Raw genomic sequence first — 139,496 nt, 5'->3', positions numbered from 1 at the left:
GAGACCCCACCTCCAATGCTGGGTCCAGCTCTGGAGTCCTCAGCACAGACAGGGACCTGTTGGAGCAGGGCCAGAGGAGGACACAGCAATGCTAGGGGGCTGGAAGCCTTCTGCTGTGAGACCAGGCTGAGAGAGTTGAGGTTGTTGAGCCTGGAGAAGAGAAGGCTCAGGGAGACCTTCTGGTGGCCTTTCAGCCAAGTCCAGGCATTACTCAGCTCTGCCAAGGCTGGTGCTAAACCATGTCCCTCAGCACCACATCTCTGCCGCTTCGAAATGCATCCAGGGGTGGGATTCAGTCACCTCCCTGGGGAGCCTGTTCCCATCTTCAAGAACCCTTTCAGTCCACCAATTTCCTGATCCTTCCTCCATCCAGGAAACAAAAAGCAGGAGGCACTGAGGCCAAGAACATGCATGGGTGACATCCAGAAGGCCATAAGAAACCTCCACATGAAAACAGGATCACTAACAAAGCAGCACAAAGAAGTGAGGAATGAGACACAGGACACTGCAAAGGAGTCGGTGGCTTGGAAAGGAAACAAATATGGATGTCTTGCAGAAGCCTGGAACACTGCAGAGGAGGCAGAGATCCACCCTTCTCAAATGAGCTGAAGCTGATACACAACCAAAAATGGATCAAGAGTGGGTTTTTGATAGCATCATCCCAGTTTTCCTAGGGGATGGTGCACCCTGGGAGTGGACGGGGAAGAGCAGCTCAGTCAGGAGTGTTATAGCTTTGGATGAGAACTGTATTTCCAGCTTTTCAGGGGAAAACTGATGCTGAAGAAAACCACATGTCCATTCACCCAGCCAAAGAGCAGGCAGGTGGCAATTCCTCAGCCTGCTTCCCAGAGAGCAGCCGTGCCAGCAGCATGGGTGCAGCTCAGCTCCAGGGGAAGGGAGCAGCATTATCAGGACACTGACATCTGCAAAAGGCAGAGTTGGGAAGCACTATACAGCAAGATGACCCTGCTTTAGCAGGGGGGTTGGACTAGCTGATCTCCAGAGGCCCCCTCCAAGCCCCACCATGCTGGGATGCTGGGCTTCTGCGAAGTCAGGAGCAGCCACCAACGTCAAAGTGGCCACCTGGAGAAGATAATTCGCCTAGCAAGCCTTAAAGCATGGTTGAAGTCTTACTGCCTCGTTATTATATTGGTCTCATTGTTAAGGGACAGTTTGTTCTGGTGGTTCTTGGTCAGACAAGGCTCTCCCTGACCTCCTGGGTGTGGCTGGATGACCCCTGGAAGCAGATGTGGTTAAGGAGGGTGGTGAGGTAGCCAAAGTCATCCTTCCTTGTACAGAGCCCAGCAGCAGTAATGGGAGGTCTTAGGAAGCTTTAGGACACAAACTTTCCTGTTCAGCTGGAGAAGAGGAAATCTGTGTTCATGGGGTGTCTGAAAGAGGCTTTTTTGGCTCTGCTCTAATGACAGGCTGGAGCTCCATGTGGAAGGCAAACATCCCCTCTCAAGGATTTATTTTTCTTCTTGTGGAGCAAATTCCATCACTTTCCACCCAGGCTGGCTTTGCACATTTTCTAGCACATGCTGTGTGTATCTCTGCCCTGCTCTGGAGCGGGGAAACTGAGGCACAGAGTGGAACACATCAGGGTCTGGAGATGCAGGAAGGTCCCTCCACTGACATGGGGGAGAAACCTTCCCAGGACAACCTGCCCTGTGTTGAGACTGCCCCAAAGCAGATACTAAAGCAACCTCTTAGCTCTATAACACTACATCTTTTTGTCTTTATTTCTGTAGAGGATCCCCAATGACCATGCATGGTCAAATCTCTGCTCTCCACCTCCTCCAAAAGGTGCTGGCTGCCTGGTTTCTTGGTGCCAGACCTTTTGAAGTCATGAGATCATGTGTTTCCTTTTTAAGAAGCAAGATTTGTGGACCAGGGGAAAAAAAAACCAAAACCAAGACAAACACCCCACCCCCACCATATCTCAGCTCTTCTTTGTCATCTCTTTCTCTAATTAACAGGAGAGGCAGCACTTGCAGCCCAGAGGTGGATCTGGCACAAGAAAGCATCTCTGTGAGGAAGAAAGGCTGAGAGCCCTGGAGCTGTTGAGCCTGGAGAAGAGCAGCCCCAGAGGGGCATCTGATCAATGCTCAGCAAGAGCTAAAGAGCAGGGGTAAGAGGATGGGGCCAGACTCTTTCCAGTGGTGCCCAGAGACAGGACAAGAAGCAGTGGGCCCAAAGTGGAGCCCAGGAGGTTCCATCTGAAGAGGAGGAGAAGCTTCTTTGCTGTGAGGCTGCTGGATCCCTGGAGCAGGCTGCCCAGAGAGGTTGTGGAGTCTCCTCTGGAGAGATTCCAAAGACACCTGGACATTATGATCCTGGGCAAGCTGCTGTGGGTTGTGCTTTAGCAGGCCCCTTCCAATGCACACTGCCCTGGGATTCTGTGAGGCTGTGTTTTCTGATGCAGCTGTGTTGGGTTTCCACCCAGATCTCCCCCACCTCTCTCAAACCCACTTCTATTTATGGGTGTCACTGTGAGAGGAGCGATCCAGATGAAGTCAGGACATTTATTGCTGTTCTGCTTTGCTGGCCAAATCAAACAGTGGTGTGATTCAACAGCCCTGGCTGAGGGCTGCACAAACTTTCCAGCCAGAGGAATCAATCTTGTCAATAGAAGTATGGAAAAAAAAGGGGAAAAGAAAAGGCAGTAAGCAGAGGAGACAGGCTCAGGATGTCCTTCCTGGAGCAGGTCTTCATGAGACAGGCTGCAGCACACATTGTCCTGGCCTCCTTAGGTGAACTTTGCTGACATCACCTTGGTATTTGCTGTGGGTGTGCTTGGGTTGACCTGCTGCTCCTCTCCAAGCTCCAGTCTTGGAGGACCTGGTGTTTTGTGAGTGCATTGTAAAGGAGGGACAGCACTGCCCCAAGCCCTGCAGCCAGCCTCTGAGATGACCCTGAGTCAGTCCTCTCCAAGGATTTTCTCCTTGTTCCTCCTCCAGATCCACAGGTAACACTCTTGGTTGGTGAGGATCACCCAGGTGGGCAGCTTTCCTGGATACTGGAGTGGGAAAGATCCTGAGGGAACTTTATCCAAGAAGGGCTCAATACAGGAGATAGATATGTCACCACCTGCCCTCTCTGCTCTGCAGCACAAACTTGTTCACCCTGTAGACCATCCATTCTATGGACCACCCAGCTTATGGTCCATCTAGCTCAGTATCCTAGCTCTGAGAGCAGGGAAGAAGGGAAGAAATAATAAAGCCAATGTGGAGCAATTCTCTTCCAGCCTCCAACTTGAAATTCAAACAATTCCTAAGGCAGAGGTGGGATCTCTGCTTGGAAGAATCTTTTTTTGGGATGATCCAGTGCTGAAATTTTGGGAGCCTCACTTTTGCAGCTCCTTTCATTTCCTCCCCTGTCATCCCTCCAAGAAGCTACAGAAGCTATTGCCTGTCTTTGAACCTTCTTTCACTCCTCTGAATCTCCCCCCCCAGACTCTCGGTGCGATGAACTCAGAGGATGAGAGGAGATGAACTCAAAGCCCGTGGGTGCATTACCAGGGCGATGGAAGACTCCGGGAGCAGGAGGCAGCAGCTGACAACCCGCGGCTCTGATCCCTCACGTAACTGCTGCCACTCCTGCTGGCTGCTGCTCCTGCCTGAGCCTCTGCTGCCTGTGCCTGAGCTGCCTGAGCCTCCGCTGCCTGAGCCTCTGCTGCCTGCGCTGCTCCCAAAGCCGCTTAGAGCTGTGCTAAACCCCTGGCTTAGCCAAACACCGTGCTAGCTCCTGGATCACTCACTCAGCCCCTAACTCCCTCTGTGAGGAAAAAGCTTCCCTCCCTCCACCAGCAGCCCAGAAGGACGTGACAGGCTCCAGCACTCCCTTCCCCATCTGCACACCCACCAGCCCCAACGTTCAAGGGCTTTGGTTTCTTCATCGCTTCTCCCCTGTGAGGTGGCTATGCTTTGGGACCTTCTGCCCAGGAGATGGCCAGGTGATCTCCTCAAAGGATTGGCTAAGGTCATCTTCTTTCTCATAAACATCAGCCTGTGAAATGCAAAAGCCCAAACTGTCAGACAGGGGCAGGCAGCAGCCCAGGTTGGGTGTGAAAATGGGTGTGCAGGTGACAGTGATGAAGTCCTGCAGTACCAGCTGATTCCTAATGCACAGCACCTAAATATTCTCATCTTGCTAATATTGTTTTGATAAAGGATAATGTATGCTGGGCGATAGCTAAAGGGTTAGGGGAAAGAGGATGGAGCCAGACTCATCTCAGTGGTGCCCAGTGACAGGACAAGGGGCAATGGGCACAAAATGGAACCCAGGAGGTTCTGTCTGAACAAGAGGAAAACCTTCATTGCTGTGAGGGTGCTGGAGACCTGGAACAGGCTGCCCAGAGAGGTTGTGGAGTCTCCCAAACCCACCTGGGCATTATGATCCTGGGCAAGCTGCTGTGGGTGCCCTGCTTTAGCAGGAGGGTTGGACTGGATGATCTCCAGGGGTCTCTTCCAACCCTCACCACGATGGGATTCTGAGAGCCTGTTTGTGTGAGGCTGTGATTCCGTGTGCTGCTCTTGCTGTGTGCAGTGTTGTCCTCTGAAGCCTCTGCTGCCTCATCCCTGGGCAAACACCCAAGAGATGCACACACACACATCTACAACCAAATTTTTTGTGGAAATTCCCACCTGCCCATCACTCATGGTTTGCTCTTGCCAAGCCAGATCAGGAGTTCTGGGATCTGGCTGAAACCTCCTCACTCCACAGGATGTGCAGCCCTGGCAGAAGACTATCCTGATCTTCTTTTTCTGTTGATGTCTGTGTCTTTACTGGAAAGGGAATGAATTTTCATGTGCCCTGGAGCAAAAGCAGTATCTGGGCTTTGCATCTACTCCAGAAGGGCCCAGCCTGTTTGCTGCTGGGAGAATGTTTCACATCCAGGCAATTAAATTAACAGCACCCCACACTCCTCCTCCTCCTGGACTTGGGGAAACAGATGGCTTGGTAAACCCTTTGCAACACCTTCATGGTGTTCAGGTTGACCTTCACATCTGAAAACACTGCACCAGGAGCTGTCTGAGTTTTCCCCTGTACAGTGTCTCCCTGTCAGAGAAGGCACGGGGTGAACCAAGTGGACCACCAGTATCTCGGGTCAAGGTGAGTCCTTCAAAGGGAAGTTTAAAAAGGCTTTTGTGAGCTTTGTGACACCTGGGCTGTAGCATGGGTACAGAGGACCTCTCATGTGCTCTTGGCAGCCTGATTTACTCCTGACACAGGCACAGCCAGCAGCTGGGGAGACAGCGCTGAACTGAGACAGGACGTTTTTAATACTGCCAACAGTGCTGCAGCTCCTTCAGCTCCAGTTTGTGAGCCGCCTTTGCCCAGAGCAGTTTCAGAGCAGTGGCTCCAAGGACTCAGCTTGGAGGCAGCTTGCCCCTTTGTGATGCTAAACATCTAGGGAGGAATAATCAAATTACATCCACACGATTACACGGACGAGCTCTCGAAGCATCCCGGAGAGCTTTGTCCCTTTGCAAGGGCCACTGGATCACTCAAGCCGGGAAAACACCCCTCTGGGTTCTGCAGAGAGTGACGGCAGGAGTGGTCTTCTCATCTTTGATTGTCTTTCTTGAGCACTTCTGGATCTGCTCAGCTGGTTCCCACTGGCCGTAACATGAAGGATTTTCCCAAGCCCCTCACCTCTTGCTGCTGTGGTTTTGAGGCGCCGTACCCCATCCCGAGCCCTCTGCCCTGCTCCACGTTGCATCCTGAGCAATGGGTGATCCTTCTCCCTTCCCTGTCCGGAGGGTGGTCCCCACACGCAGCCCCCGTTCCGGTGCAGCACCAGTAGGAAGCAGATGCTTCCCGACGCGGCTGCCGCCAGAGCCAGCCGGCTGCCGGGGCTTAGGCGATTAGCGAATGAATCAGCAGCACAGCTGGGCTCCCGAGGAGGCTGCACAGTCACATTTTCCCCTCCATCCCTGCCACACCAGCTCCTAAGCCCTGGGAAGGCAGTGGGCCAGATCAGCTGAGGAGCAGGAGGGAGAGGAAACCGGGCTGGCTTGTCTTGCAGGGAAATATTAAATGCTGCCATCAAAATCTAGGTCATGTCCTTTGCCCTGTGTCTTCTTGATCTGGGGGTGAGAAATCCACTCTGATTTCTGCAGATGGTGTTTTCAGGTCCCCCCTGCCTTCAATCTGGGTATGAAAAGGAGAGGTGGAGCCTCCCTTCTTCCTCCTCCTGGCTCAAGGTTGGAAGCAGAAGGTTGCTCCTGAGCCCAGCCCAATAGCACCGAGCTCGGTGTTCTGTAGGGCTGGGGGTTGTGAAGCCAAGTCAAGCCCATGGCAGCACAGTGTGTGACTGCCAACAGAGAGCTTCTCCCAAGTGCAGAGCAGGCAGAAGGAGCTGGGAGGCTGGAGATGAAGAGAAGGAGGTTAGGGATGGAGAAATTGAGGTTGGGGCTGGAGAAGGAGGGCTGAAGAACAGGTGGCTTGAGGAAGGCCAAGGGACAGCCTTGCTTGCATTTGGGTCATGAGGAGGTGAAGCCAGGCTGAGCAGCCACCCTTCACCCTCAGCTGTTGAGTTTATTTCCCCCAATCCATCACCCAAGTCTGCAAACCACAGAGTCCCTGTCCAGCAACACTTCTGCCCTCTGCCACTGCAGAGCCCCATCTGAAGGATGATTCCTCACCAGCAAGGGGCTGGAGACTTTCTTCTAGCCCTGCTGCACCAGGACCCTTCTACCATATCCTTCATCACATCCCAGATGTCTGGGACACCTCCAAGAGCCACACCCCAACCTAGAGGGCTGGGCACGAGGATGAGGGTGCTGATGGACACCGTGGGAGCACTCCCTGGGCGGTGTTGGTTTGGCCCTGGCTCGGCAGGAGGGGGAACGGCTGGCAGGGGCTGTCGTCTCCCCGCTCCGCACAGTCAAGTGTCTCTCCACATCACCATCACCCAGCATGGAGAAGGGATCAGCCACAAGCAGACAGGACTGGAGGCGGGAGAGGCTGTGCAGGGAGAGCATCCCTCCCCCCACCAGCCCTCTCCTTCCCCCAGAGCTTTCCCTGGCCCAAAATTCAGACATTTCCCAGGATGCAAAAAACCCCCAAACCAACCCCAAACAAATGGCAGGCAGGGCAGGGGGCAGGAAGGTGTTTGGCAGTTGAAACAAAGCCTGAGGGGGTCCTTGGGTAGTAATTCTCCTCTTCCACTATGTCATTTCCTCTCCTCTTCCCTCCATTTCCTTCTGAAAGAATCGGGCAGTCAGCCTGCAGAGCCATAAGCACCAACAGCCTCTTCCACAGCAAAAAATGCTTTTCTGGGAAATAGATGGGAAGCTGAGGCAGGCTGGGGAGATGTCTGTGCAAATGGAGAGCTGGTCCTTCAGGTTCTACACCCCTGACATCTGGTCTTTCCCTCTGACAAGAGACATCAGCAAGCCCCAGCTGGGCCCTCAGATCTTGGAGAGAATCACAGACTGGTAGGGGTTGGAAGGGACCTCTTGTGTAGAATAGTGTCCAGGTGGGTTTGGAATCTCTCCAGAGAAGGAGTCTCCACAACCTCTCTGGGCAGCCTGCTCCAGCTCTCCAGCACCCTCACAGCAAACAAGATTTTCCTCATGGAAGTTCAGATGGAACCTCCTGGGTTCCAGTTTGTGCCCATTGGCCCTTGTCCCATCAGTGGGCACCACTGACAAGACTCTAGCCCCCTCCTCTTGCCCCCAGCCCTTAGATGTCGATGAACATCAATTTATAATCATTGATTGCCTCCTCCAGTAACATTTGGGCCATGTGAAGCAATGCACATGGGCTGCCATGTGTGTCCTTCAGTCATGTCCTGGGTCTACCATGCCCATGGGTGATGGAGGGAAGGGAATAACCAGGGAGACATCCCCTACAGGAACAGGCTGAGAGAGTTGGGGCTGCTCCGCCTGGAGAACGCTCCAGGGAGACCTTAGAGAAGCCTTCCAGTACCTGAAAGGGGCTCCAGGAGAGCTGGGGAGGGACTTTTCACAAGGCCTGGGAGTGCCAGGATGAGGGGAATGGCTTTGAGCTGGAAGAGGGGAGACTGAGACTGGGGATGAGGAAGAAATTCTTGACAGTGAGGGTAGTGAGACACTGGAACAGGTTGCCCAGGGAGGTTGTGGATGCCCCCTCTCTGGAAGTGTTGAAGGCCAGGCTGGATGCAACCTGGGCTAGTGGGAGGTGTCCCTGCCCATGGTGGGAGGAGGAGTGGAACCAGATGAACTTTAAAGTCCCTTCCAACCCAAACCATTCTGTGACTCCAACTGCAACGATCCCGTGTGTCTATGATTCTAAACCATAAGGCTCTGGGCTTTCTTTCCCAGCTCCCTTTGGTCACTCTCAGTAGTTTTCCTTTCATTACTGTCACCTAATCTTTTGCAGAGTGGAGCAGTTGCCCACCCACTTGCTAGTTAGCAGAGCTCAGATGTGATGTGGGCCCTCAGATGTGAGATGTGCCCTCTGACAACCCTGCCGAAGAAGAGCCTCAGGCTACTGGCTCAGAGGACAGCCAGAGTAGGGAGGTCTGGGGAGGAGGAGCAGGAAGGTTTGCTCTCCAAGCTGGGTTGGAGGAGGATGAAACACTGCCTGTGGTGTGAGCTAATGGCAAGGAGAGATTTTTTTGAGCTTGTCAGTAGGAAGCATATGGCTGCTGCTGAGCTCCCAGGCTTATTTAGGATTTAGTGACTATTTGATCTATTTTAATCCAGATGTTCAGCTCATCACGTAATGAGATCCCACCAGAGGAACTGTGTTGTGATGCCTCCCAGACAGCCAAGGTCCCCAAAATGCACTGAGGAGAAAGAGCAGAGTCAGCAAGGGCTTGCATGGCTGAGCTGCCTTGGAGGGTGAAGGTGAGCTGGGGGAGGTCATGGTGGCTTCCCACTGGGGTGGGATCAACACAGTCCTGATGGGAGTCCAGTCAGCTCCCCAGGTCCTTCTGGCATGCTCCCCAAGCCCCTTCTAAAATCTGTCATTTTTATCACAAATGCCAAAATATTTGAAGGGTTTCACTGAAACTTGGACATGTTTCTGCAGGGGGCTGGACTAGGTGACTTGAAAGGTTCCTTCCAACACAAAACAGCAGATTGCACCAAATCACGTCCCAGGCAGGTTTTGAAATTCTTCAGAGAAGGAGAATCCACAACCTCTCTGGGCAGCCTGCTCCAGGGCTCCATCACACTCACAGCAGAGAATTTCTCCCTCCTGTTCAGATGGTTCCACTTTGTGCTCACTGCTCCTTGTCCTGTCACTGGGCACCACTGGAAAGAGTCTGGCCCCAGCTTCTTGCCCCCCACCCTTTAGCTCTTGCTGAGCACTGATCAGATGCCCCTCTGGGGCTGCTCTTCTCCAGGCTCCACAGCCCCAGGGCTCTCAGCCTTTCATCTTCACAGAGATTCTCCAGGCTCCTCAGCATCTTTGCAGCCTCCACTGGACTCTCTCCAGTAGCTCCCCATTCCTTTTGAACTGGGGAGCCTGTCAAACAGATGTAGATGCCCCGCAGAGCACAACAGATCCTTGGACCCCAAAAGCTCAGAGCTCACTGGCCACATGTCTCCATCCATGCATTTGAATTCTGGAGAGCCCACAGCAGCAGGACCCAGCTCAGGGATCCCCAGCAGTGTTTTCTCTGTGTCCTTCTCCAAGGCAAGGAAGAGGTGTCCTTGCTGAGTTCTCCCCTGTGCTAATGAGCTGGGAAGTGCCCTTTGCTCCGGGAGATCTATCCACCTTAATCACTGCGGACAGTCTTCCCCAGAGCAGGAGATGTTTAACAGAGCCAGAAATGGAGATGGAAAGAGATAAATTATCCTGCAGGAGTTGCAGCACTGCCGGGTGCTGGCTGTGTCTGGAGGAACAAGAGGTGCAAATGGAACAGATTCAGCACCCAGATCATCATCAGTCCCAAGGATCATTGGTGCTTCAGACTGCAGCCTGCTCAGGAGTGGGTGAATCCACACATCTCCTGCCTCTCCAGACTATCTCTCCCTTCAACATAGCCTTCTCCCACATCTCCCCTGCCTGCCCTGGCAGAGGATCACAGAATCACAGAGTAGCCTAGGTTAGAAAATACCTTTGAATCGTCCAGTCCAGTCATTAGCCTAACACTGCTAAGTCCTTGACTAAACCATGTCCCTCAGCACCACATCTACATGACTCCAGGGATGGGGGCTCCACCACCTCTCCTGGCAGCCTGTTCCAGTGCCTGAGAACCCTCTCAGGGAAGAAGTTTTTTCCTAATATCCAACCTGAACTTCCCTTGGTGCAACTTGAGGCTGGTTCCTCTTGTCCCATCACTTGTTACTTGTTTGACCAGGCCAGCCCCCACCTCTCTTCAGACTCCTTTCAAGGAGTAGTAGAGAGTGAGAGGGTCTCCCCTCAGCTGAAACACCCCAGGCTGTGCCACCCCAGTTCCCTCAGCTGCTCCTCACCAGCCCTGTTCTCCAGCCCCTTCACCATCTTCGTTGCCCTTCTCTGGACACACTCTAGCACCTCAGTGTCCTTCTTGGAGTGAGGTGCCCAAAGCTGAACCCAGTATGCCAGGTATGGCCTCACCAGTGCTGAGTGCATGGATAAGATCACCTCCCTAGCCCTGCTGGTCACACCACTCCTGGTCCAGGCCAGATGCTCAGGACACCAGTGGATTTCTGGGCAGGTTTGAAATTGTGGGTAATGCTCCAATGGAGCCAGCTTCTCAGGACCTGCTGCTATTTGCCATTAGCAACCTACCTGCCAAGGTCAGGTAAGGTGACACTAGAGGTGGGATCTGCTGGATCAGCCCCTCCACAGCCTCCAGCAGGATTGGGTAGAGCTGCTGGAAGGCTTATTATAGTGGACTCCTTCCCCCAGCCGCCCCCGAAGATGGCACGTGCAGATCATCAGCTAAAAGCCTGATGTGGGCAGGCAGCCCACGGTTGTTTCTCTAAATAAACCTTCCCCTCCCTGCCTGACTCTCCAGCTCTCTGCAGCAGGATGGATTTATTTCTTGGGTTCATATCAGGGCCTAGATGTCTCCTGGAGCTTTCTCAGCAGCACTCCTGCTCCCTGGAAGGAACCTGCAACTCTAGTTGATGAAACTATTTGCTCCCTTTTCTTCCTCCATTTGATTTTTTTTTCCAGAGCATCAGTTGCCTTGTGGTACTGGTCATGCTGCTTCTAAAAAACATCCCCCCAAAAAGCCATTTCTCTGCTGTTCCAAACAGCAAATCTTTTGGGTTACTGACAGTGGCTGACAAACAGTTGGTTTAAAGCATTTTATGATGAGAGGCTGAGGGAGCTGGGGTTGCTTAGCCTGGAGAAGAGGAGGCTCAAGGGAGACCTTATTGCTGTCTACAACTGCCCGAAGGGAGGTTGTAGCCAGGTGGGGGTTGGTCTCTTCTCCCAGGCAACCTGTGACAGAACAAGAGGACACAGTCTCAAGCTGCACCAGGGAAGTTTTAAGCTGGATGTTAGGAAGAAGTTCTTCACAGAATGATTTGCCATTGGAATGTGCTGCCCAGGGAGGTGGTGGAGTCACTGGAGGTGTTTAGGAAGAGACTGGATGGGGCACTTGGTGCCATGGTTTAGTTTGTTAGATGGTGTTGGGTGATAGGTTGGACTTGATGATCTCAAAGGTCTTTTCCAACCTGGTTAATTCTATCCTATTCCTATCCTATCAGATGTCTGATTTTTCTGGAGAATTGCTAAAATGAGGAGCAAAGTTACAACCTCAGTGCTACCCCCCCCTACAGGGAATTATTACCTTTCACTCCTTGCAAGGACCAGGAGCTCTTTTTCTGTCCTGGTATGAATGTAGAGGCTCCTGTTCCCATCCCAGATGGCATACCCGAGAGCAACAGCTCTGCATGGACGTGTCACTATAAAGCCTCCTTTCTGTTTATGCAGCACCTATGACCTTCAGCTGTTGGCTGCATCACACCAGGCACAGTGCAAACACATTTCAAAACATCCTGGAGTTTGTTTCTGAAAGGTGCAGAGCTTTGTTATGGTTTCTGAGGGGTCATTAAGAGCATCAATCCTGGACCTCTTCAGAAGGCGGCCAATGACTTCACTTTTTTTTCATATCTGGATCCTAATTTCTGGGGTTAAACTTAGTGCTTAAAAACACAGATGGGCTCCGCTTAAGGACTGGGAGAGGATCCAATTGTTAAGTCCTCCAGCTGGTAGAACACCCTCACTGTTGAAAAATGGGTGAACTTGGGAAGTGAGGGAGCTACATCTTCTCATCACTGCCTTTCACTGTGCCTTTTCCCAGCTACACCGATCAGCCCTGAACCTCCAGAAAGCTCTTCACAGTGCCAATGGTGTCAGCCTATGACTCACTCACCTCTTAACCTCCCCTTGCACAAACACAGCTGCCCTCTACACCTCTGGCCACGCACCAGGTTTCTCAGCCCATTATAAATGTGGTGCTTTCCTAAACTTCCTTCAGTTTTCCTTTGTTCCCTCTGACCCGCAGGCACACGAGCAGGACGTGGGATTGACCCTTGGTGGAACAGGGAGCTCTCCGGTTCATGCATCCCTCAGCCTCTCAGCTTCCACCAGAGAATCCAGCTCATAGAATCACAGCATCACCAGCTTGTTTTGGTTGGAAAAGGTTTTTCATGTCATCAAATTCAACCATTAATCCAGCACTGCCAAGTCACTGCTAAACCATGTCCCTCAGCACCACAGCTTCGTGGCTCTTAAACCCCTCCAGGGATGGGGACTCCATTGCCCTGGGTAGCCTGGTCCAGGGCTTCACAACCCCTTTGGAAAATACATTTTTTCCTAATGGCCAACATAAACCTCTCCATAAAGTATTTTACATACAATGACACATGAATCCATCTCATCCATTAGGCTCTGTCAAATCTGGCTCAAAAGCCTTCTCTTGTCCGTGGAGAGGATCATATAGCAGACTTAGCTTTGGCTATGTATTGCACCAGCATCAGAAAGGGCCCTTGGTGGGCTTTACATGACCCAGCTGGGCTGGGAGGAAGGATTATATCAGGATGTCCTCAGCCTTCCTTCTACTCTGCCCTGCTGAGACCCCACCAGCAGTGGTGGAGCCAGCTCTTGAACCCTCATCACAGCACAGACGTGTTGGACCTGTTGGAGTGGGACCAAAAGAGGCTTCAGCAAGGATGGGAAGGCTGGAAGCTCTCTGCTCTGAGACCAGGCTGAGAAAGTTGGGGTTGTTCAGCCTGGAGAAGAGAAGGTTCCAGGAAGGCCTTCCAGTGGCCTTTCTGTACTTAAAGAGGGGCTGCAGGAAAGATGGGGAGGGACTTTAGCAGGGTGGGGCAAGGGCTGATGGTTTGACACTAAAAGAGGGAGATTAAGACTAGAGGGAAGGAAGATATTTTTTGCCCTGCAGATGGTAAGATGCCTGGTCCAGGTTGCCCAGAGTGGTGGGAGATGTTCCATCCCTGGAACCATTCCAGGTCAGGCTGTTTGGGGTTCCAAGCAGCCTGCTCTAGTTGCAGATGTCCCTGCTGACTGCAGGGGGGTTGGACTGGATGATCTTTAAAGGTCCCTTCCCACCCAAAGCAGTCTGTGATTCCATAAGTGTTAGGAGAGTTGCTGGTTTATGACATCTTCCTTCTGGAGAGAGGTAGGATGGAGATGAGGTAAGGGAACAAGACCTTCCAAGTCCCTTAACCAAGGGAGAAGCCTCGGACAGAGAGAGGAGAAGCTCTGCTGGGAAGGGAATGAGTATCAAAGGAAGCTGTGCTGTTTGAGATGTCTGGGGGAAGGGAAAATATAGACAAGGGAGGGACTGGGGTGCAGGTTCAATAAGGAGCCTTTGGAGTGATGTGGTCACAGAAGAAATCCTGGATTTAAAGAGAATGAGGGACACTACGTGAAGATGAAATGGGTTTGGGTGACACAGTCCTATAAAAGGTGGGACTGACTCTCCCTGCTTCAGAGGAGCCTCAGGGTGATGTTTCCAATTAAAAAACTCAGCAGTCTACAGTCCTGCTTGGGCTCTCCTTGCCTGGCTCTGTAGGGGGCAAATAGGCAGCTCGGTGGCCAGCAGTCTGTCCTCTTGTGACAGGACAGACGGTTAGGGCTGGTCCTCTTCAGGCTGCTTGAGTCCAGGGCTTTCATTGTTTGCTTTCAGCAGAATGAAGTCAGTGAAGAGAGTGGCTTAGATCAAGCCAAAGACCTGCCGACTTTCAAAAGAGCTCAGTTATTGATTTCTGGGGCCTGTGCTTCTCTCTGGAGGACTGGAAAAAGCCCGAGGCAGTTGCCTAGGATGCCTGTAAACTCCCACTCTCAGAACAGCCTTGTTTAACGAAGACCTTCCTTAATGCAATCCGAGTCTAAGGTCAATGCCCCAGGCTGCTCTCCAGCCAACAGGCAGTGAGGTGCCGAGGGATCTGCTAGCCAAGGCTACCCTCCCCGAAAGGGATCTGAAAAGCCAGATAGAATGTGAGTTAATGATGATTTCTCCCAAAAGCCTTTCTGTGGCAAAGAGCCAGAGATCTCCACCTTGCTGAAGTGGCTGATCTGGTGAGCCCAGGGTGAAGCCTACGCAATGCAGAGCTGGAAGATGTTCATTTACCACACAGAGATGTGGTGGAGAGCTGCTAAAATTAGCCCAGAAATCAGAGCTCTGTGCAGCAACTTCCATAGGAAGCTGGCTGGGACCCCTGAAACAAGTGTGGATGTGGGCACAGTGCAGATGTCTCCAGCACCTCAGGGTGGCCAAAGCTTCTCAGTTTCCCACCTCCAACAGCCAGATGTAAACACTTGTCAACACAGATGCCAGCTCATACAGGCTGATGTCTTGGTTGCAACTGAAAACACACAGCATTTGGTCTCCACCAAGAATCACTACCCTAGGTGATGCTAACTGAGGACCTATGCCATGTCTACCTGATCTGTGCAAGTGCCTCAAATGTCCTGGGACACCTACACTGCATGGGCACGGGCAACTGAGCCAAGCTCCAGCCAATGCAGCTTGGAGAGCTGCTTACCTAGTGTCAGTGCAGACACCAAAGTATGGTCAGCTGAGTGACACACAGGCACCACTGACACAGAGTGAGTGCATTCACTTCTCTGAAGCTGGGTGCCTTAATGCAGCTCAGCCCCAGGCCACCAAAGCCCTTGCAACATCAGCTGTTGTGATTAGGCTTTTTTTGCTGTGTCAAGGTTTACAGGTTATTTTCCCTGCAGAAACCCAGTGATGACTGATCTGCAGCGTGTAAGGGTTGGAAGGAACCTCTGGAGATCACGCAGTCCAACTGCCCTACCTAAAGCAGGGGCATCCACAGCAGCTTGCCCAGGATCACAATGTCCAGGCAGGGTTTGGAATCTCTCCAGAGAAGGAGACTCCATGACCTCTCTGGGCAGCCTGCTCCAGGGATCCAGCACCCTCAGCGGCAAAAAATTTTGTTCTCAGGTTCAGTTGGAAGGTCCTGGGTTCCAGTTTGTGCCCATTGCCCCTTGTCCTGTTTCTGGGCACCACTGAAAGGAGTCTGGCCCCATCCTCTTGCCCCTGCTCTTTAGCTCTTGCTGAGCATTGAGCAAATCCCCTCTGGGGCTGCTCTTCTCCAGGCTCAACAGCCCCAGGTCTCTCAGCCTTTCCTCCTCACAGAGATGCTCCAGGCCCTTCAGCATCTTTGCAGCCTCCCCTGGACTCTCTCTACCCTGTCTGTCTTGAACTGGGGAAGCCCAGAACTGGATGCAGTACTCCAGATGTCACAGAGGTGATCTTTCCTGGTAGAATGACACAGATTTGGGGAGCAGGTACTCCACATCCATCTTTGCCCTCTTGAGCACTGCAGTGGGCAGCCTGAGATAGCCCTCAACACAGAGGACTTTCCTATCTTTAACCACTGTGAGCCTCCCACTGACCTCAGCATGAAGGTGGCCTCGTAGCCTCCTCAGCTGTGTGCCGCTTGCAACACATTCACAAAACCAAGGTCCTCACTCTTTGCCTGCTAAATGTGAACCCAAGCTGCCAAAAGCAAGCTCTGCCTGAGGGTTGGCATGATGGATGGCAGAGCTCAGCTGAGAGCTGTTTAATTTGGGTGAAAGACACTGTGTGGGAAGCAGCCCTGCCTGAGCTCCTAAGGTGTGTAGGAGCCAGCTCGGCTTCATCTCAGCTGATTCTAGCAGCAGCAGGGTGCTGTGGAGAAACGAAATGCCAGGAGCTGTGGAGGGGGATGGAGGTTAGCACAAATGTCTCCATTCACTTCTGCAAGGATGAGAGCAGCAGCGGCAAAGCTTTCAATGGGAGCCTGGGAGTTTCTCCATTGAAGGACTGTGGCAGATCTTTTGTGGCACTTGAGGAGATAATCTGGAGCTTGGCCAGCTCTCCAAGCTTGCAGCCTTGGAGTCTCCCTTGGAGAAAGCACTGAGACCTTTTCCTAGCAAAACCACCACAGCCTCTCTCAGTGTCCCCTCAGCATCACTGCTTCAAATTCCCTTGGACCTGGCGAGGGAAGGTTCAACAACAACCCTCATACTTTGCATGGTACCCCAAAGATCTCCATTTCTGCCCCTTCTCAACATCAAGCCAAAAGCTGAAACCATCTACAGCAGCTCACAGCCCCTTTTCTTGGAGAGACCTCTTTGATCTTGAGCATGTTCAGCATGCCACAAAGCTCTAGCTGGTGATGAGACAGCCTTTGGCACTGGTATTTCTGAGCACCCCCAAACCATCTGCTCCAGTTTCATCCCTCTTTTGGGCCCTTGTGAGGAGGAGGAGACTCCAGCTGAGAGAAAGGGACAGGCCGCCCACTTGTGCTGAGTAACCATTGCCAACTTGGATGCCAGCACATACACACACACACACAGACACGCACAAAAATATTTCCACCCAGGTTGCTATGAACAATGGTCTCTTGATTATTTGCTGTCTTAAACACATATGCCTTTGGCAGTCCTCCATGGAGAAAAGGCAGCTCAAGCACTGACCTTCCTGCTCTTGGACCAGCTCCTCGATGTCTCCACACCCACCCCCACCAGCTGACGAGGGGTTTCATCATCAGAGAACAGGATGCCTGCCCTGGGGGGCTGCAGGCTGAAGACAGACACGTGGGCAAGGGCAGAGCCATGTCCTAATGGCTGGTGGTGAGAAAACACCTCTTGCCCGTCATCTTAGACACAACCCCAAACCCACCTTGCTATTGTCTTCCAGCTCCTCCTTAAAATGTTGTCATGGTGTCTGCAGATCCATAGGAATAATCACAGCCTCATAGCCTCAGGGACTCAGACTCATAGAATGGCTGGAGTTGGAAGGGACCTTCAAGATCACCTAGTTCCAACCCCACTGCCATGGGCAGGGATACCTCCCACTAGGCCAGGTTGATCAAAACCTCATCCAGCTTGGTCTTAAACACTTCTAGAGATGTTAGGCAAAGTTCAGCTACCAAGATTTGTCACTCCTGTTTCCAGCAACATGCTTGAGAGGAGACAACCTGGTTGGCTCCATGCTGGGTACCATTAGGTCCAAGTGCACTAGAGTCACGTCCCTGTGATGTCATAGAATCACACAATGTTAGGGGTTGGAAGGGACCTCTAGAGATCATCCAGTCCAACTCCTCTGCCAAATCAGGGTCACCTAGGCCAGGTCACACAGGAACACATCCAGGTGGGTCTTTGAAGTTTCCAGGGAAGGAGACTCCACAACTTCTCTGGGCAGCCTGCTCCAGCGGTCTGTGAGTCTCACAGTACAGAAGTGTCTCCTCATGCTGATGTGAAACCTCCTCTGCTCTGGTTTGTACCCACTGTTTCTTGTCCTGTTACTGGGCACCACCAAATAGAGAGTGTCTGCCATATCTGAATGATGAGTGCCACTGATGGAAAACCCACTGGAAGATGTCTGAACCCAGGAGATGTGAGGAGCTGAGCAAAGTCCTGCTTACGTAAGGTGAGAAAGCGTTCATGGTTCATGGGGTAGAGAAACCAGAGACTGCCCAGTGCCGGCCACTTCCTAAAGCAAAGGGGAAAAGGACCAAGGTTCTGGGAGGCAAAGTGTTTAATCCAAACATTATTTGTGATGCTCATGGAGGTCTTCACTCAGCACTGGGCTCTCTTCCCTGCTAGCTCCTCCATGCCTGCAGAGAGACTCCCAGAGACCCCATCAATCCCCGTCTAGCCAAGATTTTGCACCGTCTACAAATAGTTGCTGCTTGCTGAAAAGAGCAGATCTGCAACCACAGTTGGCAAATTGCACCAACAAGCATATTCCCAGCAAGGCTTTGTTCCAGTTTGTATATGTCTGAAAAGAACTGTTCAGGCATATGTTAAAGTTGGCACCTTCTCCCTGGGACTCGCTACAATCTGACGGCTGGAGCATGATAACCACATCAAGGCGCACAAAACACTCAGCAAATGAGGGAAAACAAAGTCCACTCGAGATGGCAGCAAGGCCATCCTGAGGACAAGGAGCAGAGGCAGAGCAATGGCCTCTGGAGAGAGGGCTCAGCCTGGCCTGATGTAGAAAACAATGATGTCTGCAAGCACTCCTCGGAATCTCGCAGAGTCACAGAACGGTAGGGCTTGGGAGGGCCCTCCAGAGATCACTGGGTCCAACCCCACTGCCAAAGCAGGATCAGCTAGGGCAGGTCACACAGGAACAAGTCCGGACTGGCTTTGAAAGTCTCCAGAGAAAGAGACCCTACAGCCTCTCTGGGCAGTCTGCTCCAGAGCTCTGTCACCCTCACTGTGATGGAGCACTGTGGAAAGGGTACAGAAGAGGAGAGCAGAAGACCTGCTGCCCTGGTGCTAGTCACAGGATGAGACTCGGAGAGAAGAATAGTGCTGGTTGAACCCAGACCATGTGAAGTGCCCTACAGGCTCTGGGCTCAGTCCATGCTGAAGAAGGCAATGCCTTGTGGTAAGGATGGACTCAGTGGGGACACACACAGTGAGTGAAAGGCTCTCAGCCTTTGAAGAGAGGAGCTGGAGCCCATCTCCCCTTGGGTGCAGCTGTCTCAGCCTTGGTGCTCAGTCCTGGAGGTGTGAGGCCAGGTGATGATCAGAGAGGGGTTCATCTGAGGCTGGCAGCAGTGTGGGAAGCTCCCATGTGAGACACCCCACATCCCTGCACATCCCCTGCAAGAGGCTGTGCCACTCATCTCAGAGGAGATCAGGCTGCTGGGTCCTGGGCACAGTGTGATTTCTGGTGGGGCAGTCCCAGCAAACCCATCTGACTTGACCTACTCCATTTGTCATTGGCAGCTCTGCTCCCTCCCTTCACCCTGCCTGATTTAACAGCCAGAGGGACCACCCACTTGCCTGTGCAGGACCTGAACTACTCCATTGTTTGGCAGTGCTGGTGGGAAGCAGCAGTCCCACCCACAGGAGTGATGGCTTTGTCCCAGTCTCTAGCCTTGGTCCCCATGGTGACTACAGGGAGGTCAGAGGGCTTCAGTTGCCCTCTCCATCCAAGAAGGAACACACACACACACCCCTCCTGGAGCTCCACCTGCAGCAACCACAGCCTGTGATGCTGCAGGAGCAGTGGAGGGCCTGTCTAGCAATATTAACAGGGATAATTAGTAGCCCAACCTGCCATTTCACTGGACAGCAGCAGAAATAACTGGTTGCAACTTCTGCCTCTTCTCCCACTCTCCTCAGCCAAGCAGGAGTGGTGTAGCCACCACACATCCATAGAAGGGGCCAAGGGGAGAAACAGAGCTCGATGGTGGATGTTGAAGGACCTAACTCTCCTGCAGCAAGCACAGCACTGGGGTGAAACTGGGAGCAGGGATGTGTGCCTCCAGCCTCTGTATGTGTGGCAGCTCCTCTCTGCAACTAGAGCAGGTTGCTCCCAGCTCCAAACACCCTGACCTGGAATGTTTCCAGGAATGGGGCTTCTCCCACCTCTGGGTAAGCTGGGCCAGTGTCTCATCACGCTTGGTGTAAAGATTTTCCATTCCCAGCCCCCAGGGGTTCAGACTGTGCCACCTCAAAGGGCTCTGCTCCCAGAGATGCAGTGGAGCCAAGGGCCAAAATGGGTTTTTCATGGTCTCAAAGTAGACACATGCAGACAGACTCAGCTCCCACCCTCAGCCACATGCCGTGGGACTGCCTGGGACCCCAAACACCAGCCATGGCCCTGAGTCACCTCACACCTCCCCTGCCACTCCGCATGGGGCAGCGCTGGGGCTCGGCTCTCCCGGGAGGCGCTAGGGTGATGGGACACGTCCGGGCTGCGGGCACACAACCAAGCCACCACCGGCTCTCCAAATGTCCCTTGTCGAATGGCCCTGGGGAAAGGTGATGGGGCGGGGAGTTCCATGTAGCATAATGCCATCCCCAACCAGAACCGTGGCCTGAGCCGGTGGAGCCCTATCCTGGAAGAAGGGTGGCGAGGGAAGGGTTAATGGGAAGGCGAGCAGATCCTCCCTCCATCCTTCCCTTCCTCGCTGTTAGGCTGCTGCTTTGACAGGGGGTGGGGTCGGGGCTGGCCGCCGTTTGCCGCAAGAAGGGGGGGGAAACGTGGCTGCGAGTGTGTCGTGTGTGCGTGTCGTGTGTGTCGGCGACATACGACAGAATGAGATGAGACCCCTCGGACGGAAGCGGCCACCCGGCTGCGCGACCAGCGCCGCTTGATCCCCTGGTCCCTGCCCCATCGCTGCCCCATCGCTGCCGGGGACCAGCCCCCCCAGCATCCCCGCCAAGAGTAAGGCTCGGGGTGGGGAGGCACTGGGAGGAACTGGGAAGGGGGGTGTGGGACAGGGTTAGGGGGGTGACAAGGAGGGGAGGTCCTGAGGGGTGGGAGATGTGGGGTGCACGGAGAGCAAGGGGTAGGGTGTTCCAGACACGACCTGCTGATGCTGGAGCTTGAACCACCCACCCAGATATGATTTGGGGAGGGGGGGGGAGGGGATGATTTTGGGGAGGGGGCTGGAGGCTGGGCTGGCAGCGTCGCTTTCTGGTGTGATGGAGGGGAGGGAGCCTTGTTTGTGCCGAAAGTCGCAGCTGCCTGGATTTGGCCCCCGCGGGGCTGTTTGGATCTGACAGCACCCAAAAATAGAGTGAAAGGCTGGAAGAGGCTTTGGGGGGTGGGGAGTGGGACAGGTTATTCCCCCCACCCACAGCCCCCGCTAGCCCTTCTGGGGTTTATTCGGGGATTCCTTTGGCCGTGGTGGAGGGGAGGGGACAGTGCCTGAGGACTGGGGGGGTTGGATTGGAGCAAAAGGAGGCTGCTGGCAGCCGAGTGATTAACGTGCAGTTGCTGGGAATTATGTCATCTGCTGGGTGGCCCTCGCCCAGCCGCGGCAGGGAGGGAGGATGTGGAGGGGGGGGACGTCATGACATCAAATCACAGAATATCTCAAGTTGGAAGGGACCCATGAGACGTGGGTTTCTGCACTTGGGACATCACCCAAAGAGGCACCCATGCCTCCCCAGCTTTGCAAGGATGCAAGCACTGAGGGTCCCCTCCCCACCGTTGCAACCCCTAAGCTGTGGCTGCACATTGGGTGCAAACCCACCCCGCTGCCCTCTGCTTCCAGGGGTGACCAGCCCCACAGGTTCCGGCCCCACACAGGAGAGGAGCACTCAAGGAGGCACTCCAGCTTTTCAAGGATGTGGGCATGGAGTGTTTCCCCCAGCCATTGCAACCTCTAAGCCATGGGTATCCACTGGGTGCAAACCCACCTCACCACTCTCAGTGCCCCAGGGGTGCCCAGGCCCACAGGTTCCATCCCCATGCAAGAGAGGAGCAGGTTGCTGATCTTCTCCATGGCCCATCCCACTCAGTGGCCTGGCAGCCAGGTTTGGAGCAGCAGAGAAGGTGCATGATGAAGGCAGGATGAGGGCAAGATGATGGCAGGATGAAGGCAGGCATACTCTCTGCCAGCTCCCTGGGGGAAAGAGCAGGGCTGGAGCTACTGCACTGCAGCAGAGCCCCAGTGGGGGGGTGTGGCTGTGCCAGGGACCCCCTCTGCCACCCCCAGCCACTCCTCAGAGCCATGACAAGAGCCAAGGCTAGAGCCTGGGGACCTGTGGCTGCAGGCAGCCCCCCAGGCTGGATGGTCCCTTGGCTCCAGAGGAGGCCGTCAGCCTGCTGGATGCTCCACAGCTTCCTGAGCATCTCCCTGAGCAGCCCCTGCCTCCGCTCTGCATGTGTGGGGAGCTGGGGACTGAAGGTAAGGCCTGCAGCTGAGCCAGGCAGGGATCCCTGCTGCACATTGGCAGCCTCATCCCTCTGCTCCACACCCCATGCAGCTCTCACAGCTCCGTGCAACCCATGCATACCTGTGCAGCCCCACGCGACCCATGCAGCTCTGAGCATCCCTATGTAGCTCCATGCAGCCCTGTGCAGTTCTATGCAGCCCCCATGCCGCCCCACACAGCTCCGAGCCAGCCCATGCAGCCCCATACACTATGGCAGAGGGCTGGGATGGGAGAGGAGCAGGCAGATGCAAGTAGGAGGGCTGCAGGGAGCCATGGAGGGGAGGGCAGATGCTGTAGTGGGCCTGTGCTGGCATTTTCTGCACCGTATCACTGGACACAGGAGGGGTGATGCCAACAGCTTCTTTAATTCACGCTGGGAGCCAACGGGTGCCACTCAAGCCAGGGGATGCCACTTGCCCCCCAGGATAACCTTCGGCAGCTCGCTTAGCTCATCGGTGCTGTGCCTTCACCACCCTCCAGCACATCCTTCATCCATCAGCCCGCTCAGGCAGCAGATTATGGCAGCAGCTGGGCCCTCGAGGGAGCTGCTGGCGTGCAAAGGGGGTGCGGGATCTCAGAGCACCCCCGGAGTGGAGCAGGCAGGCTCCTGCACCCCAGGCAGGCGGTGGTGCCATCCCTTCTCCCGGCAGGGACCTGTGGGGTGTGCTGCCGTGTGGCCCTGGCTGGAGCGGCGATCTGCCGAGGCTATATATAGCCTGTGATGCTGTCATCCCGCCTCAGCCCGGCTGGGGAATTTATTTTCTGCAAAGGTTGGGAGGCGACTGCTCTGCGAACGGGCGTGGAAACGCCACGGCCCCGCGATGCCCTCCCGCGGGCTCTGGAGAGGCGCCCGGCCACGCCAGCCCGGCAGCGGGGAGGCAGGTGTGGAAGGGCTGAAATCTCCCCACCTTTGGCTCCCTGCTGCGGCAGTGGGCATGGAAAAAGCAGGGCAGAAGCGTGCATGGCCCCATGAGCTCCGTGCAGGGACAAGACTCCCTCCTCCTTGACCTCTTCGTCGCTGGGTCACCGGGCTTATGTCCTAAGAGACCAATCTCCAGCCCTCAGATCCAAAAGGAGGAGGTAGAAAAGCGTTTGAAAGTCCAATGCCTGGTTGCAGAAGCTTGGGTGTCTGGGGGACAGCAGCAGCAGCTTGTCCTACCAGAGGTGGGACTGGGAGAGCCCCAGCCCCCATGGGGGCTGCAACATCATGCCTGGCCACTTGCTGCAGCATCCATCACAGGGGCATCACCCTGCCAAGGGGTGTGATGATGCTCCCTGCCTTGCAATAACAAAAAATGGCAGATGGGGAGGGCGGTTTCCAAATGGCCTGTGAAAACCACGTTGCATCAGCAGCCAGAGACACTCACTGCATGATAACTCAGTGTGGAGCAGGAATCTGGATAAACTGGGCTGCAAAAAGTTTCTGAAGGGAGTCAGGGCCTGGTGGGGTAGCTTAAGAGTTAAGAAGGTGTTGCTGGAGTTTTTGCAGGGCTTGAAATCTGCTTTCTCATAGGGCGACCTGAGCGCACCGAGGAAAGCCCACCCCATGCCCTGGGGCTGTCAGACAAATCCAGCAAACAAAGGGTGAAACAGGAGGTTTCTTGTTTCCCTTTGCTGAGGATCTTTCCCCATTAGTCATTCTTGTCACAGGAGCTGGCAAACACAGTTATTATTTGAGGGCTCTGAAAGTGAAATGAAGGCACACGTCCAGGAGCCCAGACATTCCTACCCTGCAGGCTGGTGGAACCAGGCAGGGTCACCCCCCGGACTCACCCATGCTGCTTCTCCATGGGTAAAGCCTTCATCAGCCATGCTGGGTGGCTGGATTCCTCCTTTGGTTGTGCTTTCTGTACTCTAGGAGTCCTTTTCGTGCAGGTCATGGTGGCACCGTAGGTAGGTTGCGATGCTCCGTCCTGGAGGTCGCGGTGGTCCAGGTGCTTCGAGACCCTGCGGTCAGTGGCTGCTTCTCAGCAGAGAGCAACAGGCAACCAAAACTCAGCTCTCCCATCACCCTGCAGCCCCAGGCACCACCGTGAGGGGAATGGATCATGCTGACACCCTGCATTTTTCAGAAGCCAGGGGCTGGACTGTTGCCTCTCCCTGCTGTTCCTGCACGAGTACCCCTTGGTGGGGTGAGAAGGACATGTCTCCTGAGAACCTCACAGCAGCAGTCCTGTAGCAGGAGAAGGTTAGGCAGAGCACAGCCAGGTAGAAGTTCACCTTCCCAGGGGGCAAAAAGGTTCCCAGAGCCTCTTAAATGGTAAGGAAAGCAAACATAGGTGTTACAGCTGCTATCAGGAGAGGACATGACTTATGCCTTATAATCTAGGGCTGGCTGGAGCTGGAAGATCTCCTGGAAGAGGGAGCTGAATATCTCCTTGACCCAAAGGAGGAGCTGCAGAAGCTCCTGCTTCATCTCCATGAAGGAGATTGAAAACCCATCCTTGGTGGTGTTTAAAAGACACAGAGATGTGGAGCTGAGGGGCATGGTTTAGCACCAGCCTAGGTGGAGAATGGTTGGACTGGATGATCTTAAAGGCCTTTTTCAAACAAAGCAATTCTATGATTTATCTCAGGGGAACCTACTGCAAGGATGAAACCAGGGTCCCAGTGCTCACAGCTGAGTCTCACCCTCACAAAATTGATCTTGCAATGAGTATGTGGATCCTGCTGGCTTTGTCTGGCTCCTGAGTCAAGATCATGAGTTTTGTCCGAGCTTTGCTGGAGTTTGACCCAAGATGAGACCTGGTGGCCAGGTGTCTGCTTTCTGTCTCCTGTGTTAATTGCTTCTGCGGCTGGCCCCTTCCTTCTCACACACATGTGTCGAGTCTTGGAGTTGTCACAGAGGCTGGAAATGTTTTGGGCTTTCCTTTGGATGAAATTAGGAGGGGTTGTGGGATAACATGACTCTAGCAGCTGGAGTCTCACTGCAGCATGTAGACCCTGGGCAGCTCTGGTGCACAGGAGGATCCGTGATAGCTACACCTACAGCAGCCTGGGCTAACTCACAGCATCAGAGAAACTCTCCCAACCTCCAGCAGTTGGTGGTTATGGGATTTGTTCAGTGGTCCTGAGCTTTCCTTTTTGCCCCATGACTTTTCTTCTGCTTGCCTTCTGAGTCCCTCTGTGCCCTTTAGCATCTTTTGGAATCCTCCATGTTCCCACTGCTCACTCAGCAGCCACCTCCAGCCTTTTAGCTCTCAGCTGGTCCCTGAGGGTACTGTTGGAGTCTGAACTGTAGCATTCTATGATTCTATTTATTGATGCAAAATGAACTCACCCACCTCATCCTCATACCAGTAGGGAGACAAGCTATCCCTTCCTTTCTTTTGGGGCCAAATCCTGATCATGAGCCAGCTGAGATGTTCCAGATGCATCAGAGCCCATTTCCTTTGCAGGGAGATCATGTTATTAACCACATGCCGCTCTTCAGACAACCAGCCTCACAAATATTTATCAGCTGGAGAAATACCCAGGCTCACAAGTGCCAAGTAACACAACAAGAGGTGCTTTTAAATAAATATATATGTGTCTGAGGGTGAGGAATTAACCAAATCCCTTAGTATGTGGCCCAAAGACATGTTTTCCTCTGGAAGCCCAGCACCAGTAAGAATAATAATGATCCAAGCCAGGGGGAAAAAAATCAAACAAAAACAAAATCAAACCAAACCCAAACTGGGATAAGCAATTTCTGACTGTGTGTCCAGCATCTAGTGAATCCCTCCCTTTAAATGTTCCTTCCTTTAAACCTGAGGGACATGGTTTAGTGATGGCCTGGCAGTGCTGGCTTCACAGCTGGACTTGATGACCTTAAAGGTCTCTTCTAACCAAAGTGATTCTCTGATTCCAACCCAAAGCCTTCTGTGATTCTATGGAATTGGTTCCCTGCTAGGGAGGTCCACAAGCAGAGCAACATCTGCCAGATCTCTGCCTGCCAGGGAAGAACTGGGAAGGAGGATGGGATGAGGTGGTTTATTTTGGCAAGGTGGGGGAGAACAAGCCCAGCGCACTTGACTAGGCTTCATCTTGCATCAATGTGACTCTCACAGAATCACAGAATCAGTAAGGTTGGAAAAGACCTTCAGGATCATCAAGTCCAACCATAACCCAACTACCATGATCACTAAACTATGCTCTGAAGCACCACATCTACAGCTTCTTGAATGCCTTCAAGGATGGCAACTCCACCACCTCCCTGGGCAGCCTGTTCCAATGGCTGACCATTTTTGGAGTAAAGAACCTAAACCTCCCCTGGTGCAGCTTAAGCCCATTTCCTCTCATCCTATTGCTGGTTACTTGGGAGAAGAGACCAACACCAGCTTCACTCCAACCTCCCTCCAGGCTCTCCCTCACAGAGAGCAATGAGGTCTCCCCTCAGCCTTCTCTTCTCCAGACTAAACAATCCCAGCTCCCTCCCTCAGGCAATCCTCATACTCCTGTCCTCCAAACCCCTCACCAGCCTTGTTGCTCTTCTATCTACCAGTAGGACCACCCAGGTTTTCACAATACCTTATTGTAGACCCTATATTGTTCTGTGGTTCTTTGTATTTCCTTCCCTCCAGCCCTGGGGCCATGCAGCAGAACACATCAGACCTCTTCCTCTCCAAACCAGGTGGTTATGTCCCATAAATCCTGGTTTCCTGACACTAAATCTTACTAAATCCTTGCTGTGAGGCCAGTTTGCAAGCCTGGGGAGTTATTAGGGGAGTTAGGTGCTGCCAGAGGGACAATGTGTGTTTGCAGATGAATGAGGATCTCTCATCCAGTTCCTCCTTCCCTGGGGAAAGCCTGGCTTGTGGGGTTGGCACTTGGTGGAGAAGGTCCTGTGCAAATCCACCATTTCCTCACCATCACCAGAGAGCATGACCAGAGGGTTTTGCAAGAGGGTTGTCATTCTGGGGTTCTTGCCTGAGCCAAAGCATGAAGAGAGACAACCTGAGCACATCACTGGTAGCCAAAGTTGGGTGAGCATCCCCAGCTGCACGGTTTTGGGGAGGACCACCACTGCCCACTCTTGTCAGCCCAGGGTCAATGGGGCAAGAAGAGACAAACTAGCTGCAGTGATAGTGGCAGATGTTGTCCAGGAAAGTTGCAGAAGCCTCAGCCCTGGAAACCCTCAAGGACAGGAGCTCCTTCACGAGCTCATGGCCATGGCAATGCCCTGCAGACAAGTGCTGGAGATGACGAGCAAGGAGAGGTCAGAGCTTTTATTAGCCCAGCTGCTGGAGCTGGAAAAAACAGACCAGCTTTTGGGCACAGGAGCTCATCTCCTTGTCCCTGCTTTCTAATTATATCAGTTGATCTAGTACAAGCTCCTTCCAACCCCAATGGACCACTGCCTTCATTACATCCCCAGCTCTGCCCCTTGCAAGCACTTGGAATAACAGCCAAGCCATCCCACCTGAGATGTTTGGGATGGGAGACTGGCTGTCCCACCTCAGACATTTCCCTTCAGTGGGACCTTCTGCCTCAAGCCATGCAGGGAATTGCAAAGGGACATGGCACAGGGATATGTTAGTGTTTGTTTTGGTCAGACCATGCACCTTGCCCAGCTGTTGTCCACCCAAGGTGACTGGTCTCAGCCTGGGAGGGCTGTCCCTGTAATGGGGAGGCAGCTGAGATGGGTCCTCAGGGTGGCTCAGAGCTGCCAGGGCAGAAAGGAGGGGATGAAAACATCTCCAAAAACATCTAAGATGCTGGGCTGAGATGGGTGGAGCTGCACCCCCACATAGCCTGCACAGCACAGAGCAGCTCCTCAGCTTCCATGGCTCTCCTCCCCCAGGCACCATGGTCCAAAGGGGCTCTGGAAAAGACCAGGACCTGTTCCTTGCTCAAATTTCACCTTCTTCAAATAAATACATTTCTGAAAAGGCCTCTAGAAGAAGCCACAACTCCACCCAGTTCAGCTCAGCAGGAGCATAAACACTCATCTGAGGAGCAAGCTGAAGACAGCCCATAAAGCACAGCTCTTGTGCCAGTCTCAGGGAGACTCTGATCTTCTCCACAGCTTCCAGCTCCTCCTGCAATGTAAATAATAAATCACTGCTGCCGAGCTGGTCCCTGGCCAGACACTGTGCAGCAGGAGTTTGCTCTCCTGCTTCCTCCAATCTGTGGGCTGCTGCACTCTTCCTCCACCCTGGTGGGTTTTCAAGCTGAGGAGCAGTCGTGGTTGCAGTTGCAGACCCCAGGGACTGATCTTCTGGGGTCTTTCTTGTGGTCCTTAGCATGTTTCCTAACCCTGCAGACCTCAGTTTCCCTTTGTGAGGTTGAACTGCAGAGCCCTGAGCCCAGGGCAGCAATGGTGAGGGATCACACTGCCTAGGAACCAAACTGGGGACTCTGCTGAGGTACTTTAAAGCCCACTCTTATGGCTCAAACAGTGACTGTGTGACCTGCATGTGGGGTGGGTGAACCCCTGCCCACAACTCTCAGCCTGCTCTCCAGGAGAGCCCAAACAAACTCATTCCATGTGTGATCTGCAGCTCGGTAGGGCTGTGTGGCAGTGCCACAGCCAAACCAGCCCACAGCCTGTTGACATTCCTCAGAGCCAGCCATGGGCTTCATCCCTCCACACTCTCAGGGGCTCAAATTAGCTTTTCATAATTCTACATGTCCAAAAAATCCCTGGGCAAACAATCCAGGGCTGGTGCCCGGCAGGACAGCAAACACTCCCAGAGGGGCCCCAGGTGTGGTGCATTCCTGAGAGCTGGAACAGAAAGGAGGGATTATTTCCCTCTCCAGCCAGCCTGGCTAGCAGGGGAGGACCCACTCCAGCTCCAAGCAGGGCTGGGTTGTGCCCAGCACTGTGAGAGGTGTGTGCGTGGCTTTGGGAAGAGATCCCTCGGCCAAGGCATGAGCAAAGTCTCAAGCTCCAGAGGTGATTAATGGTGGCATTGCTTGGGGTGAAATCCATTCCCTCCTGTTGGGGTACAGAGTTCAGGAGATAAAGGGTTCTGTTTATTTTAAAAGCAAGTCCTGCTAGTCACCTGATGATCTTAAAGCTCTTTTCCACCCAAAACGATTCTATGAATGCCCACACTGCCTGCACAGCTACCTCAGCATTAGGTTCTGGGCATGCATCCACCACCTGCTGGTCATTCCTCCAAGATGGAAAACTTTGTTGTTTCTTCTTTAATAAACTTTACCATCAGTCTGTTGATGCCTTTCCCCTTCTCCTTAGCCCTCAAAGAAGTACAAGTGTGTTAATGGCTTTACCTGCATTACTTGCCATCTGAGATACCATCCAGAGGGACCTGGACAAGCTTGAGAAGGGAGTCCGTGTGAACCTCAGGAGGTTCAGCAAGGCCAAGTGCAAGGTCCTGCATGTGGGTCAGTACAGATACAGGCTGGGGGATGAAGGGCTGGAGATCAGCCCTGTGGAGAATGACTTGGGGGTGATGGTGGGTGAAAAGATAGGCATGAGCTGGCATCACCCAGGGTAGCCCCAGCCCCAACTTTGGCCATGACAGGACCTGGGTGGAATCCTGCTGCTTCATTTCTCCGCCCATGGCATGAGGATGAAAAGCAATTTTTCACCCCTCCAGGGGTTTAGAGAGATCTGGGCCAACTGCCTTGGTAAAAGCAGGGCATCTGCCAGCTCCAAATCTAAGCAGCAAAGCTCTCCCCCCGAAGTCCAACAGAAGATGACAGCAGACATCCCCTTCCTCCCAGAGAGAGCACAGAGGAGAGAACTTCAGCCCCCTGACACATCCCAGCAGGGGGCATGTCTCTGTTTCACACCCTACTGTGGGAAGGAGAATCCCTTCATTTCCATCACACTCTTATCCTCTGAGGATCTTGATCCCAGGGGAGAGCAACATGAACACCCCTTAAATCCCTCACAGCAGGCTTAGGGGAGGATTAGCTGATGTCTCTACAGGCTTTACACTGGCCTCTGGCTCAGGAGCTGGTCCCAGAGCCCCATGTCCCACCCTGGTCACCCATCCATCTCCGGGCTTGCATTTCCCAAAGGAGATGTCTGCAGGCAGAAACAGAGCAAGTTTGGTCCCTGTTGCATCCCAACCATTCCAGGCTGGCAAATCACTTCCCAAAGTGACAATCAGTTTGAACTGCAGGCCTGATTGTGGTGTGGGTGCAGAAGACGGATGAGTGTTATGTCCTGCCCTCTGCCTGCACATTTCCTGGGGCTGGGAGCAGGACTGGAGAGCCTTTCCCAGGCTGTTTGACCCTGGCCTTGCCCCAGTGGGGAGACCTGCCCTGCTCCCCTCCTTTTGAGGGGTTCCCTACGTTGTGGGTATTTCCCTGATGAAGGGCTGACTTCTCCGTCTCATCCCACACTGGCTGGCTGGTGCCCAGTGTCTCTTTCTGTCTTCCCCTTCAGGTTTGCAAGCAATTATACACATCACTTTCCATTCTTGTTGCCTTCCCTGCTTAATTTGTCCCAGCAATGAGATTTTTGTCCTTAATCACTTCTACCCCTGGAATCTCCTTCAAGTCTTTACCATTTCCCATCCATGAGGACTTTTGGACCACAACAGCTCTCACAGACCCTCCCAGGACGGCTTTACTCCAGCAGAGACAAGCTTGCATAATAGCTGTTGACACCTTAACTCCATTTGAATCGATCTTGTTTGCTAATTAGCTGATTGCAGCAACTGGCATTAATTACCTTGGGGGATTCTGCCTTGTCCTTCAGGGTCAGCAGTGGCTGCCATGTCCTGTGTAAGTGGTGGGAATCACAGCAGTGAGATGGCTTCTGCTCCCGGGCCAGCTCTTGCAGGAGCTGCTGGGACTTGCAGAGATGCAAAGGGCATACAAGAGGGGAGCCTGGCACAGTGATTTTAAACTCCTAGAGTGCCTCAGAGGAACCAAAACTTCAAGCTACTACAGAGCCTAAAATGGATTAAAGTGCCTGTGTGTGGCATGAAGAGGAGAGTGGGTGCAACCCTTCACTCTTCCTCAAAGTGCAATTGGAGATGGCTCACTTGGTTAAGGAGAAACTAAACCAGGGAGCTTTTCTCAGAGGGCATAGTTCCCTTGCAAAGGTCACTGCCAAAAATTCATGGAGGACAAAAGACATTCATGGAGTCAGAGAATCCTGGAATGGTTTTGGTGGGAAAAGCCCTTTAAGGTCATTGAGTCCAACCATCAGCTAGATCAGCCGAGTCTGGTGCTAAACCGTGGCCTTCAGCACCACATCTCTGTCTCTTTGAAACACCTCCAGGGATGGGAAATCAACCACCTCCCTGAGGATCCAGTTCCAGTGTTTGAAGTAGGTTTATGCCCATTAGGTTGGGTGAGGAGGGACCAGGCAGTGTTGTGGTGAGTGAATTGTCTCTGATGGCATCCAAGCATTTGGGGGTCCAACAGCAGCCTGACTTGTGGGGTATCCCTGAAAAGCTTTGTGGCATGGGAGATAAGGGGAAGGAGCAGTGGGTTTCTCCTTTTCCTAGTCCTTTTTTCCTCTAAGCCCCTGCTGCAGAGGGAGGAAGGAGGCTGGGAGGACCTCCATGGAGCCCAGCTAGAAACACCTCTGCCCCAGCCCCCTGGCATCCAGCCGAGATCCATCCTTTCACCACTCCCCATCATACACTTTAATGATAACTCCAGCTCATGTTTGAACCAGAATAACCATGTGACTCCAAACCACAGCACCTCACACAAGCATATTTCCATCTGTGAAGCTGCCTGGGCCACCTAATACTTGCCCCAGAAGAAGTTGAGCAAATTGGCAAAGTCATCTTTTGCCTGAGTCACCTCTTTACATTGACAGCTTCCCCCGCTCCATCCCTCCAGGCCTCCATCACTTTCTGCCAGGCTAACCCCACCACTCCAGCTTCTCTTCTTTCTCCTTCTCTTCAATATTTCCCTGCAATCATCATCTTTCCAGTCTTCTGGGATCAGAGAGAAATCCCAGGACTTCTCAGAGAGGATGAGCAGCAGGCCACACCACTCCTCATCCTGCTTCTAGAGGCTCCCAGAGGGAGCAAATTAATCTTAGCCCGCTGTTTAGAAATGTTTATCCCCAGGCCATGCCATTTAGTGACTTCCTAGGTTACTAATGGACTGGAGAGCACTTTGTTGCCCCTGTGTAGCAGGAGAACATCAGCCAGAAGAGAAATTATCGAGCGTTTCTGCCTTTTCTCCATTGTTATCAGTATTTTTCTGATCTCCAGCGTGGGGACAGGGAATGCTGCTGCAGCTCAGTTGCTTCACTGCCCTTCTTTTTCTAAAATCAAAAATCCCTCTTGTCCATAAACCTCCAGCAGAGATCTGAGATGGCTCAGGAAGAGGAATCCCTCATTGCAAACCTAATGCCATAACTCTCTTGAGCCAGAATACCAACAAGGTCTTGTCCTGGTGACTAAGGTGGGTGCTTCAGTATTTTTGGTGGAGAAAAGGCAGCCCAACTTCAGTCTCCAAGACCCTTTAACTCTCTACCAGTGCTTCCAAAAGGCCAGCCTTCAGCCAGACCTTTTATTCTTTTTAGAATCATAGAATCATTTTGGTTGGAAGAGACCAGGAGGATTTTAAGGGTGAAAATATTATCTGGGCACCTGCTGGCTGAATAAACCTCACAGGTCTCAACCACATGTTACGCCATCAGTCACGGCCAACAACCCCATCTGTCACCTTGCCATCTGTGTGGGTCACTTGCCCTCCTCTAAAATGATGGAGGGGTTCCAAAGGGAGTCCCAGGGCCAAGTGTCAGGATCACAGCAGATGGAAGCCATCTCTGCAGCCAGGTTGGCAGGTCGGCATCACCTGAGGCTCTCGCTGCCTTCTGAAACCATCACTGATGTGTTCCAAGCACCTGGCAGTGGCGGCTATGAAAGGGAGATCCTGGCTTTGCACTGTTTACCTGATGGCTGAGTCTCTACACACACAAGAAGCAGCTGGAGGTCTTAGCATCACAAGGGGCAGACTGAGATGACTTTGCATTTGGATTTGGATTTGGATTGGTGAAGACCTCTGGCACAGCAGGGACTGTGTCATACCTGGCCACATCTGAGCTGGCCAAGAGATGGACAGCCCATTTTTACCACTGCAGAGGAGCTGTGCTGGTGGAGCTCATGGGACTGCTCCATGAAGGATGAGTAGCATGTGAGCAGGTGGCTGGCTCCTCTGATCTAAGAGAGGAGTTGGGTGAGGACATGGGACTCCTCAGAGTGCAACAGACCCAGGCAGGAAGCAACAGCAGCAGGAGGCAATGCTTTTTCTCTCCGAAGGTTTGCAAGGTTGCACACAATGAAAGTCCCTCCTCCCTCTCTTATCCAAAAAGCCACAGCCCAGGAGGCATTCAGTGCTGCCTTACAATCCATTCAAAGCACGTCAGGATCAAACCTTTTTAATGCAAGAAAGAAAACAAACCCAAAGACAAAAAAGCTATTCTGGAGGAGGGAAGAGGAAGGAAGTGGCTCCCAAAGTATCAATGACAACCCTTCCTTTAACCCCAGATGGAGCTGTGGGGTGGGTCTCTCTACACCAGTGAGACCCTGCAGGGCAGGTGCACCTTTCCCTTGGTGTGAGTGTCACAGTGATCAAGCAGCAGAACTTTGAGCAGGTTGGGTGCATGAGGGTCTAAGTGCTGGAGAGATTATATCACTCAGTGGGAAGGGTTGAGCAGGATGAGATGGGCTCTATCAGGGCAAGGGAGTTGGCTGGCACCAAAGCTCACCAAGCTGTTTGCTTATGGCTTAGATAACATTAAACCCCACATGCACTCCCTCCTCTACCCCTCTTCTTTATTCTCTCCTTCAGTCACCATGACCTGGTCAACCAGACCAAATGGCTGTGTGGGCTTCTGGGGTCATGTGGTGGCTTTCAGAGGCTTCGTTGCCCCTGGCTGTGATCTCAGCTGGATAGCTAGAAGGAGCTAGACAGACCCCTGGTCCCCACATCTCCAAACTAACTGGGGTTGTGTCTTTTGTACATTTCTCCTCTTTCACTGGAACCATCAAATGAGGTTCTTAGGGAAGGGAGCTTTGAGCCATCCCCATGCAGGGCTAAAGCTCTGGCACTTGGGGACAGATGGGTGGTAGTGGTGGTGGTGTGAGCTGGAGGAATGAGTGGATTTCAACCAGAGAGAGTTCTGTGGGAATGAACACACCCAAAGCCCTGCTTTCTGCTGGGCAGCTTGTTGCAGTGGAGAAAGGAACCTGCAGGGAGAGGAAGCCCCACTGAAGGAACCCCAGCAAATCCCTAAGGAAGAAGAAGCCAGCAAGGGTACTCAGCCCACCCTCCTTTCAAGCCCACCTATGCTGGCATGCTGACACATCCAGTCTCTCTTAGCACCATCTCCTATCCCACCACCCCTGCAGACTTGCGCAGAGGAGGCTGGCTTTTGGAGGATGACCAAAGGTGACCCTGGAGACAAACACAGGGTCTGTTTGGAGCAGCACAGGGCCAGGCCATTTCCCCACAGCCTCTGACGTGTCTCAGGAAGTTGTGGTCTGTGAGGGGTGAGTCAACATCAGCAGGAAAAGTCTGGCTATTTTTAGCACCACTGACATTTTGGGGGAGGGGGGAGGTTAACCCCTCTCCTTCCTGCCACGGCCAACATCTCAGCAGTGCCTCACTCCTGATGTGGCCACCTCGAATGGGGAGTGAAGTCGCAGCTCAGCAGCCATCACCAATGTGATGCTGACACGAGTGATAATGGTTCTTCAGACAGGATCACACTAGAAGCAGGCAAAACAAAAGAAAAAATAATAGAAGGCTCCCAGGGAGACATTTTTGTGGCCTTCCAGTGCTTAAAGGGGGCTACAGGAAAGCTAGAGACAACCTTTTTAGCAGGGTCTGCTGTGACAGGACCAAGGGTGATGGTTTAAACTGAATGAGGGAGATTGAGACTGGAGGGAAGGAAGAAATGTTTCACACTGAAGGTGGTGAGACCCTGGCCCAGGTTGCCCAGAAAGGTGGGAACCATTCCAGGTCAGGTTGTTTGGGGCTCTGAGCCACCTGCTCTAATTGCAGATGCCCCTGCTGATTGCAAGTGGTTGGACTGGATGACCCTGAAAGGTCCCATTCTATGATAAAGAAGACCCTTCCCAAGGCAAATAGGTGCCAGCTTCACAGGGTGGTGCTTCCTGGGATGAGAAGATGAAGGAAGCAGGATCAGGGTGGCCAGGAAGAGGCTGTTAAGAGCCATGGAGACAAGGCAAGAAGATGTACAAAGATCACAGAATCACAGAATCTGTTTTGTTTGGAGAAGACCTTCAAGATCATCGAGTCCAACCATTAGCCCAGCACTGCCAGGCTGCCAGTGAACCATATCCCTCAGCACCTCATCTACACAGCTTTTAAACCCCTCCAGGGATTGAAACTCTACCACTGCCCTGGGCAGCCTGGTCCAGGGCATCATAACCCTTGTGAGGAAGAAATTCTGGTTCATGACCCTGTCAAGTTGCCCTCTGAATCCAGGTACCCACTGAGCATCACTTGTCTCTCACGGCAGGGAACTCCCCAGCCCAGCTACCACTGCACAAGGGAGGAGATGTCTTCCATCTCTTCCTGATTTCTTCCTTTATCTGCCTCCTGACATTTCTTTGGCTAAGTGCTTTTCCTTTCCACACTGGAAAGGAGACAAAGATTGACATCTGTGTGTCATTTGGCCGTGGCTGTGGTCCTGCTCCCAACTGCAAGCTGTCAGAAGTGCTGCCCCAAAGCCACCAGCACTCTTGTAAAGCCTCCTGGGGACGTCTGAGTGATTCATCAGCACAGATTCATTTAAAAGCCTACAGAGGAGAAATGCTGAGAAGACTTCTGGTGTTTGTAGACAGATCCCACAGCAGTCCCTGCCAGCAGCACAGGTGAGACCAGCAGCGTGGGATTACAAATTAATGAGGATGCTGTGCCAGGATGAATTCTGCCCCAAACAGATGAAGTGCAAGCTTGAAACATGTGTGAAGTTCCTCTGGAGCTTGTTTCACAAGTGCTTCCCATCTTATGTGCACCTCTGAAGCTTCCTGCTGCCCTCAGCTCAAGGGTTGAGGTAAAAATGCAGGAGCTGTGAGACCAGAGGTCGGTTCAATGTTCTCCCCTTGCATGTCTCTGCCCAGTACCAGCACAAAGCACCAAAAGGCTTTGCCTGGCTTTAGCCCACAGATGCTGGGTTGGATGGGCAGCACAATGCATGGCAGTAGGAGCTGGGGTGGAGGTGTGAGGCTTGGTCACCAGGGTCTTTTCCTCATTCAGCAGGGGCTAGATGGATCCAGGATGGATCCTTGGCCTGATCCAGAGTGTATCAGTTATTTGCTCAGGGCAAGGTGGCCATGCCAAGCTGAGGAATGCATGCAAAGCTGCTGGAACTAGGGAAAGGGATGGTGCTCTGAAAAGCTGGAGTGTGGTCCATGCTCAGCAACGAAAGTACACACACCTGACGTGTACCACAGGGCTGCTTAAAGCCAAATTCTAGGAGCTTCTCCCCAGCCTTGCTTTACTCTTTCAAGATTTCTGGTCAGCTGGCATCAAAATGGTTCTGAAATGCCAACCAAGACTCAGGAACCCCCTCCAGTCTCCTGTGGCAGATGGAGAGTGTCCTCTCCCGTCTGCAGCTCTTCATGGGTATGAAGGGGCCTTGTGTGGGCTCAAATTATTTCACTTAATGAGCAGGAACTGCTCTCAGCATTTTAGCTTTCAGACCAGTGCAATGCTGGGATCTCAGGATGCAAGTACTGGTGCAGGGGAACCTCCAGGTAGAGAGAAGACTTCTGCATCATGTCAGCAGGAATAACCACTGAGAGTTCACTTGATATTTCTCCTGGGAGCTCAGCCACAGAGCTTGCCCAGGTTGTACAGAACCACAGAAAAAGACATCTACAATCATTGAGTCCAACCATTAACTCAGCACTGTCTAGTCCATCACTAAACCATGGCCCTCAGTACCATATCTACACAGCTTTTCAGTCCCTCCAGGGATAGGGACTACACTACTGTGCTGGGCAGCCTGTTAGAGCTCTTAACAGCCCTTTCAATTAAGACATTTTACCACAGGTCCTACCTAAACTTCCCCTGGTGCAACTTGAGGCCATTTCCTCTTGTCCTGTCACTTGTCCCTTGGGAGAAGAGACCAACCACCCCACCAACTCATTCTAACACTTCACCAGTTCTGCAGCAGAAGTCCAGGGACCTCAGAGAGCTTCTGGGATCTTGAAATGAAATGGCTCCAAGAGAAGAGAAATCAAAGAGGAGAATTTTTTTCTGCAGAAGAGAAAAACTCAGGAGGAGTCCCTGGGGTCCCATTTGACAGCAGCCAGTCCAAGGGATCCTTTGAGCAGAGAAAGACAATCTGCTCCTTTCTTTTCCCCCTTTTTTCTTTTCTCTCTTTTTTTTCTTTCTCCTTTTTTTCCTTTTTCTTTTAAGCTATAGGTGTCTCTTTTGTTGTGGCTCCCACTCAAAGCTGCAAACCCCCACAACTTCAAGCTGCTCTGCACAGGCTGCATTGCAGCCTGATAAGAGGTTGGAGTGAGGTGGGGGTTGGTCTCTTCTCCCTAGTATCAGATGATAGAAGGAGAAGAATTGTGCCAGGGGAGGGTTAGGTTGGAGATGAGGAAAATTTTCTGTCCTGCAAGAGTTGTCAGGGCTTGGAACAGGCTGCCCAGGGAGGTGGTGCAGTCACCATCCCTGGAGGTGTTTAAGAAAGGTGTGGTCATGGCATTTCAGGACCTGGCTTAATGGCCCTGGTGGTGCTGGGTTGATGGTTGCACTCAAACTTAGAGGTCTTCTCCAAATGAAACAATTCTGTGACTTGTTCACTTCCTCAGCACGGGCATCATGGTCACGAACAGCTCGAGCCTTGTGGGGAAAGGGAGGTTTGCAGAGGGGCTGCTGCCCCAGAGTGAGCTGCTGGAGATGGCAAAGTCAGGGCAAATCTTCCTTCCACTGAGGGGAAGGAAGTGCATGAAATAGGGGCGCTGGTGGTGCCCTCGCTGAGACGGGGAAACCTCTGCTGTCTGGGGGTGCTGCTGGTGGGGCTGCTGTGCTTCTCTTGGCTTTGGGGGGACAAAGACTGGCATTGCTTCCACGGCCTCTAGGGGAAGCGCAGTGAGGCATGCTGCACGTTGCCAGGTAGGGGGGGATCTCGAGCCACCTACCGCACTCAGCAGGGGAAACCATGGCCAGGATTCCTCATCCAAAAGAACTAAGCTTGGGAGCTGGGAGCAGTTGATGCTGTGCATGCTCTCAACATGCTCACCCTTGACAACTACCTCAAAGGAGGTTGGAACCAAGTGGGAGCTGGTCTCTACTTACATAGAACATGCAACAGGACACGAGGAAATGGCCTCAAGCCATGCCAGGGGAGGTTCAGGCTGGTTATCAGGAAAAAATTTCTTCCCACAAAGGGTTCATAGGCACTGGAACAGGCTGCCCAGGGAACTGATGGAGTCACCATCCCTGGAGGTATTTAAAAGACAGATGGATGTGGTGCTGAGGGGTGGGGGTTAGTGGTAATGTCTTAGCAGCAGTGGTGAGATGTGAGCTCTAGGTGACTGGATGCGATGACCTCAAAGGTCTCTTCTGACCTCAACAGTTCTGTGATCCTATAATGTTATGATCCCACTGGAGGGAAGGGTCAGTAACCTGACAAAGCTCTTGGGTCAGCTCTGGTTATTGCAAGAGTGGTTCCTGGGATGGAGAGGCCTTGCTGCATGTGTGGCTGTTCCCAAGGTGCATGCTGGGAATCTCTTCCAGCGGTGTGTAAACCAGCCTGGTGTTTTGGAAGTCTTGGGTTCTGAAGTCAAAGGGCAAAATTAAGAGCTTGAGCCTCCACAGGAATCCACTCTGGGCTAATTCACACCTTCCCCCTGCCCCCAGCAGCATGTTTTGCCTTAGTTTCAAGGCAGGCACAGCCCATATCTGATTTTTATTAGCATTATTGCTGGCTTCCTGTTCCTGCTGCTCTCAGCCCCACAGCGCCCACATTATGCTGGCAACTCCTTTGACAGGTCCTGCCAATAGAAAACACACTTGGGCCAATCACTCGAAATTAGCAGCAGCTTTGTGTGGCTTTATTCCCCTCCTTGTGCTCCCCTCCTGACTGCAAATAATCCAATACGAGGGTGGAAGCTGCCCAGCCCTCAAGGGGAAGCCTGAATGCCCTCCTGCCACAGCACAGGGGAGCAAGTTGCCAGCCCCCCGCCCCCCAGATCGCCACTGGAGCAAAATTAAACACTCAGCTCCCCAAATCTCCATGTGAAAAACAGAAGAACAAGAAGAAGATATCAAAGCCCCAAATCCCCATCACAGCAAACTTAACCCACCAGCCCCTAACATCTCCACCTGAAGAAAACCAGGCAGTTAGACCCCCATTTCCTCCTTGAGCAAAACCCCAACCGCTGGGCATCAAAATCCCGATTTGGACATAAACAAAGCACCAGCTCTCAAAACCCCCAAGTTGAGCAAAACCAAGCCGTCGAAATCCAAACCCCGAAGCCCAGGCTTTCGCACCCCAAATCCTGGGAGCTGTTGAACCCCAGTTCCCCGTCTGAGGCCACGGGGCTGCTCTCCACCCTGATGGGCACAAAGAGTTAAGGTCCCGTGGGCTGGGGCAGCGGTGGCCAATCACACCGAGCAAAGTGCAGCGCTTGGCCCCAGCTCAGCAGCAGGTTGCTCTCTGCAGGTAGCACTTTGTTGTGTTTTTTTTTCCCCTTGGGGTACCAAGAAGGGAGACAATGAACTTGGAGACCTGTGGAGGACAAGGAGCTGGAGGATGCACCCCTGGGTTGTCCAGGTAAATCTCCCGGATTTGGCGGCGGGGTTGGGGTGGTGGTTCCCTTTCTTTTCCTCCCCTCTCTCGCTGGGCGTCTTTGTTTGAGCCCAGAAAGGGGCCGGGCAGGGGAGCACAAGGTTTTTGGGTGGATTAGCGTGGGGCTGAGCTGGTGGGGCATGCTGCAGGTGCCTTTTTGGGGTGGGGTGTACCCAGTGGGCTGCATTTGCACTGCGGGGGTTGGAGCAGAGATGGGGTGCACAGAAGTGGGTCCGCTCAGGCTGGGGAAAGCTGCTTTCCCCCAGCTCCCCAAACTGACCGTGGATCCAGCTGGCATCCACCAGCACCAGAACCTTGCACTCCGACGGATTTGGGGGCTCCACTCTGGGGAGCAGCACTAAGGTTGGTGGTGGGGGCGAGCCACGGCTGGGGCTTTCTCCGAGCGCGGTGTTGTGTCCGGGGAGGGGCGAGCACCTCCGTGGCTTGGCTCCGTGCCCTTGAAATTCCTGCGGGTGAGTTAATGATAAATCACAACCGGGTCGGTGGCGTGGGCAGCCGTGGCAGGTCCCCTCCGTGTCCTTCCTGCTGGCATAGTGCTGTGGGCAAGGTCTGGAGATGGCAGAGCCAGGCAGGGGTTGTGGTGATGGCTGCTTGGCACCTCTCCGGGGGAGATGGCTCATCCCAAAAGGCAGGAGCAGCTCCCCCCTTCCCTCGCATCCTTGCAGCACCTTACAGAGCTGGGGTCTAACTTGGGCGAAATCCTGGGAGGATCCGGTTACAAGGAGGGGGTGGTGGTGTCCTTCTGCTCCCACTGAAAGGCATCCAGGGCCAAGGAGCAGAGGGATCACAGTGGGATCCCTGAAATCTGGGATGTGGAGACAAATGAGGCTGCTCAGGCAGCTGCTGCTGGAGCAAGGTAGATTCAGATCAAACATTAGGAGGAAGTTCTTCACAGTGAGAGTGGTGAAATACTGGAACAGGCTGCCCAGAGGCCCCATCCCTGGAGACATTCAATGTCACCTGATCTAGTTAAAGATGTCCCTGCTGGCTGCAGGGGGGGTTGGACAAGGTGACCTTCGAGGGTCCCTGCCAACCAGATGCATTCTGTGATTCTTTGCTGAGGTGCCAGGCAAGAGGTGTAGCTTCCCACCAAGGGACTTTCAGGGGACAGCAGCACCATGCCCACATGCTGCAATGGGTCAGGAGCCCCCCCTGAAACTCCCTCTTGCTATAATTGACAACAGGCAGCACGACCACCAGCAGCTCATCTCCAGCCACCTTGACTAGGAAGCAGCTCCTAAGTAAGAGGAAACTGAAGCACACAGGGCTGGAATGAGGTCAAGTGGTCCAGCCTGCAGCATGGAGCAAGCCACATGTGCAGCCCCACAGCCAGCACTGAGGCTGCTCCATCAAACCACCCTACCCCTACAGGCAGTGAACTGAGGGAGTTTTCTGTGTGCCCCTGGTGTTTTCCAGGCAGCAGTTGTTGCTGGGACTTTACTGGGGACAATAACCAGCCTATAGCTGGCATCTTCTAGGGACTGCCACAAAGGTTGGTGGGCACAGATAAGACCATGCTCAAATCCTTCCTGATGGACATACAGAATATGAGTTGGCAGTTTAGGCTGAGCTTGAAACCTTCCTGTGCTGCTGGCACTCTCTGCTCCTTGGGATGATGGACATGCTGTGTACTGGAAAATTCCTCCAATCTACCCCTGAGTGATTCCTGGAGGACAACAACCTGGATCCAAAGCTAGGTTTTTGAGAGCAGCCTGGGAAAAGGGGATAAAGTGCCCCTGAGGATGAGGACTGTACCAGTGACACAGCTGAGTTACAAGGCCACACCCTGTTTGGTCCAGTCAGGGCTTGGAAACCTTCAAGGATGGAGATTGTAAACCCTGCCTGGATCTCATACGCATCACAGAGCACCAAGTTACATCTCTCTGTCACCTGTTAAAGTTTCTCTGGGGCTTTGCCCACCCCACTGCAGCCTCCAGAGCAATTTTGATGTCTCACTGGAGCAGCTCAAGCCTGGTGCAGCCTGCTGAGTGCTTAGCCTTCCATTCCACACCTTTGTCTGCTCTATCACATCCAGAAAATCCTGTGGATTAAACCCAGGAACACCCCAACATGAGGAGCTGTGCTGGGGCTTGGGATGGTGGAGCAACTTGTCCTGGAGGAACAATAGCAGTGCTCTTGGAGGGGGTTGTTGCTGATAAGGGGTTTCTAGGCAGCTGCCAGGGTCTCTGAGCCTTGTGCTTGCAGAGGGATGCTCTGGGGCAGAGCTGTGGTCTGCAAGCATGGACCTAGCACAAACCTCTGGTCCCTTCATCATTCTCACCACCAGGATGCTGTGCCACAGAGGCCTAGGCATAACACATAAACAGTGGGGTGTCTGTTCCAGCAGTACCTATGGGAGCACAAAGGGAAGGAGGACAAGCAGAACAGCACAGAGCCAAGGCCATGTGCACTGTGATGGAGGTTTCAGCCGTGCTTTGCTGTGATTCACCCCTCCTGCCTCTTCTTGGGGGAAAAGGAAGGATAAGGGTGGCAGTGGAACATGTCCCTTAAACATGGAGGAGGAAAACTGATAGCAGAGGGGGAGGATTAGCCAGGGAAGGTGGAGCTGGCTGCACTGCTCAGGCTTTGTGGGGAAGAACAATGGGGCCTTTATTAAGCAAGGGAGGGGGTGGCTTGGCAGGCTGGTGGCATGCCCTTGGCCAGCTGGAGGCACTGGGATGTGGGATGGGACAGTTTGGTACCCAGTGTCCCCTATCCAGCTGAGGGGGCAGGGAAGTGGGACATGGGATGTGACAGTCTGGTACCCAAAGTGTCCCTTGGCCAGCTGGGAAAATGTGGAAATGGGACTCAGGACATAGGGCATGGGACAGGGGATAGGATAGGTTGGTGCTCGGTGTCCTTTGGCCAGCTCTGGGGACAGCAAAGTGGAATAGGACAGTTTGGTATTCAGCTTGTCCCTTGGCCAGGAATTGGGACAAGAAACAGGGACGAGGGGCATGGGATGGGACAGATTGGAACTCAGCGTGTCCTTTGGCCACCGCTGGAGGCAGGTGGAAACTGGGACATTGGAGATGGGACAGGAGGTGAGCCAGTTTGCTAGCAGACATACCCTCTGGTGGTGGGATTTGTCCCAGGGTGTCATTGCAAGCCCCACATAGAATCACAGAATCATAGAATGGGTTGGGTTGGAAGGAACCTTCAAAAATCATCTAGTTCCACCCCCCCTGCAGTCAGCAGGGACATCTGCACCTGGAGCAGGGTGCTCAGAGCCCCAAACCACCTGACCTGGAATGGATCTAGGGATGGGGCATCTCCTACCTCTCTGGGCAGCCTGGGCCAGGGTCTTACCACCCTCAGTGTAAAAAAATTTCTTACTTCTCTCTAGTCTGAATCTCCTTCTTTTGGTTTAAACCACCACCTCTTGTCCTGTCACAACAGACTGTCCCCCTCGGCACATATGCTGAGCCTCTTCAGGGCAAACCTGCCACGGCTCTCCCTGTCACCCACACACAGGGGTCTCCAAGCACAGTCACCTCTCCCAAATCCTTTGGCAATTTGGAATCATGATGGGTGGTTTATGAGAGCATACTGGCCTGGTTCTGGGGACCCTGGGGACCCTTGCAGCTGAGAATGAGGAACATTCCTTGCTGGGGGTAACCTGGATAAAGTGCTATCAGCAGACCTTGGCAGAGGGACCTCGGGGACAGAGAAAGCCATCATCCCGTGGGCATCCCCTCACCATCATCCCGTGGGCATCCCCTCACCATTATCCTGCAGGCTCTCCCTCAGCCACACAACTCTCCCGAAGAGCCTCCTGGGTCTTTTCATCTCCTCTCTTTTGTTTCAGGCTTATTATGTAAATAGCTGCTGTGGCCCCTGTAATGAGAAAGTCGTTTCCCAGCACACAAAAGCTGTAATTATCTCATTAGCAGACGGGAAGGAAAAGGAAACGTTTGGAAGCCTCTTGGTTTGATTTCCCACAGCAGCCTGAGAGAGCACAAGTTCTGCAACAGGGACCTGCCTCCCCCAAATCCAGCCCCTCCATACCATGCTGCCACATTTGCAGGGGAGGGGAGCCAGGTTTGGTTCTTATGTCTTAGACATGTCTATGTGCTGGGAGGCTGATGGCTTCTAAGGGGTCCCAGTTATCATCCAAAGGATGCCATGGGGCCCTGTGTGGTGCCCTCAGTGCTCTCAGCTGCTGGGACGGGAGGTGTCAGAATCACGGAATGGTAGGGAAGTGGTGGAGTCATCATCCCTGGAGGTGTTAACAAAAGTAGATATGGCACTTTGGGACATGGTCTAGTAGTCATGGAAGTGTTGTATAGAAGGTTGGACTTGATGTAGTTGTATTTTCCATCTGAAATTGATTTGGGAGAAGAGAACCTTCTCAGAGGTGTGTGGTGGGACAGCTAAGACAAGCAGTGCACTTTACAGGGCATGATGAGAGCACTGAGTGCAGATGCAGGTGCATCTGACCTTTCCCAGCACTGCAGTGGTCCTCCCTTGTGCCCAAGTCCATGTCCCCCAGACCAGCCAGGGAGCCTCAGGTGGGCTCCCATCTTACCATTACTGTTGGAGCTGTGTCACGGGAGCACAGGGTGACCACATCAACCTGAGCAACAGCCTTTGAGGTGCTGGTAGCTCTTCTGAAACCCAGATTCAAACATCTCCTGTGGATATATTGTCTCAGCCTGGTTACAGGGCTTGAGCCTCTGTGGTGTTTTTTCCCCCAGGGCTTGTTAATGCTTCTCTGGATGAAGGTGGTTTTGCTCCTTAGAGCTGTCTTCTTGCTTCTAATCCACTACTGACCTTTTCTCTCTCCCAATCTCCAAGAAGCAGAAGGTATCCTAGCAAATGAGCTGTCACTGCTTTTACACTGTTTCTAACCTGCTCCACCACCTCAGCACATGACGATATTTTTTCCTCCAGCCACACCAGCTCTCTGCCAACATACTGGAAAGCCACCAGAGGAACACAGTGCAGGTGTAGGTCTGCCCTTCCCCAAAAAAACCCCAACCAACCCAACCTGTTTTCCTTGTGTGGGCAATGGCTTGGTGATGAAAACAGACACAAAGCAACCTGCCTGGTGGAGGTCACAGGAACACCTCTTACTGCAGTTGGCAGCGGGGTGGAATTTTTGACCTTCAGATGCCTTTGCTGCCCATCCTGCCAGGACCACATGCCTGGGAGGGAGCTTGTGCCAAGGCACTGCCTGGCTTTTGGGCTGTTTCCTGGAGCTCACTCTGCCTGAGACCAGTGATTGATTTCCTTCTGGTATGGCATGGTGCCCAGGTATGGCTCCCAAAGGCCTTTGTTACAAGAGTGTTAACAATTAACCTGCTGGGGCAGACCCAGCCAGGTCTTCACCATCTCTGTGTAGTTAACCATGTGGCTGCTTATATGAGTGCAGGTCATCTTCTGTCTGATCTGATGGGACTCACTGACATCTGGGTAAAGCAAGTGCAAAGATGCAGGAGGTGTTTTAGGGATCTCAGCACAGCAGAGATGTGGACCACAGCAATGGTGGGGGGGCTGGAAGCCCTCTGCTGTGAGGCCAGGCTGAGAGAGTGGGGGTTGTTCAGCCTGGAGAAGAGAAAGCTCCAAGGAAACTTTCTGGTGGTCTTTCAGTACTCAAAGAAGCCCTGATCAGAAAGCTGGAGACAAGCTTTTGAGCAGGGATTGCAGGGAACAAGGAGTGACAAGGGGTTTTTAAACTGGAAGAGGGGAGATTTAGATTAGATGTAAGGAAAAAGTTCTTCACTGTGAGGGTGGTGAGACACTGGTACAGGTTGCTGAGAGACATTTTGGGTGTCCCATCCCTGAAAGTGTTCAAGGCCAGGTTGTTTGGGGCTTTGAGCAACCTGAACTAGTTGAAGATGTCCTTGCTCATGGCAGAGGGTGGGACTAGATGATCTTTAAAGGCCCCTTCCAACCCAAGCCATTCTATGATTCTATGGATTATTAATTTTACAATAGCATCTAGTTGTCCCTTGATAAGAGGTGGCCATGAAGAATTTACCCACCACAGCTGGGGAAGAGGAAATTTCACCCCAGATTTTCTGCATCAGGCATAAAACCACTGCTGTTTCCAACACAAAGCTGCTGGGGATAAGGCCAAGGGGCTAATGTGGTTGGATGGGACAGAGAGCTCATGCAGCATGGAGATGGTGGTGAGCTGCATGCACAGCCAGAGAGAAGGCTTATTTGTACCAATGAGGCACAGCACCTTCCCTTACCTAGGGAAGGTGTTGGCATGGAGACACCTGCCAGAAGGGTGCTTTGAAAAAACCCAGACAGGCAGAGAAATCCTGTTCAGCTTTTATGAACAGAATAATGCTGGGAAATGACCTCAGCATTTGTTCTGGAAGGGTTCCCTCCTTCTCCTTTGTGTCTACACAAAGTCCCTTGCTCAGGTTCCTGCTCTAGCTACAGGGCTCTGGCAAACTGGGGCAAGGGCAGGACGTGGCAAGGCTTGTGTCAGGTCTTGGAGGTGGTGAGTACCGTGATGGATGGATGGGTGGATGGATGGATGGACAGGCATCACTCAGGAGTGATTTGAGTAGACCTAGTTCTCCTCATGAGGTGGGATGGACTTGGTGTCTTCTTGGGAGCCTGCTGAGAATGAAGAGTGTGGTGGTGCTGGTGCCTTTTCACCATTGCAGATAGTAAGTAGCCCCTGGAAAAAGAAAACATCTGGAAAGGGCATTGGCTGGCAGGGTGATTAAAACTTCTGCTCTGGTTTTCTGCCTGTCTGGAGCTTCCTCACCACAGAGTAGGGGAAGAAACTTTCACCCCTCTGCTATGGTTCAGGGGTCTCTTCCAAGCCCAGTTGTGCCTGGAGGTGACTCCTCTTTCTTTCTAAAGGACAGACCTGGGAATGAAATGCTGGCAAAGGCAAGCTGTTGGGCTTCCCCCACCGTGTTCACAGCCTGCCAGGCTGTCCTTGTTCCTCTCATTGGGAATCACCCATAAACCCAATTTCACTTCATGTTCTCATGGGAAGGAGGTGATTAGGAGATTTAAGGAGAATTGTCCCAGGGAAATGCTCAATCACAGATTTCTCCAAACCTGGAAGGAGAACAAAATGACCTTCCAGCTCTGGGGTCAGAGCACGGTGATGTGCTCACTGTTCTCAAAACATTGATTTTCCAGTTTACCTGAGAAACAACCAAGGTAAAGTCTGACTGGGAACTGGAGCTGGCCAGAAGATACAGAAGTGAGAACTGTTCCTGCAAACAGAAAAAAGAGGCCCTTTTTGGCAAAGCTGTGCTGTCAGGGATCTGCTGGCACTCGGAATCTCCTTACTAACATATTTGTGATGCTTATCCGTATGCTCTGGTTATCAGATCCTGCCTTTATAGTAAACAGAAGCTAATCACCATTTTTTCTTCCCAAATATTTTCTTGGATGGTTCCCCATTAAAAGGAAAGGAAAAAAGAAAAAAAAAGGTTGTAAAAAGGAAAAAAAAAAAAGCATAGAAAAAGGGGGAAAAAAAATGTATGGCAAAAGGTCTGTTTCCAGAGCCTGTCCATCCCCAGCAGGTTTGGCATTACTGGCACTGGATGGGAACATCCCAACTCAACACCCTAGAGGGTTTGGGACATGGTCCTAAGCAGGAGCCTCCTTGATGTGGAAACCACTGCCTGAGGGCCTCCAAGGTCAGAGAAAGGCTGCAAGACTCTGCCAGTGAAGACCACCAATGGAGATGCTACAAGGCTGAGCAGGAACCTTCCCCTGAGTTGTCTTGGAGGACGTTGCCACCACTCTGCCCAGGCTGTGGCTCTCACCCCACTAAGGACATTTATCTTCCTTAGCTCATACTGCTTGTTGTTGTGGGGTTATGTTTTGAAGGATCAAACTTTCCAGTGACCTCATCCTGCCCTTAGAAAGTCAACATAAATGTGTAAATGTCACTGTGGAATTTACCCAGCAAGGAAAAAGTAACCTGGATTTCTCCTCCACCTGCTGAGTGAGGCTGGGGAGCAGTGCATGGGGCAATTTGGCTACTGCCTTTCCCCTGTGTGGAGCTGAGACCTTTGTCCCATAAAAAAAGGCACAGCCCACAGGCTCCCATAGTCACTGAAAAGCAGATTCCAAACCCACCTGGACATTGTGGTCCTCGACAACCTGCTGTGGGTGACCCTGCCTTAGCTAGGGGGTTGGACTGGGTGATCTGCAAGAGGTCTCTTCCAACGGCCACCATGCTGGGATTCTGAGGTATTTTGGAAAGAACAAAGTTCTGAGAAGATCAGGATGCTGGAGCAAGGGAGGGTGCTCCAGGCAGCACACCTTGCAGAAGCCTCCAGAAATGCAATTTAATCAAAGCCAAGTGGAGCAGCACAGCATCTGCTTGAACCTTTTGAATTCTTTTCCCATTCCATTATTAGTGCAAATAGCAAGACCCCGAGAGGTACTGCAGCAGAGCTGAGCTCCAGACCTAAGCTCCCTCTTCAGGGAAATAAACCCAGCTCTCCTGCTTTACTGGGGGAGGGCTGATTTAATGTCCCTACACCAAGAAGAGGGAAAACCCCACTGAAATAAGGATTTGCCCTGTCTCCCCTACCTGGTGGCCCTGCTGAGCGGCCCCATCACTGAACCTCTCTCCAAAGGGAACCGCTTTTGTTACTCAAAAACTGCATCTCCCACTGCCCCTAAACTCTGCTCTAGTTCCCACACTGCCAGGATGGTTTATCCTGGGAAGCCTGGTTTGAAAGTAAATTTTAGGATGACACCTGGACAAAGGCATCTTTCTAAAGCTCAAGTCTATGGAACAACACCCCCAAGGAAGAGATGGAAAGTGTGTGGCTTAAACCCTGTTGAATTGTCCCCAAGGGATGCACTGGAGGGAACAAGACTGTAGGAGCCTACAGAGGGGCCAGGGTTAGAAACTTTCCAGCCCCATGGCCACAAAACTTCAAATCTGGGAAAAGTGACCCAAGTAATTCAAGCTTGGGAAAGTTTGTTGATCCTCCAAGTGACCTGGAGGATGACAACCCCATTGTCTGCTCTGTACCATACACTGAGACATGACAGCTTCTGTCCTTCCCTGAATCACAGAATAGTTTGTGTTGGAAAGGACCTTGAAGATCACCTAGTTCCACCCCTGCAGCCATAGGCAGGGACTCCTTCCACTACAGAAAGTTGCTCAAGGCCCTATCCAACCTAGCTTTGAACACTTCAAGGTTGGAGCTTCCACAGCTTCTCTAGGCAACCAGTTCTAGTGCCCTGCTACCTTCATGGGGATGAATTTCTTCAAGACTTGCTTATCTCTGCATGGTGACAAGATAGGACAAGAGGAAACAGCCTCAAGTTGTACTGGGGAAGGCTTAGGTTGGACATGAGAAACCATTTCTTTCCCAAAAGGTTTGTCAAGCCCTGGAACAGGCTGCCCAGAGAAGTGGTGCAGTTTTCAACCCTGGAGGGTTTAAAAGCCTGAGGGTCATGGTTTAGCAGTGACCTGGCAGTGCTGGGTAAACAGTTGGACTTGATGATCTTCAAAGTCCTTTCCAACCTCAGATGATTCTGTGATACTGACCTGCAAAAGGTGTAGTAGATAAAAAGTATCTCTTACACAGAGCTTTCCTTTTCCTCCTTCTAGTGCCACTGACCTGTGCCTCCAACTCACCCCTGCACTGCCATGGCCACGCTAGAGACGCTGCCCATTCTTAGTGACCCAACCTACCCTAGCCCAGAGAGTTTCCACAGCTTTGCTCCCCGGCCATCCCAGCTCCTCTCCCGGCGCGCCATGGGGAGCGTGGGCAGCGGCGTCGCCAACGACCAAGAGTTCGCCATGAAGAGCGTGGGGACCCGGACGCAGAGCAGCAGCCGGCAGCTGGAGGGCTCTCGCAACGGCTACTCCACGCGGGAGATCTCCAACCGCTACTCGGGCGAGGAGAAGACCTACAAGTCAGAGAAGGTCTCCAATTCCCTCTACATCAACGGCGACTTGCGGAAGAGCGAGAAGGTGAAGATGGACATCTGCGGGAACGTGACCACCAACAACGAGAAGAACTTGCCGCCGCCCCCCCAGTACCGGGAGCCCAACAACCCACCAAAGATACTGCCGATCTCCGGCAAACTAGACCAGGTGAGACCCCCCCACCCCCTGCAGCAGCTGGGTGACGGTGGCACAGCTCTAAAAACACAGACCAGGCAGCCTTGGGCCACCCTGCAGTCCTGGCAGTCTAATTCAGCCTATGGAGGGGAATGTTAGTTCTTGAGGAACCCAAGAACGTGGTCAGAAGTCTTCCACAGCTAAGTTTTCAGCTCATTTAAGCATCTCCTTAAGTCACTGACTATTCCAATCTACCTAAGATACCTTGCCTGTCTCCCTGATTGATGGGGACAGAGCTGGAGTTGGCTCTCTGTTCAGGAGGTCCAGCATCTGAGTCTCTCAGTTTTGTGCCACATACAGGCAGTTTCCAAGAGCCTACTGCCAGCAGAAGTTGTTGCTTGAAAGCAGCTATGACCATCTGTTCAAAATCCCAGTGCTCCTTGTGAGGGACAAGTTGACAAAGGTTGAAAAATAGTCCTGTTGCTGCCCATCCATGGCCAGTCCTCATGGCTCATACTGGCTTTGGGGAAGAAACATCTCCCACACCTAGAGAAGCAAAGCCCCCACAGGGGTGGTGAGGAGCAAAATCCCCCAAGCCAGCAGTGGTTTATACATCCTGCTGCTCTGCTCCAGTGACTTCCATAATTCCAAGACCTGGAGATGCTGCTTTGTGCAGTGTTATTTCTGGTGCCCTTGTCTCCTGGGTTGTTAATCCACCAGCCCCTGCAGTCCATCTCAGCCCTGAATACCAGGCACCATTTTTTCAGACTCCAATGTTGCCTGCTCACCAGGGCTCACTCTGCTTCCCCTGGAAGGCATATTCAAAGCATCTTTGCTAACACAAAGGAGCTTCCTCTGGGTTAATTTTCACCTGAAGCCCAACCTGCAGGAAAGGAGATGCAATCCCATTTTGAGGACAATTTTGTTTCTGTAGGTGCACTCACAGGGTGAGGAATCTGCAAGGTTTTAAAATCCTTTCTAAATCCTTTACAGCCCTTGGTCCTTTCTCCTCCCAGCCCTGCTTATGCCTGCAGAAAACACAAACATTCAAATGAAGAGCAGCTTCAGCATGATCCTCACCCATTGTCACTGCACATGGGCCAGCAATGGCTGGGGTCATAGCTCCTACCTTCTCCTGTCAAGGCATAAGCAGGACATGATGACCACGCAGAGGACTGCTGGCAGGAGGGAAACATGGTGCTCCTGGGTCACATTTGCTGCTAATCCAAGGGTTCAGTTCAGTTTTCAGCAAATGGGAAACACACCCTCAACACTAGATGTACTACTTCAAAAACATAATCTGCCGCAACCGAAGAGTGAGGTTTGGTGGGCAGGAGGTCGGCTTCCTTCTTGCAAAGAGCACTAAGAGGATCCAAGGGGTACTCTAGGGAAAAATCACATAGATTTGGGGTGAGTCAAGATTTTGTTCTTTCTTCAGTTGAGGCAAGAGAAGAGAAATTGTTGCCCTCTGAGTGACTGGACTTAACACAAGTTAAGTTAACACAAGTTAACACAACGTTAGCACAAGTTAACACAAATGGTCCAGGGTATAATAGAGCTGAGACATACAGAGCTAGCTCAAAACACCTTAGCTCCACAAGCCCCTGTGCTGCTGTGTCTCTTCTGTGTGTTGTTACCAAGCTTCCTGCTGTGTTTGATGCGTGGTCCTTTTTCCTTTTGCAGAGCAATGAGCCCTTAGTTAGACCCTCAGCCTTTAAACCAGTAGTTCCTAAAAACTTCCATTCCATGCAGAACCTCTGCCCGCCGCAGAGCAACGGAGTGACAGAGAATAGAAAGAGCTTGAACCATGCCAACAGCAATAGCCCATCCGCACCCAAGAGTGGACTGGACAAGAGCAGCCTTAACAGGACTACAAACCAAGTGGGAGGCCTTTCGGATTCAGGGCGGAACTCGTTAACCAGCCTGCCCACCTACGGGACAGGCTACAGCCAGCACGTGGGCCCCATGAGCGCCTCCACCAGCCACATCAACCGCATCGGAACGACCTACGTGGAGAAGAACATGGTGGGATACAACGGGATATCTACCTCAGACAGCGGGCGCTCCTCGAGCAAGAGCACCTCCTCCTTCAGCAGACTGAACCATCTCAACGAGACGATGCCTTTCCACTCGCCTTCCACAGACGACATCATCCAAGACCTGGAAGACCGGCTGTGGGAGAAGGAGCAGGAGGTCCTTCAGATGCGAAGGAACCTGGACAAAAGCGAGGCGGCCATCTTCCAAGTGTTCGAGGAGAAGCAGAAGATCTGGGAGAGGGAAATGGAGGACCTGAGGCAAAACTACGCCAACAAACTGCAGCAGGTCTCCAAAAAGGCGCAGCGGGCTCAGCAGGCCTTGCAGCTCCAAATCTTCAAGCTCCAGCAGGAGAAAAAAAAACTCCAGGATGATATGGGACAACTCCTCCAGCAACGAGAGGAGCTGGAGAAGAAATTTGTGGCTTTCAAGAAGGAGCAGGCTGAATTTCTCCCAAAGATCGAAGAGACCAAGTGGGAGGTAAGAGCCTCGTTGTAGCAGACCTTGGATGAGGTTTTCACTGATGGCTCTGATAACCTAAAGTACCTTCCTGTTTGCCCTCAGCAGACCCCACTGACAATGGCTATGGGTTGGTGGCTTCCAGATACCAGATGACACTTCAGTGACATCCTCAGTTAAACTAAAATGACCACAATTTTTTGGGTAGACCTCCTGCAATTTGGCTTCCCAGCCAGGTCATGCCATTGTGTATGACATTTAAATCTGGTTTCAGGTCTTTCCATGCAGGTAAACGTTAGAATACATAGAATACATAGAATAAACCAGGTTGGAAGAGACCTTCAAGATCATCAGGTTTAAGTCTGTTTTAATTAAATTCCTTTAATATCTGTGGCTGGGCAATCCTTGAAACTGCCTTTCAAGTATTTGATTTTGATTTTGTTTTCATTGAAGACATGAAGCATGTGAGCTAAGAGTGGTACCAACAGCCAAGCTCACCTCCTGCTCTCCATTCTAACACCCTGTCTTCGGTCCCTAATAACTTTATCTCTTTAAACGGCTGAAAGGCAAATTCCTCCTTCTGGTTCTCCTTTGGAGTCTCTCATGTTTTTTGTGTTTTTTTTTTTTTCCCTCCAGCTTCTATTTTTAGACCATTTTATGCCACTCTGTTTGTGCAGCCAGTGCTAACATTTTTTTTTTTGCCATTTTTTTCTCTCCAGCTTGATCATGTGAGGAATATTAATCCTGCCACGGACTGGTTAGAAACTTTAAATTGATTAAGAGTGCAGAAGCAAAGCGTAGCTCTAGAATCATGAAGACCCCATTCTGCTAATCCTGATGGAAAGTCAATGAAGCTGGGATTAATTAGGCTCTGAAACGTGCTATTCACGGATGTTCAGCAGAGCTTATAGGACTCTTGCTGTAAAACCTCTGAGATGGAAACATCTCAGGCTTATTCAAGGTCCAGACATCACTGAGGTCAGTGGGAAAACTACTACTGAGAGCAGAGTTTGGGGTCAGGTATCACAGGTTTGTGGTTAGGTGAGAATGCAGGGATGGAAGCATCAGTGTCCACTCATCAGAGGTAAGAATCACACAGCACTTTGCTTAGCTGCTGGATGAGCTCCCGCTGCAAGTGGCACCAGGTCCCTGAGAGCTAGCAAGAAACACCAAATCTCCCCCACAAACATAGGCACAGCTCCTAGGTCTTTGGCATGGTATGGGTCATGGTGAAGGCTGGAACTCTGTACAGCATCACTGACTGTCCCCTGCATCACCTGAACCTTCTGCCAATGTGAGGCCACACTGATGTTTCACAGGTAGTGCAGGGGACAAGCAGTGGTGGTGGCTCCTTGCTCCTGTCTCACAGATGTGTGTCCCCACAGGTGTGCCAGAAGGCAGGTGAGATCTCCCTGCTCAAGCAGCAGCTGAAGGACTCCCAAGCAGATGTCTCCCAGAAGCTGAATGAGATTGTGGGACTACGGACACAGCTGAAGGAAGGTAAGAACTTCCTGCGGGAGAAGGAGGAGCAGATCCTCACCCTGAAGGACTCCTACAGCTCCAAAAGTGTCAACCTGGAGATCTGTGAGAGCGAGCTACAGCGGAAGATGAGTGAGGTCCAGGTGCTGAGGGAAAAACTGAACCACTGTGAGCTGGAGGTCTCCAGCCTGAAGCGGACACTTGCCAGCATGGGACCTCCAGCACCTTTCGGTGGGGACCCTGGCGAGAAGCTGCGGGACCCACTGGCCTGTGAGAGCGATGAAGCCAAGATGCAGCGGCAGAGCGAGGACAGCGTCAACGCCTTGCGGAAGGAGGTGGAGCGGCTGCAGGCCGAGCTGAAGCTGGAGCGGCAGCAGCGGGAGCAGCAGGTGATGGACTTCGAGGAGGAGCGGCGCACGTGGCAGGAGGAGAAGGAGAAAGTCATCAAGTACCAGAAACAGCTGCAACTCAACTACGTGGAGATGTACCAGAAGAACCAGCTCCTGGAGCACAAAGTGAATGAGATGAACACAAAGGCCACCAGTCCCCCGCACACCGAGGAGAAAAAACCATGGACTCCCTCCAGACTCGAGCGGATAGAGTCCACCGAGATCTGAGGTGGGACCAAGACAAGACACCGCCGACGTTTCCTTGCTGTGCATGTACTACCTACTCAAGCCAGGGGTCTTCCAAAGGAGAACACGCTACTGTCGGAGCGGTGCCAGCCTGCTCGCACCGAGCTCCACCACCCTTACTCTGTACTTCTGTGCTCTGTAGGTAAAACAACTGTGGCTGTGCGTTGGGTTTCTCTCGATGATGTGGCATCTCTTTGGGTTTTGTTTCCTAGTACAGCTGGTGAGGGTCACTTGGCTCTTTCATAATCTGCCGTGACTGTTAGTTCGCTAGAAGCTGCCAGCCCCTCTCCTACAATTCACCCCTCTTTGGTTGGTTGTTTTGGAGGGTTGTGTTTGGTTTCTTTGGTTTTCCAAGCATTCAAGTGCAGCAAAACAGTTCAAAGTGGCAGGTTTTTTTCTTTTCAGGGCATTTTTAGCCACATTGGCTAATGGAGCAAAGCTCTCAGGATCATGAGCAAACTCACTGTTCTGCATCAAGTATCCTGTCTAGACGGTGGTCTTAGTGAAGTCAGTGGGAGGTTGGCCACTGACTTCAGTGAAACCAGACATATCTCTACCAGATGACTTCCTCTTGCTAGCCCATGGCTACCATGGTTGCAAGAGGTTAGGACATCCTTGAAGAGCAGGATGAGCCTGTCCTGGTCACCTAAGCCAACAAGGAATGATCACCCAGCAGGAGCCTCTTTGAAGGCTCAGCAGAGCTTAACATATGCTGCGTTTTCACTTTGCTGTGGTTTCCTTCTGCAGTTCCACTCCTCTCCTGGGTTGTGACCAACCCTGGGAGCAGAAATACCTTCCCACTTCTGCCTTGGTTTTCCCCTATTCTTACCATATACTCAAGTTGTCTTCAGCAAGGAAAAAGCTTGGAAATCCAAGCTAGTTTCCCTTCCCAAGAGTCCTCTCACTTCCCAAAGTCAATAGAACCGAGGTTTGGGGAAGCCTCCAAACCCACAGATGTTTATGCAAACTGAAGCTTTAGCGATGTGCCCCAACAGTGGGCAACTGTGCAACTCCATTCCTAAATGAATGATGCTTTGGTGGACTCTCTCAGTCCAGGGTCTACTCCAAAAAGAGCATCTGAGCCTCACTCAGGAGTGAGCACACTCCTGCACTGCTGCAAGATCACGACGGGGAGAGCGTTAGCCTTCAGTATGGCCACTTTGAACAGCACCTATCACAGCCCCACGTGGTGTGACCTGCTCTGGGGACAGAGATTATGCAGGTCTAGCTTAAGAAAACAGTCAGCTACTAACTCTGAGCATGAAAGCAGTCACAAGAAGGGAAAACTCTTAAGAACACACAGATGCTTGTGTTCCAGCAGAGTAATAACCAAATACTCTCTGCACAGACACTGAGAATGGTGCAGGCGTCAAGAATCAGAGAATACTATAACACCAGGATGGAAGGGACCTCAAGGTAAAAAACAAACCAACATCCTTCAGCTTGAAAAGGTGGTCGAAGAAGACTTGGTTCTCCCTTTCATGGACACTTCTTTTTACCATGGTTCACAGGAAAGAGAAAACTGTTGCACTGTGGAGTTTGTACTGAGCGGGCAGTGGTCAAAGCATCGACACAAGGGGAAATTTGGGCTCTTTGTCCTAAGGAGCAGCTTGAAGAACAAAGCTAGAATTAGTCTTGGAATGTCTGTGACTCCAGGGAGAGTTTGGCCAGATCACATTTCATGTGCATACCACGGATAAACTTCAGGTTCTGAAGACTTTACAAACAACAGCCCTGAAGCTACACATTTTCCACTTTTCCTTCCCAAAAGCTCCCCCTCTGCATCACCACGTTAGGCCTTCAAGTTAGGAACAACTGTTATTGTGGTGAGCTCCATACTAAGCAAATAGGCTGAGCAGGAGAGGGGAGACTTCAGTTTAGTCCCACCAACCTCCAGCCAATGGCAATGGACAGTGTTACTGGGCAGGAACTGTTGGTGGCTGGCAGTGACCTTTGCAACTGCAGAAAATGGAGATGTAGGATGAAACCCAAGCATTTCAAGATCCCAGATGATGGTACCTCTCTTCTCCCACTGCTTCTGCCTGTGAATTTGAAGCTGGAGGAAGACATAACCCCTCAATCTGGAAAACATCAGGGCAGCTCAGGCTAAACTCCTCTCCCAGGACCAGTGATAGAAGGAGGACTAGGTTGGGTCTGAGCCATGAAAGGTGTGGAGAAGAGTCCTACTAAGAATCCTGCAGATGCTCTAGCACTCTTGGACATCAACCTGTGCACCTCACTGAGGGAGAAATGCAGCTGCCCATCAGTGCCTCTCAGCAGCAGATGCCCAAATGCTCTGCTCAAATCTACACTTGGCCAGGCAAGTCCTAAAGTTTCCTCCATTGCATACACTGGGCCTTCCAGATGGAGTCGAACATGCCAGTGTCAGGGCTGGAGATCTGATGACTTGTCTCATCTCATCTTTCTGTGCTTCTCTCTCCACAAAGGATGAACCCATGCTGTTCCTCCTCCTAAAACAGTTGTGAGACATCTGTGCTTGTGAGGGACTTTGCAGCCCTTGGCCAAAAAAGCAAGGCAAAAAGAAACCTCAAGAGGTTTAGACACAGATGGTCCTGTGGTATTTTTGAGGCCACCAAATAAAACCAGACTCAGCAGCAAGTGCCCTGACCACAGGATGGGTCCATTAACCTGGTGGATTATTTCCAACTTTGCTCCTCCTAGCCCCACTGACACTGAGGTTAGTTTCTCACTAAACACCACAGAAACCAGCACTTCCAGCAGACCCAGAGAGGTGATTCTGCCACTTTACTCTCCTCACCTGGAGTACTAGGTCCAGCTCTGGAGCCCTCAATACAGAAAGGATATGGACCTAATGGAACATGTCCAGAGGAGAGCCATGAAAATGATCAGGGGGTTGGAGCAACCTCGGCTATGAGGACAGGCTGAGGGAGCTGGAGAAGCGGAGGCTCTGGGGAGACCTAATAGCAGCCTTCCAGTACCTGAAGGGAGCTACAAGAAGGATGGGGAGAGACTGTTTACAAAGGCCTGCAGCGACAGGATGAGGCTTCAAACTAGAATGGCTTCAAACTAGAGAAGAGCAGATTTAGATGGGGTGTTAGGAACAGGTTCCTTACTATGAGGTTGGCAGAACACTGGAACAGGTTGCCCAGGGAGGTGGTTGGGGCCCCATCCCTGGAGACATTAAAAAGTGAGGCTCAACAGGGCTCTGAGCAACCTGATCTAGTTGAGGATGCCCCTGCTGACTGCAGAGGGGGTTGGACTAGATGACCTTCAGAGGTCCCTTCCGACCCAGGCCATTCTACGATTCTGATTTTGTGACTTCAGTCAGTGGCTCAAGAACACTCTGAGTGATTGAGCTTGGCTTGTACACCACAATTCCCTGCTGCATTAACACTCAAGGAATGCACACTGGCATCACCCTGTGGGACACCTTCTCCCCAGAGCTCCTCACTAGTCCACAGGGAGGAGAAGCAGGGGCTTGTCTGGATCCAGTCAGCAGCAGTCAGCCAAACCCTCCAGCATCCCAGGTTTGCTCTGTCACCTCCTTCCTAGATCTTTTTTGCAGTGGTGCCAGGAAGGAGTGTGTCTCCATGAACCAGAGAAACCTAGGGGCATACGAGTTTGTCTGGCTGCTGGACGGTGCTCAAATGCCCAGGGACTTGATGGTCTCACAGTGCATCCACCAGGGACTGCAGAGCATCTTGGGATGGAGCAGGAATGGCAAGGAAAGATTTTTCATGCTGGAGGAGGACAGGTCCACTCCCTTCACCACCTTCTTCACTGCATTACTTTGATCTAGAGTTTCAACCCAGATCTGAACAACTTTGGCTGTGGCCATCCCCTGGATGGCAGAGAACCTTGAAGACACTGTTAAGATGCTGTGCTCCTGATGATGGTTTTCCCTCTCTTGGGATTCTCTCAGCATCCCCCAGGCACTCAGCTGTCCTACAGAAACCATCGCTCTGTGCTATGGTGACATAAACCCCCAGGTGTTTTTGGCAAGTGCCCCAGCCAAAGTGCCACAAAGATTGCTGAAAAACAGGAATCCTGCCCACAACTGGATGTGCTGTTCCCCATCATGCCCTCTCCCATGTGCTAGGACTGTGTGGCCACATGGTGGTGACCAGATTTCCTTGGAGATGACTGCTGTTTGCTCAACAGAAGTGGAGCAAAATGATGGTGGGACACATGAATTCCTGCTGTTTGTGCTCAGGTCTGGCCCAGATGGGAACTCATCCAGCTCTTTCCAGATCTTAACACTTTTACCCTCTGGCTGGCTGAAGTCTCCCATCACAAGCTAGGTCTGCAAGGAGGCTCTGGGGTATGATGACCAAGAGGTGCCAGACTGGTGTTTTGATGACACACCCTGGGAATGGCCAAGGAGGCTGACATCTTGTCTCTTGGAGGCTCAGGCAGGGCTGATAAAATGTTCCTGTCCCATGAAACTTCACACAGTTTGGACTTGACCACAACCCAGACATCTTCTCCACCTTTGCTCAATCAGCTCTGGAGCTGATGGGACTCAGTGTGACATACTGGCTCACAGGTAGTTCTCCACTGCCCTCATAATCTTGCAGGTGGTTAGTGCCTCTCCTGAAACAAGTCATCTCTAACTTGCCATTGGCCAACAGGAACAGCTGTGGTCACTGAGGGTCTCAGGTCAGTTGCCCACACATGGGGTCCAGAGACATTAGAGATGCTCTGTGATATTTGATATGTGGCACTAGCCAATGGGATCCAAGACCTATGGGAGACCCAGGCAAGTGGTGGGAAGAGGTGGAGCCCCTCTAGTGCCACATTACCCACGTGTGGGCAACTGAGCCACTCTCCAGGCATAGCCACATGGCCATTACATGAGCAGACAGAGGACACTGATCAGGTCCAGTAACTTCCATCCATGAGGATCTCAGCTAAGCAGCCAATCCTGGTACCAGGGCAGGTCTAAGCAGCCCCTTTTACCACTTGCTGTGAGGAGGGTTGCTTTGCTCCACATCCATTCTGAGGCTGGTCTCCACCATTGTGAAATGCTGACCATAGCTCCCCTTATGCAACCATCACTCCTGTCTCACCCTGAGGGTGAATGCCGTAGCCACAGCACATTGTTGTGCTTCACACAGTCTCACTTAGCTTCTGCCACTGTCTGGTGGCAGCCAGCTGCTGTCACTGGCAGTAAAAGAAATCACTCCCAGATTTCCACACCTGAGGCAGCAATTGAACTGGGGCTCTTCTGTTGCTACATTCCACAGAGACAAGTGGACTTGGAGGGCAACACCAGCCCAGCTCTCTACATGCCATGATTAAATGAGGAGACAAAAATCTCTGTGGCTTCTCTGTGGGTGAGCCCACGCTGCCTTTGAGTGGTGAGTACTGTGTGCAAGGTGCTCAGCACCTCCTGAGCTTTTGCTGGCTGTAGTGGAAATGGTGGACAGGGTGCTCAGCACCTTCCAGGAAGGCAATCCATACAGGATTCCAGCAGAGCAGCCTGGTGTCACTCCACCCTGCCTTGATGCTTTTTTGTCATTTTGAGTCAGGGTTGTGCCCTGGTTAAGGCTGAAGTCCCCTCTGCCCATCCTTGTGTCCCCCCCCCAACCCCCCTGGCAGACAGTGCTCACCCCTTGAGCCCTTCTCCCCAAGGAAAGGACCAACCCACCCTGCTCCTGCCCCTTGCAGTGGCACTTTAGAGCTTGCTTAAGACAGCAAGCTCATGAGCAAGGTGACCAAAGATCTCTGAGGGGTGGTGGATTGTATGATTGGAGCTACCTCTGCTCCCTCCTGGGGAGGGATGAGGCTGATGTGGCTGGAAAAGAGGAATGAGATCTCCCTGTGTCCCACCTGGGAATGTTTGCAGGTCAAAGAGAGGCCTTTCTCTGCTGGATAGGACAGTGTAGGAAAGAGTTCCTGAGTTAAACAATTGTCTCCAGCTGGTTGCACCAGTATCCTCCATGTCCATGCCAACTAGCTCCATGCATTGCCCAGGGAGAATGTGGACCAGAGGCTGTTCCCAGGAGGCAATTCCCATAATTTATCAAACAGATGCTGCTGCTGGGTCCAGTTAAAGGGCTTGCTCTGGCTCAGTGTGAACTGGCCAGGAAAATGTGTATCCTGAAAGCTGGTGGTCTTGCTGGCTGCCCCCTTGGTGCCCTATTCGCCGCTCACCCCAGGGCACCCTTAGCACCCTCCTTACCAAAGAACCATCTTTCAAGGTGAAGACACCATGGTCTTTGCTTCTTCTGCCTGGGGCACTGAGGGCATTTCTGCCCAGTAGCTCCATGAAGGCTCTTGGCTCTGCTCTCAGCTTTGCCAAGTGGAGCATGGGTCAGTGGGAGATCTGTGCTTCTCCACCCACAGTGTTCTTGTGGATGGGTGCTTGGGTAGGTCTGGGCCTCAGGCACATGACTCTTCACTGTGCCTCTGCTCCTCAGCAGTGCTAAGCCTCCTCCACTCTGCTCCTGCCCAGCCCATGGCAGCCTGCTGATGCGCAGTGACAGCTCTCACTTCTGGCATGGCTGGGAGCAGGTCTAGCTTACTATTACTTTAACCCAACCCTTCTGCCTAAGCCTTGAAAGCCTCTTTCTAGAGTTACTTTTTACCAAGCCCCACTGCTGAAGATCTGCTCATCACACTGTCTGTGCCCTGCTACTTCTCTGCCCCAGCTCTCCAGACTCCATTGCCTCCTTTTAGATCATCACCATCCCTGCTGTCCCAGGAGCACTCAGTGCCTCTCCCAGTTCCCTCCCAGATACACCTGAACAAGATGGAGCTAAAGCACAAAGCCCTCACTGAGAGCTGTGTCACTGAACCCTGTCCTCAGAGAAGCTTTCCAGACTGCTGATCTCACTTCTCTCCCTCGTTCCCATGTCAGCTAGATCAGCCCTGCTTTACCTCCATGAGCAATCTTGGTTCTTGTTGAAGTACAACTCCACGACTTGCAATGGCCTGAGATCATTATCAGGGGCTTCACACCATCACAATACCACTCAGCCAGCTCTGAGGCTGCCCTGGTCCTTCCACCCTCTGGAAAGACAGCGGAGTGAGGGGTGCACGAGTGTCCCTGCTCCACAGGGGCATGCACCACCCACACCACTTGGTCCTCAGTGAATCAAGGGTTTGGGATCACATCCAGCTGTTTGCAGATGTTGGCTTTACAATAAGATGTTCTGTGATGGAAATGCCACTGCTGGCAACACTAGAAATTAACTTCTGCATTTTCAGGGTAAGCTCCCTCCCTGGTTCTCCCACTGAAGGGGATTGTGTCAGGTCTGGAGCCTGGGACAAGCTCTGACCTGCAGGGTTATGTCCTCATGGCTCCTTCACAGATCTATTTTCTCAGGCAGAAAGTCTCTTTCTGTCCCAAAGCAATAGGTTTTTCTAGAGAGGTTTTAAAGGGACTATTCCCAACTCTGATACCTGCAGGCAAGCCAGTGTTCCCTTGAGTACCTTCATAGCTCCAGCTGTGAGCTCTCCTCCTTTGGAAAAGTATGTGAGGTCCAGTTTGGCTCCAAATAATCATCAATGTTTTGAGCTTGGTGGTCCTCGTTTGTCTGGAGAGCCCAAAACTGCCTGTACCCAGAAGGCCACCAGTCTGGGTCCCCAGAGGTGTGGTCCATGCCCCTCTGGTGCTCATCCCAAGACTGTTGCTGAGTCCCTGCAGCAGGTCTTTTCCATTAGCTCACCCATGTGGGAGCCACTGGGTCCCCTGGGGTGTCTGAGCTCACAGAGTCACATTAAGTGACAGTGGGAGACCACAGTGCTGAGAGCCAGGCTGCCCTAGGAGCCCTCTGGGAGGAGAGGGTCCCCTTTCCCCCATGGGTGGCACGTGGGTTCCCTTCCAGCAGCTGAAGGGAGCAAAACACAGGCAGGGCAGAGCTCCAGCACCGGTGCCAGAAGCGTTCCACCGCCGGTGCCAAACTCTGAATGCTGCACAAGTGGCCAATGCGTCTATGCAGTCCCTTTCCACGCAGCGGTATCCCCGCAGAGCCCAGCCCAGCGCTGGAGCTCCTCCAAGGTGTCTTCGTTTGCACTCACTCGGACCTGGTAATCGCTGTGAGCCGAGAGGAACCCCTCTTGGTCTTTGCCTTGCACCGGGCAGTACGCTTGTGAGGGTTCCCTCAGCCTAAATCGATGCACGTCGCTTAAGTCGCCTGTCTTCTGCGTCCCGTTCTCCAGCAGATCAATAGGTGTGGGGTTTTTTTCCCCTTCCCACCCCCCACCACCAAAACCCCAGCTCCCTGCTGGGAGAAGGTCAGGTTGGGCCAACCAGTGCCCCCCGAGCAAGCCTGCTGTCTGATTTCACCAGCAATAACAGCCCCGCCGGGGAGCTGCAGGCTGTGTCTGTGTGTAGGACCTCAGCATCACAAGGTCCAATCTTCTAGACCCACCCAACTGTAAATTCAACCCCAGCCTTGTGCTTTCTTTTCCTCTTGTTCGTTTCCTGATGCCTCAGTCTCTTCTCTTTTTTGCTCTTACTGTGAATCCAAACAAGAAGTGTTCTGAACTCGACTCCATTACTGTTTTGTTCCTGCGTTGACTGTTGCTGGTTCTCTGAACTGCGTTTAGGAGGCTTTGGAAAAACAAGCAGAAAAAAAAGAAAAAAAAAGAAGAAAAAGAAATAGTAAAAAAAAAAAAAAAAAAAGGAAGAAGAAAAAGAAATAGTAAAAGAAAAAAAAAGAAGAAAAAAAAGAAGAAAAAAAGAAGAGTGAAAAAGAGAAAATAGTAAAAAAAAAGGTAAAAAAAAATCAATTTCAAATTTTTAAAAATCAGTTTTAAAAGATAAATCTAAAGAAATCAATTAAAAAAATCAATTAAATATATATATATATACTTCAAATAAAATAAAAATAAAATATTTTCAAACAACTCCATCAAGTTGGGTGTTTCTCCTATTCACCAGTCACTTCCAACACACTGTGGTCATGACTTCGCCTCTGGTCAGCTGTAATGAAAGCTAAAGAGGCCGAAAAGGAATGAGACAAAATGCAGCTTTCCAAGCTTTCTGTACTGCAAAAGGTGTATCCCAGTCTGAAATCCTTATCAGGATTCCCACCACACTTCCCACCCTACTGCTAAGTCTGTTGTGTGTTTCCATGGGGTTATCCAGATGTGAAGAGCTACTGCCTTGGCCATTTTCTACCGTGACTCTCTCTCTGTCCAGAGGTATGTATAGATATAACTAGCCATGCAGATCTATATGTATACCTATCTCTGACTCTCCTCTCTTTACCTGACTGTGAAGGATTTTTATTGGGCAAAATAAAAATGGAGAAAGGCCCCGTTTTAACAACCCTATTGTGTTGCTTTGTCTCATTGTGTCGTGGGTGGGAAGACCAAGGCAGTGACTGTCTGCCTGTGCTCACACAATCACAAGAACAGTTTGGGCTGGAAGGTCTGCAGTCTGCTGGAGATCATTTAGCTCAATCACAGACCTACTTAGCATAGGTGAGATCATGCCAGGACTACTGGGTTCAGTTTGGGGCCCCTCACTCCAAGAAGGACATTGAGGTGCTGGAGCATGTCCAGAGACAGGTAACAACACTGGTGAAGAGCACAAGTCTGTTGAGGGGCAGCTGAGGGAACTAGGGATGTCTGGGGAGTCTGTGCTGTAGTTACAAATGTCCCTGCTGACTGCAGGGGATCAGTCTAGCTGAACTTCAAAGAGGCCTTCCAACCCAAACCATTCTATGACATGGGAAGGGATGCAAGTGCTCCTCAGCCCCTCCAGTTCTGTTGGAAAGGCTGCAGTGAAAGGCATCAGCCAAGTCGTGCATCTCCATCACATTCCATTCACGACCCCTACTCGCAGTACGCCTCAGAGGATCCAGGGCAGGCGTACCCAGCCATAAATGGGACCCAGGGATCAATTTTCAGGGGGCTGCTAAGGGATACAGGCTGCTGCCCAGCTTCCCAGGGCAGCAATGAGCCCATGTCCGGTCCAGGGGTCATCTGCCAGGTCTGCAGCCACCATGGCTCCCGAGTGATCACACCCTGGGGCAGCGCTCCACGCCGACACGGGGCAGCGCTCCACGCCGACACGGGGCAGCGCTCCACGCCGTCAGGGGGCAGCGCTCCACGCCGACACGGGGCAGCGCTCCACGCCGTCAGGGGGCAGCGCTCCACGCCGACACGGGGCAGCGCTCCACGCCGTCAGGGGGCAGCGCTCCACGTCGACACGGGGCAGCGCTCCACGCCGTCAGGGGGCAGCGCTCCACGCCGACACGGGGCAGCGCTCCACGCCGACACGGGGCAGCGCTCCACGCCGTCAGGGGGCAGCGCTCCACGCCGACACGGGGCAGCGCTCCACGCCGTCAGGGGGCAGCGCTCCACGCCGACACGGGGCAGCGCTCCACGCCGTCAGGGGGCAGCGCTCCACGCCGACACGGGGCAGCGCTCCACGCCGTCAGGGGGCAGCGCTCCACGCCGTCAGGGGGCAGCGCTCCACGCCGACACGGGGCAGCGCTCCACGCCGTCAGGGGGCAGCGCTCCACGCCGACACGGGGCAGCGCTCCACGCCGTCAGGGGGCAGCGCTCCACGCCGACACGGGGCAGCGCTCCACGCCGTCAGGGGGCAGCGCTCCACGCCGACACGGGGACCCCACGGCAGCCACGTGCCCCCGTGTCACATAACCACACATCACGTGGGAGAGGCCCGAGCCGTACGCTGCTGGCGCCATCTGCCGGCTGCGCTGCCCTCTCCCATGCTGACGGCCGTGCGGGAGGGGACAGCCGGGCCGCCAGCTCGGCTGCCGTAGCGCCGGAGTGCGTCACGGTCAGGTGACCGGAAGCGGCGGGAGGTGACGGGGGCTGTGCCGGGCGAAGGGGCTGGCGGGCGGCAGGGCCCGAGCCGGCGGTGGGCGCCGGGTCCCGGTGAGTGCGAGCGGGCAGCGCGGGCCGCTACATCTTTTCTTCCCTCTCATCGGCAGCTCCCCCGCGCCCACCCCTCGCCGGACAGTGGGGAGGGGGGGACGGCGCATGCGCGGAACCCTCCGCCGGGCCCAGCGGCGGCGGGGCCTGCCCTGCTCTGTAGGCCTGTGTCCATGCACATGACATATCTATAGGTGCAGCCGTGTCGGTAAGTAGCGGGGCTCGGGTTTGCAGCGGGGCCTGGCGGGGCCGGCCCTGGCGGCCGCTCTATCCCTTCAGCGTGCCCTGCTGCCTTCTGGTGCCGGCGGGGACCTAAACGGGAGGGGGGGAGCGCAAGCAGAGAAACGACGGGTTTATATTCTGCCGTCATAATTATCGGGGGCGGGGGAAGAGAAAATGTAATGTTATCTTTGTCCTCGGCCCAGGTAGTAGCGCGAACTGTAAGCTCTTGGCCAAAACTAGCGGGTTGACCTCAAATTTTTCACCGCTGGGATCTGAAGTGCCTTCCGTGCCCTGAGGAGCTGCCGCCTGACCTTCTCCTGTCAGCGGTGCCAGCGTGGGCTGGTGTGCTGCAGTGGTGGGTGGCCTCCTGTCATGAGGGTTCTCCAGTGCTCCTGAAGGACTCTCTGAGCGCTGCAGAGCACAGGCAGCAATTCAGGCAGAATATCTGTCTGCTTTCACGGTGGATACTTTTGAGGTGGGTGGCATCCCTCCAGGAATCTTGTTTTCCTTGGTGTTCAGCTAGTGTTCAGCTGCGCAGCTGTGCTCTTGGCCAAGAGCTCTGCTTTAAGCATGGCACACAAACACAGAGATGTTTCCATCCCAGAGGACCTCTGCAAAGCACATTTGCAGCCTGCAGGGCCCAGCATCAAAATTCACTTTCTGGAGTCACCGGGAATGAAATTTCTGGAGAGACTTGTCCAGACGTGGGAAGGAGTTTGGCTGGGTATGAAGGAGAAGTGTGGTGGGAGGAGGGAGGGAGGCTGATTACTCAGGGTAACAGGAAGAGATGAAAATTGAGGAGAACTGTAGGTTGAGTTGAAATAGAAATGCTGTAGAGAATTCAGAGATTGAAGCTGGAGGTGGGTGAAAGTGAGTAAAAGGCCACTGGGCCCCAGCCTGTTTCTGTCAGAGGTCCTTGAAGTAGTTTGACCCATACTGACTTTGCTCCCCTGTGCATGGTCCCTCTTTTTCTGATGGATTTGGAGCAAGGGACAAAATACTTGGCTCCCAAATCACAGCTTAATGCTGAACTCAGTGATGTGCACCTTTGGAGTCTTCAACATGTGAATGCTGTGACTTGGATTCTCATCACCCAGAGGGGTGCTTGGGGTCGCAGTAGAGTGCTGAGGGTTGTAGGCAGTATCACCTTCCACCTGCAGGTAGGAATTGTTTGAAATGAATGGCTTGTCTCTCAGTAACACATGCAGAATAGTCAGACAAGAGAGTCTCTGGGAAAGATGGGAGGACTTGGCCTCAAGTTGCACCAGGTGAGGTTTAGGTTGGATGTTAGAAGAAACTTCTTGGCTGAAAGGGTCTGAAAGCACTGGAACAGGCTGCCCAGGAAAGTGGTTGAATTCCTGGAGGTGTTTCAAAGAGGCAGATATGGGGTGCTGAGGGATGTGGTTTAGCACAGGCTTTGTAAAGTTACAGAATGGTTGAACTTGATCATAAAAGTTTTTTCCAACCAAAGCAGTTCTGTGATTCTATGCAGCCTAGGTGAGACAGACTTCCTCTTGTGCAAGATCATTTCTGCAGCTTGAACCAGCCTCTTTTGAGTGTCCTCCAGGCTAAGCTCTGCAAGGAGATGATGCCAGCAGAGATGGGGTCTGCAGCCCTCCAGCCATGAGGCCTATCTGAGCTTTGCCTGCTTTGTGGCTTCCTGTCTTCAGCCTCCAGCCACCTGAGGATGGTATCTGTCCCTTGCAGCCAGTTCAGGCTAGACATGTCAGCCAGTAGAGCCAGAAATGGTATCTTTGTCAAATATTTTCTTGTGTTAAATGGGAGAGCTCTGAGATCCAGGTCCTGATGGCTGTTGGTGGTGGCTTTGCAAGGCCTAGGCTGTGCTGCAGCATCACAGCTCTTGGTTCAGATTTTACTCTCCAGGTTCTGAGGGGGCTTTTCCTTTCCCCTGCTCACAAGACGGTCAGGCAGGAGTCGAGTCTCCTATTCTGTTGTGCTATGACAGTCAGGACCTTGCAGCTGCCTGGCTGGTGGAGGGGAGCAGCACAGCCATCAGGATAAGCAGTGCCTGGGCTCTGTGGCTCTGTGGAGCAGAGCCTGGGGTGCATATGGGGGCTGCCTCGTGCTGGAGGCACCTAGTGAGTGTCTCAAAATATTTATCAGCCATTTAGTAATAATCTTAAAAATGTGTTGGCTGCTTTCTTGTCCCCTGCATGTTGACAGGAATCTTAATGTTGGCTTGCCCTTCCTCTTTTTTTGCCCCAAATGCCCATCTTCTCCACCCAGGTTGCAGTTTTCATCTCTCCAGCAGCTTTTCCTTGCCCACCAGCTGGCATTTGCTGTCCTCCAAGCTCTGCCCATGGAGCAGAGGTTGCAAGATCTCCTCAGGTGGTTCAGTGCGAGTCAACATGGATAAAAATCATAGACTTACAGAATGTTTTGGATTAGAAGGGACCTTTAAAGGTTGCAATAGGTCTGAATTGAGCCATTTGAACTTGCACTGGAGCAGGTTACATGCACACCCATGCCAGCTCTGCGCTGAGATTCTGTCTTCAGGCAGAAGCTGAGCCTTGAGACAGAGTAAAGCTACCTGGTGAGAGAACAGGCTGCAGGGAGCAGCAGGCTGCTTGTGCCTGTGCCAGATCACAGATGTCTTGCCTGCCTGTATCTTCCTCTTACTGCTTTTGCTGCTATGGTGCACAAGGAGCCACCCCCACAACAGGCAGCACCCCACATCTAGTACCAAGAGGGAGCAAATACCACCATCATTTTGACTCTTCCCATCCTTCCTTCCCATCTCTGCCATTCTGTGAGAGGATCTGATGCTTCTGTGTAGGAGTAGTTCTCCTGATGGGTTATGGGAGATGGGGAGATTCTTGCACTCCAGGAAGACTCCAGGTTTTGTTCCTTCCCTATCCTGCTACAGCCCTCTCCTGCTCAGATACCCCAAAGCTGCAGCATCCATACCACTTCCCCTTCCCCCAAGGTATCCATTTTGCTGCTGCAAAGCTGAGTTTGCCCACACAGACTCAACATCTTTGTCTGTCCCTAATCAGGACTAAAGCACCAGCAGAGCTCAGAAGGATGCACATAAAAGATTGATTCCCCCGACTGGAGAGCACGGAAGCTAACATGTCAGTCTTTGCCAGGCTTTGGCTTTCCTGATTGCCTGGCACCCTGTGGTAGTGAGAGCAGGAGGAGTTTTAAAGGAGGAGGAAATGGCTGGTCTGAGGCATCTTAGGAGCTGGTGGGAAAAGGGTGTGTCATGCGGAGCACCGACCTGCTGCTTTTTTTTCAGCAGCACCTGAATCAGCAGCAGCAGGCTCAAAACAGGCAGCTGGTGCAGGCTGGCAGCATGCAATTTAACTCCTGACAGATCTCTCATCCTCAGCCTCTGTGCTCTAACCAGGCTAGGCAGGAGGTGGGAAAGCACCTACCGCTTCTAAACCTTTTGTGCTCTAAAACTATGGGAGACCCTCAAGTCTGAAGCTCTGTTTGTTCTAGTTCTCTTGGAATGAACATAGCACCTTGGAATGATTTGTGTTCCTTCCCTTCCCTAGCTTTGTTCCAGGGCCACATTTCCCCTTTCAGATAATCTTTATCTTCAAGGTATGGGCCAGCTTTCACTCTGGATTGTTTTTTTCCTTTCTGAACATGAAGAAAAACTTCATTGCTGTGAGGGTACCAGAGCCCAGGAGCAGGCTGCCCAGAGAGGTTATGGAGTCTCCTTGTTTGGAGAGATTCCAACCCCACCTGCACTTTGTGATCCTGGGCAACTTGCTGCGGGTGACCCTGCTTTAGCACGAGGGTTGGAGTGGATGAGCTCCAGAGGTCCCTTCCTTTCCCCTCCACACTGGGATTCTGTAAGCCTTTGCTCACAGCCTCCACACACAGTCTTCATGGGCAAAAACAGTGCTGGGGTTTCTCTGATATTTCAACAGCTTCTTGAGTGGTGGTTGGTGTCTCATACCATGGTGACAAGTAGCAAAATGCTCTCTGAATACATAAAGTCTTTTCAACCTGCAGCTTTACTGCAAATGTTAATTGTTTAGAAGGAAAGCAAAGCACTGTCAAAACTGAAAAAGCAATGACTTTTCTCAACTCTCACAACCTCTGCCAGGTTACTCGTAGCTGCTGTTCAGCAGGCACTACCCAACTGCCTTGAACCCTGAATATGGGCACATCAGGTCATCTGGGTGCTTGTCTGGAGCTGCCTTTCTGTGAGGGGATGTTTGATAGCAGCTGCCTTGAGGCTTTGCAAAGAAAGAGCTGCCCTGGCTGGGGTAGCATAAAGGATAGATTGAAAAGTGCTGCCTGGTAGGTGGAAGCCACTCATTCTCCGTCTGCCCTTTTTTCAGTACCTGGAAGCAGTTCTGACCCCATAAGTTGAGATCCATGGCTACAGTGCTAATGTGCCGAAGATTCCCAAGGCTGAGCAGGGTGAGCACACTTGTGACCACAGCCACACGCGAGGCCGAGGGCGGGAGCGGCAAAGGGAAGCAGCAAAAGGAAGAGAGCCTGGAAAGAGTCGACGGCGGAGCCGACCCCGCGGCCACAATCCAGCTGGTGAACCCCCTGCACTACAGAGTTGTATATAATCCAGCTGCCTATGCCAAAAGCAGAGCTGCCTCCCAGCAGCACCCTGCCAGCAGCAGTGACCAGGCTCTTAGTGATGATTTCACCACCTCTTCCCAAGCCTTGCCACCACCTATCAGAAGTGCCCTGCCAAAGGCCAAGGCCAAACTGCGCCCCCAGCAGACTGTCTCAGCCTATTTCTCTGCGCTGCAAACCAAGGAGGAGGCCGAGAAGGAAAGACAGGAGCTGCATGACTCCAAGGAGGACCCTCGTATGTTTCAGAAGGGGAGGCCTGAGTATAGATCTATCAGCTGTGACAGGTTTGAGCCAGTAGAGCCCCTTTCTGTAGAGGAAGGTGACTCCATTCTCCACAGTATGGCTGCACACAAGGACAGCCTGAGCCCGGGAGCTGTCACCGACTCTTTCCGCAAGCTGAGTCGTTTGCTGGTGGGGCAACATGCAGCACTGGTGACCAAAGCCCAATTTGGTATGCTGTGTGGCTGTGCCATGGAGAACATCGGGTCGTTCAGCACTTCAGATCTCATTGATGTCTTAAAGGCTTGTGTCTGGCTGGCTGTTCCACCCAGCCACCCTCTGCTGAATGCATGTGACAGCGAGTTCTGCAGGCGGGTGTGGGACATGGACCTGGACCAGCTGCTGCTGGTGGCCGACTGCTGGCGCTGCCTGGAGCGTAGCGTGCCTTCCTACCTGAGCATTTTGTTCAGCTATGCCAACATGCACTGGAAAGACCTCACCTTGCCCCAGTTTGTCCAGCTCCTTTATATCATAGGCGAAGGCCGGAGGTCACCTGTGGACTTGATGCAGAAGGTGGAGAGCACGATTTTGAAGTACTTGGACTCCTTCACCTTGGAGGAAGTGGGTGCTGTCTGCTTAGGGCTCTTCAAGTCCCTCAGTGGTATCTCTGACCATGTCATGAGAAGAATTGCAGACAAAGTCTCACTGCAGATGGAGGACATGAGCACTTACGCTCTGGTGAACGTGCTGAAGCTCCTGCGCTACACCCGCATAGACCACTTGCCCTTGCTGAAGGAGCTTGGGAAGGTCATTCCTGCTCGCATTCCCACCACAAACATCCAGGGCATCATGCACATCGCTCTTACTTGCTCATCCTTACACTACTTTGATGAAGGCATTATGGCTGCTGTAGCCACCTCTCTGCCCTCAAAGGTGACTTACTGCCGGAGCAAAGATGCCGCCAAGTTCTTGTGGTCGTATGGATGCCTGGACTACGAACCTCCCAACAAGGAGGAGTTTTATTCCAGCCTGATAGAGCAGATGCACAGAAAACTGCATGAATTTAGGAAGTTTCCAGAGCATCTCCTTACTGGTTTACTTGGCCTGGCATTTGTCAAACGCTTCCCAGAGGAGCTGATAGACTATGCTTTGAGGGATAACTTTGTCGAGAAAACGAGAGGCAGCAAATACGAGCTGCAAAAGGACCTGTTCACCCTTGGGAAGAGTGTTGAAATCGAGTGCCCGAGCTACCAAGGCAGCCGCCTTCCACCTCAGCTTTATCAAGAGATGACTGAGATGGTTTTGAATTTTGCAGAGCAAGAAATCTATGTCAGGCCTGAAATTGTGGAAGCCACATCCCTTCTGGAGAGCATGTTAGGTGGCATCGAGTATGTGAAAAATCACATGATCCTGCCTCACACCAGATCGAGCGATCTGGAGGTTCGCTTGGCCATGGATGGACATCCCATCCCTTTCAACCTCAAGGACCATGTTAGGGGTAAGACATTAAAAGACATTGAGATTAGTCTAACAGATGACTTAATGACTCAGCTCATAGAAGGGAGCTCTCATAGCCAGTCCCCTCTAGGAGTGGGAAACGAAGCCAGCACCCCTGGTCAGGACAGGAGAGAAGCAGCACAACCACCATGCGCCGGGGATCATGCTTCGCTTTCACGTGGAGCTCTTGCCACACCCACCAGCTTGGAAGTGGAGCTTAAATCAGGGCCTAAATCAGCCCTCTCTTCTCTTGGGTGGAAGCAGCAGCCTCGGGAGGTGAAGCTGGCCATCCAGGTGTCCAACAGAAACCACTACTGCTACTGCTCCAAGCGCCTCTTGGGGCTGCACCGGCTGAAGCGGCGGCAGCTGCAGCAGCTGGGCTACGTGGTGGTGGAGCTTCCCTTCTGGGAGTGGTTCCCTCTGCTCAAGCGCACGCGCCTGGAGAAGCTGAGCTACCTGCATTACAAAGTGTTTGACCCAGCGCTGCTCAGCAAGGCTGTCTAGCTTGGGGTGGCCGACTCAGAGCCTGCCCCAGCCTCCCAGAGGCATCTCCTCTTTAGATAGCTGGTTCAAGTGGTCTCTGAGGGTTGGCTCAGTGTTTGACAGGTGCTCAGGCTGCCCTGCTTTGTTAGGCAGTGCTGCTCTGCCAGCAGTCCTGTGTCCTATGCTCTCTTCTTGTATGTGGATTCTCAGATGCTTTCATGACAAATAAAATCTGCTGTCCTCTTGATTTTTCTCTTGATTGCTTTCTTCTCTACCCTAAATTGAAGTGGATGGACTGGGTGATTCTGTGAGAGCAGAGCAGCGATGTTTGGGAAAGATTTGGGATCAGGTTTAGTGATGAAGCTGAGCTGGGTGCCAGGAACACACGTGTTTCCCTACTGTTTCCATCACTATGGGGCTGGGGACTGTGGGCAGGCAGGCTGAGTTTCTCTTTGAGGAGCAGTGCCAAAGCAGGACAGTGAAAGCTGCATGGTGAGGGAGAAGCTGGGGCTGAGGGTTGGGGTGCTCTGACCCTGAGATGTTCATTTCATGCCCAGCTCTCAGTGCCTGGCAGAGAGGATTTGCATCCTGTTGATAATTGCTGCTGAATTGTGGCCAGCACATACACCTTGAGGTGGTTCCCCTGCCTGGGTGATGATGAGTTCTGTGCAAAATGGAGCTGTATGGAGCATCTGCTCTGGAGGCTGTTGGTTTCACCCTCTGTCACATGCCTTACTGTGTTGTTTTCTTGCTCAGATGTGGCCCAGTGTCTGATGTCTGCATGCTGTTCTGAGAATATAGTTGCTGGCTTCTTCCTGAGCTTTTAGGTGGTAGTTCTTCCTGAAGGAGGGATGGGTTTTGGCCAGGCTCTATATCTGAGCAGAGCAACAGATGAAGCTCCCATTCCCACTGCAGATCAGCCAAGCTACTGTGGCTGTTTTGCAGTGTGGGCTTTCAGAGCATCCTGAGGTGGAGGATGGGGAGAAGTGGCAGTGAGCAGGACAGGTACTGTGTATTAGCTCATTTTGGCTGCCTGGTTTAAAATGTCTGGGCTGGTTTTCTTCCTCTCCCTCAAATCCTCAGCATTGTGGCATAGTGGCATCAGCATCCATGGGAGGCCACATCTGCCCTGTCCTGTTCTTTGTTGAGGGAATGTTTGCAGTCTGCATCTTCCCAGCTCTCACTTCCCCCCAGACTGTTTGCTGGAGAGGGCTTGGCCTCACTGTCCCTGTCTGATCCTGGCTGCTTCTTGAATCTAGTTCATTTTGACTGAACTAATAGCATTGGCTGGAAATCATGAAAGGGCTGCTTGTTCCTGAAGAGAGCAGCAAGCTCCTGATTTGCAAGGTTGCCCAGGGCAATGGCAGATTAAAACTCAGGTTAACAAGAGGTTAAAGCTCTTACCTCCCAGATAATTTTGTTCTTAGAAGGGCTGTGATAGAACCAGTTCCAGTCACAGTTTTTTCTCTTGAGATTTTTTAGTGAACATTGTCAGAGGAGTGAGCTGGCTGGGTGTTGAGAGCACAGTCTCTCAGAGCTGGTGAGTGCCCTCTGCTCCCTTGGAGCTGTTAAACACCCATTATTAATATTTGTCTTTAATCTTGGCTCCCATCTGAGGCTCACAAAGCCCTCAAGAAACATTTCTCTTGGTGGCAGTGGTGTGTCAGTGCTGACTGTAAAGTGTTACCACCCTCCCCAGAGGCCCTGGCTGAGCTTGTGTTGGTGGGTGAAGGCAACAGATAGATGTGGTGTGGTGGGGAACAAGGCACAGAGACAAAGCAATTCAGTGCCATGCAGTGGGAATGGCCACCAGCTCCTTACAGGCCTGGTCAGGTCACAGAGCAGCCTGTGTCCTCCAGGTGCAGCTGCAGCTGCTGAGAGCACAGATACCTTTGATAACCTCAGGGAATGCCTCATGCTTTGTTGTGTCTATGAAGCCTCCTGCATCTTTGATAGACTTTCAGGTCTAGTTGCTGGTCTGTCCATAGGTAAGACATTTGAGTTAGGATGGCCATTTTCTCTTGGTTGTCCCCCCAGGGGCTCACTAACTAATGTTGATGCAGTTTTTTCTCTTGGTCCTGCCTGTCTGCCACAGTCGTTTGGGTTTATATTGGCTTCACTTCCAGGACTCAGACCTGAGCTGCATTTTAGGACCTCCTGAGCTTGTCATTCATAGAGGCTCTGAAAGATGAGGTCACAGAATCACAGAGTGGTGGGGGTTGGAAGGGACCTCTGGAGATCATTCAGTCCAAATTCCCCCTGCTAAAGCAGAGTCACACACAGCAGCTTGCCCAGGATCACAGTGTCCAGGTGGGATTGGAATCTCTCCAGAGAAGGAGAGTCCACTGCCTCCCTGGGCAGCCTGCTCCAGGGCTCCAGCACTCTCACAGAAGTGTTTTTTGCAGATGGAACCTCCTGGGTTCCAGTTTGTGCCTCTTGCTCCTTGTCCTGTCCCTGGGCATCACTGAAAAGAGTCAGTACTCAATCTCTTACCTTTGTCCTTTAGCTATTGCTGAGCAGATCCCCTCTCAGGCTGCTCTTCTCCAGGCTTAACAGTCTCAGGTCTCTCAAGCCTTTCCTCCTCACAGAGATGCTCCAGCCCCCTCAGCATCTTTGTAGCCTCTGCTGGCCACACTCATTTTAAATGCACTCCAGGATCCCATTGGCTTTCTTGGCCACAAGAGCACATTGCTGGCTCATGGTGAACTTGTCCACCAGCATTCCCAGGTCCTTCTCCACAGAGCTGCTTTCCAGCGAGTCAATGCCTGCCCTGTCCTGGTGCAGGGGGTTCTTGCCTCTCAGGTGCAGGACTCTACATTGGCCTTTGTTGACCTTCATGAGGCTCCTTTCCACCCAACTGCAGCCTGTCCAGGTTTGGCAGCACAGCCTGACCGGGTGTCAGCCACTCCTCCCAGTTTGGTATCATCAGCAAACTGGCTGAGGGCACACTCCATCCCTTCTTCTAGGTCACTAGTGAAGGTGTTGAACAAGACTGGACCCAGTCCTGACCCCTGGGGAACACTGAAAGCTACAGGCCTCCAAGTAAACTGTACTGATCCCAACCACTGAGCTCTGTCCTTCAGCCAGTTCTCAACCCACCTCACCACCCACTCATCCACTCCACACTTCCTACACTTCCCATGAGGATGTTCTGGGAGACAGTGTCAGAAGACCTGTTCACTGTTCAGTGATGTTCACTTTTATTTTGCCTTTTTTTTCCCCCCCTCTCTTACAAGCTGAATCTGATGCTCAGGAAGTGAGCTCTCTCCAGCTGCCAAGATGGTAATAAACATCTGTCTCCCACAGTTCAAGCCAAGAATTCACTGCAACAAGGTAAGGTAACAATGTGTGGGGTTTGGGGGGAGCTGGAGGAGTGGGGTGGGGTGGAGGTGGCATGCTGGGCTGGTTGGGGCTGGGGAGGGCTTGTTCACTGCTTAGTTGTTAGTAGCTAGAAGACTGGTTTTTGGCTGGCCATGGCAGGCTTTCCTGGGAAAAGAAAGCAAAGGTGGCTCACAGCAGCGTCCCTCACTGTGTGGTGTCAGTGGTTCAGAGAGGGATTTGATCCCTTCAGTTGTCTGCTGGCAGCAGAAGCATTGAGGACAGAGAGAGGTGAAGTGTAGGCTCCTTAGCCTGCAAAACTGAGAGCATTTTTGTCAATTAAAATACTTTTCCAGTGCTGTGGGTGGGGGGTTGTGATCTGGGTGACTTTGCTCACCAGTCTCCTGTCCTTCCCAGCAAGGAGGTTTTGTGAATTGATGTTTGGAGTCTGGGCTCCTGGAGCTCCTTTCCCCTTTTGTGCTTCAGCCTTGAGAGAGTCGTATATGTGCCAGCAGTAGGAGACCCTGTGTCTGGGTGCTTGGGATCTGCAGCTAGGGTTGTTCAGCCTGGAGAAAAGGAGGCGGAGGGAAAACCTTCTCACTCTCTACAGCTCCCTGAGAGGAGGATGGAGAAAGGCTGGGGTCAGTCTCTTCTCTGCCCCAGATCTTGTTGATCCCAGAGCAGAGGAAGACAGCGAGTTGCTGATGTCCAGAGTTTCTGTGGGCTCCTGTAGCTGTGATTCGGTGTCTGTTCCCATGTGGCAGGGTGAGCTGCCATGGTGTTTCACCCCTGTGGAAGGAGACCAGACTCTTGTCACCCTCCTGGACACGTGCTCTGCTCCCAGCCACGCTCTCCCCCGATTTAGTTCAGTGACCCAGCCAAAACCACAAACAGTCCATCATTTTCCACTCACTTAGCAGTCAAATCAGCTCTGCCACAGGCTGGCCAGGTAGGGTGCAGAGAGGAGCAGTGGGGTTCACGTGGCTGGAGGAGGGTGGGTGTGGGTCTGCTGGGTCTCAGCAGCAGCTCTCTCCTCTGCGGTCTCAGCTGCACATCAAACCACAGCCTTGGTTCCTGGCTGACATCGCCTTGAAAGCCTGCAGCAGTGCTTGTGAAATTAGTTCCCTTTTGTTTTCTTCCTTCTGATTCAATCCAGTTTTCTCCTGCCCCACAGATCTCTGCTGATGGTTATGAAGTGGAGAACCTGATCTCTGAAGACCTCGCCAGGAGAAACCGTGGTTTCCGCAGCGAGTACTTCATCAAACCTCCAGTCCATGTCACCATCTCTTTTCCCTTCAACATTGAGATCTGCAGGATTAATATTGACATCTCATCCGGGGGTTACCAAACCTTCTCTGGGCTCGAAGTTTACACCTCTACCTCATGCAATAAAACCTCTTGGCAGAGCCCTGAGGATCAGTTCTCAGGTCTGGCCGGTCAGCCTGTGTCGGACAAAGACACTTTCACACTGGTGGGCAAAGCTGTCTTAAGAAATCAAAGCAAAGTGACATTTGGCCACAGAGGCTTCAAGCCAAGGCCTCCCTTTCATCAGATGGAAAATGTCTTCTCCTACCCTGGCTCTGCATCTCACGACCTCTGGAACAAAGGGCCCGCCTCGCTGAGCAACGTGTCGCACTTGAAAATCTGCATCACCCACGTGGGTGGAGGTGGCTTGCCTTGCATTAAGAGGCTGGAGGTGTGGGGGCAGCCTGCCAAATCCTGCCCGCAGGAGGTGATCGAGGGTGTCTTTCAGGTGGCTTCCCAGTTCTTTGCCCAGGACGCCGGCAGCCTCAAGCCGGAGCCCTGGACGCCGATGGAGAGCGACTGCGTGCCCTTCGGCGCCAGCGAGCAGCAGACCCTCCGCAAGCTGGTGGACGTCGTCCAGGACATCCCTGAAGAGTTCCTGGACCCCATCACTCTGGAGATCATGACCCTCCCCATGCTGCTGCCCTCTGGGAAGGTGATCGACCAGACCACCTTGGAAAAGTGCAACCGCAGTGAGGCGTCTTGGGGCAGGGTTCCCAGCGATCCCTTCACTGGGGTGGCCTTCAGCCAGCACTCGCAGCCCCTACCTCACCCCACCCTCAAGGCCAGGATAGACCACTTCCTCCTGCAGCACAACATCCCTGGCACCAACCTGCTGGGGAGGGCTCACACCTCTGAGATGCTGGTCCCTTCTTCCATCACTATGTCTTCTCTGAAAAGGAAGATGGACTGTGTGGAGCAGAGCTCCATGCAGCCACCCTACTTTTCTTCTACAGACTTGCTTGTCACCACTACCTCAGAGAACAGTGCTAAAAAAATGAAAACTGACAGTGACTGCCACTTGACCCAAATGGACTGTTCCACAGGTATCATGGCTCCCCGTGTCACTTGTGTTGCTTGAGTGTCCTGACGGCCTGGGGCCAGGATTTGAAGTCAAGAGGCTCAGGTTCAGCCTCCCATGCTGCCTCTGGGGAGCTTTAAGGCAACTGATCTAGCTGGAGGTGTCCCTGCATACTGCAAGGGGGTTGGACAAGGTGACCTCTGAAGGTCCTTTCCAACCTGATGCAGTCTATCTGTGAATTTTGACAGGGGGAAGTTGCTGGAGGAAGTCAGGTCATCATCTCATTCACCTGCCCTCTCCTCAGCACACCCTGCCATCCTGCATGGTGGTCTTCCCATCCTATTTCACTTGTCCTCATCTCTAGGCTGGTCTTTCTCCTTGTGTTACCTGGGCAGTCTGTCAGAGTCCTCTTGTATGCTCAGGTTGCTTTTGTTTCCCTTTTGAGTTTGTATTTCCTTTCTCCCCCTTGGTTTCAAGCCACTGTCCCATGTGGAGACAGCATCTTTCTCCCAGTGTGCTGGTTCCTTTATCACAGGTGATCTATGATCCCAGACATCCAGCATGAAACTAGAAAACAGCCAACTGCAAGGAGAGAAATGTCTGGTGGTGATGGCCTGGAGAGCTCTGCCTGGGGTGGAATTTACCAGGAGGAGTGAGGTGGGGAGGAATGCAGGAATGGGGCACTGATCCTGCTGGTGGATTTCCCTGGCCAGGCAGTGCCAGCCTTGGCTTCTGGTGCAGCTGGTTCCCTGCATGCTGGTTTCACAGGTTGTGTCTGTGCTGACTTCTCCTTATGGGGCTGCTCCTGCCATGGCCAAGGCTGAGCTTGGGGAAGGTGTCACTGCACAGCCTCCAGGCTACCCTGATCTTACTGCAGCACCACAAGGGCTTGGAACACACAGCAGCAAGGGGATTGGCAGTGCTGCCTCTGGAGCAGGGAGGAGAGAACAGCACAGCCTGGGAGGATCTTGCTCAGCATTTGCAGTACTTTGAGGCAGAAAACCAGGCAGAGGCATTAGACAAGGGATGTGACTTGTGTCCACAGGGGAAGGAGATGGGCACTGGGTTCCTTCTGTCCTTGCTTTTCTTGGTGATCTGGTAGCAGCACCATTGGGCATGAGCTCCAGGAGGCAGGAGGGCATTCCAGAGATACAGCCTGGAGATAATTCCCTGAGTTACCCCTGCTTCAGCCCCTTTTTGCTCCCACTCTACTCTGCCATAGGAAGGTCACATCAGGATTACTGGGTCCAGTTCTGGGCTCTCCAAGAGAGACAGGGAACTACTGAAGAGAGTCCAGTGGAGGCTGCAAGGATGCTGAGGGGCCTGGAGGAAAGGCTGAGAGCCCTGGGGCTCTTTAGCTTGGAGAAGAGCAGCCCTAGAGGGGATCTGCTCAATGCCTGAAGAGCTAAAGGGCCTGTTAGGGGCAAGAAGATGATCCCAGACTCTTCTGTGGTGCCCAGTGGCAGGACAAGGGGAAAAGGAACCCAGGAGGTTCCATCTGAACAGGAGGAGAAGCTTCTTTGGTGTGAGGGTGCTGGAGCCTTGGAGCAGGCTGCCCAGAGAGGTTGTGGAGTCTCCCAGGGGAGCTGTGCCCATACATAAATACAAGCTGAGCGCTCAGCCCAGGGAGCTCACGCTTCAGGATCTCATCAGCCTCGATTGCCGTGGCCAATGTGCAGCACTAATTCCAAGCTCTTCCTCTGGGAGATGGATTTAACAGGATTAGTGATGCAGACAGCATCCTCTTCATGCTTGGGCTTAATTAAGGCCTGTGCTGCAGGGAGGGTCCAGCCCTCCACCTTTGACTTTATCAGAGCTCAACTCAGGACTGGGACAGAGACTGAAAGTTCTCCACATCTTTTTTACTGGCTTTACTTGTTCCTGGTTAGCTGCATGTAGTAAGCCTGGCAGCACTGGGCTGGACCCTTGGTGGAGCAGGCTGAGGGGCATGTCTGGGGGTTCAGAGAGAAGCAGCTTTCTGGACTATTTGACATTTTGCCCTTTTTCAGATCTGCAGATAGAAGCTGGCACCTGAGTGTTGGTTGGCACTGGGACAAGGAGGCTGAGGGGAGATCTCCTTGCTCTCTGTAACTACCTGAAGGGAGGTTGGAGTGAGGTGGGAGTTGGTCTCTCTAATATCAGGTGACAGAATGGGAGCAGGTGGCCTGAAATTGTGCCAGGGGAGGTTTAGGTTGGAGATGAGGAAAAATTTCCTTGCTGCAGGAGTGGTCAGGGATTGGAACAGGCTGCCCAGGGAGGTGGTGGAGTCCCCATCCCTGGAGGTGTTCAAGAAATGTGTGGGCATGGCACCTGGGGACATGGTTTACTGGCCATGGTGGTGTTGGGTTGATGGTTGGACTCAGTGGTCTTAGAGGGCTTTTCCAACCAAAATAATTCCATGATAAGAATGTCTGGCAGTAATCCCTGGGAGTTCTCACCTTCAGGACCCAGAGGGGATGAGGCACTACATGCCCATCCTGGCTTCACTCTGGATAGAAGTGACCTCCCCACAGATCAGGTGGCAGGGTTCCTAAAATCCCAGGTGTTGTCCCAAAGGCTCAGAGGCCAAGCAGCAGTTCTGCTGCATGTTTTCTCCCCAGCATCCCCAGCTCCAGCTTGTGCTTCCCTTTGCAGACCTGGTGTCTCATGAACAGAAGCTGTCGGAGAGTTTGGACACTGCCTTGAACTCGGCGCTCAGCACCATGCCCTCCTTCACAGCCAAGCTGATGAAAAGCCAGCAGCAGGCACAGGGGGAGGGAGGCTGCAGCAGCTCCTGGAACCTAGGCAGCGTCCTTGGTAAGCAATGAGCACCTTTGGTTCACCTCTGGGGAGAGGGACCAGGTTAACAGGGAGGGATGCTGCTCAGCATCTTTCTGTTCCTCTTCAGAGCCCAGAATATTCTACATGCAATAGCAAAACATTGTGTTGTCTCCCAGGAAGTTTTCTTAACACCCCCTAACTACTGCCTGTGTATCTCAGCAATTCTAATGGATTGTTCTCCCAGTGAGGCAAGGTAGACCTTCCTGACCCCAAGAACATCAGGTCTGTTGTCCATGTCCTCAATCAGAGCAGGCTTCAGCATGAATCTGGTGATTTGTTTTGTTTGTGTTGCCTAAGGACAGCATTGATTTGTGTCCACTTATGGGCCCCTCACTCCAAGAGGGGCATTGAGGAGCTGGAGCATGTCCAGAGAAGGGCAACAAAGCTGGGGAAGGGTCTGGAGAGCAGGGCTGGTGAGGAGCAGCTGAGGGACCTGGGGCCTTTTATTCTGGAGAAGAGGAGGCTGAGGGAAACCCTCACGGCTCTCTGCAAGTCTCTGATTGGAGGTTGGAGCCAGCTGGAGGTTGGTCTCTTCTCCCAAAGAACAAGTGACAGGACAAGAGGAAACAGCCTCAGGTTGCACCAGGGGAGATTTAGGTTGGGTGTGAGGAAAAATCTCTTCCCCAAACGTGTTGTCAAGCCCATGGCTGTGGAGGAGTCCCCATTGCTGGAGGGGTTTCAAAGCCTTGTAGACACAGTGCTGAGGGACATGGTTTAGCAGTGGCTTGGCAGTGCTGGGTTAATGGTTGGATTTGATGATCTTAAAGGTCTCTTCAATCAAAACTGTTTCTATGACTCTTTGCCCTTGGCTGTGTTGTGCTGAGAGCAGGCTGGACTGAGCACCACATCTCAGCACAACACATCCAGTTAGATCAGACAGAGCTTTGCCCCATGTTGAGGCTTTGGCTGTTCCCAGGGCTCTGCAGTTCAGGCCCAGTGGCTTTCATGTTGCCCATCAGCTGCACAGGGCAAGGTGGGGAGCTGCCAGGTGGGCATGGAATGATGCAGGTGGATGCAGGTGGGTACAGAGATGCAGGTGGAAAGATGTCAGTCTATCAGGCACAATGCAGGATCATGCTGACCCTTCACAGGAGCAGCCCAACAGTGGCAGTGTCACAACCTGCCATCAAGTTTGAGACTTGGCCAGGCTGTTGAGTCCTCACAGGCTGCATCCCACCTGCTAGCCAGATTTGCTGTTCCAGCTATGTCTGCATTCCCAAAATGGCTTTTTGGGGGTGCAGGCAAGCACTGAGCCTTCCTATGTCCCTCCACAAGCCAGTACCCTAACTGATGACGTGCTCCTCTTCCCCTGTGCAAGGATCTGCAGAGCAGAGGGGTCAGGCAGAGCGAGTGAACCCGAGGCAGGGCTGTGCAGCTCCGTGGGGCTCTGTCCCCCTCAGAATAGCTCTTGCTGTTCCAAAGTGACACGAAGCTATTAAGCTTTCTCCTGTAAAATTGCTGCTGTTGAAGAGGTGACTGCTAGCCTTGGGTGGGTGGTGTGTGCCCAGAATGCCAAGTGATGCCTATTGCATTCCACTTGGGAATCAGTGACTTCAATCCCAGCGCTGGAAAAGCGGAAGGGAGGCTGATTCAGTGGTGGTCAAAGTGAAAAGCCCTTCACAGTACATCTGTCCTCAATTAAAAGCCTGATGTGCCAATGCTGACGTGATCCAGCCCCTTCTGAGCACACCCTGCCCCAGAAGTCAGACCATTCCCTTATGGTAGTGGCAGAGAAAATAGGTGAAGGTCCTCAGCCGTGAGCACTTAGAGCCTTGCTGAAAGGGAGACCTTTGGCTTGTAGGCAGCATTGGGCACACAAGAGGTGGCTCAGTGTGGAGTGGATTCAGTTTTCTTCTCACTACAAGAACAACATTGAGGTACCTGAGGGCAACGAGTTTTCCTCTGCTCCCACCCACCTCCTATTGCTTAGGGAAGGACCAGCATGACAAATAGTGTGGCCAGTAGGACCAGGGCTGGGATTGTGCCCTTGTACTCAGCACTGGTGAGGCTGCATCTCAAATACTGGGTTCAGTTTTGGGCCCTCACTCCAAGAAGGACATTGAGGTGCTGGAGCAGGTCCAGAGAAGGGCAACAAAGCTGGTGAAGGGTCTGGAGACTGAAGAGGCTGAGGGGAGACCTTCTGGCTCTCTGCAACTCCCTGAAAGAAGGTTGGAGGCAGGTGGGGGTTAGTCTCGTCTCCCCAGGAACAAGTGACAGAACAAGAGGAAATGGCCTCAGGTTGCATGACAGGAGGTTTAGGTTGGAGATAGGAAAAATTCCTTTGCTGCAAGAGTGGTCAGGCATTGGAACAGGCTGCCCAGGGAGGTGGTGCAGTCACTGTCCCTGGAGGTGTTCAAGAAACATGTGGCCATGGCACCTGGGGACACGGTTTGATGGCCATGGTGGTGTTGGGTTGATGGCTGGACTGGATGATCTTAGAGGGCTTTTCCAACCAAAACAGTTCTGTGATTCTATGACTTGGCACCCCCCTGACTGAAGCACTTCTCCTCTCACCTTTGCAGAGCACAGCAGGAGCAGCCAGACCCAAGGATGTGCTTCCTGTGGCAAAACCTTCTCCTCGTACTTCAAAGCGGAGCCCATTTACCAGCTCCCCTGCGGCCACCTGCTGTGCCGCCCCTGCTCGGCCGACAAGGAGAAGCCTCTCTCCTCGCTCCTGTGTGGCAGCTGCAAGAGGTCAGCCTCCACACACGACATCAGGAGGGTCCACTTCTGACCCCTCGGCACGGGGAGGGCGAGAGTAAGGAGCTGCCGCCGTTCCCTGTGTCTGTGCTGATCTGGAGGAGGAGGAAGGCCTTGGGAGAGCTTGCCAGATGAGCAGTGGCAGAGGGGACTTGGTCTTCCTGTGCTTGCAGAGTAGTGGGGGCTGGGAGGGGTGAGAGCAAAGCGATGTGAGGGTAATCAAAGCCATAGCTTCTTTAACAAGGAACGTGTATTTATGCCGAACCGATGTCCGCCTGCCGCCCCTGCCCTCCTCCCACCACCCCAGTGGCTCAGTGGATTAGCATAGGTGCCTTTTGGACCGTGAGTTTAGCTTCCCTGTGAGATAAGAACATTTACCTAGTGACGAGCAGCCAGTCGCGGGCCGAGTCCTTGTGATGGATGACACACAAGCTGCCTGCCCCCTCCCCTGCCCCACCTCGCCCTGCTCCCCACGCGGCCCTCGCTCTGCTGCAGGAGCGCGGTCATCGCCCTGGAGTCCCGCGGGTCCGTCCAGGAGCCCAGCCAGCGCCACGAGGAGAAGGCCCTGAGGTGACCGCGTGAGTGAGCGGCAGGGATCCCGTCCTGCTCGCAGGAACTGGTGTGGAGAAGCCACCACGTGGCAGCAGGCATCACTCCCGGGTTGTGTGGTGTGACTGGACCAGTTCTCGTCTGGCTGATAGACATTTAAGCCTTAATAAAATGATGTTTAAAGTCAGCTACTCTTTCTGACTCTTAATTGGGCTCGTTGTGTGTCTCCAATTTAGACTCCAGGGCACCAATCTCTTGGCAGAGTACTAAACAAATGGGCTGGAAAGAGCTAGGGATCTGCACCCTGGTCTAGTGGGAGGTGTCCCTGCCCATGGCAGGGGGGTTGGAACTAGGTGATCTTTAAGATCCCTTCCAACCTAAAGCATTCCTTGAAGCTATGCAGACCCTTGGGGTTTAGAGGGGTTGTCGTGGACAGTTACAGGCCTGAGACTACCTCAACCCCAGTAGATCAGATCTTCAGAAGAATGGCAGAAGGGAAATCCCTGGGATCTGTCTGCAGCATGTTCTGGATGTGCTGAAGGTAAGGTGACAGTGGAGGGTTTTGTCACCTGTATAACCCCCTGCTGTTGTCACTTCACTGGTAATTTCTCTCCTCAGAGCAGATGTTGCTGGTTACTGTTCTGTGCCAGTTTCTCCAGGGTAATGAGCCTCTGTTGGATTCCCCTTTGCACCTGAGATCTTTATTCTCTCTTAAAAGGCACCAGCCTGCTGCACAACCCATAATGTTGGTGGCTTTCTGGTCCCAGGAAATAGGACCTGCAACACAGCTTGGTACCAGCACCAGGCTGATCCTGCTCTTTGTCTGCATCAGTGGGGGGTTTATTGGCCAAAGTAGGGAGTCCCCTCTGAGTAACAAACCATTGAAAAAGAGGCCCAAAATGTCCTAAAACTCCCCCAATTCAGGTGGGGGGGCAGCAACAATCCTCTCATTTGTGTGGCACTGTTATGTTTGCAGTGAACCATCCTGCTGTGACTCAGCTCTCACGCCTCCTCCAACCCAGATCTCCAGGAGCTCCCCAGCTGTGCAGCCATTGCCTTCTCCAGCACCAGCAAAGCCCAGCAGAACCCCAAGCTGCCAGCTCAGCTGAGCACCTCCTGCCCAAAAGCTGGTTGTCCAGCTGGTGGGCAAGTGACTGGCTGGGAGTCTTCACACTGGAGTTGAAGGTGAGTTCTCTCTCAAGGTTCCCATCACTCGCCAGGGAAGAAGCATGGAGCAGAGACTGGAAAGGATGGGGTGGCAGGGGCCATCTGGTCCACCTCTCCACTAAAGGAGAGGGCTCATCTCCTTGCTCTATCAGGCTTCTCAGAGACTTCATCCACCTCCTTAACACTACAGGACCCTTTGGCAGCAAGTTTGAACTCCTCTACCCTCTTACTGATACATGGAGGGTGAAGGGATGAGTTTTCCTCTGCTCCCACCCACCTTTCATTGCTTAGAAAAGGACCAACAGGAGAAACAGCAGGACCAGGGCAGGGCTCGTCCCCCTCAAATACTGGGTTCAGTTTTGGACCCTCACTCCAACTGAGGTGCTGGAACAGGTCCAGAGAAGGGCAACAAAGCTGGTGAAGGGTCTGGAGAGCAGGTCTGGGGAGGAGCAGCTGAAGGAACTGGGGTTGTTCAGCCTGGAGAAAAGGAGGCTGAGGGGAGGAGACCTTCTGGCTCTCTACCAGTCCCTGAAAGGAGGTTGGAGCCAGGTGGGGGCCAGTCTCTTCTCCCAAAGAACAAGTGATAGGACAAGAGGAAATGGCCTCAAGTTGTAGCAGAGGAGATCTCTTAGGTTGGACATGAACAATTTCTTCCCCAAACTGTCTGGACCAGCTTGCCCATCCCTGGGGGGATTTAGAAGCCATGTAGATGTGGCCCTGAGGGACAAGGGTTAGTCGTGACCTGACTGTGCTGTGTTGAAGGTTGGACTTGGTGATCTTAGAGGTCTCTTCCAACCAAAATGATTCTGTGTACCCCCATCTGGGTGTGTGTCTTGATCACTCCCCTTGTGAGTGGAGCACTGAAACCTCTCTGAGCAGTGGAGACCCTCTGTGCACTCCAAGATGATGTGTTTGGTGGTGGGTGACATGTAGCCGGGACTTCCCATGGGGTCCTCTTCCAGGACTCACAGCAATTCCTCTTAAGCTCCCACATAGAATGGGCAGATGCCACCAGCAAATGTATTCCCCAGCAGTGAGCCTCTCTTCTCTCTGGGAGGTGTGGACTGGCCTTGGATTGAAAGCCTGAGCAATTTCCTCTAGTGCTTTTAGGAGGACAAATCCATCCCTTGTTGGTCAGTGACCTCCTGCTGGGACATCTGCATCCCAGCAGGATGGCTCTGGGCAGACAAGTGACAAAGGCAAAGCTTGAAGCTGGCTGCTCCTCCTCTTTAAAGGAAGCTATTTTCCATCATCTGGTGGAAGCAGAGGAACATCTTTGGCTGTGACATGACAGAAGGTGCTGTGCTCAGCCAGGAGGTGCAGGGTGTCCCCTCCACCATCAGTCACCAGCCATTAACCTCCATCTAGCCAGCAGTTCACAGTGACTGAGTGAAATGCTGGTGACAGGCCCATTTGAGGAGCATTGGTTCACCCAGACAGGAGAAGGGAGCACTCCTTGGCCAGCCTGACCTGCTCTGCATGTCCAGTGCCTGAGCAATGTGGTTAAGAAGTTTCTCCTCTGCTGTATCCCCAAAAGCAGAAGAACACCCAAACTGGTGAAAAATCTTCCCTTTTGCCACCTGGTACCAAGCATTCTCTGATTTATTCTCATTAAACTTGGTCACTTGGACATCAGTGGGCTGTGGTGGAGCACTGTGACCTCCAGCATTTCTCCTGCCTCTGGAGAGGCTCTCAGGAGCCTGGGTGGAGCCTCCAAGCTAAGGGAGCTGCCTCAACATAAGGAAAAACTTATTTGGTGTGAGGATGCTGGAGCCCTGGAGCAGGCTTCTCAGAGACACTTGAGACTTGAAGACCTATCTGGACATGTTCCTGTCTGACCTGCCCTAGGATGACCCTGCTTTGCCAGGGATGTTGGACTTGATGATCCCCAGAGATCCCTTTCAACCCCCACCATTCTGTGTTTCTATGACTCTGAAGGGCTGAGGCTTTGCGGCTGAGCCTCTCTGTCAGCCTCTAGCTCCTTTGATGGTACCTAAGAAGAGCTTGGACTGTATTCTGGCTGAATGGAAGGGCTGGGGTGGGGGGGAAAGGTGGATTTGAGGCTGCTGCCGCCCACTCCCCACCCCATGGCAGGCCTTTGGGGCTTTCCTGTAGCAGCAGAGATGAGCTGGATGGGAGGAAGCAGCAGCTAACACAGGCAATGAATGCCACGGTGCCCGCCTCACCCACCTTGCATGTCGTTAGGAGATCAGCACTAATGAAGGGGACTCCTCTGGGGCCCTGGGAAGAGCCTAGGGAAGAGCAGGGACATGGTAGAGCAAATCCAGAGAAGGGACCCTATGGCTGGTGCTGGGGGGGAGGTTTGCAGCTACAGATTCAAGTAGCCTGAAGGTGTCAAGCAAGAGGCGAATGTGAGCTGGGGGCATCGGCATCACCCCGGGGCTGTTGCTGGGTACCAGTGAGCATCACCACCCAGCCCGGCTGCTCCCAGCCCTGTGAAACCCCATCACCCTCAGATTACTCCCTTGATGACTCAACCCAAATGACCCTCTGCCAGTATTTTCATCCTCCCCAAGCCCCCTTTGGGTGTTTTCTACACATTTCGTGCCTCTCCACGTTTCCCCCTTTCCCCCTTCCTCCTCCCTTTGATTCCTGTAAGTGATTCTGAGTTGCGGCTGCAGTTTTGCCTCTGCAACTTGCAAAAACATTTTATTAACCTTCCTTGCCTTTAAAGAGCATAATTGCATTTTAATCTCCTGTTCCCACGTTATCATTCCAGACACAGAGTCATTTGAATGCAGATCGTCCCCCAGCTAATGTAATTTTACGATACAGTAATGAAGAGATGGAGCACGAGCGTGTGACACCCAATTTAGAGCTGACATTTGGGCCCCTTCTGCAGAAAAGTTTTTCCCAGCCCAGGGGTTTTGCATCCTCCTCAGGCCTGCAGTGCAGAGTGGGTTCCGGCTCCCGCTGTGAAGGGCTGGCTTTGGGTGGGGAAATGTGGCCGCCGAGGATAATGTTGGTCGTTAGAGCTGCTGACGGCTGCCCCACGTCACGGGGCACGTCTGGGAGCTTGAGGCTCCCCTGCTCCCTTGGAAATCTGAGTCAGGGGCTGCAGTCACCTTCAGCCCTCCTGGGGGGGGGGGAGGGGGGAGAGGAGAGGGGCAGCAAATCAAAGAATCACAGAATGGTTTGGATTGGAAGGGACCTTCAAATGTCATCTAGTCCAACCTTCCACCAGGTTGCTCCAGGCCTCAGCCAACCTGGACTTGAGCACCTCCAGGGAGGGGCCATCCACAACCTCCCTGGGCAACCTGTTCCAGTGTCTCACCACCCTCACTGGAAAGAATTTCTTCCTAATCCCCAGTCTAAATCTCCCCTCTTCCAGCTTCAATCCACACCCTCGCCCCCCCATCCTATCACTACAAGCCCTTGCAAAAAGTCCCTCCACAGCTCTCTTGTAGGCTCTTCCTTTTACCCATCAAAAAGCACAGAACCCCCTTAAAAACCAGGACCTTAACTTCCAGGTTGATACATCCCTCCAAAATCCCACAGCAGGAGACAGGAGCAGCCTGGGACCCTCAGAACTGCCCCTCCCCTCTGCCTGTCTCAGTTTCCCCTGAGTGGGGGATTATCTTTCTTGGAGGAAACAAAAAAGCAGCCCAGCCCCTGGGTTTAGGTGTGTCTTTGTGCACCCCAGAGTTCTCCTCCAGCCTTGACCCCATCATTTCCCTTCAGCATCCCCTCTCAAGCCAGCATCCTCCAAAGCAACAATCCTCTCTGAACCACAGTCTTGTGAACAAGCTTCCCTTCCAAACCTCTGTCCAGACCTGAGCAACATCATCCTCCAAACCATCACCCCTCCCCAAACCAGCATCTTCTGAATGACCATCCCTAATTAAACCACCATCCCTCCCAAGCTGCCATCCCTCCCCAGAACTGCAGCCCCCCAGATCAGCCTTCCTCTGAACCCAGCACCCCTCCCAAACCATGCATCCCTCTGAAGCCATTACCACTTCCCAAACCATCACCTCTCCCCATAGCAGCACTTTCTACATGTACACCCCTTCCCAAACCCACATCCCTCCTAAACCTGCATCTCTCCTAAACAGCAGCCTCCAAACCATCACCCCCTCCCCAAAACAGCACCTTCTACATGTACACCCCTTTCCAAACTCACATCCCTCCTAAACCTGCATCCCTCCTAAACAGCAGCCTCCAAAACAGCACCCCCTCCTCTGCCCAGCACCTTCTGAATGAGCATGCCCCTCCAAACTTGCACTCCCCCCCCCCCAAAACAGCAGCTTCCAAACCAACACCCCCCACTCCAACCCAGTACCTTCTGAATGAATGTACTTCTTCAAACTGACATCCCTCCCCAAACCTGCACCTTCCAAACCTGTCTTCCTTCCCACCCTGCACTCCCTCCATCCAGCACCCTCCCCAGGCCATCCCTGGAGTGTACCATGCCCCTTGGAGGTGCCACAGCTCCCGGATGGGACCCACCAGCCCCGAGCGTTGCCGCTTGCGCTCCTGCACTGAATCACCTCAATTACAGATCTGCTTGGATGCAATTTGGGGAAAAAACAGACAAGGAAAAAAAAAAAAGCCCAACCCAACAAAAAAACAACCCAGCCCTCCTCCTCCTCCTCCTCCCCTGGGAAGGGGCCACAGCAGCATAAATAGCGGCTGGCGCAGCACGGGGCCAGATGCGGAGTGAGTGGCAGGGCAGGCAGCTTCCCCCGGCACGTGTGGTGGTACAGCTGCAGGCACCCCTGGCCATGGCAGAGCCTTCGCTGCCCCTCTCCTTCCTCTGCCTCCTCGCCTTGTCCTCAGCCTGCTACATCCAGAACTGCCCCCGGGGTGGCAAGCGGGCCCTGGCCGACACAGCCCTGCGACAGGTACTGGGTGGGATGGGGCCTTGGCAGCTTTGGGGGCGGGTAGCGGCCGGGCAGGGGGCAGAGGGCAGCCTGAGCCACGCTCCCCACAGCAGGGAGATGAGGCCCAGTGCTGGGGAGGGCTGGGAAGCATGGTCAAGGGCATGCAGTGGGGTGGTGGCAGAGGAAAGAGCACCCCTGAAACACTGGGGGCACCTCAAGGAGGGGATCGACTTGTCCCCATCCTTGCTAGGTGGGAAGCAGGGGGACAGGATAGCTCCATGGCACAGGAGGGACACAGGGGACAACGAGAAGCCCCCGTAGTGGGGGCAGCACCGCAGCAGGAGGCCACGCTGCCGGTGACGGGGACACGATGTGTCACCCCACGGCAGCACCTCCAAGGGCCGGCAGAGCCGGGGCAGAGGGAGGCTGGTTTGGCTTACAAGGAGGCTGCAAACGGGGCGCACCTCCGTTTTGGGGATGCTCAAGCGACTCCTTCCCCCAGTGCATGCCCTGCGGCCCCGGGAACAGAGGCAACTGCTTCGGCCCCGGCATCTGCTGCGGCGCGGAGCTGGGCTGCTACCTGGGCACGGCGGAGACGCGGCGCTGCGCCGAGGAAGACTACCTGCCCTCACCCTGCCAGGCTGGAGGGCAGCCCTGCGGCGCGGGGGGGCGCTGCGCCGCGCCCGGCATCTGTTGCACTGCCGGTAACGTGGGCTGCTGGGGGGTGGCAGGCTGGGCAGAGGCTGGGGGGAGCTCTTGGGACCGTGTGGGGTGCTAATGGCATAAGTCAGGGCTCAAGTTAGGGGAAACTGAGGCGTGGAGAGGCAGCAGTGTTGGCTCCGTTTGGGAGTAATTTGGGGATAACAGATTCAGGCTTCTGTGAAATAAGGAATTAATTCCTCACTATGAGGGTGATAAGACTCTGGCCCAGGTTGCCCAGAGAGGTGGGAGATGTCCCATCCCTGGAACCGTTGCAGGTCAGGCTGTCTGGGGCTGTGAGCAACCTGCTCTAGTTGCATAGGTCCCTGCTGACTGCAGGGGGAGTGGACTGGACGACCTTTAAAGGTCCCTTCCCACCCAGCCCGTGCCATGATTCCATGATTCTCTGGTAAGGATTGGGCTCAGAGCTCCTACTCAAGCCTCCACCACCAGATATGTCCCAACCAGGACAGACAGCCCTGGCAGTGTGCCTGGAAAATCCCAGCCCTGGTTAACAGGAGGGACAGAGCTGGAGCATGAGCTGTGTGGACACCTCCAGGTGCCACCGAGCTCATCCTCACCTGAGGGCAAAGCAAGTCCTACCCAACCTGTGCCAACCTTTTGCTTTCTGCTGAAGAAACCTGTGCCATGGATGCTGGCTGCCTGGACGAGGGCAGCGATGGGGCTCAGGAGGCAGCGGAGAAGAACCTGACAGTGCTGGACAGCTCAGCTGGAGACCTGCTCCTCAAGCTGATGCACCTGGCAAATCGGCAGCAGCAGGGCAAGCATCCCTTCCTCTGAGCAGGGGCACTGGGTGTCCCTGCCACCATCCCCCCACCCTAGCCATGTAAATACAAGTCCCAATAAAAGTCCTCGTGCACTGTGGTGGCTTCATCCTGAGTGCTGCAGCTGGGGCTCCAGGGCTGCCGGGACCCCCCCGGGGTTGGGGATGTGAAGTGTGGGAGTTGGAGGTTGGTGGGGCTGGAGGTTGGTTGCTCTTCATCCTCCCCTCTGCAAATCCTCGCCCGGCCCCGTGAGGTTTGATGCCCATCTGCAGCAATTTTGCTGGGCGGGGGGCAGCATTTGGCCCCATCCTCACAGCGTGAAGGGAAAGAAGCTTAGGTGGTGCTAGCCTGTGGGATCTGCCCATCACGTCCCAGCCCAGGAGCCCTGGCAGCACCCTCAGCCCCAGGAGACTGAGGAGGGCTGAGATGTGCCACCATTGTATTGCCTCTTGGCCAGGACCCCTCTCTGGGGCACAGTCAGGGTCTCCTTGCCTTCAGGAACCAGCACCACAGGAGGCTTCAAGCCACATCTGCTATACAATGATAAAAAGCCAGGAAAAGCACCCAAAACTCACAAGAGTGGACAGATTTGTGTTGCCAGCTTCATCCTAGCCCCTGGGACTGGCCTCATCATTCCCTGCTCCTGCTTACCAGACTGGTCTCCTCCAGCCACCAATGAGCAGGATCAGCCTCCTGGTTCTTCCACCATCTCCCCCCCAAATCTGGTGACCCTCCTCCCTCCCCAAGTCTCTTACCCTGGCAGGGTCCCTGCTCCATGCCTGGATCTCGCTGACAGCACAGGGGTCAGTTTGCCCTTTATAGTGTCCCTGAGAGGGAGGTGACACCTCCTGGGAGGTGGAGCTCCTCCGAGCCAGCAGGACACATCCTGCCTACATCAGCTTCCCACACCTTGAGGGAGCTGCAGAGTTAACCCACTGCCTGGTCCCCAGAACAAGAGCCTTATCCCAGCCCCGTGGAGGTGGGGGGCCTGCAATCACCCCAAAATCGAGGGAAAAAGGCAACACCAGCAAGGATGGGCAACTCCGAGGTGGACACCCAGGGGATGAAAAAATGAGGCTCTTATCCCCAGCCCTGGCACTCAGCCTGTGCAGGGGTGCAGGATGTGGAACCCCATGATCTCCTGCAGCATGGGGGATGTATCACTGAGCAGGAATGATACTCCAGGCTGAAGGGAACCTTGACATCAGGGTGACATCAGCTGATAAGTGGGGGAGCTATTTTTCACCTTTGTCTCCCTGAGAAACATCCCAACCCTGCCCATGGGGTTCCAGACACCCCCAGCCTGGCTGTAGGGACTCTGTGGTGGTGATTTTCTCCTCCACCTTGTGCAGCAGCACGATGGCAGCACGGCTGAGCTGCTGGGATGTTACAGGGCAGATGCTGAGCCCTGTTTTCCAGCCCATTAACATGGACCCTGGCATCCAGCTTGATCCCAGGGACCAGGACTCCTGACCTCGGGCAGATGGGGAGGACCTGGCTGCCCTCACCACTGGTGACTGCTGCCACACTAAGTGGCACATTTGGAAGCATGGTGGAAGGGACAAGAGGAGGTCACAGCTCACAGGCTCCAGGATGCCTAATTCCCAATTAAGCAGGCGTGGGTGGGGCTGGGGTGATGGCCTGGGAGGATCTTCAGAGGTGTCTGCAGCACAGGAATTTATTCCAGGCAGGAAGCTCATAATTGCTCTAATGAAGGCAAGGGGTTGGGGTGAGCAGGACTCTGCCTCATTGCATCAGCCTTCAGCCCCGTTCTTCGGTGTGGTTTCTCCAGAAGGTCCTTTGCCTGCTGACAGTGTGGTCCAGGGCATCATGTTCAAGCTCCAAGGCAGCAGCAACAGGGAGATGTGGGGGTTTTCAGGCCCTTGCCAAGGAGGTTTGGGGTTTTCAGGCTTCCTTGGGGATGTTAGATGCTGGTGGGGATGTACCTAGTGTCACCGCAGGACAAGTCCAGCACTGAGCATGCCCCAAACGCCAGGCAGAGATAGGTGGAAAGAACCAAAATGGCTTTTCTCACCCTAGATGCTCCTGGAGGAGGATACAGGTTTGGTTTTTCCCCCACCAGACAGGATTTGAAGCCAAGGGATGCACAAAGACCCTGCTTATCCCACTCCTGGGCAGACAGGTCCCACTAGGCTTCCTTCATCCCAACCCACACCAGCAGGGTCCCAAATGGGACTCAGAGCGACAAGCCAGAGCTCAGCAGCCCTGAGTGCTTGGCAAAGAGAACGGAACCCCCGAGAGCATCTGCAGCCTCCAGACGGCTCCCCCAGCCACGCTTTGCAGTCATCACCAAGGAGCAAAACCAGCACCTTGGCCTCGACCTCACGTCCCTGACCTCCAGCTATTAGCAGAGCCCTTCGGTGTGGAGAGCAATGCCTTGTGGTTTTTAAGGGGCACGGGTGACGCTGCTGCCAGCATGTGTAAGCAGCAGCCAGAGCTATATAAACGCAGCTGCCCGCGGGGGGAGAGCCCAAACAGCTCCCGAGGCCGCAGCCATGCCCTGCAAGGTGCTCGCCGTCTGCCTCCTGGGGCTCCTGGCTCTCTCCTCCGCTTGCTACATCCAGAACTGCCCCATCGGGGGCAAACGTGCCGTCCTGGACATGGACATTAGAAAGGTAGGTCCTGGTGGGCAGCAGGATTTCCTAACCCACTCCTTTCCTTCTCCCAACCTTCTCAGGGCTCAGTGTTGTTGTCATCCCATGGTGGGACAAGCCCAGCACTGAGCATCCCCTAAAGTAGAGCAGAGGTGGGTGGAGAGGACCAGCATGGCATTTACCACCCAGATGCTCCTGGGGGACAATATGGGGTTGGTGTGGGAAGATTGATGGGCCAGAACCAACAGGAAGAGATTCAACAAAGCCAAGTGGCAGGTCCTGCACTTGGGTCACAACAACCCCACACATGCTCCAGGTTGGGGCAGAGTGGCTGGAAATTGGCATGGGGGTGTTGGTCAACAGTGGCTGAAGATGAGCCAGGTGTGCCCAGGCAGCCGAGAAGGCCAGCAGTATCCTAGGCTGGATCAGCAATAGCATGGCCAGCAGGACCAGGGCAGTGAGGTCCCCCTGTATTCAGGGCTGGTGATGCCACACCTCAAACACTGGGTTCTATTTGAAGGCATTCACTCCAAGAAGGACATTGAGGTGCTGGAAAGAGTCCAGAGAAGCTCAGTGAAGCTGGTGAAGGGTCTGGAGAACAGGGATGCTGAGGAGCAGCCGAGGGACCTCGGGGTGTTCAGCCTGGAGAAAAGGAGGCTGAGGGGCTCTCTGCAACTCCCTGAAAGGAAGCTGGGGACAGGTGGGTTTTGGTCTTGTTGCCTAAGGAACAAGTGATAGGACAGAAGGAAATGGCCTCAAGTTGCTCCAGGTGAGGTTTAAGTTGGACGTGAGGAACAATTTCTTCCCTAAAAGGGTTGTCAAGGCCTGGCCCAGGCTGCCCAGGGCAGTGGTGGAGTCCCCAGCCCTGGAGGGGTTTAAAGGCTGTGTAGATGTGCTGAGGGACATGGTTTAGTGGTGACCTGGCAATGCTGGGTTAATGGTTGGTCTCTTCCATCCAAAACAGTTCTGTCATTCTCAGATGCTGGCAGGAGGGAGGGAAGCACCAGGACAAAGGCTCAACCCAGTCCCAGGTGCCTTCCCAAAGAACTCTCCCCTTTTCCTCCCTGCTTCCCCGCTCAGTGCCTGCCCTGTGGGCCCAGGAACAAGGGCCACTGCTTCGGCCCCAACATCTGCTGTGGAGAAGAGCTGGGCTGCTACATTGGCACCTCTGAGACCCTGCACTGCCAGGAGGAGAACTTCCTGCCCACACCCTGCGAGTCAGGACACAAACCCTGCGGGGGTGGCAGTGGTGGGAGCTGCGCAGCGCCTGGCATCTGCTGTGACACTGGTGAGGGCACCCTGGGTCTGAAGCCGTGTCCCCTGGCACCCTTGTCACAGGGGTCTGCACACATAAGAGGGGGATTGGGGTTATGATATCAAAGAAGGAGCCCTTCCCAAAGTGCCTTCCCCACTCGGGGCAGATTGTTGCCAACCCCAGGCATGGCAGCACCAGCCTGGGGTGTTTGAGGGAAGGGGGAACGTAGGTAGCACCCAGTTTTAGGACCTGAGCAAGCATGGCAGCCCGTGTCCCCTCCAAACAGCCCAACCTGCTCCCCAGTTGAGATGCTACCAGACATCTCCCTACAAACCCTTGGGGGGGAGGGTGGGGGGTGTGTGCTGCATGCACAAAGCAGACAGGGAGTTACCAACCCCAGTGGTGGGGATCTACAAGGGCTGGTGGGTGCCACCTCACTCCACTGGTGGAAAAGGACATGGGGGTGTTGGTCAACAGTGGCTGCAGATGAGCCAGGTGTGCCCAGGTGGCCAAGGCAGCCACCAGCATCCTAGGCTGGATCTCTCCCATCTCTCCCCACACAGATGGCTGCGTGGCTGACTCCTCCTGTGACCATGAGATGCTGCTGGAATAGAGCACCCCTGGGGAGCAAATCCCGTGGGGATCCCTGCCCCACCAGCCCTGCTTCAGCCACGGAACTGGCGAGCCACGGATCAAAGCGATGAGCTTCACGAGAAATAAAACTTGTACAGAGCAGAAATCAAGTGTCAGTGTTGTGGGGGCTTGCCTGGCTCAGGTGCAGACTCAGGAGGGTTGGGTGGAGGGAAAAAGTCACTTTGAGGATTAAAAAAGCAAGGATTTAAGGACAGTTCCTACAGCCGGTGAGGGAAAGCAGAGAGACCTGTGATCAGCCTGGCAGTGCTGTGGATGAACCACAGCAAACTGGACCGGTGCTGGGCAGCTCTGTCCTGGTCTGAGCTACACCAGGAAGTGTTTTTTTCTGCTCAGGGATTTGACTTCTCTGCTCACTGAGGCACTTTCTGCAGTTCAGGGCAGGGTTGCACAGCCAGGGGCTGCTTGCTCCTAGCAGGGAGAAGCTGATGGGCAGAGCTCCTGCCAAGGGCTGGGCTGCAGAAAGGCTCTGACTGATATTTGCTCCGGGGCACTCCAAGGGCACTGCCACATCTTGTGTGCCAGCTTGGGGTGCAGGAAGCCAGAGGTGGCACCTGCAGAGGGGAGCAGACAGGACAGGTGACCTTCAACTGACCGTGGGTGTCATCTTCAGGAGAAAGCTGAGGGATCACCAGGGTCAAACCTCTTCTTCAATGGCTGGTATCCAAGGAGGATGCTGCCCTTCTGCCTTCAATCCCAGTCCATGTGTTCCTGAATCCAGTTCCTGCCTTTCACTGAGTGCAGCCTGGACTCTGGAGTTTGATGTTGGTGTGGCATGGATTTGGATGGATACAAATGTCCAGAGAGGTGGTGGAGTCTCCTTCTCTAGCCAGTGTTGGAGCTGGGTGATCTCCAGAGGTCTTTTCCAACCCCTACCACAGTGGAATCCTGTGATTCGCTGTATATTTCATTACTTTCTTGTTAATATTGCTCCATTTCCTTTTTATTGCTGATGTTTCACAAAAGCTAGTCTAGTTTTCTTTTCCAGTCCATATGGAGACTTAGATAATGGTTGGACTTTATGGTCCAAACAAAACAGTCCTATGAAGTCTCTCTCCCATATTCCCTTTGGGAAGGCAGAGGAGCTCCTAGAGAGCCTGTGGCACACATCTAGCTGGTGGCCCAGCCTCAATCCTTGACCAGTCCAAACCCAGTGTTTTGGGGGCAAGCTGAGCATGCAGCTTGAGCATGAGCTCTGCCAACAGCTCTGCCAGTGGGGGCAGAGCCTGAGCGAGAGACATGGCACTACCTCTGGCATGCTCCCCACTGTGGGGCAGCCACCAGCCTGTGGGACAGGGGCTGGAGGGGTTGCAGCCATTCCTGGGGGGGCCACCCCAGGATCTCCCCTTTGAGGGGAAGTGGGATGTGTACTATATAACTATTAGAGCCATGAGCTGCTGGCTGGGAAGTTCTCATTTTGTGCCTTTTTTTTTTTTCTTTAAATGAATTACAAAGGGGAGAGGGTTCTAGGTGGAGTGATGGTGTCATATGGGGGAGGGTGTGTGTGTGTGTGTGTGATGATGCAGCAGGTGAGGGATGGGGACAGCCTCCCAAAAAGGGTGCTTGCAGTGCTAGATGCTTGGAATGCCTGAAAATTCTTGGAGTGGATTGAAAAATGATTAAAACAGTTAAGTGTGAGGTGCTCCAGTAGAGAAGAAGGTCTCGATTTTATCTAGATAGTGAGGAATTGTGCTAATTTATATGCAAAAAGGTCTTTGAAATTACTCCCCTGTATCTCCTCTGTTTTATAAAGGCTTTTAGAACATCACAGAATACATCAGGGAACACATCTGTCTGGAAGGGACCTAGAAAATCATCCAGTCCAACACTAAGCCCATAGGAAGATAAATTGTGTATACAGAGGTTAAAAAGACTGCGTTTTCCTCTGTGGTTTTTGCGACTGTTGTCGGTTTGATTTGTTTAAATGATAAAAACTCTGAACGGAGGCAGCTGAGCGGCGCCGCACACACGGGGAGTGCTCAGTGCTGCCGCCCGGTGGTGAATTCTCGGCATTGCAGCTGTGCAGCGGGCGGTGCTGTCACATCAGTGCTCTGTGCTGCCACCCGGTGGTAAATTCTCGGCATTGCAGCTGTGCAGCGGGCGGTGCTGTCACCTCAGTGCTCTGTGCTGCCGCCCGGTGGTAAAATCTCGGCATTGCAGCTGTGCAGCGGGCGGTGCTGTCACCTCAGTGCTCAGTGCTGCCGCCCGGTGGTGAATTCTCGGCATTGCAGCTGTGCAGCGGGCGGTGCTGTCACATCAGTGCTCTGTGCTGCCACCCGGTGGTAAATTCTCGGCATTGCAGCTGTGCAGCGGGCGGTGCTGTCACCTCAGTGCTCTGTGCTGCCGCCCGGTGGTAAAATCTCGGCATTGCAGCTGTGCAGCGGGCGGTGCTGTCACCTCAGTGCTCAGTGCTGCCGCCCGGTGGTGAATTCTCGGCATTGCAGCTGTGCAGCGGGCGGTGCTGTCACATCAGTGCTCTGTGCTGCCGCCCGGTGGTGAATTCTCGGCATTGCAGCTGTGCAGCGGGCGGTGCTGTCACCTCAGTGCTCTGTGCTGCCGCCCGGTGGTGAATTCTCGGCATTGCAGCTGTGCAGCGGGCGGTGCTGTCACATCAGTGCTCTGTGCTGCCGCCCGGTGGGAAATTCTCGGCATTGCAGCTGTGCAGCGGGCGGTGCTGTCACATCAGTGCTCAGTGCTGCCACCCGGTGGGAAAATGTTGGCATTGCAGGTGTGCAGCGGAGAGTGCCGCCCTGTTTGTGCTCAGTGCTGCTGTCTTGTGTTCAACTGGCAGCACTGCGCTTCCTCAGCAGCGTGTGCCGCCCGGTCAGTCCTGGGTGCCGCTGCCTCGTCTCTAAATGCCCCAAATTCTTGAAATGGCTGAAAATACTTGGGGGGTGGGAGCAGGAGGAGGCGAGGGAGATTAAAAATTATTTAAACTCGCAGCTATTAGTGTGAGGAGTTAGACAGAAATATCTTATTTTTATAGAGCTATTAAAATGTTATATTGATTTATAGTTAAAAAAAGATATTTAAAAACAAACCCTCTGTATCTGCTATATTCTAAAAAGGATTTTAGAAGGTCGAGTCCCGTGGAATAGAATAGAATAGAATAGAATAGAATAGAATAGAACAGAGTAGAATGGAATGGAATGGAATGGAATGGAATAGAAATAGAATTAACCAGGTTGGAAAAAACCTTTGAGATCATCAAGTCCAACCTATCACCCAACAGCATCTAATCAACTAAACCGTGGCACCAAGTGCCTCATCCAGTCTTCTAAACACCTCCAGTGATGGTGATGCCTTTCCAAAGTCACACTCCTTTTGGAATAAAACTGTTAGAATTGCCTTATGATTTGCTTTTTAAATAATAAAAAGAAAAAGAAAAATAGATGACTGAAAGTAGCTGCTGTTGAGCAAAGCACATGATGAAATGATAGTTGATTCTTTTTCAGGCATCTGGAGTGAAAATACAAATCCTAACCCCTGGCGTTGACAGATGATGAAAGACATTGACATAGGAAAAGAGTCCTGAGTATAGAAGTGTGAGGGAAAGAGCCAGCCTGGTGCAGCATGAAGAGCAAGAATGGTCACCGTTTCAGCATGCTAAACATGTTTAATTTTCAGCATGCCAGTTCTCCATTGTTTGTTTTGCAGTGTGTAGCTCTAAAATGATATACTGCAAATACCAAAATATCTGTGCGTGGATGAATGCAGGTGTGGCGTGGAAGGGACCGGTGTCGGCGGTAGGCAGTTTTTCAGATGATTAAAGAGGTTGTTCTTCACCTCAAAAATCATAGAGTCATGGAATCAATAAGGTTGGAAAAGACTTCAAAGAGCATCAAGCCCAACCTGTCACCCAACACCTCATGACTACTAAACTATGGCACCAAGTGCCACATCCAATCCCTTTTTGAACACTTCCAGGGACAGTGACTCCACCACCTCCCTGGGCAGCACATTCCAATGGCAAACAATTCTTTCTGGGAAGAACTTTCTCCTCACCTCAAGCCTAAACTTCACCCTGGCACAGTTTGAGACTGCATCCTCTTGTTCTGGTGCTGGTTGCCTGGGAGAAGAGACCAATCCCTTTCAAATGTTAAATCCTTTCCATTATCTTCTGAGCCTAGGGATCACACTTTGTGGAAAGTAAAGAAAGAAGAAGATATAGTTCCTTCCTACAATCCACTGATTTCTATAAATCCCATCTGCTTCTTGCTGCAAATTTGCTCTAGAGCCTGTTGAGAATCGTGGTTCATTTATGTTTCTCAAGAGGTCAGTACTTTTTACCTCTTTGTCACCATGACATAAGCCTGGCACCTGCAGGATGACATATTTAGTTTAGAAAACTTTGGTTAATCTCAAATAGAATCCCAAAGATAATTGTGCTCTTTGCTATCCCACAGCGTCTTGAAACCAAACCAGACCTCCCCACCTAGTGGTTTAAGTGGTGGGAAGACTTCAGCCCCAGATATTTTCTGTATAAATTCAAACTTAGGCAGATGAAATCCCCCTGCTGAAATACCATGTCGTCACAGCTGATCTATTTTCAAGTAAAACAATAGCAATAGCAATGATTTACTTCAGTCTTGAGATCCTGAGTGAGGGCAGGGACACATGCTGCTATGCTGTCCATACATGCAGCAAAAAGATTCCTCCTGCCAAAACCTATAGGAACACTGCAACAGAATGACTTATTCTCAATAGTTCATGCCAAAGCCTTAAGCTGTTCAAATAACTGCAGAATCCAAATGGGAAAACTTTGGTAAGATTAAAAAAAAAAATCTTCCTAAGATTGTGCAAGCCTAAATCTAAATTGCTAAGGGAAGGAATAAACTCTTGGGTTGCTTATTCCCATGATGTCACCTTCGAGATAGGTGTGGCTAAAATGGCTCTTTCATATTTCATTCATTTTTACAAGATTATTACATGGAAGCACTTTGCACTTGCAGCCAGGAACATTTCACCAGGAAGGCCTGGGTTTTATTTACTTAATTGAGGAAAAAAAAAAGAAATAAAAGAATAAAATGGTTTTGTCAGTGAGTGTCCAAGTTCCTGATAACTACCAAATACATTTCTGGAGAGTCTGGAGAAAATCCATCAGGCTCTTTTCTTAAGTTTGGCTTTTTATAGAGATTTTCTAATCCTAATAAAAATTTGCTTGTTACTCCTAACATGAATTTTCTATTGATTGAAATATCATAAAACCTTGAGTTCTGTCTCCAGTTCTGGGCCCCTCAGAACGTGAGGGGACTTGAACGTGTCCAGAGAAGGGCAACGAGGCTGGGGGGAGGCCTCGAGCACAGCCTTGTGAGGAGAGGCTGAGGGAGCTGGGGTTGCTTAGCCTGGAGAAGAGGAGGCTCAAGGGAGACCTTATTGCTGTCTACAACTACCTGAAGGGAGGTGGTAGCCAGGAAGGGGTTAGTCTCTTCTCCCAGGCAACCAGCACCAGAACAAGAGGACACAGTCTCAAGCTGCACCAGGGGAGGTTTAGGCTGGAGGTGAGGAGAAAGTTCTTCACAGAAAGAGTTGTTGGCCATTGGAATGTGCTGCCAAGGGAGGTGGTGGAGTCACCATCCCTGGAGGTGTTCAGGAGGGGAATGGATGTGGCACTTGGTGCCATGGTTTAGTGATGAGGTCTGTGGTGACAGGTTGGACTTGATGATCTTTGGAGGTCTCTTCCAACCTTGGTGATTCTGTGTGTGAAAACCATTTCTGTGGGGTTTAAAATAAACATACCATTTAATACTTCTATGAGTTGCTTTTTCTACATGATAGATATTGTAGGTCCAATCCTGTGTCTGTTGAATTATACTTCCTGGAAGTCATGGGTTCAGTGTGGGCTGCTCTGTAGAATTTCAGTGCAGACAGCACTGAACAGTGCTGATATTCTTTATGCCTTATAGAAGCACTGATGCCTGGGAAGCCTTGGCATCAACCATTGTTCTAAATGATGACTGGGCTGCATTTTTGCTTTGATATTGTGCTTAATTTGCAGCTGTATAAATGGTTGTACAGCACAGTGATAAACTGATCTGTGCTCTTCCATATTTTTCACAGGAAGCATGGAATCATAGAATGGTCCAGGCTGGAAGGATCCTCCAAAGGTCATCCAGTCTGACCTCCCTGCAGTCAGCAGGGATACCCACAACTAGATCAGGTTGCCCAGGGCCTTGTTGAGCCTCACCTTGAATATCTCCAGGGAAGGGACCTCAAGCACCTCCCTGGGCAACCTGTTCCAGTGTTCTACCACCCTCATAGTGAAGAACTTCTTCCTGATACCCAATCTAAATTTGCCCTTCTTTAGTTTGAAGCCATTGCCCCTTGTCCTGTCACTGCAGGAAACAGCCTCTCCCCATCCTTCCTGTAGCCCCTTTCAGGTACTGGAAGGCTGCTATCAGGTCTCCTCAGAGCCTCCTATTCTCTGAGCTGAACCACCCCAGCTCCCTCAGCCTGTCCTTGTAGCAGACCTTTCATAGCACTAATGAACTAGATATCTAGTTAGAAAAATAATCCCTTTTTGTCTTCTACTACACATCTCCCACTCTCAAATAAAGCAAGGGTCATTGCCAGTTTGATTTGTGGACAAGACTTTGCACCTCTTCACTGCATAAAGCAGCAATCAGGTACTCAAAGACCTGCATGATAGTGCATGAAGAAATGAGGGCACAGGTGCAAGGTGCACAGATTAATGTCCCATACACAAACCACAGTGCCTGTTTTGTTATTTCAGTGGTGGAGTTGGGCAATTTTATTTGGCTGTGATTTTCTTCAGTCGAGTGCACAGAATAAAACCCAAACAAAAGCAAGTGGGATCAGGACTTGTGCAACACAGACCACTGGCATTTCAAACTTTCTGAGTAGCTGCTAGAAGTAGCAGGTTTCTGTAAACGTGGGATGAGTAAAATAAGATTGTAGAGTCTTGGAGGTTTTTAGATCTTCCAGATTTCTGTTACTTTCTGTGTTTAATACCTTTGTTCTCATCTTTTATCACTGTCATTGGGCAGTCCTCAGCTAGTACAAGTCTATTAGGAGGTTAGTTATCTATGGTACCATTTATTGCTGTAAATATCAGGTGGGACTGTCCTTGTGACCTGTTCAGTTGCATCCTGAAGCACACATTCCTATTTTATTCCTCTCCTTCTTAACAATCAATGGGGTTTTTTGTTTTGTTTGTTTTTAATAGAATAGAATAGAATTAACTAGCTTGGAAAAGACCTTTGAGATCATTGAGTCCAACCTATCACCCAACACCATCTAATCAACTAAACTATGGCACCAAGCACCCCTTCCAGTCTCTTCCTAAACACTTCCAGTGATGGTGACTCCACCACCTCCCTGGGCAGCACATTCCAATGGCCAATCTCTCTTTCTGGGAAGAGAGCAGCTTGAGACTGTGTCCTCTTCTTCTGTTGGTGGTTGCCTGGGAGAAGAGATCAACCCCGACCTGGCTACAACCTCCCTTCAGGTAGTTGTAGACAGCAATAAGGTCTCCCTGAGCCTCCTCTTCTCCAGAATAAGCAACCCCAGCTCCCTCAGCCTCTCCTCATAGGGCCCTCCCCAGCTTTGTTGCCCTTCCCTGGACATGTTCCAGTAAGTCAACATCTTTCCTAAATTGAGGGGCCCAGAACTGGGCACAGTACTCAAGGTGTGGCCTAACCTGTGCCGAGCACAGCTGAGTATTTCCTCTCTTAAAATGATCAAAGATGATATTGCTGTCAACTGTTCAATTTCACTTTATTATCATATACAAAATATCAATTCTATATTGCAGCTTAATGTTTTCTATAAAATCCAATGTACAGTTGTTTAAATAGTATTAAACCCACAACTTTCAGGTGGAGTCAGTCCTGGAGTGATGCAGTCTTTTGTTAGGTACAATTCCTTTTGAGATCCCTGCTGTCCAGTAAAAAAATATCCAACTTCGATTCTGCACAGTTCCTTGTCAGCTCAGATTTCCTTCCTATCAAAGCAAAAACAAACTCCCAGATTCGTTTGGGTTTTGACTTTGTGTCTCCTGCTCTGGGTTGTCCAGGCTGAACGGCCCTTGGCGTCGCCTGCTTCAGAGCTCATCTTCATCCGATAAAGCGTCCAGGTAATCTGTATCAACGTACAAGAGAAACCCAGAGAACAAGCTGTCTGCCCACGTTGGATCAGAAAAGAGACCATTTTGGTCAGTGTAGAAGATCTCAAGCCATACTTCATCTTCTGGCTGAAGGTAGATCACCGTAGAGCCAGAAGCTACGTCATGGTTGCCGGTGTTTGCATCGAATGTCTTTATCCGGTACTTCCCATTGTGAACCAGCCCGATGGCAAGATGCTTATTTGCTAAGGTGATGTCGTAAGAGAAATAGTAAATCCCTGGGATGGCACAAATAAACTTCCCTGTGGAAGGGTTGTAATGCTCCCCCTCATTGAAGAGGACTTTGTTGAACACAATTGGTAGTCTTTCTTCTGGGTAGCTGGTGGTGATGCCAACAGAAAAGGCAGATTTCAGCACTATCTGTCCACACTTACAGACCCCTGGTGCACCTGGCTCTCCTCGGTCGCCTTTATCTCCCTTAGGTCCAGGTGGTCCAGCTGGGCCTACTTCACCTTTGGCGCCTGTCAGTCCTCCAGGTCCTTTTTTACCAGACTGACCTTGGTCTCCTTTCTCTCCAGCTGGTCCTAAAGGCCCAGTCTTTCCTCTTAAACCTTCAAAAACATTGTAAGTTAGTTAATCGTTGCACTTATCACCTCAGTAAATGGTTGTGTGGGCTACTGTGTGTGCCTGAACAAACAAGAAACACATGGCCAGAATTTCAAAAAAGGCTCCCAAAATACTTTCAAAGCCATCTAGTAAGTTTGCAGCAGGAATGAGAGGTGGGAGCAGAGGACCAGGCTCCACAGCCCAGGGGTCCTTTGTTTCTCTATGCCTTGGTTGCACGCCGAAGGCTTTTATCTATAATCAGTCCATTCCTGACTGGGCTATGGGCACTGCTGATGGGAAGGAAAGCAGTGTGGCTGCCTCTGCAATGATACTTGTGCACTAAATAGCTTACTATTTGAGCTTTTTTAGTGTGCACCTAAATACCTGCTGATTATTTACTCCTGGCTAATGGCACAAATGAGACTATTGATTTGACCCCACACAGGCTTCGCTTTCACAGAGTTTTTCTTAGCACCTCTGCACAGGAAGGCTGTGCATTGACATGTAGTTGCACAGATGCATACATATTAGACATATCCAAAATAGATCTGCATATTTGCTTTCTCCCACTAGACATAAATGCATCATACTTAAACCCACCCAGGCACATACATGAATCGTGTGTGTGTGTATGCATAACAGCGACAATGAAAGCTCCAACTTTGCTGCACTACTGTGTTAGGTTACACAAACATTCAATACCTGCACTCCCTTTTTCACCTTTTTCTCCTTTCCTGCCATCTCTTCCATCTCTTCCTGGAAGACCAATGCGTCCATGTGGTCCTGGGGATCCACTAGCTCCGGGGGGACCTGCAGGACCTGGCAATCCAGGGATGCTACAGATGTATCTGGTGTAGTAGTTTTCTCCTTTGACTTGGCTTTGCAGAGGTTGTTCACTTGTGTAGATGGCAAAACTTGTGATGTAAAGCAACACAAACATCGTTGGATCTGGAAAAAATACATATGAATGAGACTGCTGATCCATATTATGGCACTGTAGTCACATGCAGGTGGCTCTGAATATGCTAGAAAGTATGACGATGTGGTGCATTCTGCACAGGTACATGTGCAGGGATCCACCTGGCATTGCTGTCCATGAGGGGACAAGGGAGAAAGTCTATCAGGTTTGACATTTTTCTGGTCACCAAATATGTTACTGTAGGTCTTTCAAGTCACCTGTAGACTGACATGGTATGACTTGGACCATAGAGTTCTGCAACCAAATTTTGACATGTTAAGAAAGCAGTCTATATTTCAATGCAAAGTCCTTTGCTTGCACAGTTTGTTTTGTCTTTGGGACCTGTGTAAGCTTTATGGAGAAAAGCCCTCTTGCTGGAGGGAATTATATCTGTGATGGGAGGATGTGCCAATAGGAGCAGTCTCTTCTGGTGAGGACAAAGCTTACACCTCCATTTAATTTTGGAGTTTGCCCTTAGGTTTGCAAATGAATCTTCTATGACTGCAATAACTACAAATGCATCTCTGAATAGCTACAGCAGAAACTTGCTGAGCCTACAGAATGGATACCACTAAGAGAGCTACTGCTCCAGTGCCTGGCTGGAAACCCTGGTGACCACAGCACTAATAACCACTTCACCCTAGTCAGTCAGGTGGAATCAGGTAGCTGTCCTGCAGGGAACAGATGGAGTGTGATGATGGGCTGCTAACAGGCTGATTTTTTTAAGCCAGGCTTGGACTGTCATATGAAATTAACTGTGCTGCAATATCTTGCAGGAAAATTGCTTTAACCTTTACAGATATAGTATTGGGTTGTTTTCATAAACAACTGAATGTCAGTTTCTCTGTTCTGCTACATACTAGGAGAGTGAATTTAAAACACTGAAGAAACAGTAGTGTGCTGAGAAGTTGCAGTACCTGATGTACAAAGATGTCTTAAGTTAGTGTTGCATGAGCAGAGAGTCAGTCATGGGCCAGGTGAGATTCTACAAATCAAGCTCTTTTTCCTAGTTCCTTTGCTGGGTTCTCAGATTTGTGGGGGTTTTTTTGTTGGAGTTCTCCATCCCTTCAGAGCTATTTTACAGCATTCAAGGAAATCAGAGCCCAGTGGTTTCTGTGGGGAGAAAAAGAACAAATGGAGTGGATTATTTCAGAACATCTGTGTGAAACACCATCTACCTTCCCCCCACAGGTAGGCTCATTCTCAAACTCAGAGTGAATGAAGTTGTAAAATGAGTTAATACAGAAGTTGTTCCCCTTCCCTTCTCTGTGATACTATTAGTGCTGACTGATGGATTTTAAAACCCAAACTGTTTATTTGCTGCTCATGATGTTTCAACTGGTATATGGCATCATCCCTGGAAGTGTTGAAGACCAGGCTGGATGAGGCTTTTAGCAGCCTGGTCTAGTGGGAGGTGTCCCTGCCTATGGTAGGGGGATTTGGAACTAGATGATCTTTAAGATCTCTTCCAACTCAAGCCATTCTATGGTCTATGGTCAAATCTATTCAACAGGGAGAAAGACCAGAATATATCCCTATCTCTATCTCTGTCTCTCTGTCTCTCTCTCTCTCTCTTTCTCTTTCTCTCTCTCTCTCTCTCCCTCCCTCTCTCTCTCATCTCTATCTCTATCTCTATCTCTATCTCTATCTCTATCTCTATCTCTGTCTTTATCTCTATCTCTATCTCTATCTCATCTCTCTATTTCTATCTCTCTATCTCTATCTCTATCTCTAGCTATATCTATAGAGATATAGCTAGAGATATAGATATAGACAGATAGATAGATAGATAGATAGAGATACATACATACACACACATACAGAAGAATCTTTTCTGTTTTACAGAAGAGGAAATTGGAAGCTCTCTTGGCACCAATGGCAATGCAGAGTGAAGAATGAGAATATTGCAGTTGGAGATGGAAATCAGCGATGTTCCAAAATCGTCTCCAGTGCTGTATATTCTGCTTTTCATATTAAGCATCTTGCAGCAAATTGGCAGAAACCAAACTCTTAATTTTGGTGTCATTTGATAAAGCCTTCCAGTACAGTCAGGCACAACAGCCTCCACGAGTGGATTAACATATGAATGCTTAACATGGCAGCAGAGCAGCAAATGGCAACTGCAAGGAAGTAGCTAGCTGTAAGCACAAACTTCACAGCGATGTTTGTTCTGATGTGCTACTGAGTGTACCCAAATAAAGCTCCTGGATTTTCATAGGACTTAAATCAGGGACAACAAAGCTCTCTGCAGAGAACAGCTTTAAGCAGTTTGCCAGGAGGGAGTAGCTTGGAGGGAGTTCATGGCTAGGACTGCATATGCATTTTACACAAAGCTGATGGATAAGAAGCAGACATGACCTAAGGATCAAGGACTGGAACAAAACCTGCCCTTTGCAAGATGAAAGCCTGAATCAGTAGGCTAGATATTCCCACACTGTGTTGCTTATATGCCAAGCAAAAACACTCTCAACAAGTGCTGGGTTTGCCTATGTCCAGAATATTTCACAAAACAGAATAAGGGCCTTCGCACAGCTGCTCCTGCCACCAGCTGGCCAGTAACTGATGGATCCATGAATCTGTCTGCAGATCCCAGACCTCTCCTGCTGTTCTTGTGTGTCTGGGACATGTGTTTCTGCTAAGACCATGGAAAAAAAAAAGTCATCTGGAGAAGGTGAGGGGAATGGGGTTGTTGAGATCGTGATATGCCCATTGTGACTGGAGAGCCAGTTTGGGTAGGAGGAGGCAGAGTGGAACAGGTGAAGTTTCAGCTGTGAGTTGAGGGTCTTAAGGAGTGCTGGGGCTGTGAAGCAGAATGTTGGGACTTCAGGAAGGGGAACAGACCTGGGATTGGGAGGAAATGGTGATAATGTTCAGGTGAGGATGTTTACAGTCCCGAATTTAGGCTTGGGGGGAACGCAGAAGGCTGCTTCCAACAGTGGTAGCCAACAAATGCCATTTGTGAAAACATGCCTTAGGACACAGCATCAGGACTTCTCTTGCCTTTTGACTTTGGACTCTTACATTTCTTCCTGTATGAGTCCAGTTTCAGAAGAAAGGGTGAGAGTAGCCTCTCCTTGTTATTGCACCAGTCTCTTGAAAAGTGTGAGTCTCAGACTAAGGCAGGATGCACATCACTGAACCCAGGGTTCTGTTTCCTGGTGAGTGCTCTAAGGGGTAAATCACAACGTTAAAGGTCACAGAGAGTTAACTAGTAGACTGAAAGTGAGTCATGACTGACACTTTGGTCCTGGCTTCTGGTTCTTCTTTTCAAAGAGGCAAGCTTTTCTCCATAAACTGGTGTAGGAAACAATGCCATTTATATGTGACAAATAATTTCTCTTCAGGGAGAAACAATATTCTCTTTCCCAAATATTGAAAGCCAGGATGAAGGCATTGTATTGTTCACAACAAAACCAATCACCTTCCTTAAAGCCATCAAGAAGAAAAAAAAGGAAAGAAAAAGAGAGAGAATGATATGAACACAGGATTAGAATAATGTTATTCTATTTCAATAGGTTCCAAATCCACTAGGTAGGGCAGGACCGAGTGTGCCAAGGCATTTACTGGAAGAGAGTGGGCATAGAATCATAGAATCAATAAGATTGGAAAAGACCTCAGAGATCATCAAGTCCAACCTGTCACCCAGCACCTCATGACTAACTAAACCATGGCACCAAGTGCCACATCCAATCTTCTCTTGAACACCTCCAGGGATGGCGACTCCACCACCTCCCTGGGCAGCACATTCCAATGGGAAGACCTTTCTCCTCACCTCCAGCCCAAACTTCCCCTGGCACAGCTTGAGACTGTGTTCTCTTGTTCTGGTGCTGGTTGCTAGAGAGAAGAGACCAACCCCCTCCTGGCTACAACCACCTTTCAGGTAGTTGTAGACAGCAATAAGGTCTCCCCTGAGCCTCCTCTTCTCCAGGCTAAGCAACCCCAGCTCCCTCAGCCTCTCCTCACAGGGCTGTGCTCCAGACCTCTCCCCAGCCTCGTTGCCCTTCTCTGGACACCTTCAAGAGTCTCAAGATCCTTCTTAAACTGAGGGGCCCAGAACTGGACACAGGACTCAAGGTGTGGCCTAACCAGTGCTGAGCACAGGGCACAATGACTTCCCTGCTCCTGCTGGCCACACTATTCCTGATCCAGGCCAGGATGCCATTGGCTTTCTTGGCGACCTGGGCACACTGCTGGCTTGTATTCTGCTGGCTATCAACCTGTCCTGTCAACCAGCATGCTGGTCAGGTCTAAGGTGCAGTGATTTCTCCAACAGTTTTTCTAAGTGAGGGTGGCAGATCAGTTTCTTCCATCGATGCTCAAATTGCACCACACTGTGGTCCCTTCAATCCAGGTGAAACTGTAGACAGTCCTTGACATCCTGGGGAGTGCAAAGGCAAGATACAAATGTTCTGTCTTTGAAATCTGGAGAAGTATGCATGTTTGATAAGACTGTGGAAGACTAATTAGTTTTTATTTATATGACACTTTGAAGGCATTGTAAAAGCCCTACACTATGGATATAATTCTCTTAAATCACTCTGAATTTTATTGCCTAGTGTTTCTATGTTGCAGCATAAAAGCAGGAATTTCTGAAGTGCTCCATGCTAGCCAAGCTGAGCTCCCAGGAGCAGAAGAACTGGACAACAGAGCTCAGATGATAGCAGTCCTCAAAACAGCTCACTACAGCTCCCAGGTTCCTGCTTGAGAAGCGTCAAAATAGAACTGTACAATTGTGCATGTGAAAACAGGCTTGGGAAATCAGCATTTGGGGACTGAATATTCCTGAGGAAGAAATAACTTTGTGGTGCTGAATTTGAGCTGAACTGACAAAAAGTTCTCACAAGCCCCAGCTTTTCCATGTGACTTTCATACACAGAAAATGCATCTTGAGGAGAATTGGGTATCCATGTCCAAATGAATGACCCATAAAACCTCTGATGTGGCACAAGGGGCTACCTAGAATGCCTGAAAAAGGTTTTCAGGCACATCTGCAGGAGCAGTCCTGTGCAACACAGATACTCAGGACAGCAAAGTGAGACCCAGGCTGTGCACATCTGACATGGCTCAATGCCCAGGCAGCCTGTAGCCATGCAAACACTGCTAGCTTTCCAGCAGAACTAAATCCGCAGTGCACTACACTATTTGCTGCTCAGAGTTAGCTGCAAGAGCTTCATCTTCTGCCCCTTGGTGCATTGTTGGCATGTTCAGGAGCGCTCAAGAGAGAACCTCAAATGAGACTTGTGTCAAATGTTAGGGAGAGGTTGTGGCTGTGAAGCTGAATCTTATAGAGTCTTAAGAGACTGGATCTCATTGGCATAAACAATAAGTGTATTAAAAAGCCTTAAACCTTCCTGCAAATCACTGAGGGCTTGAACTTCTGAAAGCCCAGGGCCTTTTGAAAATAGCACAAGATCTCTGAAGTCTCATGTGCTTTATGACATGCTACCCACATTAACTTCTGTCCCCAGCCTCTGGGACTGCCAGGCTCTCATGACAACCCTGGTAGTTTCGTCCACACTGTTGCTCTAATTTGTCAGTACAGCAGATAAAAATCTGGCCTCAAAATCTTGCCTGACTCTGGCTGTTCTGAGAAAAACCCTGGTGCTGTGGAATGAGCCTACCTCAAAGCTATTACTTAACTGTATTACTTCTATATTTATACTGGAATTGAAAAAGGAGAACTTGGCCTCGTTCAGTCACATGTGTGATTGTTATGGTTAATGTCAGATTCAGGAGATGAGAGCCAGGAAGATATAAAAATAGAAAGAAATTTATGTAATGTCTGCTTTTGGGTAATAGTGTGAGGTATGCTTCTTCCTGGCATGTTTGGGCCTCATGTATTTGGGCAGAGCTCTATTGAAAACGTGCCCTGTATTTGTACCTGGCCTTGAAGAAGTTTTCCCACTTAATCATGGAATGTTAGAGGTTGGAAGGGACCTCCATAGATCATCAAGTCCAACTGCCTGCCAAAGCAGGATCACCTAGGGTAGTCCACACAGGAATGCATCCAGGCATCATTCTTGCAACAATAATTTGACTGGAGTTTGAAATCTATCTTATCTGGGAGGTGGTTTCCTTGGGTTCCTCCAGGGAGCAGCACAAAGAAGCCGCAGCTGTCAGTCAACTTGTCACTCTTCACTAGGAAAGTCTGACCTTTGGCTGGTAAGGAGCTGGTACCTTGACTTTGTCCTGCATGTGTGTGATCCTTTAGGGACACCCTTAGCAGGATCTCTACAGGACATAAGAGGTCACTCCAGGATGGTCTGAAGGTCACAAAGTGTTTAGCAACCACTTTGATTTCATTTTCACTTGATTTTGCCCTGATCTCAGCCTGCCAGCAAGCCCCACCTAACTTTGAAGCAATGTTTTAAAGTCACCCTAGGAGATCTCCAACCTAGCTGGTCATCTTCACATCAAGATGCTGTTGTGTATTGAACAGATTAAGACATCTTGCCCAAATGTAGCATGCTGGGGTTAGTCCACATAGCCAGTAAAAGTAGATTTGGTGCACTGTGCCCTGCAGCACCAGCTGGCTTGCCCAGACACATCACAAGAGGGGTTTCTTTGGGGGAAGAAGTTCTTCACAGAAAGAGTCATTTGCCATTGGAATGTGCTGCCCAGGGAGGTGGTGGAGTCACCATCATTGGAGGTGTTTACGAGGGGACTGGATGAGGCACTTGGAGCCATGGTTTTGTTGATTAGATGGTGCTGAGTGATAGGTTGGACTTGATGATATCGAAGGTCTTTTCCAACCTGGTTAACTTCTCCTCTCTTCTCCTCTCTTCTCCTCTCTTCTCCTCTCTTCTCCTCTCTTCTCCTCTCTTCTCCTCTCTTCTCCTCTCTTCTCCTCTCTTCTCTTGGCACAGGTAACACAGTCACACCAACAGATAACACAGTCATGGAGTGTACTTGCAGTGCAAGGTAGGTGGCACGTGGCAGGTTATGGCAAAGTATGTGCATTTCTTGACCAGAAAAGGGATTAGTGATAACCCTCTCTGCAATACCATCATCAGTGAATGTGACTTTGCCTTATTGTAATATCTGGAGTTTTGCTCAGGCTTCTCATTCAAGTTTCTCCCAAACTCGGTAGAGTTACATAATGGTTGGACTCCATGATCTTAAAGGTCTTTTCCAGCTGAAACCATTCTATGATATAATTCACAACGATGACAATAAATCCAGTGTTATTTTACTGCTGCAACTCCATGGCAGCTGTCTGCCAGGAGCCTCTTTGCATCTTAAACAGTAACCTTGATTTAAATTTATTTCTTGTGAAACTGGCTAGTCTAAGACAAAGAGCATGTCAGAATCACTTCTAATGATCTGTCCCCACAGAAATTTCCTTACATAATTGTTAATACAAATAAAATACATAAAGAAGAGGAGTCATGCAAGGCTTACAGCATATTAACTTCAAGTTTCCATCAGGGTAAATGGTTTTGCAATTTCCACTTTAATGGAAACCTACAGAGATTCAGAATGTATTGACTTGCAAATAAAGTTGAAAATACATAAAACATGGAGAAGCTTTTCCCTTGCCTTGGTGAAAATGACCTTTCCTTTCAGTGATAAAACTGTTTTAGGTTTTATAGCATGGAATCAAGATATCAAACTGAAAAAAATTTCTTACAATTTAGAGTCTCTCAGATCAGCTCAGGCAGTTGCTTTTCCCTCAGCCAGGGCATGATTTTATGGCAGACAAGTGTGTGGATGTGTGTGCATGCATACCCCTCTGTACCTTTACAAAGGGGTCTCGCTCTCCCTTAGCTTTTCTTCAAGGCCCTGGGGTGTGGCAGATCCATTTAAAATCAAAACTAATATTAAAGAGTTGTTTGGGGTTTTGGTTTGGGTTTTTTTTTCTGTTTGACTTTGACCAATTAAGTTAATTTTCTTTGATACAGATCTGTTCTCTGATGGCCTGGATTAATGATGCCCTTGGATTTGCTTCTAGCTGATAAACACTAAGCATGCAATAAGCTGGATGGATTTTTGTGTGTGTGTATGTGTGTGGTTTTTGTGATAGGGATCTTCATTGGGTGCTGCAGAAAGTTCTCTTTTGATATCTGTGATTTTGTTTGTTGCTTAAAATGTGCATTATGTCTTGGGCAGGATAATTGCAAGTGGAAGTTCTCCCATGCTCAGATGTCACATCTTTCCTGCTTGAATTTGCTTTTTCCTTCTGTGAGATGCTGTGGATTCTGGTTTCCCTCTGTCTTTGGGGAAGTTAAAATACATTTATGTGCATATAGAATAGAACAGAATGGAATAGGATAGGATAGGATAGGATAGGATAGGATAGGATAGGATAGGATAGGATAGGATAGGATAGGATAGAACAGAATAGAATTAACCAGGTTGGAAGAGACCTTTGAGATATGTATATGTACATGTACACACACTGTAAAGTCAAAAGGACAAGTTTTATAAACTCTCTCATTGGAGAGCATGTTGAAACACTTCATTTGCAGGCAATTTTATTGGCACAGCTTCTCTCATGTGTTTTATCTCCTCTGCTTATTTTGTTAATGCATGAAGCTAGGTTTCTGCAGAAGTTCATAAGCCACTGCTGTTCTTTCTCCATAAAATTAATTGTGTCCCATTTTGTTCTCTTGGGGCAGTTATGAAGTCATCCATAATAGCAATTTCATGATGTCTCTGTTTTGGGATTAATGTTCCATATAAATGACTCTGGTAAACACCATCAAAAGCCCTTCTAGCCCTTTACCCTTGCTCTTTGGCAGTACCCTGGAGCAGGATCCTATGCTCTTGCCCAGGATGCGGGAATCTTGAAGCATTCCTTGCCAGGAAGTTATTTTCCTCCTTCCAGTGCTCTGCAGATGAAGTCTTATGAACTGGAGATACTTTCTGAGTCTTTGCTTTCTGCCAACCTTACTGGACCCTTTATCCATAGAGTGTAAACTCTAGATTTTTCCAGCATTCCTCATGGATAAATTTGTTGGATTAATTATGCACAGAGCACATTGTTTCCCTTAAACCTTTTTTCATCTCCCTTAAATCTTTTTAGCTGGTCATTTCATTTGATTCATTCTGTTTCTTGCACAATAAAGATCAATCTGATCAAGATTAAGATTAAAGAGCAAGATTAATCTGCTCCTTAGTATGTTATCTGCCTCAGTAAAGTGGTAACTTTGGAATCCTTATGATTACAATGGATATTTTTTAGTTGAATATTTTCAGCCCACAATTAAATATTCCAGTGGTTTTATGGTCCACTAAATGATGAGCCATCTGCCCTGTTCCTCTAGTGTATTCACATTAGCAAGCAAGATTCTGAGCAATACACAGGAGCAGCTTTCATGTCATGTCCTCATCCTAACTCATCCTAATAAAAACTCATCCTAACAAAAATGTAGGACTACAGCTGCAAAAAGTGCAGCTGCCTGAGATTGTGCCTGGGCTTTGCCAAGGAGGTACAACATGGGACAGAATCTCCCCACTGTAGTGGTCATCCTTCTGCTAGGCTTAAAAGCCAAGAAAAGTAGTAAAAAGCAAACATAATGTTTTCCAGGAGACATCAGTGGCTCTTATAGAAAGAAAGAATCCCTTTGAATTCATCAAAGCTGCATAAACTCTCCTATGTTTGCTACAGGCAACTGAAAGGACAGTCTCCCAGATACTCTCTAGAACACTGCTTTCATTGGCACACTTCTAACAAAACAGTCAGGTTTTCTTAATACAGATGTGTCTCATTATTCAAAATCAAGTTTGTTTATCTGTTTTAACTACAGAATGTCAGATCATAGAGATTCTTGCTTTGCTCTCCATGAGTAGCCAGCTGAACACAGTGGTGTCACTGATGACCACATGTCCTCACAGCCTCAATGCTGGCAGGTTTATGGGGTGATGATGTTTGCCATTCCCTGTTGGGGTGGTTCTCCTCCTCTCTGCCTCTGCCTCTCCCTCTTTCTCTCATGCCTGCCAGCAGAGAACTCCCTTCTCCTTGCTGGGCTCCTGACCCTGCTGAGCTATCCTTCCAGTATCAGGAGCCCATACCCATCAGCCATATGGGGAACAGATTTCTTTTCCCTGTGTTCCCTGTCTATTAGGATGCAGATCTGTCTGGCTTTTCTCTTTATTTGCTGGACACTGAGGCTGGAGGTGAGCAGGCAGGAGAGATGCAGCAGCATGTAGGACCCAGGAGCAGCCAGGACCATCCTAGTGCACATCTATATGTCCCTCCAGATTACCACCATGTCCACTTGGGACAAAGAGAAAGGGGTGCCTGTTTGGAAAGCAGTGTGGTAGCAGGGAGGTGGCAGTGGGAAGGCTTGTACCACCTGCATGATTCTACAGCTGACTGAGTTGAAAGATGGCTGGGAAAAGTCCTTAAATGGAAATCCCAAATGTGGAATTTGTTTTTCCTGTTTTTCAAGCTGTGAGGAGCCCAGATATCACAGTCACTACCCCCTGTTTGAAGTCTATCTCCAAATCACGACGGGGATGCAGTATGCCTGCGGTTACAGAACAGGGACCTGTTGGAAGGTCACAAAGTGGAGGGTATAGCCCTGAGCCCCCATGCACTGCCACTGACCTCCCCTCCTTTGTGGACTTTTGAAGATGAGACTCCTTCAGACCCTAAAAAGAGAAATGCTGTGCAGGTGGTACCACTTGTGCAGAAGGAATGGCAGCCAAAACAGCCTCCTCTGCAGAGGCACGGGACTGTGGAGAAAGGGCAGCAATGACTCATTGCCTGTTATCAAACATGGTGGGTTTGGAAAACAAGGATCCTCTTAAGTGAAGAGGTTGTTCCTGTTTGGAGTTTCATCTGTAAGCTGTGGGGGTTGTGTGGTTTTCTTCTATAATTTTTTTAACTTTTCCTGTTCCTGCCTTGTTGGCAGGCGGCACAGTGAGGCCCGGGGAGAGCCAAACTGCCTGCACCTTCTGTGCCTAAAAGCACAAAGATTTGAAGGTGAGCAGGCAGCTGAGTCCTGCTGCATGAAGTGAGTACATGGAAATGGTGCTGCTGCCATTTCCAACAGGTGGTTGGTAGCTCCTGGGGTTTGCATGGCTTCGTTTTAATAACTCTGATAATAAATAAAATAACGTAGCTGCAGAATAAAGCAAGAGGTTTGGCAAGTAGCTCTCTGATAAACAAAAGGAGGAACATCTTGTCTGGAGGAACATCTGATTTCCAAGAGTAAACAGAGGATAAGCTTGTCTGAAGAGCAGCAGGACATGGCTGAGGCTCCTCAGCTTTCTCACCTGCAACAGAAGCTAAAACCCACAGCAGGGAGAGGCCAGACAGAGACTTTGTTCAGCATCCCTGTGGCACATCAACCTGGACCACCTCCCAACATTACAGCTCAAGAACCATGAGCCTATGAAGCTGGAGGTGGGGAGATTCAGGCTGGATGTGAGGAAGAAGTTCTTCACTTTGAGGGTGATGAAGCCCTGGAATGGGTTGTCCAGGGAGGTGGTTGAGGCCCCATCCCTGGAGGTGTTTAAGACCAGGCTGGATGAGGCTCTGGCCAGCCTGATCTAGTGTGGGGTGTCCCTGCCCATGGCAGGGGGTTGGAACTAGATGATCCTTGTGGCCCCTTCCAATCCTGACTGATTCAATGATTCTATTCTGTGATTCTATGTACATTCTTGTTTAACATCCTGGTCTAGTCTGACAAGCAGGAAAAGACGAGGAGAAGATGAAATCCAATCTGACCATTTGATGAGTTATCAGCACTATCCTCTCCATAAAAACAACAGAGATTTTGTGAGGGCATCTGTTCCCTTCTGCTCATTGCTTGCCCTCTGCTGTAACCTGTCTGTGTAGAATGCAGCAGCTCCAGCATATCAGGTGGCTTTAACACTTTTGGTCTTCCCTCATTCTTCTGATTTACTTTTACTGGAGGCTAAAGCTTGTAAACCCTTGCCTCCTGCTTACAAATAGGAGCCTGGATAACATTAGCAAACATAAACAGCACTACCCTGGAAGATCCTATTTGAAACACAGATTGGTAAAGGCCAGCTTTATCTCTGCCCTCTGCAACTAGTTAAAATTCCAATTGTTTTTCTTAAAAAGGATTTTAGTGATGGATAGTAAGCATAAGGTAGAGTAAAAGCAATTTGAATTGTAGGGGTTTATTAAGAGTTTAGGGGAAAAAAAATTCTATTAGAGACTTGGGTTATCTGCAGCCTCCAAATGGTGCTGGAAAATGATGCTGCTCTCAGTTGTCATAGGTGACTTTTTTTCCTTTTAGCTGTATGATATGGTTTTATATTTATGCACAAGCTTGCCTTGGGTTATCTTCAAAGAGTTTACTTAAATAAATGCCACATCCTCAATGGATGCCTTAACTGATCTGGAATCATCCAATTTCGTTTCATTTGACCTAAGATGGAATAAGGATTTGTATAAACTAAGGATAGAGTCAGGCTCTTGCTGCAGAAATGTGTCTACCCATTTAAAGAGTGACTGTCCTCTGCAGTCTGTTCCTGCTGTTCTGCTGGGGCTCCCTTTCTTTGCAGATTAGCCACTTCCATGGCTTGTTTAATGCCTCCAACACTGCACCAAGTTATATGGGGAGCATTTGCATGCCCTGCTACCCAGTAGTGTGTGTAGGGAGACATATGAGCCAGATGGGTAAGGCAAGGGTTCCCATGCAGTAAATGCCTGACAAGGGCACAGTGCAGTGTGACCCATTCCCACCCTCACTGGACCCCCTGAAATCAGGGGTTTCAGCTGAGACATTGGGCTTTGCACAGCTGCAGGCATGCATTCCTCCTGCTGCCCTGTCTGTGGCTGTGGCCACTTTGGGCAGGAGATCTCAATGGGTGGCAACATCATAAAGCACCTCACGAGAATTTACCAGATGTATTTGTCAGAGGTTTCAGGTGCTAGCAGGGCAGAGATGTCCTTTCCTTCTGGCCACTTTGTAAATGGGGCAGGTGAAAACAATTTCTATCAGCTGCGGTTGGTTGCTAGGTGAACGGGAGCCAAAGCACTGAAAGTGTCCAGATGGGTGCTTGCAGTGGTCTAATTAAATGAGTTTTGAAACATAGCTTTAGGCTGTGGGCAGATGTTCATTTTGTAGAGAGCTGTGCCAGATGAAGATTACAAGCCACACTGCTGGAGGTTATTGCCCTCACAGCTCTGCTGGCATGGCCGTCCCAGATCATCCTCAGCTTAGACAGGGTGCAGACATGCATCTCAGGCGGTTATGGCTAGAGAAGTCACCACCTGCCTGCTCACACTGGCCTCCTTGGCACAGCACCAGATCTGCTGAGTGCTCCAAAGTGATTTTTCTGTCTTCTTTCAGTCAAAACGAACCAGGTTGGCTTGTGCAGTGGCAATAAGAGAGGTCTTGTTTGCTCATTGTGTCTGACAAGGAGTGGGGAGCCCTAATGACAGCAGAAGCACAGGGGACAAGCTTGGGTTGGCACAGCTGCACCTGGAGCAGGCTGTCTGCAGCCTTCCTGCACTGGGATGGGAGCAGCAATCTGTCCTGCTGTCAAAGCCATGAGGGGTTACCTGTGTTTTGGAGAGTGGCAGGGGACTCAGCTGCTTTGGGCTGCTCACTTGCTAAGGTCTTGGTGTTGGCTTGAGGTGGTGTTGATGAAAGACTGTCAGAGGCAGTCCAACCCAAACAGGGAAGCTTTTCTCATCAAGCTGTTATATCTTTACCAAATGTGTTAATGTGTGCACAGACTAAGTATGACACAATGTTGACCAAGTCTGGTGAGCTGCTAGCTTCACTGAGCCAAAACCATCTTAGCAGACAGCATTAAGCTTTCTTTGCAACTGTGACAAATTCACCTGTTGGGTTTTTGTTTGTGTTTTTTGTTGGTGGTGGTTTTGTTTTGGGGTTTTTTGGTTTGTATTTTTTGGTGTCTTAAACCCTATCTGCATTGGGAAATATCATATTTGTGCTCTTGATGCTTCTCAGTTAAAATGTGTTAGCTAAAATGTAGCTTAAATGCCTTACAAAAACATCTATGTGGCCATGACCTTAGCTATTGAGCTGACCTATTTTCCAGCATGCTAAATTTATGGTTTCTTTCCATTGTTCAACAGTTGGTTATGCTTGAAGGCAAGCTGTGCTGTTTCCACTGAAAAGTAGGGAAAATGTCTCTACTGCTGGTGCTGCTGTCCAGTTCTCCTTAACTCTCCAAGCCAGTTTTTAATTAAGCATACATAGTGCAGTCCTTCCTTGCCCTTGCTAGGGCAGCGTTGATTTTGATTGCACTTTAAAAGCTGATGGTTACATGCAGAAACCAGTCCCTATCTGTGTTTTCCAAGAAATTAATCCAAAAAGTGGCTTGAAAATAGCTCCAGGTCCAAGCCCCGTCCCTGAGGTCCTGTCTGCTGTTGTTTTCCTCCCCTCAGGGACCAGGTGGTGAACTCAGGGGAGCAGCCAGCTGTTTTCCAAGGCACCTGGTTGTGTCCATCTCCTCTGGAAACCAATGACTAATCTTCTGAGTATAGAAGCCTCTATTATTTATTGGTTGTTTCACCACTTCCCAGTTTCCTTTCCCACTCTCCAAGCAGTGAAGAAATCATGTTCCCTATTCCACAGAAACATGACATTTATATCAGTTTAGAGTGCTCCTGAGAATATCCATTTACTTCACTCTGTTTTCAGGCCACTTCTTACTGCAGCTTTCCAGAGTTTTAGCAGCACAGCTTGCAGTCATCCAAGCAAAAGAGTGGCAGCAGGAGCAGCAAAAGAAACAGACGCACAAGTAGCCCTAATTGGGACAGGGGTTGTCAGAGCAGAAGCTCCATTTGCTGTGGCACCTTTGCTGGGTGGCACACTGAGCCTGAGCTTGGCATTTGGTTTCTTATGACCACTAGATGGCATAAAAAATTATGATGTAGGCATCAGCTTGCTCCTGAAAAATTGCTTAGTGTTTGGGTCATGCTGCAGTTAAAGGGGATTCTTAGTCCCTTTTCATGAAAGGCCTATGTTATGTTTCTCTTAGATGCAAAAGTGCATCAGTAGAAGTCATCTTATTGAGTGGAAATTAACCTTAACAGCAAAATTCAGCTTCAGAAAGCAAGCAGTGCTGAAGTCTGCCATTCTCAGGTAGAGGATGAAGTAGCAGAAGATAAGGGGAAGGAAGGTTGCTCTGCTGATTGCACTAAGAGCAATCATCAATTCTCATCTTGGTCCTGATAATGATTATCTTTGTAGCTTTGGGCAAATCACATAATCTGCTTTGTTTCTCTGACTCCCTGTGAAGGGCCATGATTTCCTGCCTTGCTGCAGTGCTGGAGTTGTTAGTTAATACCCAAACCCCACAAATGGATAGAAGGAAAATATGAATGGCTCCCAAAAGCTACTTGTAAGGAAGAGCTCCCCTGGTCTATCCATCCTACATCATCCACTGTGATGCCATCCATCCTGTGCCACCGTGATGGCTATAAAAAGAGGGTGGAGTAGGGATAAGTTTAAAACATGCTCAAAGAAATGTTGCTGAATGCTACTGAAAGCAAAACCGCTGAAAGAAATTGACTGCCCCTGCTCCCTGCTGCTTGCAGTATTCATTATGGAAATTTCATGATGAGTGAAAACAGCTTGTCTGCTGCTCTCCAAATACCCTGTGAATCAAAAAAAAGAGAACAAAACAGCCTGAGTGATGGTGGCTTCTGTGGCCTGACCCTGACCCAGCTTCAGGGAAACTTCCAGTCCAAATCTGAAGCTGTGGTGCAGTCTCTCATTCGACTGCTTATTCGTAATTAAAACTGATGGTTACTTGGGATGCTTTGCAGCTGCTGCGACAGGTAATGTCTCTTGTACATCCTCAGATTCAAGATCTTGGGTGAGTTCACCATTGAATTATGCAATTTGATTATAACAGCTTCTGATATTACCAGACCACAAACTAAGGCGTTTCTGAATGCTGTCAGGAGCTAAATGAAAAGGCTGGAGAACCCATTACAAATTATTTGTGACTGGGAAAGTCTCACCACAGCAATTATATGTCTGCTGTGGGCACAAGAAGACATATTTCTTTTTAGTCTTCTCTTTATTGCATGTAGTGGATACAAACACCCTAAGGAAAGCCAGAGGATTTTACAGGGTATATTGGGAACTACTTTTCATCATTTAGAAAGAAAGAGTTTAAAGGTTCAGATAAGGACGGTACTGAAAAAAAAGAGAATTTGGCCTGATGTCCCTGAGAAAACAATACTGCAACAATGAACAATGATACTCAAGTGTGCTTTATGCACTGATTTCACTGCCAATGAAAAGAAACTGACTGTATGTCTTCCCATAATCACAAAGGGGCTTTGTGGCATAAATGTAATTTTTGCTTTATCTGAAGCTGAGCCTTATCAGCTGTCCTTTAGCAAACTGAGGAATCAGCCTGGAAATGAGGGAGATCTGAAAACTGTCACACCACAACACACCCAGCAAAACAAATGATTACTGATTGGCCTTGAGGAAAAGTGAGACAAACAATTTTCCTGACAGAACCGAGACACTGAAGTGCTGCAACTGCAGTGCCAAACAGATTTCCAGCCCCTCGCAAGAGTCTCAGCTTTGTTTTTCCAGAGAGAAATTTAGTTTTTCTGCTTGCCCCCACTGCACACTTCAGTGAGGGTGTTGGAGACTTTTCCATTTCCATTTAAGATTTTTTAAACAGCAAATAGAGTGATCCTGGTGGCCTGTGGGAGAGCTTATGTGGTAGACAGACAACACGTAGAAAATGGTTTGTACAAGGGTTGAGTTCAAATTCAGCTACTCTTTCTAATGCCATATTGCAGGCAGGTGACAGCAAGCACTGCACAGCCTCAGGAGCATCCAGGAGTCCTTCACAGAGACCAAAAGTCCAGTGAGATATTTTATCAACCTGATTCCTTGTTCTGCTATGGCTGTGGTGCACTCCGTAAAGGAGACCCTGGCCTTGCTAGGGTCTGCAGGTTTTACAGCGTGTGCTGGGTCTGCTCATCACTTGTGTGCACAGAGCAGCCACATTGCTGTAGGGTATGGGTGCTGCCATGCCAACCCTGCTGCATTCATACACCAGGTGAATGGTGAGAAGACCCCTGAGTCTTCTGTAGGAGCCTGCTGTGACAGAGGAGATGGGGCAGGAGGAAGACAGCAAGCAAGAACAACTAGTGCTGTCCTGAGGGCTATTACCAGGTCCCTTCAGGAGTGGCTGTGAGCCAGGCTGATGTGGTTGTGCTGTCATTTAGTTATCCCTAGTGCTGAATATGCTGCTATGGAAAAAGGTCTCTTGGGTTCCAGCTTTGAATGCTAGTGTTATGATCATAATCCTTTGGGACCCATGACGTGTCCTCCCTCATAGCCAGGGCTTGCTCACGTTCACCGAGTACAAGACTTTCCCCTGGCCAGAGACTGTGTGATGACAATCTGCACAAAGTGTTTTATGATCCAGAAAACAAACCCTTTAGATAGGAGATAGAGTAACATGCCCAGCAAGAGTACTAACTTTTAGCCTTTAGCATCATTTTGTTCCAAACAGTTAGCCTTCTGATACTGTTCATTTTACTGAAATCTTCATACATTGTTACTCCTCCAAATGGATCAAGATGAATCTCAAGCCATAATAAAACAATATTAAATTAGAAGTGATTATAGTTCTTTTAAAAATGATCAAGCTGGGCTTGAAAGTGAGAAAATTAACTGAAAGGGAAGAAAAACACCATAAAGAAGTACAAGCATTTGACAGATAGCTAACTGACTGAAGAGATTCCCTTGTTCTTGCTGCTCAGGGAATTTGCTTATTTTTCCCCATGCAGAACATGCACAATACCTTATTTAGTAACATTTCAAGAAGCTTTTTTAGCATCTGGCATTCAGTGTGATTGTTGAAATGCTCTGGCAGCATGCTATTCTGTAAAGCAACCCCATTAGCAGGCCATGGAGATGCTAATAAATGGAGAAGGCTCAAGAAATTTTCAGTACAGGGCATGCGTCCTGTTACCTTCAGCTCTGTGGAGGATCCCTGCTCTGATGTCATTCTTCTGCTTTCTACTCCTCTGACTGGAAGCACAGACATTTTTCCCCTCATTTTTTAAATATTTTTTGTGATGAAAGGATCATAGAATCATAGAATCACACAATTGCTTCAGTTGGAAAAGATCTGTAAGATCACTGAGTCCAACCAGTATCTAACTCTACCAAATCTGGTGCTAAACCATGTCCCTCAGCACCACATCTTTTAAATGCCTCCAGGGATAGGAATTCAAGCATCTCCCTGGGGAGCTTATCCCAGTGTTTGAGAACCCTTCCAGTGAAGAATTTTCTTCTAATATCCAACCTAAATCTCCCTTGGTGTAGCTTGAGGCCATTTCCTGAACTCAACTACGTTGCACATGGTGCAAGACCTGACTACGTGGGAGCAGTGATGTGAATCAAGTCAGGCTTGTGCACGGGGTTTATAGGATTATGCAGAGAGATAGGATTATAAACAGAGAAGCTGGCCTGCATCAGGCATGCAGCATGTTCTGAAGAATCCTTAATGGCATGAGAAGAATTGGACAGAGCCTAATAATAGGCCCAGAAGAGTTTTCTATTTGAGCTTGCTGCAAAAGTTGCTACGCAACTGATCTTCAAGTAAGACAGTTTTCATTAGCAGTTGTTTAATACCAAACAGCCTGAATGGTATTAACAAGGTCAATGCAGAGACCAAGTAATTATTATCAACATATTTAATAGCAGGCTAAAATTTTGAAGACATCCTTTTCCTAATGGAGATAAAAGAAGGTTTTGGTTCATGACATAATTGTTGGACGTTGTGTACCCTTTTTCTTTCAAAACTCCACATGAAATAGTTCCAAGCATAGTAGTGCATTCTGGAGCTAAAAGGAGAAGAGTAAGAAAATCCAAGCTGATAACAGAACGCTATGACAAATAAAACAAGAAGTGCTAAATACTTCACAAAGTTCATTAAAGACTTTGCAATTGCTGTTCATTCTGGTGGCCACTATGGCATCAACAGCAGAAATACCAGAAAAGAGAGGATGGAAGTAGTGAAGAGTGGAAAAAGCATTTTTCAATAGACCTTGGTTAAACACCATTATTATTGGACTCTTAATAAGCATCACATGAGGGAAAGCATTTTGTCCTCAGTCTCCTCAACATGATGCTACAGCGCAGTCCATAGGTGAATGAGAAACAGCATGGCTGAGCGGTTGCAGACAGACATGGACCTGTCTAACTGCATTAGCAGGGATCTGCTCCATCTCCAGCAACAGCACAGTGATGGCAGAGCGAAGGCGCTGCTGAAATCCAGACCTGGTAGAAGGGCTTTGCATTCCTAAATGATTGGATCAAAAAGCAGAACATAAACCCCATGGGCAACATGGCTTGCACAAGGTTTATTTTTACTATGTGAATTGAAGCACTGGAATGTCCTGTACTGATTCCAGAAGGGTTAACACTTTCATGCCTCAGAGGCTGGCCAGGAAGGACACCCAGTGCTCTGGGTATGGATCTCTGTCCTCACTTTCTTTATACCTCAGTGTCTGCAACAGCTGTGCCCTCCCTGCCTTTCTCAGCTCACCATTCCTTTGGGGGCTTCTTGAGTTGCTCTCACACCTCTTTCATCTCCTCCTCCTTTCTTGTCTGCTCCTCTTCTAAGAAACCTTCATGAATGCCAGCCAGCAGAAGTGTTTAGTCTTATTTCTCCAGCTGCACCTTAGCTGGTGTATCTTTGAAAGGGGCGTGTAAGATCTGCATTGTGTAGTTGGTAATATATAATATGGTTGCTAGTGCCAACTGTTGTGCCATCTCTGTGAGCCTGGCTGGCTGTTTCAAGAGTAATTCCAGGCTGAAGAGGAAGGTCCTTCACTACCCGTTCTAGGACATGACTGGAAACCACACACAGAGGAAGATGTTCTGCCATTTCACAAGGGGAAAACATCTTCCACTCTCCCCTCCAAACTGGCACCACCGCCATAGGCAACTGCACCCAGGGAACAGAGGGCACTGTGCTCAAATCCACCGAGGCTGAGACCTGGCTGCTGCCCAGCTCCCAGCACTGACCAAACTCCCCAGCCTGCTGCTAGTGAGCCCAGATGTTGTGTTACATCCTGGGTTTTCCCTGTGTTTCTTTCTGAAGGAAAAACTAAGAGGCCAGTATTGGAAAACTCCTTAAGTGATAGGACTTTTCCAAGGTCTGTTGTCACAGCTTTCAGTTTTTTCCAGTCAACACCACTTTGGCAAATGAGCAGGCAAAGACAAGCCTTGGTGCTGTGTAGACTCCCACACTGTGTCTTTTTTCTCAAAACGTTCCAGTTCTCTTTCTAAAATGATTTTTGCATCCCCAGCCCAGGTAGGGACTTTGAACAACTTCTCTTTGAAGAGTCAAGATAGTTAGAATGCAGAAGAAAAGAAGTGTTTGTTCATGAACTGAGACAAAGGCTCAAACAGCTTGCTCAAGGGGACAGAGGAACTTTCCAGCAAGGAAAGGCTTGAATCCAGGCACCCACTCTGTAGCTTTACTGTGAAACACTTCCCTTGTCAGGTGAAGAAATAAAACACCACAATGTGAACTCATCATAACCTCACTTTAATTTCTGGGCAGATATCTATTAATGCAAAGACCCCCCCCCACAAGTATCTTCTTCAACCCCTCACTATCCATGGGTCCATGTCTCTCTCATATGTGAGTGAGAATTAACATTTCTGCAGTTGTAATGAGAGCCCATTGCTTAGTTGTGCAGCCCTAGCTCAGCCACCACCACAGATCTACACCAAGCACAGTAAATTTATTCATTAGATTTATCCTATGTTTATTAACAGCCCAGCTCAGAAAAAGAGTCAGTGACAAAAACCATCTGGAATAAACATAATGGCAAACAAACAATGTAATATATTCCATCACTCCAGCCTAATTACACTGTTTGGTGCAAATACTATCAATCCAAGTGACAATTTACAAGCTGAACTCTTATTAAAGGGAAAAATAAGCTGTGTGGGGAAGCACAAATCAAAGTAACTAATCAACACAGACAACACATTCAGGGATTTAAGAGCCAAGGTACAGTAGTCTTTTATTCCTCCTTTTTTTCAATTAGGGAGACCTGCTGTGATGTTGCAGTACATTATATGTTATATCTACTTATGCAACACTAGGGAGAAGCATGTCTCTGGATTTTGCCTTATTTTTCACCAGCTACAGCCTGGACTTTCAGGTTTAAACACCTCTCTTGTCCTGCCATTTAAGCTGGGACTAAGCTCCACTGTCCCAGGCACTGGATTTCTTTTAAGGCAGCTCTTCTCTTTAAGGATATAGTAAAAGTCTGGAATTAAGGATAAAGCCAGAATGGTTGAAGTTAGCTAAAAGCTGTGCCAGTTTGATCTAACCCAAGTTCTTATTGAGTGAATTGGTTCAGCAAGAGAAAAAGGAAAAACTCTCCCTCCCATGTAAACATTTGAACAACACATGGCTGCTGTCCATGATCTGTTTCAGCTTGGAAGCTAGAACTGACTCACCATTAGATGCATCTGGTGTCCCCAGGGAAGTAAGAGAAAACACTGGCAGCAATGGAGAAAAGATAGCAGAAGCCATCTGAAGCAGAAATTAGCCAACCATCCTTCTGCATTACAGCACCAATTTCCAGAGCAGTGTTTTAGGCACCTGCATGAAAACTGAGCCCTCAAAGACATAGCGAAGCGCTACAGTGCTACAGCATGCAAGGCTGTCACTTCAGAGAAAATACACCCATAATCTGGAACACACAACCTCAGGCCAGCAAAGGAAAACTTAAGCCCTCATTACAACCAGAGGCAACAAGCTAGCATCAGAGTGAAATCAATACGAACACACACAGCCCTGACCGCAGAAGTGTGGTCATAGCTTCCATCCACGTTAGCAGAACACAGTTTACATAACCCTGCACTGAGAAATTCCCTGCTGGAGGAGTTTGTGGAACTCCTGTGGGGAAAAAAAAAAGACATAGTGAAAAAGGACTACACTGAGGGGGGCAGAGGTAACCAAAGACCCACATGTTGCTGAATAGAATAGTGACGAATAGAATAGTGAAGAATAGAATAGAATAGAATAGAATAGAATAGAATAGAATAGAATAGAATAGAAAGAATAGAATAGAATAGAATTAACCAGATTGGAAGAGACCTTTGAGATCATCAAGTCCAACCTATCATCCAACACCATCTAATCAACTAAACCATGCAACCAAGGACCCCATCAAGTCTCTTCCTAAACACCCCCATTGATGGTGACTCCACCACCTCCCCAGGCAGCCCATTCCAATGGGCAATCACTCTTTCTATGAAGAACTCCTTCCTAACATCCAGCCATCAGGAGAAAGATCACCAGTAACCACCAACCCATGTGCAGAAGTGCCCTCTGGGCCTTTGTGTTCATTCCTTGCCTGCAAAGAGCCAGGATCATTTCACATTTTGGAAGTGGCCATGTAGCTCAAAGACCTTCTGTCACCAAATCATCTTGGAAACAACATTAACCTCATGAGAAGGCATTTCACATGTCTCTCTGAAATTGGTTCAGGATGTGCCAGCAGCGCCCTTGCTGGGTCCGTGATGTGCTGCTGAATCTGGTTTCCCATTGCACAAAACCCCAAAACAATAAAACCAACCAACCAAACACCAAAAAAACTCACCCCCCCCCCCCCCCCCCCCCCCCCCATTTCCACTGCTTTCTTTTGACTGCCAGAACTGTCAGCTTCTCCCACATGCTCCACCAAAGGCTATAAGTGCTGTCAAGGATCTGAACTACTGATAACTGCCAGAGTTAATTTGTGGTGAGCACTGACTTTTTCTTAGTGTTATCAAGGACCTTGCAGGGACAAGTTAGCTGAGATACAGAGCTATCTCACTGAACTATCTATCAACAGCCCCTCAAGGCAGAAACTACTTACTAGAGCATCAACTGATAAAGCAGAAGGGAGATGAAGTTCAGAAGAAGAATTGTTTTAATTACCATGTAGTCTGCTTCACCATTATTTTAGAAAATTACATGAATGTAATTGCAGATCTCAGAAAACATCTTAAAAGCCACAGAGGAAACCTTAAAAATCTAGCATAAAGGATTCCCTCTAGAATATGAACAGAAGCAGATCCCTCCTCCACCCTCCAGCCCCAGCTACATTTAAGAAATCATGTACGTTACTTACCTCACTGAACTTCAGAAATGGGCAGGAGCTTAAAGGTAGGGTGCTGGTTGATGGTAGGCTGAACATGAGCCTGCAGTGTGCCCAGGCAGCCAAGAGGGCCAAATGACATCCTAGCTTGTATCAGGAACAGTGTGGCCAGCAGGAGCAGGGAGGTCATTCTGCCCCTGTACTCAGCACTGGTTAGGCCACAACTTGAGTCCTGTGTTCAGTTCTGGGACCCTCAGTTTAGGAAAGATGTTGAGCTACTGGAAGGTGTCCAGAGAAGGGCAACAAAGCTGGGGAGGGGTCTGGAACACAGCCCTGCGAGGAGAGGCTGAGGGAGCCTGGGTTGCTTAGCCTGGAGAAGGGGAGACTCAGGGGAGACCTTGTTGCTCTCTACAACTACCTGAAGGGAGGTTGTAGCCAGGTGGGGGTTGGTCTCTTCTCCCAGGCAACCAGCACCAGAACAAGAGGACACAGTCTCAAACTGTGCCAGGGGAGGTTTAGGCTGGACGTTAGGAAGCAATTCGTCATAGAGAGAGTGATTGGCCATTGGAATGTGCTGCCTGGGGATGTGGTGGAGTCACCATCATTGGAAGTGTTTAGGAAGATACTTGATGGGGTCCTTGGTTGCATGGTTTAGTTGATTAGATGGTGTTGGATGATGGGTTGGACTCCATGATCTTGCAGGTCTCTTCCAAGCTGGTTAATTCAATTCTATTCTATTCTATTCTATTCTATTCTATTCTATTCTATTCTATTCTATTCTATTCTATCCTATCCTATCCTATCCTATCCTATTCTAACAACTATTGATACTTAAGGATGACAATGCCTGTTCCAGCAGGTCCATTTTCCTACAGGCCTTCCACTGCAGAAGTTTGCTTAGAGCAGTTTCCAGATAAGCTTTCCATTTGGAAACTGCTGTGACACTGAGCTGCTTCTCTGACTGCCAAGAGCTTTTCCATTACTGGAACCACAGTAATGGTAACTGCTGTTGGCTCTCCATTTTGGTCACTTCTGATTATTTTGCTACCTATGGTCCTTCAAAGTCAATTTTTCTGATTGCCTTGTGTTACATTTTGGGTAAGATCTTTCTGGAACATTAGGGGAGGATTTATTCCTGCTTCTGACACTATAGGTAGACCATAGGCACACAGCAGCACAGCAAGGATTAAAGGGTAGGCTACTTTCCACTTTGCAAAGAGCCTGTTATTTAGTGGGGGGGGGGGGGGGGGGGGGGGGGGGGGGGGCATATTTCCAGAACTCAGTTTTCTGTATCTTCACAGACTTCCAGTATGATCTCAATTCAACAGCCATTGAGTCTTGCCTCAGGCCTCACATCTACAAGCCTAAGAGGTGGTATCCAGGTACATAAATAGATATGTGCTGTAGTGTGTTGCACCAAACAGTGGTGGATAGCAGAGCTCCACAGAGAGAGACATCTTGTGATAGATACAAAGGAAGTTTGGCACACATTACAATAAAATCTCTTCACAACATTGGAAGGATTTATTTAGGGGAGTCTCTGAGTTATGTTGCTGTCAGGTAGCAGAGTACTGCCTGCAGCTTTGGAAGTATTTGAACATTTGCAGCTGTTGAACAATTAGAATTGTCAGAAAGAAAGACAGCCTATCAACCAGAAGTTTTCACAACTCCTCATTTGTATGTAGATTTCTAAACCTCAGATTGTGGAATAATAGACTCTAAAGTAGAACCTTTCAACAATTTTCCTTCTTTTTCTTTTAAACCCTACAGTACTGGCTACAGAAGAGATCTTAAAACCCTCGAAGTGGAACTGGAGGAACTGCTGTCTTTGTTCAGGCTAATTGTTCTGTTAGTCTGCTGTTTCCTTGGGCAATGGCTGTTCCCAGCAGACATCTGGATGATGATACCACCAGGAAAAGCAGAGCCAGACAAGGCAGTAATTAAAGCAGCCAGTAGCTTTGGGTGACAGAGTACTGAGGGTCAGCAGCCTGGGTGCCTTGCTTAAATGTGAACTACCTGGCTTGTACCTGCAGATGAGGATTAGCCACTGAATCCAAACAGGGGGCCTTTGGCCCATCAGCTTTGCTGGAGCATGCTGTCTCCATCGGGTTCTTTCTCCACCCCAAGCCTTCTCTTTTCCAGCAAGGCTGAACACTACCCATGGTGCAATAGAGAGGCTGATCTGAGGTGTCAAAAGAGGAAAACCTGTCCTCTGGGACAGCCTGGTAGCAGGGGTTACTGTGTGCTGAAGAAGTGAGAAAGCAAAAAGTTTGTGGAGGGAATGGAGAGAGAGGAAAAAAGGAGGGAAGGAGCATATCCTGCATCACCACTGAGCTCTTCCAGCACCCCTCCAGCTCCATAAACTCTTCAACAGCCCCGAAGGTGGAGGAAAAACCTCCAAAACTCAGTTGAAACGAGGCATAACTCTTCTTTCAAGCCAGGCTAGTGCCTTGTGTAAGCACTGAGTTAATGCAATAACATATCTTATGTCATTTTAATTAACAAAGCCTTCAACAATCTGTGCCATAATCCTTTTGTAAGTTCAACCAAATCAGGTTTAAACAGTTCACACATGTCACAGGCTGTCTCAAGAGATTTCTTTGAAAAACAAAGCCTCAGAGTCAGGTGGAGAGAGACAGAACTATAATTTTTAGGGCAGAAAATGAATATCCAATAACAAAACAGTCAGATGAAATCTGTTTATCTGGCTTCTTTCCTTGAAAGAAAACGAGAGTTATCTTCTTATTTGAGATTTATTTCTTCCCGTTTGTGTTCCCAAATTTATTCCTATTCTAAGATCTTAAGCTCTTAGATTCTGTGCTCATCGAATTTCATAGCTGTATCTCCTGGAAAAAAATGAAGTTTTAGAATAAGAAAGATCAAAAGACTGTTTTTTTTTTTTTCCCCCCTTTCCTCAGTTATTTTCATAGGCACTCTATTTATTTCCTCTGGGAAATTCTGCGAGAGGAAGATTTCAGCCTGCTCACAGTATACGTTAAAGTGAGAATGCAACTGACAACCAGGGCAGCTCCTTTGACTCTTCGTTTGTTGCTTGCTTGTTTTGGCTGAGCGTCAGATTAGTGCATTTTGCAGTTGGTTTGTAACTTGAAAACACAAACTGAGCAATGGGGTGAAGATATGTCACAACAAATAATCCTAAAAACCATGTGGCTTGTTGGTTTGCAGCTTGGGAAGCGACAGCAAGCACCCAGACATGGATGCTCTTCATTTAATGCATCAGTTCTGTGTAGTAAGACAGAGCACATTCCTCTATAAAATACACACAACAAAGTATTTAAAGATGTTCAGATTCAAAGTCATAACCATCTGCCTGTCACAGACATCTGTTGCTTCAAAACAAAGGACTATATGAAAGGTTCAGAATGCTTTAGAGCTCAAAAGATGCATTTGCCAAGAGACTAAGGGAGCACATGAATATACATCAACTCCAAAAGTACAGCAAACTGCTGTTTTCCCCCAGGAGTGCAGTTGCACCAGCTAGGTATGTGAGAGCTGAGTTGCAATGAAAAAAAGAAAGGGAAAGAAAGGAAAAAAAACAGAGGGAAAGAAAGGAAAAAAAGAAAGGAAAGGAAAGGAAAAGAAAGGAAAGGAGAAAAGAGAAGAGACGAGACGAGACGAGACGAGACGAGACGAGAAGAGAAGAGAAGAGAAGAGAAGAGAAGAGAAGAGAAGAGAAGAGAAGAGAAGAGAAGAGAAAAGAGAAGAGAAAAGAAAAGGGAAGAAAAGGGAAGAAAAGGGAAGAAAAGGGAAGAAAAGGAAAAGGAAAGAAAAGGGAAGAAAAGGAAAAGGAAAGAAAAGGAAGGAAAAGAAAAGGGAAGAAAAGGGAGCAGCACACTCCGGGCCCACAGCCCTGCATGCCTGTTAACCCCCTGGCTCCTTCTGGCACCCAAGTCTGACTGCCTGAAGTCAGGGAGGGCCTCCCCATTGCCTTCGGTGAACCATGGGCATCTCTGGACAATGTGCCTTTCCACAGGAGGATCTTACACTGCCGTGAAAAGGGTCAACAGGAGATCTGGGAAAGGTAGTAAGCAATTTGGGGCAGTGTTCCTCTGAGCTCCTGATGCAAGAGGTGATTGTAGTGGTGTATCTGTAATAAATGAACTCAGTACTGCCTTGTGAGCATGGGGCAGCTTTCCACTGTGAAGATTAGAGGACAGAGCTTGCACCTTTCAGGCATGTGGGGCTGGAAGGAAGGACCTGCTAAAAGTTCTTTGGAACTGGGGAAAGAAAAGCATGAGCCAAACAGAAGGTGCAAAGTCAGAGGGATTGGGTACTTTTGGAAAGGCTGCAAGGAATGCAAGAGGGACAGAGACTCTCTGGACAGGAAGATACTGGGAATCCTGAGTGCAGGAGATTTCTGACTCAGGTTAATAGCACCTGTACCTGGTCAGTGGAACTAAAGAAGCTTCCTGGCACAACAACCAGTTTTCATTCATTTATCACCCTATTCACATAAGGGCAGCCATCAAAAGGGCAGGGAGGACCTCACAGACAAGAAGAGTAGTTGGGGATTTCAACACCTGTCTGCCAGGCCTGTTGCCAGTACATTCATGAACTGCATAAAGGAAAAGGAAGTATTTCATGACCTCAAATTAAACTGTGAAGCTCCAAGAAAGTTAATTCATCCTCTGCAATCAACTCCAAATAACCATACAGAAAGTGATTAACTTAAATAGGAGCATGAAAATCAAGTGACATTTTATAAGCCAGTCAAAATATTTCCTCTGCCATTGAATATTCTTCTTAGTCATATAAACTGTGACCTCTTAGATGTCACTATAAAGAGTGTAAAATCCCACAAGACCACAAGTTCAACACAGGAGCTGCACATCACTTTCTGGTTTGCTGGTGCTGCTTCATTAACAGCACTTCTGCTCTTTGTTTTCCTTTGCACAGGTTTTGCATTTTCCTGCCAGCTTCCCATTGCCCTTGAAATCAGAATACCAAGAAGTTAAAAAAACCCTTGAGAGTTCTCTGTGCTGATCACAAAGAACAGAAATGGTCAGTGATCAGAAAAGCAAAGAGCCTGCCCAAGCTGGGCACTGATTCTGCTCCTTACACTACTCACAAGTACACATTTCTAGAAAGGTAAGTTATTTATTTATTATGCCAACATGCACCCATTATTCAAAGCAACAGCAAGATAATAACATCATTTGTATTGGGAATTTAATCTCAAGTTTAGATTATCTCAAAGCTGTTACGAGGCAAGAGGAGATACAGCGTCTGCTTCAGGAAAATAAAGCCCTTTACTTACATGGTTTTCAAGAGCTTCAGGCAGCTGGAGCTTCTGAATTGCAGTGCATGCAGATACTTTGCTTTGCTGAAAGCCTCCTAACTTAGGCACTGGAGACAGCTCATAACTCACCAGTGCTTTAGATTGATAAATAATTCCCTTTAAAAATACTCTCACATGGGTTGGGGTTTTTTTTATCAGTAGTGCACACTGACAGCGGACTGCAAAACAGAAAGCCTGTCTGGTATCACGAGGAAAGAGTTCCCTCTCAGCTGAAAACAAAACCAAAAAGCAGTCCTTGACCTCAACAAGCAGAATAAATCTACTGTATCTGCTGGCTCTTTTCTGAATGCATACTTGAGCAGTAACATAAGGGAGAGCGATGGGGGCGCAGGAACTGTGGCACGTGGTGCTCTGCACCGGTGGGGTATGTGAGCAATGCTCCTAATGCAGGCCCAGCAGAATGAGAACACAATGCATGTTTTCAGCTCTTATTTTGTTCTACATATTTTAAGAATAAAACAAAGATGACAGGCTTCTCTATTTCAGCTCACAGCTCCCAAGTGGCAGTACTCTCAGCTCTGTCCCTTCTGCCGAGGTTTCTTGCGTTCCAGATGAGGTTACTGCCGATTTTCTATTTCAATTTTCAGAGAATCTCTGTATCTCAGCCAGGAAATGTAACCCTGACTGAAGTTCAGCATTTAAGGCATCATCAGTGCAATGAATAGCCTGCAAGTAAAACCAGTGCTTCTCATACATTATTTTTCTCCCCCTGAAGTTGTTCTTCTTCTCTCTCTCTTTCCTTTGGTCTACTTGAACTTATTAAACTTCATATTAAACTTCACCAAAACAAGCCCAGTTTTTGGAACAAGTCCTCAGCAGAAGTAGTGGGATGACAATGAAAATCAAGATAATTGATTCTATGATCATGATGTAGCTTAAAATAGATAAATGTAAGGTTTTGTCAAAAAAGAAGTTCCCTGTTCCATTGTAAAATTATATTTGCAAGAATAGAGACATTACTTTAAACGTAGTCATTCAATTCCCAGACAATGAGGGCAGAGGTTTTATGGAGATGATAAACCCTCCCCATATTTTAGGCATAATGAAAGGAGTAGCAGAGAGATAAGAAAGAAAATAGAAGTCTTCATTCATTCTATTCAGTTCCAAAAGAAGGGGGAAGGGAAACAAACTTTTAAAATCCAGCTTTAAAAGAATTGGAAATGCAATATTGCTGGCTTTATGAAATATAAAGGTGAAAAAAAAAGGCCCTCAAGGCTTTTAATAAGCATTTCTGTCTTAAGAAAACAGTAGAATTTGATGAAGAATGATCAAGTGATCCCTTTTTGTCTAGGGTCCGATTCCCCTTGTGTGCCAACGAATGTGCAAATCCCCTACACGTTTTATAAGTGTTACCAAGGGTTTCCTTGAACCTCAGACTTCAGCTTTCGTTGTTTCTTCTTTTGTTGTTGTTGTTGTTGTTTTATTTTGCAGCTTTATTAAGACACTAAAACACATATGCAACTTCAAAGTCGTTTAGTGGTAATTGAATTGTCTCTCCCAGTTGTAGCCAACTAATAGCAGTGCTAGATTGTTTTGGATGAGGGAAGCCTCAGTTTCACAGAATCACAGAATCACCAAGGTTGGAAGAGACCTCAAAGATCATCAAGTTCAACCTGTCACCACAGACCTCATGACTAAACCACGGCACCAAGTGCCACGTCCAATCCCCTCTTGAACACCTCCAGGGATGGTGACTCCACCACCTCCCTGGGCAGTACATTCCAACAGCTAATGACTCTCTCAGTTTTCAATTTAGGATCCATTCATATCCATTTCCACTGTCAAATGCTGAAACTCTAAGTCTCCAGCCAATTGATCTTGATGCTTTTCAGCTCTTTCCAATGTTTTTCCCTTCCCTTTCCCCACTAATGTCTTCAAAAATAATGAGGCAGTGTCAAAGCTGATATGTATCTCTCCTTTCAGAGGGTTGACATTGGTCTTGGCTTTTCTTAAAGCTAAAATTCACATTGAAAGCTGGTACTTTAAAGTTAGTGTGGGTGCAAGTATTGTTCTTCAGACAGCAAAGCACCCTCTCTCTACAGTGGGCTCAGTTCTTATACCTTAGGGCTTATTTATCTAAGTCGGTGCTGAACTGCCCTGTGCTGCTGGCTCCTGCTGTGCCAGACCTCTTCACTCTGCCAAGCCATCAGCAAGAACATGTTTTCTCCCCCTCTCCCAGCTCCACTGTTCTATTTCTAGAGAATATCTGGGATTTTTTTTTACTTTTAATACTGTTTTATGATGTGGAGCCCTTGTGACCTGGTTTGTAGGAACAAGGCTTGGCACACAGGACTACTTGCACACACCCAGATCCAGACAGCAGCCTGGTGCATTGGGCATATTGGGATCTCATCCAGCTTTCTGCCTGTAACTACAAGAGGCTAAACTTCAAAAGCTGCTTAGGACTTATTACCTGCTTCTTTGAAGTGTTTTGAGGCAAGCAGAATGTATAGTTAAATTCTGAGGACCAAATCTTGCTGTGTTCAGCACAGGTATCTGCAGCACACTGCTAATTTGGGTACCAGGTAATCATCCCCAGGCATAACTCTGTTTCTGCCCCAGGGATCTGGCTTTCCCCTAGGGAAGTAACAAGCCATTGGGCAGTGCACTTGCAGCCCTCTGCAGGGACCATGTCAGTTCTGCCCCAGCCCTTTTCAGCCACAACACAGCTTTGTAAGCTCTCCAAGCCTTGGAGCACTGAGTTTTACTGCAGCCTGGTGTAATTGTGTCTCACAACCAGAGGCTTCACTGAGTATTGTATATGCATTCACAGACATTTATGTAGGTGTTAAGAAAACAGTTCACAAACTGAGGGTCACAGATCTGCAGTTGTGTATGTGAAAGTGGAAGCTTGGCTGGGACCCCAGAAACCAAAACACAAATAGAAAGGTATGAGAATTGTTGGGTGAAGCCTATGTCATGATCTACCATATCAAAACCTTTCACATACTTTTCTTCTTCCCCCCCCCTTTTTTGTCCTAGTACAAATAGAGACTCTTATATGTAATTTGAAGTCTTATATTTCTCATTTATCTTTCAAACAGCCCCCAGAAGATTGGTTGGGTTGTTCTGCCAATGGACTGGGAGTGCTTCTTTGCTGGCATGACACTGTCCAGTTACCTCTGAGACCCTGAGAAAGCAGGTCCCTTTGTGTGATGTGGCAGACTCCATTAAACTCCCTTGAACAGACTTTGCTTTGATTTTATGCACAGCTTTAAAAAAACCTGGACATCACAAGGACATACATCTCAGTATCTGCTGTTTCCAGTATCAGCTCACGAGGCTTTTATGAGCCCCACACTTACTGCCTTTACGAGAGATGCAGCATACACACAGTCAAGGCTCAGTTTTGCTATTTCATTTAAAGGCTGGGCAAGAAGGACTGAAATGTGTGAACTACAAAGGGTATTTCCCACTATGGTAAGCTTTCACTACCTTTAGGAGGTTCATCTGGAGATAAACCATGCCATTGTTCAGCTCCATGGAGGCACAGTGCTACATAAAGTGCACTTACACTATCTCTATCATTAGCCTGGGGCCACAAGTACTCAAGTACTTTTGGCAGAGATGTCGAGTTGCCCTCAGTCAGTTTGGACCATAGTGACTTAATCGATCTGTGCATGATTGAGGCAAGCTGCCTCCTGCAGGACTACTTCAGGGGTGCACACCATGGTCTCCAGTGCTCCAAGAGGATATATTTGTGGAGATGCAGCATCAGAACAGAATCCCAGAAGTAATTTGGGTTGGAATTTTGCCAGCATCTCTCTCTGCAGTCTGTGCCATGATGACTCTATCATTCTGGGCCTACAGCATATCTAACTTGCATTGCTCCCAAGAGCAAGGAGCTGACTTAGTAATTATGGTCCAGAAGGATTTTGCATCCCTTATCCCAGGTAATTACAAACTCTCAGCTATTGCAATATCTGATCACTCAATCATTTGATTACACATATCTGGCACAGAAGGCAATAAAGAATATCTCATTTTACAGATGTGAACCTAGAGCACAAGGATGACATTATTTGCCAGACATCACAGTCTGTGAAGAGTAAGAAATCCAAGTGGTCACCTCTAAAGGCTGGCACTGCTGTTAGTTCTCTGTGCATTCCTGCTATCAGTTATTAATAGCCACCCAGCTATTACAGACAATTCTTCTGAGGCAAGGGGAAAAGTATCACAGCACTTGTGAGAGGCTAGAGATGTCATGGGTTCCAGTGCTGAAGCTGAAAGCTGGGGAGAATTAAGAAGTGCTAACACTGCTGCTGTACATATGCTGGGCATCTGTACTAGGGATCATCAGATGAATGATTCTCCTTAAAGCACAGCCTTTCTGACAGTTGGGAATGGGATCCAAATTAGTAAAACCTGGTTTTGAAACCCAGGAAAGGTCCCCATGATCTCCACTGCTGTCAGCAAGAATTTGTGTTGCAATGATCAAAAACTATAAGAAGGTGAGCATTGCTGTAACTTGTTCCAATTCAGGCCTGGAAAAATATACTTAAGACATCTGGAATAAATCTTTGTTTTGAAATTCTGTTCATACATAGGGAAGGCCTGGGAAGAGTTGAAAGACAAGATAGTCTTGTCTTAAAAGGCAAGAGTGAAAATCCAAATGTTTAAACAGGTGGCTCTCATGTCCCTCACACTTCGATTCTCACATTTCTCTTTTGATGAGAAACGCTGTTTTATACATGGTCCCACAAATATATATATATATATATGTATAAATGGCACATAGAACAATGTATCATAGAATCATAGAATCAGTCAGGGTTGGAAGAGACCACAAGGATCATCTAGTTCCAACCCCCCCTGCCATGGGCAGGGACACCCCACACTAGATCAGGCTGGCCACAGCCTCTTCCAGCCTGGTCTTAAACACCTCCAGGGACGGGGCTTCAACCAGCTCCCTGGACAACCCATTCCAGGGCTTCACTACTCTCACGGTGAAGAACTTCTTCCTCATGTCCAGTCTGAATCTCCCCACCTCCAGCTTCATTCCATTCCCCCTAGTCCTATCACTACCTGAGATCCTGAGCAGTCCCTCCCTAGCCTTCTTGGAGGCCCCTTTCAGATACTGGAAGGCCACAATTAGGTCACCTTGGAGCCTTCTTTTCTCCAGACTGAACAGCCCCAGCTCCTTCAGTCTGTCCTCATAGCAGAGCAGCTCCATCCCTCTGATCATCCTCATGGCCCTTCTCTGGACACCTTCCAGCACGTCCATATCCCTCTTGTAATAGGGGCTCCAGAACTGGATGCAGTACTCCGGGTGGGGTCTCACCAGAGCTGAGTAGAGGGGGAGAATCACCTCCCTTGCCCTGCTGGCCACACTTCTCTTGATGCAGCCCAGGATCTGATTGGCATTCTGGGCTGCAAGTGCATATTGAGAGCTCATGTTGAACTTCTCATCCACCAGCACCCCCAAGTCCCTCTCCTCAGGGCTGCTGCTTTCCAGTCA

General features: G+C 50.4%; 6 protein-coding genes across 10 annotated transcripts; 5 read left to right on the top strand and 1 right to left on the bottom strand.

The window, feature by feature from the left end:
* Positions 1–20,390: 20,390 nt before the first annotated feature.
* On the top strand, positions 20,391–57,367 carry LZTS3 (leucine zipper tumor suppressor family member 3). 2 transcript variants are annotated; one of them, XM_054172143.1, is made up of 4 exons: positions 20,391–20,605; positions 49,395–49,883; positions 51,603–52,364; positions 53,729–57,367. In XM_054172143.1, the coding sequence occupies exons 2-4, from the start codon at positions 49,434–49,436 to the stop codon at positions 54,437–54,439; spliced, it is 1,923 nt and encodes a 640-aa protein (XP_054028118.1). In that variant the 5' UTR covers positions 20,391–20,605; positions 49,395–49,433; the 3' UTR covers positions 54,440–57,367. The 2 variants fall into 2 exon arrangements, with proteins under 2 accessions (XP_054028118.1, XP_054028117.1); XM_054172142.1 differs by having other exon boundaries at positions 51,534–52,364.
* A 7,843-nt stretch (positions 57,368–65,210) lies between these two features.
* UBOX5 (U-box domain containing 5) lies at positions 65,211–83,610 on the top strand. 2 transcript variants are annotated; one of them, XM_054172135.1, is made up of 5 exons: positions 65,211–65,299; positions 75,526–75,622; positions 76,782–77,958; positions 80,568–80,729; positions 83,276–83,610. In XM_054172135.1, exons 2-5 carry the CDS (start codon positions 75,569–75,571, stop codon positions 83,485–83,487), a joined length of 1,605 nt encoding a protein of 534 aa, XP_054028110.1. In that variant the 5' UTR covers positions 65,211–65,299; positions 75,526–75,568; the 3' UTR covers positions 83,488–83,610. The 2 variants fall into 2 exon arrangements, with proteins under 2 accessions (XP_054028110.1, XP_054028109.1); XM_054172134.1 differs by lacking the exon at positions 65,211–65,299 and adding an exon at positions 65,399–65,504.
* FASTKD5 (FAST kinase domains 5) lies at positions 65,221–73,195 on the top strand. 2 transcript variants are annotated; one of them, XM_054172132.1, is made up of 2 exons: positions 65,221–65,299; positions 69,838–73,195. In XM_054172132.1, exon 2 carries the CDS (start codon positions 69,875–69,877, stop codon positions 72,308–72,310), a length of 2,436 nt encoding a protein of 811 aa, XP_054028107.1. In that variant the 5' UTR covers positions 65,221–65,299; positions 69,838–69,874; the 3' UTR covers positions 72,311–73,195. The 2 variants fall into 2 exon arrangements, with proteins under 2 accessions (XP_054028107.1, XP_054028108.1); XM_054172133.1 differs by lacking the exon at positions 65,221–65,299 and adding an exon at positions 65,399–65,504.
* Positions 83,611–89,861: 6,251 nt separating the features above from the next.
* On the top strand, positions 89,862–91,576 carry LOC104300468 (vasotocin-neurophysin VT). Its single transcript, XM_009900759.2, has 3 exons — positions 89,862–90,034; positions 90,516–90,717; positions 91,350–91,576. Exons 1-3 carry the CDS (start codon positions 89,915–89,917, stop codon positions 91,511–91,513), a joined length of 486 nt encoding a protein of 161 aa, XP_009899061.2. The 5' UTR covers positions 89,862–89,914; the 3' UTR covers positions 91,514–91,576.
* A 2,437-nt stretch (positions 91,577–94,013) lies between these two features.
* LOC104300467 (neurophysin 1) lies at positions 94,014–95,980 on the top strand. The gene is made up of 3 exons (XM_009900758.2): positions 94,014–94,133; positions 95,193–95,400; positions 95,931–95,980. Exons 1-3 carry the CDS (start codon positions 94,014–94,016, stop codon positions 95,978–95,980), a joined length of 378 nt encoding a protein of 125 aa, XP_009899060.1.
* An 8,063-nt stretch (positions 95,981–104,043) lies between these two features.
* C1QTNF7 (C1q and TNF related 7) lies at positions 104,044–105,662 on the bottom strand. 2 transcript variants are annotated; one of them, XM_009900749.2, is made up of 2 exons: positions 105,410–105,662; positions 104,044–104,712 (listed from the first exon to the last, which is right to left on the bottom strand). In XM_009900749.2, the coding sequence occupies exons 1-2, from the start codon at positions 105,645–105,647 to the stop codon at positions 104,081–104,083; spliced, it is 870 nt and encodes a 289-aa protein (XP_009899051.1). In that variant the 5' UTR covers positions 105,648–105,662; the 3' UTR covers positions 104,044–104,080. The 2 variants fall into 2 exon arrangements, with proteins under 2 accessions (XP_009899051.1, XP_054028224.1); XM_054172249.1 differs by having other exon boundaries at positions 105,428–105,652.
* Between the last annotated feature and the right edge of the window lie 33,834 nt (positions 105,663–139,496).

Source organism: Dryobates pubescens, chromosome 23 (assembly GCF_014839835.1).
Source record: "Dryobates pubescens isolate bDryPub1 chromosome 23, bDryPub1.pri, whole genome shotgun sequence".
NCBI lineage: Eukaryota > Metazoa > Chordata > Aves > Piciformes > Picidae > Dryobates > Dryobates pubescens.
The sequence above is the reverse complement of the archived record's forward strand: the minus strand, read 5'-3'. Positions and strand labels throughout refer to the sequence as shown.

Coding starts and splice junctions, on each gene's coding strand:
- LZTS3 (XM_054172142.1), top strand. CDS start 49,434: ATGGCCACGCTAGAGACGCTGCCCATTCTTAGTGACCCAACCTACCCT. Junction 49,884..51,533: donor TCTCCGGCAAACTAGACCAG/GTGAGACCCCCC, acceptor TTCCTTTTGCAG/AGCAATGAGCCCTTAGTTAG. Junction 52,365..53,728: donor TCGAAGAGACCAAGTGGGAG/GTAAGAGCCTCG, acceptor GTGTCCCCACAG/GTGTGCCAGAAGGCAGGTGA.
- FASTKD5 (XM_054172132.1), top strand. CDS start 69,875: ATGGCTACAGTGCTAATGTGCCGAAGATTCCCAAGGCTGAGCAGGGTG.
- UBOX5 (XM_054172135.1), top strand. CDS start 75,569: ATGGTAATAAACATCTGTCTCCCACAGTTCAAGCCAAGAATTCACTGC. Junction 77,959..80,567: donor CCAAATGGACTGTTCCACAG/GTATCATGGCTC, acceptor TTCCCTTTGCAG/ACCTGGTGTCTCATGAACAG. Junction 80,730..83,275: donor GAACCTAGGCAGCGTCCTTG/GTAAGCAATGAG, acceptor TCACCTTTGCAG/AGCACAGCAGGAGCAGCCAG.
- LOC104300468 (XM_009900759.2), top strand. CDS start 89,915: ATGGCAGAGCCTTCGCTGCCCCTCTCCTTCCTCTGCCTCCTCGCCTTG. Junction 90,035..90,515: donor CCGACACAGCCCTGCGACAG/GTACTGGGTGGG, acceptor TCCTTCCCCCAG/TGCATGCCCTGCGGCCCCGG. Junction 90,718..91,349: donor CGGCATCTGTTGCACTGCCG/GTAACGTGGGCT, acceptor TTTCTGCTGAAG/AAACCTGTGCCATGGATGCT.
- LOC104300467 (XM_009900758.2), top strand. CDS start 94,014: ATGCCCTGCAAGGTGCTCGCCGTCTGCCTCCTGGGGCTCCTGGCTCTC. Junction 94,134..95,192: donor TGGACATGGACATTAGAAAG/GTAGGTCCTGGT, acceptor TTCCCCGCTCAG/TGCCTGCCCTGTGGGCCCAG. Junction 95,401..95,930: donor TGGCATCTGCTGTGACACTG/GTGAGGGCACCC, acceptor CTCCCCACACAG/ATGGCTGCGTGGCTGACTCC.
- C1QTNF7 (XM_009900749.2), bottom strand. CDS start 105,647: ATGTTTGTGTTGCTTTACATCACAAGTTTTGCCATCTACACAAGTGAA. Junction 104,713..105,409: donor AGGTGAAAAAGGGAGTGCAG/GTATTGAATGTT, acceptor ATGTTTTTGAAG/GTTTAAGAGGAAAGACTGGG.